This window comes from Elgaria multicarinata, chromosome 13 (assembly GCF_023053635.1).
Source record: "Elgaria multicarinata webbii isolate HBS135686 ecotype San Diego chromosome 13, rElgMul1.1.pri, whole genome shotgun sequence".
Lineage (NCBI taxonomy): Eukaryota > Metazoa > Chordata > Lepidosauria > Squamata > Anguidae > Elgaria > Elgaria multicarinata.
The window spans coordinates 14,457,297-14,579,192 of record NC_086183.1 but is presented as its reverse complement, the minus strand read 5'-3'; the positions used below and the strand labels follow the sequence as shown (position 1 = coordinate 14,579,192).

At 44.0% G+C, this 121,896-nt stretch overlaps 2 protein-coding genes across 4 annotated transcripts; both read left to right on the top strand.

Moving 5' to 3' along the window:
* The first annotated feature begins 888 nt into the window (after positions 1 to 888).
* GMEB1 (glucocorticoid modulatory element binding protein 1) lies at positions 889 to 29,680 on the top strand. 2 transcript variants are annotated; one of them, XM_063140420.1, is made up of 10 exons: positions 889 to 926; positions 4,119 to 4,285; positions 6,275 to 6,357; positions 8,303 to 8,427; positions 10,310 to 10,413; positions 14,461 to 14,615; positions 17,227 to 17,355; positions 24,255 to 24,392; positions 25,785 to 25,907; positions 27,634 to 29,680. In XM_063140420.1, exons 2-10 carry the CDS (start codon positions 4,158 to 4,160, stop codon positions 28,338 to 28,340), a joined length of 1,692 nt encoding a protein of 563 aa, XP_062996490.1. In that variant the 5' UTR covers positions 889 to 926; positions 4,119 to 4,157; the 3' UTR covers positions 28,341 to 29,680. The 2 variants fall into 2 exon arrangements, with proteins under 2 accessions (XP_062996490.1, XP_062996489.1); XM_063140419.1 differs by lacking the exon at positions 889 to 926 and adding an exon at positions 1,931 to 2,013.
* Positions 29,681 to 35,213: 5,533 nt separating this feature from the next.
* On the top strand, positions 35,214 to 62,972 carry YTHDF2 (YTH N6-methyladenosine RNA binding protein F2). Of its 2 annotated transcripts, XM_063139919.1 has the most exons (6): positions 35,214 to 35,449; positions 35,850 to 35,874; positions 37,869 to 37,948; positions 39,470 to 39,598; positions 44,509 to 46,095; positions 62,066 to 62,972. In XM_063139919.1, the coding sequence occupies exons 1-6, from the start codon at positions 35,423 to 35,425 to the stop codon at positions 62,087 to 62,089; spliced, it is 1,872 nt and encodes a 623-aa protein (XP_062995989.1). In that variant the 5' UTR covers positions 35,214 to 35,422; the 3' UTR covers positions 62,090 to 62,972. The 2 variants fall into 2 exon arrangements, with proteins under 2 accessions (XP_062995989.1, XP_062995990.1); XM_063139920.1 differs by lacking the exon at positions 39,470 to 39,598 and having other exon boundaries at positions 35,215 to 35,449.
* The last annotated feature ends 58,924 nt before the right edge of the window (positions 62,973 to 121,896 follow it).

Genomic DNA, 121,896 nt, shown 5'->3' with positions numbered 1-121,896 from the left:
ACCAGGCTGGGGGAAGCTGAACCAGAGGACACCTTCAAATAGGTAACAGCCCTTGAAACATGCCCACCCTTTGTAAAATTCATCCCTAATTTCACATTATGATGAAGTGACCTGTAGTTTACAAAAGTTTATGCCATAATCAATTGCTTAGGGTGCAATCCTATGCTTGTTTAGTCCTACAACTTCCAGCATTCCCCAGACAGCATGGGAGTTGTAGGGCTTTTTTTCTGTCTAAAGATGCGTAAGATTGCACCCTTAGTCTTTAAAGTAGGGGTGGGCACCGTGCAACCCTCCATGCTTCGGCCTACAAACCCTATCACATCTCATCATTGGTTATGGTGGCTAGCGCTGATGAAAACTGTACGCCAAAGCACCTTGGAGGGCAACAAGTGCCATAGAACTCTTTGTACAGTGGACTGGGACTCGGAAGACCCGGGTTCAAGTCCCCACTCCGCCATGAAGCTCACTGGGTAACTTCAGGCCAGTCACTGAATCTTTGCCTAACCTACCTCAAAGGGTTGTTGTGAGGATAAGAATGGAGACGAGGAGGCCCATGTAAGCCACCTTGGAGAAAAAACTGCAAGATATAAATGTAACAACAACAACATATACAGTCGTAATAAAGCTGAGAACTCCACTGGAACAGCTCTCCGAAGGCCATTCCCTACCCCCCCCCGCACTGAAACAGCCACATGGCTTGTGACCCCGAAAACTCTTACCCCCCCCCAAATGAAAGCGAATACCAGCCCCATAAACGGCACCCCAGACATCGGGGTGGCGAATGGCTGCGCGCTAATTGCCCGCGGCCCCTTTAAGGCAGAAGGCGGCCGGAAGTGCTGGCGGCTGAGTTGTGATAGCTCCTGCGCATGCTCCTTCCCTCCTCCCATCCCCCCCCCAACAGCCCCGGACTCGGCCGCTCGGAGACGGTAAGGGGGGGAGGGAATAGAGGGCGACGCTGTGGCTGTTGCCGCCGCCGCCGCCGCGCTACGGGAGCCGGGAGGGGCCAGGCCGGGACGCGGAGTGCGTCGAGAGGAGGGAGGGGGCCGCGCTCAGAGAGCGCACGGCCGCTACCGCCGCCGTACGTGCCGCCGCCGGGAGAGCGGACGTCGTCGCGCCGCCGCGGGGGGGTCAGTGGAGGAGGTGGAGGGAGGGAGGGAGGAGGCTGCGCCTGGCGCGCCCGCTGGCCTGCAGCGAGGGGGAGGGGAGGGGCCGCGGGGAGGCCACACCCCTCCTGCGGGGAGCCCCGCCCACGTTCTTTCCCCCATCTTGCGCGCTGAGGGGCCTTCGAGGGCAGGGGAAATGGGCGAGGCGGACGCTGGGCTCTGTGGGATTTTTTTCTCTCAGCAAAACTTGTCGCGGGCGAGGGTCGTAGTCGTGGTGGCAAGAATAATAATAATAGCAGTGTTAATAATAATTCTGAGGCGCTGCAGTCAGAGGCGAAGTAGCCAACGATGGGCGCCGCAATTGGGGCGTTAGCCGCCTCGGTGTATTCCCCCTGCTCCTACGGCCCGGCTTGCCTTCCAAGGGTGTTTACAGGCGTTCAAGGGGCTTCGCCAGCGCTGAGGGGCTCCGTGTGCGCGCAGCAACCTCCGCCCGTTGAACTCGCCCTCCTTTAATTTTTATTTTTTTTGTCAGAACTGTGGTGCTTTTAATAGCTGCTTATGACAGACTGACTAATTCAGGAGGTTTCCCCATCCCTTAAGCGCTCCATGTTTATGTGTGCGGCAAGCATCACATGCTGAACTCGCTTTTTACATTTTATTTTTCCTCTCAGAACGATTGTGTCTTTTAACTGTTAAAAGTTGAACAGGTGCTTATGACAGCCAGGAATTCAAGAGGTTTCCCCATCACTGAAGTGTTCCATAGTATGTGTATCGTGTGGGTGGGGAGAAGCTTCACCTGTTGAACTTTCTGCTTTTCACATCTTAAATTTCATGACGGGGCTAGTAACAGGTGGAACCACAGGCAAAAATGCAAGAAGCTTCCCCATATGATTGAAGCTCCATGTTGTGGGTAGGAGGAGTGTCCCCTTTTGTATTTGTGCCTGTCTAAATGCAGTGTTAAAAGGGAAAAAGAGATGTTCTCCTGCAAGAACTGGTGTAAAACATCAGAGATCAATGGAAATAAGGATTTAAGTAAAGTAAAATATTACAAAAGCTATTTTTTCAAAACAAAACAATATAGAATAAAATTTCTTGAAATGTCTTCCTAGCACTGGCATTATTATTCTTATTCTTGTTACAGCAAAGAGCAGCATAAACCAGCTATCTGTTAAACAACTATCTGTTAAGTACATGATAAAGACTACTTCTTTATACAATGCATACACTGGCTCAGTAGTTAGTATTAGATGTGGGATATAGCAAATAGCATCCTTGGGCAGCCTGAGATGAGTTTTTCCTTCTTGCTTCAATTCCCATCCCTAAAATAATTGTGATAAAAAAACCCAGCTGAAACAAAGGCAAGAGCTGGTATTCGTTTGTAAATGATAAATAATTATGGAAGGGGTTCACTGTCTAAACATGCATAAGATTGTGTTCAAAAGCAATGAACTGAACCCTCCTTTTTAAAAATGTCTATAACATAGCAATGCTAATTGGTGCAAAATGATGGATCTGATGGAGATTGCAGTTCCAGAGACTCTACCACTTATCAAAGAATGTTACAGTTGGAAGAGCTAACATAACAATAAAAATAATAACGGACAAAGTATGGAAAGAAGTTGTTCTGGATTACTTTAACATTTAAGCCATATTCCTTTCCAATAATGATAATAATAATAATAATAATAATAATAATAATAATAAGTCTTTGTTTCATAAGTGTAGAATGGTCTTCAGGACACATGCATGTCTTCAAGGCACATGCACTTAAGCTCTAAAGCACCATGCTATGCAAAGCCTGCCATTCATTTCAAGTATGACAGATGCTGAGGTGTATTTTGAACTGTAATGTAATATTGTCAGACAATTACATTTTTGTGACATGAAGGTGAAAAACCATCTTAGTTTTTAAATTGATGGAGTATGGGCTATTGTAGAGGAAGTTATGGTAGTGGTCAGACAACAGAGAGAGTATAACCTTTAGCAATGTGGTTGCAGCACACAGACAGTGATCCTGGGCCTGAGAATACAGGTCTGAGAATAATGGCGTTGCATGCATATTCTTTTCATTTGTGAAATGTAAGAGGGTTTGGGCCAAGTTTCATAAACCCTAAGCACCACATGTACAAACATTCCTCGGTACAAGAGTCTTGAGCCCCCTTCTCCTCTCTTTCCCAGGCAGCCTATGTCTCCTCCTTTCCCCAGGTTTACTCATGTTCTTGGACCAAAAATGTATTGTAGGACCCATCTCTTTTTTGTTTTAACCATATATGATGATAGTGCCACTGCTGTGACCCACCTTGGGTCAGGCTGTAACCCAGCAGTGAGTCCTGACCCACAAGTTGAAGGCCAGTACGCTACGAGGCTTGATTAAAGAAATCCAAGAGAGTAATCCTATATGTGTCTACTCAGAATTAAGTCCCATTGAATTCAATGGGTCTTGTTCCAACTAAGTGTGTATAGGATTGCAGCCTTAGTTGTCTCAATGATAGATTAAATTTGCCTATGGGTAAAACAATAGTTCTGCAGCCAGAAGCCTAACTCAATATCATCTCAGAAAAGGCAGTCCCCGCTATTTGAAAAAGAAGGGAATGACTGACTAAGATGTTACTTGCCATCTGCAGTTTTGAGAAGTACTTATATTAAATAAATAGATATGGATAGATAAATTACAAACAGAAATATGCATGTAAGCCAATGACAATCTGTGAGGCCACCACACTTTTGCCTGCTCAGGACTTTGGTGATATACCAGATCAGCCAATTAGTTTGAAGGAATGTAGAGAGATCAGAGGATGTGAATTAGAGTTCAGATCTACCAGTTGTGGTCCCAAACGTGCTCAGACATGATTTCTGTGATCTGTCATAGAACTATACCAATGGCCTATTGTTATTGTTGTGCTCATTTTGTGTAACTAGAAACAGCTGTGCTTTATCTTGTGGCCATAAATTTCAACCCATCAGTCTTTGCAAAACAACAACCCAAAGTTGCCTGTTACTTATTGTTCACTACAGCACACTTGTCACCCAGCCTCTTGGACTTCATGTGAGCAAATGGCAAATGCTGAAGTAAGCATCCCTGTAGGGGATGTGGTTGTCGTGCCAACTGAAGGAAATGAAGGGGGAAACCCAGAAGATACCAAAACCCAGGTGATACTACAACTACAGCCTGTACAGCAAGGGTAAGTGTCATGCCATTAGCAGGATTGGTTGTATTGTATTGTTCTGTGCAAGTTCAGAATTCAGAATTACTCAAATGTAAATTCAGAATGCAAATGTATGCAGGTTTCCTCTATCATTTATCAGTTGTGTATAAGAGGGAACTTTAGCAGGGATTTGTAGTCCTTATGGCTCCAAGATATACTTGGAAGTGTGAGGTCAAGACCTGTATGTTGTGTGGATGCAATCTTAGTCTCGGATTTCATAGTTGGACAGAGAACCTAGAATCATAACATTGGAAGGGGCCTCACGGGTCATGCAGTCCAATCCCCTGCAAATGCAGGAAATCTTGCTACACCTTCCCTGATAGGTGGCCAGAAATTCCCTTTCTTCTAATTTGAACCTTGTTAGTTTGAGTCTTACCTTTTGGAGCAACAGAAAGCCAACATGCTCTATCATCTATGTGACAGATCTTCAAATATTTCAAGTTGGCTATAGAATGCATTTGTAGTTTTGTTTTCACGCTTGTAGGATAGTCTGTTAGGGCTGGGAATTGGAAATGAGATTATAGCCATTCTCAAGTGAGGGTAGGCAGGGAAGGCCAGCTGTGTATAGCAGAGTAGGCATGCTCACCATCTCAAAACATATGGATAGCTAAAAGTAAATGTTTATTACAGAAATATGGGCTTCATGATCCAGATGCCCTTCTTGTTGCTAGAACTCATTCTAGCAAACACAAAATCAAAGTGCATCTCCAAGAGCTATTTGCAAAAAATGATATGGAGGCTATCTGTCTATCTAGATTTTCTAATACCTACCCTTTCCTAAAATGGCACCACAGGACAGAGAAATACTTGTCTGAACTAAATCCACTTCTGCAGGGCATTCACTGCCCTGCGCTGCCAGACAATGAAATCAAACAGGTTCAAGAAAATCCCCAGAGATCAGCGCCTTTGCATCTGTAGCAGCCAATAGGTAGAGGACACCACACAGTATATCCTGCACTGTAAACTGTATGAAACACCTAGGGAAAAAATATTTAGAGAAACTCTTAAGGCTGATTCCTACCCTCAGTGATATGGATAAGGTCAAATATCTACTGTCCAGTACAGACAGGTTTGTAATGTTTAACAAAGTCAAATTTGCTGTGAAGGCTGCTCAGCTTAGACAAACTCATGTGGCCTGCCTTGAGATGTAAGGTTTTATTATTTATTTATTTATTTTATCTATTCTTTTTTAAATGACACCATTTTATACTCTGTGTATAACTTTTGTGTACGTAATTGGCTAAAACCTGAATTTGGTTGCCTTCAATAAATTGATTGATTGATTTCACTTTAGGATTTCTATTTGTATGTCAAACATAGTGATGCTGGTGGTGATGATGCTAATTTCAACTCTCCCTGAATTAATGTAATGCCCTTTAAGAAATTGGTAAGGAAATAAATTGCAAGGTGTTTTGTGTTTTTTAACCCTGAGATGTGAATCTTATTTATTTAGATTTAGAAATGCCTATGCTGTCCTTCAGTATGAAATGTTTATTGCGCATCAATAAATAAAAGAAATATAACAAGTTAGTAACAGTATCGATAAACATGAAACAGTGGATAAAACCTGGCTGCAACAAAATAATCTCAGTTTAACTATTAAAAGCTGGGGAAATGAAAATATTTTTGGTACTGAAAAGGTACTAACATTAGTTATTGGATGGATTAGAAATGTAAATACTACTACTACTACTACTAATAATAATAATGTAGCAGTGAAGGTACTAGGCAATCCTTCTTCTGGAGAGGATTCCATAAAGAGGATGCCACCACTGAAAAGCCCTCACTTTTGATGGTGGGGCACATTTAAGAGGGTCTCAGACGATCCTTTCAGCACATACACAGACTGATGTGCAGGCAGATGTTTATTCAAGGTATCCTACTTCTAAGCCATGCAAGGCTCCAAAAATCTAACTTTTTCCTCGCGTAATGTAATTTGTTTACTGATGGATATTTTTGCAATAGGATTTATCAAGAGGGCTCTGAGACCAGTACGGCTGTAGTGGCTGTGGAAACGCACACCATACATAAGCTCGAAGAAGACATAGGTGAGTCCCTCAGTGATGACACGATTCTTCGATATCATGTCAGTTGAGTTGCAGGCGGCATAAGAGGGGTGATCATCTGCTTTGTATAAAGCCTAGATACCAAACTGAAGTGGGCCACTCCGGAGGTATTTTGATCTCCACCAAGGTGAAACACGTCTTCCCCGAAGCAGTCTGTAGTGAAGGAGGTTGGTCTCAAAGCTTCAGAGCTCTCTGGAGCTTTGAAGCAGTCCTGATAAACAGGCCTTCAGAGCTGTCCCTGCTGCAGCAGACAGTGAAGGCACATATTAGAGCAGCTGTTGCTCCAAGGGTCCTTGGTGGAGTGTGGGCTTTCTTCCCACCACCAGCTATCTTTGGGCTACAGGCTTTTTTTGCCCAGTGGTTTGCATAGTGTGGGAAATAAGCCTGAACTTCTGAAAACAGCTGGGATGGGTGAGGCCCAGTCCGACCAATGACTGTATTGCCCCAAGAGCAATGGGCGGTTGGTGGGCTTCTCCCTCCGCCCCAACCCCTGTCATTTCTCCAAAATAGTCAATGGGGATATTTACAAAGCTTCAGATTTCTGAAGTGAAGCTCTGCTTCAGACCAAAGGCGAAGCGGGTTGTGTCTGAAAAGATCTGAGGCCAAGTGACTCCCTATCCAAAGTGCTGAAGCTGGATCCTAATCTAATTTTGTCTTGTGTGCACATTCCAACAGCATAATTTGTGGATTTGAGACTGGCGTCCCAAGGGTAGATAAAACAATGTCATGTTTTCCAAAACCTCGGGTTCAAGCAAGATTTTCTACAAGGAATTATGGTTATCTGAGGTGGGGGTTTAGTTCAGATATAATGACAAACCATTGCTTGTCAAAATGAGTGAGGTAGGGATGAGGTGCTGTCCCTTCATGCAAGCTTCAGTTTTAGTTAAAATCAAAATATAATTTTGACAGGACAGTTCAGGACAGATAAAAGGAAGTACATCTTCACACAGCTCATAGTTAAACTATGGATTTTGGCACCACAAGATGTAGTGCTGGCCACCAATTTGGATGGCTTTAAAAAAGGGGATTAGACAAATTCATGGCGGATAAGACTATCAGTGGCGACTAGTTCTGATGGCTATATGCTACCTCCAGTATTGGAAGCAGAATACCTATGTATTCCAGTTGCTGGGCCACAGGAGTGGGAGGGTGCTATTGCACCCATGTCCTACTTGAAGGTTTCCCTCAAGCAGCTGGTTGGCCATTGTGTAAAGAGGATATTGGACTAGATGGACCTTTGGTCTGGCCCAGCATGGCTCTTCTTAGGTTCTTACAGTTCGACATTTTGTCTAAAAGCAGCACGCTAGGGTTTCTGTGACCATGATTTGCTGCTGCCTTTTAAGGAAGGAACTATAATTCAGCTCATGTGTTGCGTGCAGATGATCTTGGGTTCAATCTAGCATGTCAGGCAGCACTCAGGGGACTTATTTATTTATTTATAGTATTTTTATCCCACACCTCAGTCAAAAAGGCTCCCTGAGCAGCTTACAATCAATAAGTAAAGAAGACAGTCCTTGCCCTCAGGCTTACATTCTAAAAAAAGACATGAAACATGAGGAAAAGGGGATGGGGAGGGAAGAGGAGGAAAAGAAAGAAATTAAGGAGACTGATTCAGCAGGGCTGGTGGGAAGGCCATGCTCCCCCATCCCATCTCCCAAAGGAGGAGCAGACCAACAGCTTCTACTTCTTCTCCACAGGGTCATGATGTCCATTAGCCCTATGGGGGTAGGAGGAGTTCAACTGAAGCAGGCCCTAATGGTGTCTCTGCCTGCTCCTGTCTCCCTCGCTTCAGTCAAAGGCTTGAGATTTTGGTGGGCTATTGCCCGTAACTGGTCAAGATGAACCAGGTCTGACTTGAGATCTTTACATACATGGCTTATGCTTTCCAGAGAAATGGTCTCCATTTCCCCCCTGCTTCTATCTGCAGATCCCAGCACCATTGAAACCAATGAGGAAATTGAGATTGCCTACCCCATCACTTGCGGAGAGAGCAAAGCCATCCTGCTCTGGAAGAAATTTGTTTGCCCAGGAATCAACGTCAAATGTGTCAAGGTAACAGTGTGGTGAAGCTGTCTTTGCCAGCTCCCCTCTCTTCATTCTGGGAGGCTTGGTTTATGACGGGTCTGCTCTTCTTTGTCCCTTTTCATTTATTTTTCTTGTTTCACTGGAATTTCCGCAGGTAGGGTTATTTGGAGCATTTAGACTTACTAGCAATAGACTGAGCTTGATTGGTTCTGGAAACAGAATTGGAAGCTTTGCCTCCAAACCCTGCCAGTGAGCTTCCCCAAAGGCCAATGTGGGAAGGAGGATGCTGGACTGCATGAACTTTTAATTTGATTTTTCTTCGGAGAGCCCCATTTGGAGCATATATAAGCGGCTTAGGAGGCTTGAATTGGCTTGTTAATTAACCTCTGTTTTTATTCCCAAACATACTGGTCAGTCTGGCATACTGGTCAAGTCTACTGACTCTCTGATACACCACCCTGCTCTAAAGACTGATCTCTTTCGGCAGACCTACCCAGTCGAATTTTAAAATGTCTAGCTGTTATTTTAATAAAGTATTAGTTTTATATGTTTTTAATCAGTTTTATATATTTTGTAGTATTTTTTATATTTGATATTATTATTATTATTATTATTATTATTATTATTATTATTATTATTATTATATTTATTTGTATCCCGCCTTTTGCCCAATACTGGGCCTCAAGGCAGCCTTGCAAAGTTTAAAACATACATTGAAAAAAAAAACAACGTTTAAAATACACAACAAAATTATAAGTCATTAACATAGATGGAGGGCCAGATTATTCTCCAAAGGCCTGCTGTTGTTCCCTGCCCCAATCCAGAGGGAGAGGCGGGTAAGAAACAACAACAACAATAACAATAATAATACCACCACCATGGGGCTGACCAATGGAAAGAAGAAGACTTAGTCACCAAATCTGATTGACCTGATTCTGTTTTATGTCAAATGATAGGCGCAGTTTCAGTTCCAAGTTAACAAAAACTTGCTTCCAGTTGCTGAGATATGCCATTTGCAACATGCATTTCCTGTAGGTCAGAGGTGACAAACTTGAATTGGTCCAGGAGCCAGATTCCCTCCCTGGACAGATCTGGTGGGCTGGATAATATCAGGGGGCGTGGCCCCATCACAAAGCCTCTCTCTTTCTGTGACGCCATCCAGCCCCATCCTGCCCACCGCCCGTTTTGCTTTACTACATGCGGAAAGAGGCATTGAGAATGTTGGCATTATCAACATTTAGTTTTTTAAAAGAAAAACAGAGTGGGTGACCAGGTCTGAGGTAAGACAGAAGAGCCCCGCTGAATCAAAGGCCTATCTAGTCCAGCATCGTGTTTTCCAGAGTTGCCAGCCATGTTCCCAGGAGCACCCCACAAGCAGAACATGAGGGCTATAGCTTGTGGCAGTAACTAATATTCAGAGACACTCTGTCTCTGCTCCTGGAGGTAGTGTATAGACACATAATGACTTGGAGCCATTGGCAGACCAATTTAACCTTTTTAATAGTGGTGTAGATGATTGAATTTTGGCAATTGCATCTTGTCATGCAGGATGAGGAAACCTGCACATACCACAATTCCTTCTTCTAGGCCACTGTTAAAATGTGGGGTTCCAGAGAGACAAGCAAGAAGATGGATCTGTATCGTTGCAAATAAAAGAAAGGAGAAGAAGTGGGTTCTATGCCAAAGGGGTTGCTGCGTCTGAAAAGGTTGAAAGTTACTGGATTAGGATCGCAAATGACAGCCCTGCCTGCCCTTTCTTGTGTGTAGGATGAATTCACAAGGTCCTGGCATGATTTATTCATGTGCATCAGTGATTGAAGAGGGGTACCTTGCTGATTGTGAGGCAGGGTAGTTGGAGTATCTCCTGTTTGTCTGAGAAATGAGTTGCCCTCTTCTATCTGTTTGATAGTTCAATGACCAACTTATCAGCCCGAAGCATTTTGTTCATCTAGCCGGCAAATCTACCCTGAAGGACTGGAAGCGAGCTATTCGCCTGGGAGGAATCATGCTGAGGTAATTGCCTTCCATTATTGTAGCAGTCTTCATCAAAACCCACTGCAGGATTCCACCCCCACTTCCCCTACCCCACAAATGGTCTTGCACTTTTCAACTTTTGCTGGATGGTACAACTGATGAGTGGTAAATAATTTGTATTTGTTTTCACTCTGTGGAAGTGCTTGCCCCTATCAGTGGCAAATAGGCCTTTGCACTTATCCTCCTGTTGGCTTGTATTGATATACTGTTTCTCAAGAAAAAGTTCTCAAAGTGTTTTACTTCATAAAAGGTGGCTTACAGTCTTATCATGCCATGGGCTTCCACATGTAGAACTTCCACCCTAGAACAAAGGAACAGACCCCCTCACCCTCAACACTTGATGTCTGCTGATATTCTGGCTATCTTGCCCTCAAAGAGCAATTGCTCCCTGGAAACATCACAACCCTGGAGCAATTGTAATATCTGGTCAAGAGGTTTGCCACACTGGCCTTCCTATGGATAACTGGCTTTATGGCCACATAGGAAGGGACTTGATGGAGTTGCTCCCCTCCCTCATTGATATCAGTGATGTTTCTGGCTGACTTGGCCTTGGTGATGGAGCAAAGATCAACTGTGGCTTAGAAGCCACCCTCCCCAGACCAAATTCAGGGGTGGAGCAGATAGCAAAGTTGTTCCTATGGGATTGTGCCTACAATATCTGAATTCAACCTGTATATGTCATGCAAATTTGCATACCTTTGCTTATTAATTTATTCTGCTTCTCATAGTCAGCGGAAAGGATAAAAAGCTATGAAGGACAATGAAAGTCCTACTTCTCTGTGAGCTTCTGAGATTTTGCCAGACGTTGCCAACATGCTTTCAGCGTATCTTGTATTTCCATATGAACTAGAACCTTGCAAGAAAGAAAGCTGAGTTTCACAGGATGCTGGACAGTGTACCCAATACCAAATCATGCATTGTGTTTTGTTACTGCAAAAGTGCACAATATGCATGGTGTTGAGAGTGTCTAATGCATTGAAGCCTCTGAGCCCAAATGGGAGAATTGGAGTGCTTGGTTTCAAAGGAGAACCTGGACATAGTGGGCATTACAGAAACCTGGTGGAATGGAGAGAACCAGTGGGATACGGTCATCCCTGGATACAAACTTTACAGGAAGGACAGGGAAGGGCGCACTGGGGGCGGCGTTGCTCTCTACATCAAAGAGGGCATTGTGTCAAGTAGACTAGAGCACCTAAATGGGGAAGACTCTTCCACAGAAGTGCTGTGGGTGACAATGCAGGGCCCCAAAACTAATGTAGTGCTAGGAATGTGCTATCGTCCTCCAGATCAAAATGCTCAGAGTGACCTTGAGTTGGAGAATGAAATCAGGGAGGCCTCCAAATGAGGAAGTATTGTAATAATGGGTGACTTCAATTATCCTCACACTGACTGGGTAAATTCATATTCCAGTCATGACAAAGAAGTTAAATTTCTTGATGTCCTAAATGACTGTGCCCTGGAACAGTTGGTCATGGAACCAACTAGAGGAGAGGCAACCCTGGACTTAATCCTAAGTGGTGCTGCCCAGGACCTAATACGAGATGTAAATATTGTTGAACCAATCAGTAACAGTGACCACAGTGCTATCAGATTCAGCATATACCTACCTAAGTGGGAAATTGCCTTGGAAATCCAACACACTCACACTTGAATTCAAAAGAGGAAACTTCTCTAAAATGAGGGAACTAGTGAAAAGAACGTTGAAAGGGGGAACCAAGAGGGTTAAATCCTTGGAAAATGCATGGAGCTTACTCAAAAGCACAATAGTAGAAGCTCAACTAAAATGTATTCCACAGGTTAGGAAAGGCAGAACCAAGTCCAAGAGGTCACCAGTATGGCTAACAAGCAGTGTCGAAGAAGCTATTGTAGAAAAGAGGGTTTCCTTCAAAAAATGGAAGTCTTGCCCAAGTGAGGAAAATAAAAGGGAGCACAAGCTTGCACAAAGGAGATAAAAGCAGACAATAAGAGATGCAAAAAAGCATTTTGAGGAGCATATTGCTAATAATATCAAGTCCAACAATAAAGAATTCTTTAAATATATCAGAAGCAGGAAACCAGCTAGGGAAGCAGTTGGACCGTTGGATGACAGTGGAGTTAAGGGACTACTAAGAGAGGACAGGGAAATTGCAGAGAAGCTGAATGAATTCTTTGCATCGGTGTTCACTGCAGAGGATACGGGACAGCTGCCTGTGCCTGAACTGATGCTTTCAGGAAGGGAGTCTGAGGAACTGAGGCAAATAGTGGTGACAAAAGATGAATTTCTCAATCTTATTGACAAATTGAAAGCAAATAAATCACCAGGCCCAGATGATATCCATCCTAGAGTTCTCAAAGAACTCAAATATGAAATTACAGACCTCCTCACAAAAATATGCAACATGTCCATGAGCTCAGCCTCTGTACCAGAGGACTGGAAAATGGCCAATGTAACACCAATTTTCAAAAAGGGATCCAAGGGGGATCCAGGAAATTACAGGCCGGTTAGCTTGACATCTGTTCCAGGTAAATTGGTTGAAAGCATTATTAAAGACAAAATTAGTAAGCATATAGAAGGGCAGGTCCTGCTGAAGAAGAATCAACATGGCTTCTGCAAAAGCAAATCCCGTCTCACTAATCTACTAGAGTTCTTTGAGACTGTCAACAAACATGTGATCCGGTGGACATTGTTTACTTGGACTTCCAAAAGGCTTTTGATAAAATCCCCCACCAAAGTCTCCTGAATAACCTTAGTAGTCATGGAATAAGAGGAGAGGTCCTCTTATGGATCAGTAACTGGTTAAAGAACAGAAAGCAGAGAGTAGGAATAAATGGTCAATTCTCCCAATGGAGGGAAGTAAATAGTGGGGTCCCACAATTCTTTTCAACTTGTTCAGAAATGATCTGGAATCAGGAGTGAGCAGTGAAGTGGCCAAGTTTGCCGACAACATCAAATTATTTAAGGTTGTTAAAACACAAAGGAATTGTGAAGGAGCTCCAAAGGGATCTCTCCAAGCTGGGCGAGTGAACATCTAAATGGCAGATGCGGTTCAATGTAAGCAAGTGTAAGGTGATGCACGTTGGGGCAAAAAAACCCAACTTCAAGTATAACCTAATGGGATCTGAGCTGACAGTGACCGAACAAGAAAGAAATCTTGGGATTGTGGTGGACAGATCGATGAAAATGTCTACCCAGTGTGCGGCCGCTGTAAAGAAGGCAAACTCCACATTAGGCATTATAAGAAAAGGAATTGAGAATAAAACGGCCAGTATCATACTGCCCTTATACAAATCTATGGTGTGGCCACACTTAGAATACTGTGTATAGTTCTGGTCACCATACCTAAAAAAGGATGTTATAGAGCTGGAAAAAGTGCAGAAAAGGGCAACTAAAATGATGAAGGGGCTGGAGCATCTCCCCTATGAGGGAAGGTTACATCAACAGGGATTGTTTAGCTTGGGGGAAAAGGAGGCTAAGGGGAGACATGATAGAGGTGTCCAAAATTATGCATGGTGTGGAAAATGTGGATAGGGAGACATTTTTCTCCCTCTCTCAAAATACTAGAACCTGGGGTCATCCCATGAAGATGATTGGTGGGAGATCCAGGACAAATAAAAGGAAGTACTTCTTCACACAGTGCAGAGTTAAATTATGGAACTCACTACCACAGGATGTAGTGTTGACCACCAATTTGGATGGCTTTAAAAGGGGATTGGATAAATTCCTGGAGGTGAAGGCTATCAATGGCTACTAGCCCTGATGGTTGTGTGCTATCTCCAGTATTTGAGGCAGTAAGCTTGTGTGCTCCAGTTGCTGGGGAACATGGGTGGGATGGTGCTGGTGCACCATGTGCTGCTTGTTCATCCCTGGCCGATGGCTGGTTGGCCACTGTGTGAACAAAGTGCTGGACTAGATGGACCCTTGGTCTGATCCAGCATCAGGGCACTTCTTATGTTCTTATGTCAAAAATATTTTAAGATTTTTCTTCAGGCAAACATTCAGATCGATTTTCATTCCACATGAACTTTTGTTTTTCAATCCCTGTGCAGAAAGATGATGGACTCAGGTCAAATTGATTTCTACCAGCATGACAAGGTTTGCACAAACACCTGTCGCAGCACCAAGTTTGACCTTCTGATCAGCAGTGCCAGGGCACCGGTACCAGGGCAACAAAGCCTGGTACAGACTCCCACCTCCGCTGACGGTAGGGAACAGGTGAACAGGAGTAGAATTCATTCCTGCCATGTGGGTTTGCTGTCTGTCATTTCCTCTCAGCCCATCTTCTCTTGTTGTCATCCTAAAATGTTTCCCACCTCCCCTTCTTCTAATTCCTCCTTCCTATCATTTACTTTGCTTGGGAGAATCCACTTGTTTCTCCACTAAAGTGGGGACTTTTATTGCAAACCTTTCGGGTGCCATGCTGATTTGCCGGCTAAGGAACATGAGCACGCGCACACACACCACATTTGTTGCTGGATCACGGCATGTTGTGAGTGTACTCCTGTTCTATATCGGGTCTTGGCCAAACCACATTAGCTATCATATTGTGCAAGCTGGGTGGTGCCCTCCAGATGTTTTTGACTACAACTCCCACTACGGCAGATGATTGATTATGCTTGTTGGTGGCTGATGGGAGTTGTAATCAAGAACATCTGGAGAGCACCAGATTGGACAGTTCTGATCTAGAACATACCTGACACTTCCCTTTAGCTGCTCATGGCAGGGGGAGATGGGTAACAGTAGAAAAGTTACCTTTCAGGAAGCTTTTCTGCTGTTACCAATTCTCTGTTCTCTTCAAAATCTTTAATAAGGACTCCAGGGTTTAGAAAACAATTTCAAAATCATCATTTTGAAGTGCATGGTCAGCAGAGAACCCTCTTTGAGGTATCCTGTTTTTCCCCTCCTCAATTTGTATCCTTTTAAAAGGTTTTGTGCTGCATTTCCCTCTGCCCCAAGTTAGTCCACTTAGAAATGGCCAAACTTGGGGCTGGTGATTTACAGCTCAGCCTGTCAGACAGGCTCCTATTTTCATTCTGCAATCTGTTAGTTTATTCCTGACTGGAACTCTACCATTTTATCTTGTTTTCTGCATGCTGAAGGTGGCAACAATCCTAATATTTTTTTTTTAAAAAAAGTTATTTAGGAGACATGCAGAACACACGACACTAATTCCTTTACAATACAGATCACTTTTTCATCGAAGGCATTTGTAGTTTGCATCCTCTTCTGATATGGACAAGAGTATGAGATGTCTCCATTTTGATGGTTTCCTTCAAAACTTTTAGTCATCATGATGATAAGGACATTTCCATTTCCTTACATGAATACTTTTTGTTTTGCCGCACCCCCCAGCTTTCCCAGTAGTAGAATATTAGCTACAGTGCTTTTATCCGTTAGTGGAACTGATGTTCTAAAAAGAATTGGAGCAATCTGATTATGATCCAATCTATAACTAGTACATTTTATACCACAAATAAGTCTACAATTTTTTTTTATGAGCCTGGCAGAAAAGGGATGAAGAGTTATATCCTTCTTTTCTATGGTGGAAAGAGTGGGTTTATCTCCTCTGGCAGCCTGCTTGGTTTCTATGCAGAGTACTCCTTCCCTCTTTTGCTCACTTGCATGTAGTTCTGTGCACGTTCCTGCCTGTAGTTCCTTCTCATATATGGCTACTTGGCTAAATACAAGGCTGTTTTGCACACTACCTGGGTTAAAATCAATTTTGTGCGCTAGCATAGTCCCAATTTTGTGCCAAGAGATATTGCATTCTGTAACTCTGTATAAATTGTGCACTTTGCCTGGACAATGCAACTGAAGTGTGGCAAATAAAAAAAATTTCATCCACAATACTCCAAAATTGGTCTCTCCAACAATTGCACAATCACCACAGACCTCTCTCCCTCCCCCCTAAAATCCTAACTTTGATCTAAACCTAATCTCAACAAATCCCTGTCCCTTTCTACCCCACAGGCACAGAACCCAGTTTATATAGCCCACACACCACCTCCTCACTCTCTCAGCCAATCAGCTCACACCCACAAATCCACCATTCTCACCCCAGAGTTACTTACCAAACCACACATCTATAACAAGAATACCCCATTATAAACATAAACTCAGTATGTACAGATATGTTGCATGACAGTGTTTTGTTTCCTTTCTTCCCTCCACCCCCCATTATATCTTCTGGAATCCATTTAAATGTGGAGTGGTATATATAAATGCTGTAAATAAATAAATAAAACAGTAGAACGGGACAACAAACACAGATAAGGAAGTTTACAATATTTAATCAAAAGCCTTGGTGAACAAATAGGTCTGCAGTTGGCACCAGAAGGCTGTAAGACTCGGCGGTGACCCTGTACAAGGAGGGGTGGTGGTTCCACAGTTTAAGCTGATCTGGGGTTAAAACCCAGGCAAATGCGACACTGTAAAGTAACATCTCTACTAGTTCTTAATATCCAGGCAGGTATGTAAGAAAAAAAGTGCTCCATCAGGTATCTAGCTTAGGAACCTAGCTCAGTAGATTAGGACCATTGGTTAATCTAGCTCAGTATTGTTGGCCTCGACTGGCAGCGGTACTCCAGGGGTTCAGGCAGGAATTTGCGCAGCCGTACCTGGAGACGCTGAGAATTGAACCAGGGACCTTCTGGATGCAAAAGCAGGTACTTGACTCACTGAGCTACGGCCCCCAGGTTACAAAAGGCTGGTTCTCCCAGGCAGGGGAAGGCCTGGGTCACCTAGAGTAGATGGGAAAGCTACTGTGACAGACTGTGCTACTGTGGCATCCTCACTTGCGTCCTCCCATCTTGCAGGAAGCATCACGCAAATTGCAGTGTCTGAGGAGAGCGTGGAGGAAGGGATTGAATGGAACCCTGCTGTGACAGCTGCAGTCACCATGGCAACTGATGAGGGAATCAAGAAGGACCCAGAGGAGATTTCAGGTATGCCTCTGCCATTTGCCTGTACGACTTAAGCATGCGTCTGCCTGGCTCCCCTCCCCCCCCCCCGTGTCCCCCCCCCATCTCCAATTAGTATGATACTGCAAAGAGTTGACATTGGAGGTGAAATAATTGGATTTGCATGTAGAAATCCACACTTTATTAGAGGAGTATTTCCTCCCCCCACACAACCTCCATTCAAAAGTTGTATTTCAGAATTTCAGATTTGAATTTAGATTATTATTATTATTATTATTATTATTATTATTATTATTATTATTATTATTATTATTTACATTTATATGCCGCCCCATAGCTGAAGCTCTCTGGGCAGTTTACAAAAGTTTTCAGGGTGGGGTCTTTTGGACGGGACAGCAAACCTTTTGAGAAATGTTTATGGCAAAGATGGAGAGTTTTAGCTGGTGGGAGAGAAGATGTGGGTTAGAAGAGGTCTGACCATCATTCTTATGGATATGTGGAGTGTGTTTGGGGCTGGGGGGAAACGTCCATCTCTGCAGCTTGCCTCTTCTGCCGCCCCCCTCCCCACCTGATGGGCATTATCATCAGCATCAGCTGACCAGCTGCTCCCTCCTTCACAGGTATTAAGGGCCAGGCTGCCAGGGGCAGCGCCTCTGCGTCGCGCCAAGTGCGACTTGGCGTCGCACTTAGCGTCGCGAAGAGGAGCAGAGAAGATACCAGTCCTGTTGCCTATGATCAACAACCAGATTAATAGAGGAACCAGCAGCAAGTTGCGGCAGTTTAATAAATAAATTTATACTATTTCATTTCATTTTATAAATGGTATTTTTAAACATGTGCCTGGGGAGCTCAGGGGGGCAAGGGGGTGCCCACATAGCTGTGGTCAAGGGTAAGGGGAGGTACGGCGATGAGGAGAATTGGGGCTAGATTTCTTACAGCTATCCCCTCTTCTGGTTCTTCCCTCAACCAGATGGTTCCTGGTGGCCTAACCAGCTTGCCCTCAGGTTTGGTGGTGCTTCTGCTGAATGCCAGGTTGGTCCAAAATAAAATCTCCCTCATCCATGATTTGATTGTGGATGAGGGGGCTGACCTGGTATGTATCAATGAGACCTGAGTGGGTGAACTGGGAGAGGTTACTCTCACCCAGCTTTGCCCTTCTGGGTACTCGGTGCAGCATCAGTACCGACTTGAGGGCCAGGGAGGGGGGGGGTTGCCGTGGTCTATAGAATTACTATCTCCCTCTCTAGACTTCCTGTTCATTTGAGTGCTGGTCTTGAGTGTCTCTATTTTGTGCTGGGTACTCGAGACAGATTAGGGATTCTGCTGGTGTACCGCCCACCCCGCTGCCCAACAGTCTCCCTGCCTGAGCTGATGGAGGCTGTCTCAGATCTGGTGTTGAGGACCCCCAGGATGATGGTTCTGAGGGATCTCAACTTCCATGCTGTATCTGGGGCGGCTCAGGACTTCGTAGCTGCCATCACAACCATGGGGCTGTCTCAAGATGTCATCGGCCCAATGCATACAAAAGGATACACGCTTGATCTGGTTTTCTTGGCTGGGCAGGAGGATGGTGATCTGAAAGTGGGGGAATTAACATCTACCCCCTTGTCATGGTCAGATCACTTTCTTTTGAGGTTTAGACTTTCGGCAGCCTTTCCCTTCTGCAAGGGTGGGGGGCCTATTAAAATGGTCCGACCCTGGAGACTAATGGACTCCAATGGATTCCAGAGGGCTCTGGGGGATTTTCCCGCTGGTATGGCTGGTGCTCCTGTCAAAGCCCAGGTTGCTCTGTGGAATGCAGAGAAGACTCGGATGGTTGACATGATCGCACCCAAGCGCCCTCTCCCTCTGAGCAGAGCCCGGCCAGCTCCTTATTATACACCTGAGCTGAGGGCAGTGAAGCAAGAGGGGAGACGGCTAGAATGCAGGTGGAGGAAAACTTGTGCTGAGTCTGATCGAACACGGGTTAGAGCTCACTATCGAGCCTACTCTGTGGCAGTGAGGGTGGCAAAGAGACAGTTCTTTTCCACCAGCATTGCATCTTCTCAGTGTCGTCCAGCGGAGCTTTTCCAGGTGTTTCGTGGCCTGTTACACTCTGGGCCAGGGTGAGAGATGTTGGAACCCTCAGTAGCACACTGTGACAAATTTGCACAGCACTTTGAAGATAAAGTCGCTCAGATTCGTCATGAATTGGACACCACAGTTAATGCAGCTCCACTAGTAGAGGCGTTCAGAGCACCGTCTGGTCCAGTTTTATTGCATGAGTTTCAGTTATTGAAGCCCGAGGATGTGGACAAGGTGCTTGGCCAAGTTCAGTCAACCACCTGTGTGCTTGACCCTTGCCTTTCATGGCTCATTACGTCAAATAAGGAGGGGATCATTGGTTCGGTCCAGGAGGTTGTAAATGCCTCCCTGAGAGAGGGAGTGGTGCCAGCCTCTTTAAAAGAGGCGGTAATCAGACCACTCCTGAAGAAGCCTAACGACCTGGAGGATGTTAACAATTACAGGCCAGTGGCTAACATCCCCTTCCTGGGCAAGGTACTTGAGCAGGTGGTTGCAGGACAACTCCAGGCACTCTTGAATGATACGGATTATCTAGATCCATTTCAATCGGCTTATCCCCTATGCTGTTTAACATTTACATGAAACTGCTGGGAGAGGTTATCCGTAGATGTGGGTTGAGATATCATCAATATGTGGATGACACCCAGTTCTACCTTTCCTTTTCATCAAACCCAGGTGAGGCAGTGGCTGTTCTAAACCAGTGCCTGAGCATGGTAATGGACTGAATAAGGGCCAATAAACTGAGACTAAATACAGACAAGACGGAGGTACTGTTAGCGGGTGGTTCGCCTGTTTGGCTAGGTGATGTTCACCCTGTTCTGCACAGAGTTACACTTCTAAAGGATCGGGTTCGTAGTTTGGGGCTGCTCTTAGATCCAGAACTGTCACTTGAGGCACAGGTGAACTCAGTGGCAAAGAGCACCTTTTATCAGCTTAGGCTGAAATACCAACTGTGCCCTTATCTGAATGGAGATAGCCTAGCTACAGTTATCCATGCTCTGAAAACCTCTCGTTTGCATTACTGCAATGCATTATATGTGGGGCTGCCTTTAAAAACGGCCCTGAAACTTCAGCTGGTATAAAACAGGGCAGCACGTTTACTAACAGGGACTGGCCAACAAGATCACATCACTCCAGTCCTCTTCAAGCTTCATTGGCTGCCAGTCCAGGTCTGGGCCCAATTCAAAGTGCTGGTATTAACATTTAAAGCCCTAAATGGCTTGGGGCCAGGATATCTGAAGGAACGCCTCCTCCTATATGTACCTGCCCAGACCCTAAGGTCATCCTCAGGGGCCCTTCTCTGCGAGCCCCTGCCAAAGGAAGTGAGGCAGGTGGGTACCAGTAGGAGGGCCTTCTCTGCTGTGGCACCCCAATGAGCTCCCTAAGGAGGTTCGCTTGGCACCTACATTATATTCTTTCAGACGGCAGATGAAGACCTTTTTATTCTCTCGGTATTTTAACAGTCTATAAATTTAATTTTAACTTTGCTGTTTTAAATTTGTATTTTAAAATTGTATTTCTGCACTGCTGCTGATTTTATCCTGGTTGTGTTATTGGGCGGAATAAAAATGAAATAAATAAATAAAATATAGAATGATGTTGAATCCCTGTCAAATGCGTGTTAGCCAGAGGAAATCGTTCAGTAGCTATTACAATTATCCTGGGCTGGTTTACATAAGTGTGGACGTCACTCAGGCCTTCATTGCTTGATGACTCACACCTATGCCTCGAGTATTTTACTTGAGGTGATATGTAATTAAGTCATAGGTTAGATAAATCATGGGTTGTCATTATGTCCAAATCTGGGACTATGGGTTAACTGTGGGTTGTTAACCACAAGCAACCCTCAAAGAGAATCCAAGGCTTGTTGGGTTGTCAGCTGTAGGTTGTTCAAGCCACGGGCTGTTACGTCTGAAACCAGAATCGAGGGTTGTCTGTGGGTTTTTCGTTTGGCCAAAGAAGCAGCAGGCCAGAAATCGACTAAGTGCTGCTGAGTGGTATTGGTAGCCTTTCCCCCTTACATGCAGCGATACTGAAGCCTGCCTAACAATAGCAGCAAGAGTGTTCTTGCCACCTTCTCCCTCCTGAACTTGTCAGCTTCCCATGGAAGTGGCCAATTCCCCCCCCCCCCCCAGTTTGCTTTGTGTTTGAATGAGAAACTTGCTCTTATCTCTGTTGGACACCACTGAAGAACTTTGGTTATGCTGTCCCAGCTTAGTTGTCTGCAATGTAGAGTCCTGATTTTCAACCAAGTTTCTCCCTCCATAATGCAAAAGTCCCATGTGATCCTGCCTAGGAAATAAAACATGTGCAGTAGTGTAAGGATGCTCCAAATTCCCTTGTTCTGAACATGGGCAAAGGTGGGAGAAAAGATTTCTTTGCACTGTCTACTCCGCCATCTATGGATCTTGCCACTACCACAGGCTGTGTGGACCCATCACAGCTGGCAGATCTCCACTCTCCCTAGAGTCCCGAACAGAGGAAGAGGGGGCAGGACAATTCGGCCTCACTTTTCTCCACTGGTGGTTCTGTCTCACAAGTGTTACAAGCCTTTCCATTACCATAAGCACAATCTCAGGCACATGAGATTCAGGAAAGACAGAGAATATACACTTGGTTCTCGAGTGATGCTGAATTGGTCGTATTCATTGATGTTCGGACCAGTCCAGAGGCACAGCAGCCCCTACAGAACGCCTGTAGGCATGATTTGGTGTTCACTTGATTTTCTGAACAGATGTCAGCACGAGGCTTTGCTTGTACCCCTGCACGGTCCAAGAAAAAGTTGCTTGGATGGAAGAAGTTCAAAGAGATTACAACCCACAACAAGTGATCAAGTGGTGAACTGCACACCATGCCATTCTGTGACAAGCCAGTGACAATTCTGCTGGACAGGAGGAACATCCCCCCCTGGGTACATCATTGGTAGTGGCATCTCAGTGTCGCAGCACCTGAGAGTTAGGCATTGCCCACCAGCGGCCAGACTTTCTCCAACCAGGGATTCATCATTGCCTACTCCAACCCCGTCAAGGAGATTGGTGGCTGCACAGAGAGTGTATGCGCCCCAGTCTCCATCCCTACTTGCCTCTATACAGTACAGGTGTGACAATGCGTGTGGAGCCCTCTCTGCCTCGTCCACCCACTGCAAGTACCCCTCTACTGTGTCCTGAACCATCAACAACTGTCACCCAATTAACTGGTACTGTAATTCCATACAAACGCCTTCATAAATTCTATTTATTCCCCCATGCTCTTAATCAAGTTAGAAACCTCTGTTCTATCCATTTCTCTTTTCCCCTGCCGTCCCCATACTACTAACTCTCCATGCCCTTGATCATTTTACTGCAGCATCTCCCCTAGGAGAGAAGGTTGCAACAGCTGGGATTGTTTAGCTTGGGAAAAAAAAGAGTAAGGCGAGACAGAAGTGTAGAAGTGTACAACATTATGCATGGTGTGCACAATGTGGATAGGGAGATATTTTTTCTCCATCTCTCAAAATATTAGAACCTGGTATCATCCCATGAAGCTGATTGGTGGGAGATTCAGGACAAATAAAAGGAAGAACTTCTTCACACAACGCATACTTTAACTATGGAATTTGCTATCGCAGGATGTAGTGATGGCCACCAATTTGGATGACTTTAAAGGGGATGGTGGTGGTGGATAAATTCCTGGACAAGAAGGCTTTCAATGGCTGCTAGTCCTGATGGCTATGTGCTACCTCCAGTATCCGAGGCAGTAAGCCTATGTGCACCAGTTGCTGGAGAACATGGTTTCTATGTCTAGCCAGACTGGGGTGGGTGGGAAGGTGTGTAGGGTCTGCTACTGTCTGTTGGAGGGTGACTGCCAGGCTCCTTTGGCTGGATCCCTTTCCTGCTGTCCTGCCCCCATCAGTGATGTGGGAGTTGGAATGCATTCCTACGAATCAAGAGCAACCAGGATAACTCATGTCCTGCCCTCCATGGTCTCCCCTCTCCCCCTGCCCCACCGGAATGCCCTCTTCCTAAGGCTCCAAGGGTGCTTTTCTGATCTCAGAAAGGCAGCTGGTGCTGTTCTCTCTATGCTGGCTGCGAGGGTGAGGTGTCCGGGGTCAGATCTCCCCCTTCTGATCTTGGCAGGGGTTTATGAGCCATCTGTGATCCTGGAGATGCCCTCTTAGGGATCATAGAATTGCTTTTTCTGTTACTTAAAACAAACAATTTCAGAACCTAATAAATGGATTACATTTTAAGAAAAGACGGGTTTGAGGCATTTTTATGCATCATTTCCATCAGTTTTTCCATGTGAGCCAATTCCAACGTTTTCAGCAACCATTCCTGGCACGTGGCATAGTTGCTGATTATCCTGTATTTTGCCAACACAATCTTTGCAGCCACCCAAGATTAGCCACCCTAGATTAGCAATCAATTATACCTGATTCTCATTTGAGACATCAGTTATGTAATTTTAAAAAATCTTAATAAAGCAGCATCAAATTAAACTAAAGATTTGCCTCCAATATAATCCAAATGGGGCTCTTTACAGTTTTGTAGTGACAATGTGGGAGAAACATAATAGACTTCCAGAGGTTGTGAAATGCATCTTTTATAGCAGTAGGTAATTTCCTCCTGCTGCCCTACATCTTTAGGATCAAGTTGGATTTTTGCAAGTTAGGATTCCCTTGATGGCTGATTTACAGTCAAGTACGTCCCCTTGTGTTCAACGGTAGTTACTCCAAGGTTAGCATCTATAGGACTGTCAGTTTCCAAAGATGTTTGCTGCTGCGCAATGGTTTGCTGGTTTTGACGTGACTACTGGTATAGCTTTGCAGTGTAATTTCCAGACTGCTTCTTCTTCCTGAGTCTCTCTTTTTCTTGTGCCAGAGGACACACTGATGTTCTGGAAAGGAATTGCTGATGTGGGATTGATGGAGGAAGTTGTCTGCAACATTCAGAAGGAGATAGAAGAGGTGCTGAGAGGTGTCCAGCAGAGGCTTGGCCAGTCAGCCTTCCAGATTACCGGTGGGTAGGAGGTCAGCAGTTTCTGTGTCAATATAAAATGATTGCTAGTGGGATAGACTGCCCCCTTTAACCTTTGGGAAATGTATATATGTGTTACATTTATTGAGTCAATTTATAAATCACCTTTCTCTAACAGGACTCTTAAGGTGGCGTACAATTTAAAGAACAAATGCAATTAAACCCTAAAAAACAAGTTGTGTGAACCCAGTCAATTTCAACAAATCATGCCATGGCTTAGAGTTATGTGTGAACCTGGCCATAGTGTGTGGACCCACGTGCATGAACCTGGCAATTTACTTTGAGATATCTAGCTTTTGCATTCTAAAGCTACAGCCATAAACAGACTTACTACTGTGTTTCATGGGACTTACTTTGGAGTAAACCTGCATTAGATTGCACTGTAAGTGGGCCACGTTTTTATGGGATTAGTTGGGTGGAGAGTTGAAATAGCACTCCCCTGACGCATTTGCTAGAACGTGCCTCCAAATACCAGTTGCTGGAGAACAACAGCAAGAGATATCTGTTGCCTTCATGCCCTGATTTGGGGCTCCCCTTAGGCATCTGGTTGGCTACTGTTTAAAATAGGATGCAGCACTAGACAAGCCTTTGGTCTGATCTAGAAGGGCTCTTCTTAACATTCTTAACAGTTTAAAGAGATTTTCAGCATAGTCCTCAATGGGCTAGTTCTTCATACTACTTTTAAGCAGACATCTGAGCATCACTGCCAGTGTTAAATGCAAGTAGAGATGCCTGAAGGAAGTCACCCCACAATGATAACCCCCACCACTTGCAAAGTAGCGTACATCTCTTTGAGGAAGAGAGAGAGAACCCATCAAGAGGGGTTTGTGTGTACAGAGCTGTTGCTACTTTTTGCAAAGAACCCGCATAACTGTAATGCTGGGAATATTGCATAGTTCTTAGCACTGCTGCCAAACTATAATCCCCAGAGTTCCTTGTGGGCAGGCATGGCAATTCCATCTGTTTTAAAACTTTGTAATGTAGGTGCCTCTTGATAGTGGCCCTGTTCAGAAGACACCTTAAACCATGGCTTTAACCACGGTGGTTATGCCAGAAAGCTGGGCTGTGTTCAGAAGACACCTTAAACCATGACTTTAACCATGGTGAATAAAGCAAAAAGCCTTATTCACTGTTGTTAAAGCCATGGTTTAAGGTGTCTTTTGAACACGGCCTGGCTTTCTGGCCTAACCACCATGGTTAAAGCCATGGTTTAAGGTGTCTTCTGAACGGGGCCACAGTCAATAACACGTGTAACAACTGCAGTAGCATTAGATAAGCCTGTACAGGCAAATAGAAGAAGTTCAGACTACTTCTGTGTGGATGTTGGATCCCTTTTAGAATATTGGACAATAATCCATGGAAGTTTTCCTATAGATGCTGCTGTCCTAAATAATGTTGCTCATACTTTTGGCCTGATGGACACAGTCAAGAGAGTGCTGGACAACAGGAAGAGCCAAACAGATCAGGGAGAAGAACAATTCCTCTATACTCTTGCAGGTACGTTCAAGATTGGGAACACATTCCTTGGGATATTCTAAACCAGTGTTTCCCAACCTGGTGCCCTCTGGATGTTTTGGACTACAGCTTCTAGCCTTCTTGATGATTGGGAATGCTGGCTGGGTTGATGGGAGTTGAAATCTGAAACGTTTAGAGAGCATCAGGTTGGGGAAGGCTGTTCTAAACCTATTGGTTTATTCTGCATCTGTTGAGGAGACATTGCTCAGATCCGCTTCCCAGCTGCTATTTACATTTTTAAAAAACATGCACATCAATTGCATTCATGCAATAAATGCCTAGCTTGGCCCAAAGTTGAACACGTATGCACTCATGTATCTCTTTTGTCTCCATCTATTAGCAGCTCTTATGTTCTGGCACTGTTTGTGTGTGTGTGTGCATACATGCATGCATCTGTGTGCAAACTTCTGTGATGCCGTTAAGTACAGTGACTTTAAATATATGGTTACTTGAGTTAAATTAGTATTTATTAATATTGTTGTATTTATGGATTTTCATCTTTTGCCAGTAGGCATGACCTGTGTTCCAATACTCTGGATTTCTCTACACAGTGACGATAACATTTAACACTTGGGAATATTTTTGATGGTTTCAGAGAGTAATCCTATAGCTCCCTATACAGTATCTGGGAGCCATAGGCTATTTCGGCTTCCTTGATCCAAAGTTGAAATCATTGTTCCAACTTTGGACCCAGGAGTCCGAGCTCCCCCCCCCCCCCCCCCGCAACTGGCTTGGAGAGAACTGACTACCTCTTTGAGGTCACAAACGCGACCATGGAGGGAAGGGAAAGGGGGTGTGCCAGTCGGTGGGAAAGGGGGGAGGCTGCCTTACGGCAAATCCAAAGGCCACCCCAACCTCCTTCCCTTCCATGATGCCTCAGCTAGATGCCTGTCCAGCTGAAATGCAGAGCAGGCGGAGTATGGAGGTGAAGAACTGAGTTCGGAGGCTGATGGGAATCACGATAGGATTGTGCCCCAAGTATGGGTTGCAGATTTGGACACTTATATGTGGTGTATCTTCTATTTTAATAGTATCTGATGCCTGTAGCCTCAGGGGTGGGGGGCATTCTCTGGGGAGAGGGATACTTGCTTGTTCCCTTCCGTCCCTCTTTTGTTCTCGGAAAGAATTGAAACGGTTCCACCCACCTTTCCATCGTTTTGATGGCAGCAGCAGTGGCTAAAAATATTTCATTTCCACGAAGCTCCTTTGCTACCCTTGTGGAAATATCTATCGTGTCCCCACCTTTCTTTTGTGCTATACCCATGTCTGTTTCTGAAGTTTTCTCTTGTTCTTTTTTTTTTAATACAATTTTTTATTTTTTGCAATACTTAAACATACACCATTACAATTAAAAGAAAACAACATACTACATAAATGTTGAATAACATTAATATCATATCTATATAACATAATCATACTTAACATATAAGTGCACCCCCCACCTCGGGATCTTATTCCTGATTCCAAAATCTCATACTTTCTTCTGCTGGTGGTTTCCCACTTCCCTTAGAAAACACAAATATTAGGAACTGTTTCCAGATTCCTTCAAAGTCATTCGTTTTTGCTATACCTCTTCTCACTTTAATATTACATGTCAATTTGTCATTAATAGCTATATCCCATACTTCTTTGTACCATTCTTCAATACAATAATCCCCTTGAATCTGTTTTCTCTTGTTCTTGACTGTGTATCACATTCTTCTTGCAGACCTGGACCGCCAGCTGGAGGAGCAAAAGAAGCTTGCCAGGGATCAGAAGATAAAATCTCAGACTGTTCAGAACGTTGTTCTGATGCCTGTCAGCGCTCCAAAGCCTCCTAAGAGACCCCGACTACAGCGTCCAGCCTCTGCTACAGTCCTGAGCCCTTCAACTCCCATCCAGCAGCCTCAATTCACAGTCATTTCGCCCATCACCATTGCGCCCATGGGGCAGCAGTTCTCTGTAAGCAACATTCCAATGGCAACCATCAGCCAGGGCTCTAGCCCGGTGACTGTCCACACTTTGCCGTCGGGCTCACAGTTTTTCCGGTATGCCACCGTGGTTTCTTCCTCCAAGACCAGCTCTTCCGACACAGTAACTCTTCACCCGTCTTCTAGCTTAGCCCTGCTGAGCTCGGCAGCCATGCAGGACAGCGGTGCCCTCGCTAACGTGGCCACCGTCGTGAACCCTGTGGAACTGGTGGCTATGGAGTCTGGGCTAACTTCAACCATCCAGGCTGTCGAGGGCACTTCGGAGGACGGACAAACCATTATAGAAATAGACCCGGCCCCTGACCCAGAAGCCGAGGTGGAAGAATCTGCGGCCAAAGCTGTGATTCTGGGGACGGAGCTGAGGACTGAGGAGAAGGTGGTGGCTGAGGTTGATGAACACCAGCACCAGGTCCATAATGTAGAGATTGTGGTCTTGGAGGACTAGTTCGATAGTAATGTTGCTTAATTATTCATCTCTGTCTTATTTGTTTGATTTTTTTAAAAAAACAGCTTTGAAGGTAAGTTCCCATGTTTGTTTTTTTAAACACACATACATGCACACATTCATTTACACATGGGAGAGAGGAGGCTCCATCTGTGCAAAACGAACCGTCGCTGAAGGGAGAGAAGAAAGTTCTCCCGTCTAACCCTATCCAGCCCAGCCAAAGGGAAACAAGCCCCCGCTGTTATCTAGGTCACACATTGTATGACTACAGTCCATAGACTCAGGTTTGTCTACACCATGTTTACACTTGGACTGTTTTGTCTTAGAAACGAATAGCCGAATACGGGACATTTATCCAACTGCTGAATGAGACAGGCTCCTTAATTATTCTTTGGTACTCCACCACCATAGGAAGGGAAATTCTGTCTTAACTTATCAACTATGCTAGTATTTTGATTTTTGGAGAGAGGAAAAAAGCAAGCCAACTAGATTCAGGAGATGACATCTCCATTACCCACTCACGGTGGTTTTTGTTGTGTGTGGTTTTTTTTATAAAATTGTCATTTGTTTTCACCTTCCAGCAACTCAAGTCCTCCAGTTGTTATTGCCCATTTGTGGCTTCTAGAAGTGGGTCCTCAGCTCTTCTTTTTCAAACCTTCCCCAGTGGTTTTCTTTTCCATAGGGGCTGTTAAAAGACTTCTAAGCATGGCTTAAGCCGTGCAGGTGCGTGCGCACACACAGGCAAAGAAACAAAAAGAATCGGACACAGCATCCAAGAGCTACCTTCCCTTTCAGTGTAGCATAGACATCCTGGATGTATCAAGCACGGGTTGTGCTGTTGCATGCTGGGAGAACTGGACACGGCAGGCTGGGCATACCCGCTGTTTACTCTGCACGCTGGGAACTGTACCAAGCTTACTAGCTCAATATATATATATATTTATATATGTTTGGTGTTTATAACTTTTTGAAAAATTGGTCTCCAGGATTCCAGCCAGCACATCACTTCAGCAATGTGAGTGCCTGGTCTCACTTCCAGTTGGGCTGGAGGTTTTTGATTTTTCTTCAAAGGAAGAGGAAGGAGTGAAGAAGGGATTCCCCCTACCATTCATTTCTTTAAATTTGGAGTGAGAAGGCTTGGAGGGAAATATGCTTGGCTAAAATATTTGAAAGATTTTGGGACAAGGGTAGAGTGCCATTTTGTTTTTGCATTAAAAGCTTAAACAGAAACAAAGAAATAAATGCATTGTTCATTATATTTACATTGTGTTCCTCCTCCTCTCCCTTTTATCCTGTCACCAACCCTGTGAGATAGGTTAGCCTGAGAGAGTGCAACTGGCCCAAGGTCACCCAGTGTGTTTCATGGGGGGGGGGTACATATGTCTCCCCTGTTCTAAACGGGGACTCTAAGCACTACACTACACTGGATTCCAGTTAATCAGTTTAGAATATTGTTTATGAAGCTCTTCTGCCAGAATCTCCTTCCTTTCACCTATTCACATATTAGAAATCAGGGAGTGTCTTGACTAAGGCCACCTCATGGCAGAGAAGAGCCATGGCACAGATGAAATCCAAACTGGGAACCTCCTGAGGTATAGCTCAACCTCTTAGCCACTACAGCAGGGGTCTCCATCTTTTTTGGACCTGTGGACACATTGCGCAATTTGAGAAACTTGTCTTGGGTGCCGCCACCACCACAAAATGGCTGCCATGGTAGGTGTGGATAGCCACAAAGGACAAATAACCTGCCCAGTTTACATACTAATGCAAACTGCAACATAATGACTGGGTTCACACAACACGATAACCCATCTTTAAGGCTGAGTATGGCTTGATCATGGGTTGTCATTTAAACATGGGTTGCTGTGTTGTCTGAACCCAGCTGCGATAAAACATGGTTTGTTAAACCATGAAAAATCCACAGTTCACACCCCAACAACAAACCATGGGATCCTCTTCATGGGTTGATTGAGTGTGGAGGTGAAGATGTGAGTTCGGATGCTGATTGGAATGAGGATGGGATTACTAATACCGTGGAAGACAGAAACAAAGTTCAAAGTGACCTTGATAGGCTGGAGTGCTGGGCTGAAAACAACAGAATGAAATTTAGTAGGGATAAATGCCAAATTCTACACCTAGGGAAAAAAAAACCAAATGCAGAGTTACAAGATGGGGGTACTGGGCTCAGCAATACAAACAAGAAGTATCTTGGAAGTGTAGATCACAAGCTGAATATGAGCCAACTGTGATGTGGCTGCAAAAAAAGGCAAATGCTATTTTGGGATGCATTAATAGTATAGCTTCTAAAATGTGTGAAGTACTGGTTCCCCCGTATTCAGCACTGGTTAGGCCTCATCTTGAGTACTGTGTACAGTTCTGGGCACCACATCTCAAGAAGAATACAGACAAGCTGGAGTGTGTTCAGAGGAGGGCAACCAGGATGATCAGGGGTCTGGAAACAAAGCCCTATGAAGAGAGACTGAAAACTGGGCATGTTGAGCCTGGAGAACAGAAGACTAAGGGGAGACATGATGGCACTCTTCAAGTACTTGAAAGGTTGTCACACAGAGGAGGGCCAGGACATCTTCTCCATCCTCCCAGAGTGCAGGACACAGATTAATGGGCTCAAGTTACAGGAAGCCAGATTCCGGCTGGACATCAAGAAAAACTTCCTGACTGTTAGAGCAGTACGACAATGGAACCAATGCCTTAGGGAGGTTGTGGGCTCTCCCACACTAGAGGCATTCAAGTTGCAGCTGGACAGCCTTCTGTCAGGTAGGCTTTAATGTGGATTCCTGCATTGAGCAGGGGGATTAGATTCGATGGCCTTATAGGCCCCTTCCAGCTCAACTATTCTCTGATTCTATGATCAATTAGTTATAAACTAGGATATGCCCAAACCACTTGTTTCTGGAAAAAAGGCCTAAGTAGTATATCTGGGGAATGGATGACCATATAAAATAGAGCAACTTAGATTTGAATGTTATCTCTAGAGATTAACTCTAAATCCATGGATGAATTGAACACTTTAAAGCCTCCAAGGTAAAAGATTGGACAGCTGGTGGATTCCTTATGTTTTGGAGGTGCAAAGTTGCAGAACCAAAGGAAAGCATGCTCTGGTCTCTGCTACCGGCTAGGAGGCTAAATGCTACTGGGAAGTTGCCTCCCAGAGGGAGCATTGCTGTAAGAGGAAGATCGGTCTGGCTCCATTCATCGTACAGAGAATGAGCAGCTGGAAGGAGCTTGTTTCACCCCTCCCTAGCAGGGAGAGCATTCAACTCCAACTGCCAGATCCCTGGAATTATAGGGCAGAAGGGAAGTTCACCCTGGCCCCATCGGCTAGAGGATAAGGGCCACTAAGTGGTGTGTGTATATGTGTGATGTGTAGATGATGATGATGATGATGATGATGATGCAACCTAAACTGCCTTGAGGATCATCCAATTGAAAAGTGGGCTATAAATCTCCAAAATTAAAACACACACACATAATAAAGGGGACTGTCGAGTTCTGCCTGTTCTTGAATTACTCAAAGCTAAATTGCCTTTCCACAGGAGTTCAAGAGAACAAGTGGGACCTGCAACAAAATTTTACAACATACTCTGGCCTTCTAATAGCACTACTTCGGTTCAGGGTTCCAGCCAACTAGCCAGAGCTTCCACCAGGAAGCTCTTTGGGGACTCAAGCAAGGCCTGTTTTCCTTTTGTCTGTTGCAATGAACTCTCAACATTCAGTAGCTACTAATCATGTTCAGTAGCTACTAAGCATGCATGCTCCTCACTGGGCAGTTTATTGGAGGAGGGTTGTTTCTTTTGAGTTGGTTTTTTGTAGCATTGTATTTCTGAAAATCTTAGGGCAGGGGAGCCCTCAGGGGAAAGCGTACTGATAACACCCTTTTGTTTATCAGTGTTGCAGTTGTGGGGAATCTAGTTCTGTATTTTTTTAAATTACTGGATAAAATACACTCCATGAGGGATGGCAGATTACCCAAACTGCACTTCCAGTTCTCAAAATAAAAATGGAAGGGTAAGCTGGGTTGACACTGAATCCAAGCATATGGATTTTCCCAATAACGCTTTATTTATTTGATTTACGGCTCCGTGATATAATTATTGCATGTGTATGAATGCTATTTATTGCATCTCTCCAAATATCCAGTTAGCATTAATGCAACTTTGAATTTAACGTATGCCTACTGCAGTATTGGGTGGGTGCTACTTTAGAATTCTCCATTTATTTTGGGACATTGTCTGTGTGTTGGAGGAAGTTTCAATGGAGGAAGCTGTTTGTTTCACCTTTGCATACAGCAAAAATGGTTTTGGCTATGCATATGGTTGGTGGCGTTTATGATAATTAATTGTGGTTTCACTCACTTCTGCATCTTCTGTTTTATTTTTCTGTATATTGTCTCCTTGACAAATAATATTTCTTCTGGTTCTGGCACATTATATCTAATGGGACAGGCAAAAGAAACAGCTAAAATGGTTAGCTAGAGTTGTTCTGGTAGGTTCAGCAGAAGAGGCTTGGGGCTGCATTTTCACTTCCGTTACCTTCTGATGTAATTGCTCGTGTCTTGCAGTACATACTATTAATACTTAATTGAGCTTTCACAGGTCCGTAGCAGGAGGGTGTTGTTGTTGTTTTCAGTTCATTTCTGAGCTGAGTCAGATGACGGGAGAATAATTATTTAATGAAAGTTAGTAATCACTTACACTAAACAATTTTCAAAGTGATGTACTAAAAAAAGTATTCACACACACAGCACAATTACATTCCTGGGAAATGGTATGTTTTCAATAGAACATCAAAAACCCAGGTTTGGCGCCTCCCTAATTTGTAGAGGCGGGGCAGCTTTCCCCAACTTGGTGACCTCCAGGTATTTTACAACTCATAGAATTCCTGCTCAATAGCTATGTTGGGTAGGGCTGATGGGAGTTCAAGTCCAAAACATTGGGAGGACACCAGGTTGGAGAAGGCTGTGGTGGGGAGTTCCAGAGAGTGGATATTACAATACTAAAGGCCTTATTCTGAGGCATGATCTAGGTAATCAGGAGAAGAGCTTTTAGTGTGGTGGCCCCTTTTCTTTGGAATTCCCTGCCCTGCAGGTCAGGAAGGCAGCAACACTGTGTTGTGTCCAGTGCCTTCCAGGAAGCATTCCTTAACTGACCAGCCATGGGTTTTATTGGTATTCTGTTTTAAAATGAAGAATTTTAATATGCTGTTCTGTTCTAATCCTTTTACTGTTTTATTTCTTATGTTCACTGCTCCAGAAGCTATTTTAGATATGGAGCGGTATACATATTGTAAATAATTGTTTCTAGAGAACTATTTTATCAAGGATTTTTCTTTTCAGGTGATGTTTAAAGCGAAGTAAGAGTGTGATGAAATCCGTGATGGCATTGTTAAGAGGCATTGTAGCTGAGAAGATGCAGGAACTTTTGCAAGATGAACTGGGTGGACTCATGAATGGGAGTGAAGAGGAAACAATGAAATTCATTGGGTCACAATATAAAGTAGCGGAGCTCTGAGTAAAACACTTTTGCTGCCTACTGGCGAAACTGGAAATAACAAGAGCGATCTGGAGTTTTTCATGGGCATGTATGGGCCAAATTCAACCCCTTTTTAGGTGGAAGGAAATGGACACAATTGCTTAAATATATACATACATATGTGTATTGCTCTTATTAAATTGAGCAGGGCTACCTTAGCCGAATTTCAAAAGCCCTCTGCAGACAATTAGTTCAGATCTTTGACCTGATCCCTAGCCTGAATGAAGTACTTCACAGCTCCAGCTAGACATGCCTGCTCAGAAGTCAGTCCCACTGAGCTCAGATAGGTTTAAATTCTGGTTGGTTTTGATGGGAGAGATTTGAAGCGTGCGCTTAATCCTGCCTCTGGCATCAATTGCTGCAACTGGCAAGCAGATGATTTAGGCCTGAAATAACATTCTAGATGTGGGAAGGAAAAGCTGTGTGAGAGCAAGAACAACCTCCCTACTCTCCTGCCGTCAACATTGTTATCTGCTCTGCTCCATCCCAATCTGAGTGGTGGTGGTGGGGATATGGGGTTCCAGGCAGTGGCGGCTCTTTTCCTGAGGCCAAGACAACCAGGACCACCACCCACATCGGTGTGTGGGGAGGACATCTCCCTGCAGCCCTCTCCTCTGTGGATTCCAGCTGCCATCAAGTCAGCTGTCTGAGGTTAGAAATGTGTAAGAATAGGGGCAAGAGACACGATCTCATCTGTTCCTCAATTTGGTGTTAGAAATAGGTGCTGATTCTCAGCCTAGCTTAACCTACCTCGCAGGGTTGTTGTGAGGATAAAATGGAGAGGAGGATGAGGATCATGAACCCCATGGATTCGTTGGAAGACAAAACAGAGTGGGATATGAATATAATATCGTGCGTATGATCTATCTAACATGAGCCTTATGCACCATATGCATATATACATAAGATATATATGGGCGACTGCGCCTTTAACGTCTCCTTTTCCCCGTTTGGATTTCCTTGGCCGGATCTTTATCTCCCCGCGTCTTTCCCGAAGGGGGCGCTGTCTCACTCTTCCTCTCGCGCCCCTATCCCCAAAACGAACCATATGTGCCTACCGCTCGCCCATTCCTCGCCTGAGGTCCGCCGCGCCTGCTCAGTAGAGGCGCGCGCGCTCCTTCCCTCGCCGCGTGACACCCAACCCTCCGCCCCGCTCTCTCCCTCCCCCCCCCGCCGTGCGCGGCCCAGCCAGCCAGCCTGCCTTGCGTCTCTTGCGTGCGCGCGGCCGGCGAGGACTATAGAGAGCGGGCCTGTGGGAGAGGTTTGTGGCTAGAGCGTCGACGCTGGCGGCAGCAGCAGCAGGAGGAGCCGCGGGCGGGGCGAGCCAGTCAGAGTCCTCCAGGAAGCCGAGAGCGAGCCGCGCGGTGGGTCTCCTGTTCCTCCTCCTCCCTCCTCCTCCTCCTCTTCTTCTTCCTCCTCGTTCCCCGGACAAAGCCGCCGCGGTCGCCGCCGCCGCCCCGCCCCTTCGTTTCCCCCCTACCCCTCACCTCACCGCGCAGCCCGCCTCAGAACCCCGTCGCCGAACGGAGAGCCATGTCGGCCAGCAGCCTCTTGGAGCAGGTAGGGGGAGGGGTGGACGGGTCGGAGGTGGGAGGAAAAGGCGCCCCGGACTCGGGGGCGCCACGCTGGGAAAGGCCCCGGCTTCGGGCCTAGTGTGCGAGGAGGGGGGGGGGTCGCAAAACGGACGGGGAAGCGCGCGCGCGCTCTCTCTCTCGTCTTCCTTGCTTCCCGTCGCTGCCTTCTCAAACGAACCCCCGTCAGGCAGGCCCGGCCTTCCTCCCGCCGAAGCCTCCCCGAGGCAAGCAGGCAGGCTGAGAGGCCTAGGCTGGGTCCGGCTTCTTGCCCCCTCGCCTCCCCTGCTCAGTCGGTCGCCCCCTCGCCGCCTCATGACTGATCTCTTTCTCTTCCCTCCTCTTCTTCTCTTTCTCTCTTCAACGCCGCCGTGTCGCCTGCGCTCCAGAGACCTAAGGGCCAAGGCACCAAAGGTGAGTGAGTGAGTGAGTGACGAACGAACCGCCGTGGCGGGAGCGAGAGATCGCAGGCGGGAGGCGGGGGGCGGGAGGCGGCGGCGGCCCTCTGTAGTTGGGTCCCCACTTCCCTCACCACGGAGGGAGGGAAGGAAGGAAGGAAGGAAGGAGCCCGAATTTTAGGCCTCTCTCCTCTAAAAGGCGTGTGTGCGCGCGCGCCTGTTTTGTCACCTTTCGAGGAACTGTAGCTGGTCTTGCCGCATGGGCATCTATCTGATCGTTCGCCTCTTCTGTATTTTCTTTTTTACAAAACCCCCGAACAGACGTGGGAGGGAAGTTTCTCTCTCTCTCCCCCCCCCCCCCCGTTTTAAACACCGCGTCTCCTTGGTAGGATGTGGGAGGCAGCTGTTCCCATCGGCTTTTGAAGCGTGGTGTTCATGTGCATCTGGTTTGGGCAGGCAAATCTGAAATGGCCAAATTAGTGGATATCATGGCAATGACGAGTTCCCCAAGTAAGAGGGAAAGTGTCGTAATGGGCCCTTTAATCTGGCAGGAGAAAGAATTTGAGGCATGGGAAATAAACGTTTAGAGCTAATTGCAGAAGTGAGTCATAATTAAAACAGGGGTGAAATATACTGTAAAAGGTGACAGTGGCTTATTCTGTTAGAATGGACTGGAGGAATACTGCATGTTCCTGTGTTTTCTAGGCTATATCCCTTCTCTATCCCCCCCCCCCTTTGTAGTAGAACTGCTACAGAATAAGGATTGGCTTGGAGTGAAGGCTGATAAGGGAACACAAGGAGGTTGTTTAACCGTTCACTTTTTGAAGTGAAAATGGACATTTTCCCCCCACAAAGAAAAATCAGTGGTTGTTAATAACTGGAGTGAAGTAGTTGGCCTGTGATATTCAAGTTAAAAAAGAAGGAATAGGCTCAATGAATCCTAACAGTTATTTGTAAATAAATGGACATTGAGGTGGAGGAGCAAGGTTATTAATTAATTTTAAATTTTGTTTTATAGACCAGGCAAATCTTTTCAGATAAGTTTTTAAAGGCAGTAGTAATAACAATAGTCTGTGAAGTGAATAGTCTCAAGGGTCACATTACGGGCCCTTGCTGTAGCTGTTGAAACCTATGTATGCTGCCTCCCTCTTTTCCACCTTGAAATGCCTGCATATATGAGTTCGGGTACGAGAAGGAGGAAGTGCCTGTTGATTGAACTAATTCATTACGCTTAGAATTATAGTTGGAGGAGATCCTATAAGTCAACTAGTCTACCTCTCTGTTCAGTGCGGGATCTGCAATTCAAGATGCTACTACAGCATACCTGAGAGATGGACATCCTCTACTTAAATAATTCTAGCAAAGTAGAGCCCATCACCTCTTAATGCAGACTATTCCACTGTCGAACATCTCTTACTGTTAGAAAGCTTCTCCTTGTTTGTTAGCAATGATCGGCTTCTCTAAAATTTTGAGTTGGTTCTAGTCCTGCTTCCCTGAGGCAACAGAGAACAAATCTGCTCCATCTTCTGCATGACAGTCCTTCTCATATTTAAAGATAACTATCTTGTCTTCCCTTAATCTTCTCCAGGCTAAACTTTTACTGGGATCCAAAGAAGCTTCCCATAGAGCAACAGATCTCCACTTTATGGTGATCTCCTTCCACTGAGTTTGAGGGTTAAGTGCAGTGGCTGTAAAGAGAATTCTAGTATATTTTACTATAATTAACAATATATTTGCAGGATGTAACTTGCACTTCAGCCCCCCAAACCTGTTTTCAGTCCCAGGGGTCGTAACTGAAAGAGATAAACACAAAGGAAAGCGAACATATTCTCATCTCTGAGCAGCAGTAGCCAGCCCCACACTTGTAGAATAAGGGGGCAGTTCTTTAAGGCAAGATGGAGTGGGGAACGCCTCTTGTTAGACATTAACAGCATCTCTTTTTAGAAATAAAACTACTGAGAGCATTCATGTTAGTACTGAGTAATCCTTTGTACACATTTTTGTCTTTAGTACAAAATGGATCGGTGCATCAGAAAGATGGATTAAACGATGATGATATTGAACCTTACTTGAGTCCTCAGGCCAGACCGGTGAGTGTTAGAAAATGTAACTGTTTGTTTACTAATATTGCACCCTGCACTATTAGTCCCTTTTCTGCTGTTGTTTAGTTTTCAGAAAACATTTTTGGTTTGATGTTCTACATTCAGCTAACTCAGTGATTGGATTGTCATACTTGCTAACTCCTTATAACTGTTCACTCGTAGGTTATCTGTAAATGTGCGGTGCATTGTGCTGGAAGCACATGTTAACAATTGACTGAATTTAGTAAATGTATTTGATGGTTATTTACTTGGGACATGTTACACCTTCCAGCATTTACTAATGAAGTCCCCTACCCAAGAATTTTTCTCAACACAGATCCACACAGTAAACTGCTTTGACTTTTCTAAAGGAAGAATGGAATATGTATAATTTTTTATATCAGTTAGTAGCAGTGCTGTCAAAATAAAAGTTAGAGTATTGATCTATAAACCATTTAATTATCTTCAGTGAGATCAATACTCAACACAATTACTAGGGAGTAAATCCCTTTAAACGTCAACTTCTTTCAGAGGAAGCATACTTCGAATTGCACGGCAGGTTAACTAAATAGCTCTATCTTAACTATGTTTGCTCAGAAATAAGCACCACTGATTTCTGTGGGACTGACTTTCAAGTAAATGTGTGTTAGATTAGTAGCTTAAATCAAAGTGCAATGCCCTAATTAGGTTGTGGATCTTAACCTAGTTCTGATGAGATTCATATCTAGTAGGGATTTTTTACACTCTGATCCATCATAAAACAGGCTGACTTAGTACTGGTAGACTGCATTTTGAACATATGCTCTTACCGGTGGTGGTGCTGAACAGCATTTTTTGGTTTTTCATCTGCATTAATTTATGGGTAAAAGGAGGAATGGCTGAACATTTCGTTTTGAGATCTAACTCCTATCTCTAAACTTGAATTTCAGTTTAATTTTGGCTGTTAAAAGCAGGTTCAAACTCTGGCTGGGATCTGCTGGGAAAGAATTCCATCATTGTGGAGTAATATCCAAGAATATGTTGCTGCTTGTCATGGTGGATTCTAGTGCACAGTGGCATGGTCAAATAGACTTTCCTTATCAGTCTTTGAGATTGTGACAAGATTTAGGGTGAAGGTAGCCTGAAGCAGCTGAGCATTTCCTGGATCTGTGAGCATCTTGAATTGCTCCCAGAAGACCACAGGGAGTATATGCGGATCCTAAAGCATGCTGTAATGTGCTCCCAGTCATTGACTTGTCAGAAGACTAGTTGCAGTTTCTCAGCAGTCATAAAGGACAGGTAAACTGCACTGCAGTAGTCAAACTTCAAAGTTAGAAAGGGATAAGAGATGACTGTCGGGTTGGAATCAAGAAGAAGGGGTAGCTTTCATGAAATGTGTTTATGCCACTGAAGCTGCAGCTGTATCAATAGATCTAGGAACATTCCATTTATGTAAACCTGAGGAACCCAGAGCAGACCATACCCCATACATGCTGGATGTTCCTGTTTACCTGCAGTCACTCATTATTACCTCATTTTTGTTGGCTTCAGCTCCAGTTGGCTTGTCTGCATCCCGTTCCCCACTTGCCCTGGATATCAAGTAAACTGACTGCAGGACCTGGGTCGGATGAAAAGGAAAGAGCTGGGTGTTGGCAGCATACTTATGGCACCTCACGCCAGGTCTTCAATTGATCTTGCTTAGTGGCCTTGTGTATATATACTTGTTAATCAGGAAAGGGTGGGATCTCATGATGTTTCGCATGGCAGGTTGTAGGGAGGTGGGGGGGTTCATAGCTCTTCTTCAGGAGTTCCCTGCCAGGAATCAGTAGAACCACTTGAGTAGCTTTGTAACTATCTGATAGTCATTGAAGTTGTGATAGCAAAGCCATGTGATCAGTTCTTTCAGTACTATTGAAAGATCCAATAGATTGCAATTGCTTATCTGTTTAAAGGGAAAAATAACTGATAGCGGCCCAAAGAGCAGTTTTGTGCTATATCGGACTGAAACATAGACTGGCAGAGATCCAGGAAACCGATCGACATCTGGGTACATCTAGAGTTATAGAGCAGTCAGCCGCTTGGCAGCCTGTTGGAGACAGGGTGACAATTGGCTGGAGTTACCAAGGTGCTCTCGAAGGCAGGGTGCTGGACAGTTTTAAATTATTTGTGCTTAACAGTGTTGACTTTGTGCCCTGTTGTCTAGTCTCCCTTTTGGGGGAAATTAGCAAAATGAATAACTGCCCAGTTTCTTCACTGCTTGTCAGTAATAAAAAATAAACACCTGGTTCCTACCTGCAGCTTGATTCCATTGGTGGGGAATAGCAACAAAAAACATCCAAAAAGACAAACCAAGCCTCTAAATGTCAACTTCATAGTCTGCATTCAAGCCTAAAATAAAATATGCTTTATCTGTAAAGTACATGTCAAACTTTGGTTGGCTTGTGTTTGGTTATAGATAGCCCAGGTTGACTAGGTCATTAACTTAGGAGAAAGGAAAGTGATTTCATTGTTATAATATCATAGTCCTTGGAAATTTGCCACTTGGTAAGTTGGCATTGCCAGGAATGGAGCACCATCTTTGCACTGACCACTCCCATGTTCTTAAGCAGTTACGTCTTTTGTAAGCCACGGCAGTTTGCGCTAGTTAAGCAAAGTGTGTGTATACCATGTAGTGATATTTGGTCAAAATCAGCCTAGTATTTTTCCGTTTTGGCCAGGTGTCTGACACAGCTGTCAGGATATGTGGTGTATCTTACTCCACCCCTGCCCTCTGAGAGTTCTGGAATAAATTTGACTCTGAGTAAGCCATCCTCACTGGTCCATTGTTATAATGAGTTGGAGAAAGAGGGTTGCTTCTTGCAATGAGCTTGGTGCCATCACTTTGCTTAATTTGTGTGGGTGATGGCGGAATCCATTTATAATTAACTTCAATTAAGACTTAAAATTTCATGGTCTTTGTGTGCAGTAGTCTGCTCAGTTGTGCAGTTAAGGCCTCTGTTTTGTTTACATTATAAGAAAGAGTTCTGGCAGGCCTGAGGGATTTGTTTACACTGTTAAAGCAGTTGGCCCTTTGGGGGACTGTTTTGGTTTTTGAAGTGCATTTCCTAAAAGAAAGAAAAAAGCTTAAAGTAACATTTTGCAACCAGTGTTTAATGTGATGCCAGCCAGGCAATTGATGTATGGGTTTAATGAACCAGACTTTCAGGTCACAGCGGGGCTGCACAAGTTTGGCCTTTGAAGGCCAGTGCATGATTGAGTTAGCTTCTTTTAGTCTAAGCGAGTTTATTTTAACTTATTCGTTTCTCCCATCATTACTGCATTGTGATCAATTCAGTCTCTCAAAAAGGCTCTATCGTTGGTTTACCTGGTTCAATCAAAGTACAAATTCTTCGGTGAATCTGCTAGGTTGTATTTAACTTGGAGCCCTGGCAAGGCCTAACCTACACATGTGGAAGGAATGTCTGAGTTAGGAGTTGTGTGTGAGTTAAAAGCAAGGTTCATGCTTTTCTCTTCTTGGTAATGTTCATTAAAAATGTTAAAGAAGAATGACATGACATTATACTTGATTGCTGTCAATGGGTACCCTTGGTGGATACCAGCAGAACTTTTGTATCATGCATCATCAACTAAATGTTAGGGAGATGTAGATTCTAAAAAGTTGTTCTATCATGTTGTTCAGGCCTAAGTGAACAGTTAAATAAGTGAGAATCAACCAGTATAGTTGGAGGAGCCAGAGGGTGAAATTTCATTCATTGAGCAGCAGCAGCTACTATGGTACAGTGTATGGCATTTAACAATTAATGAGCGTACCTCATAGGGTAATTGTGTGGATAAATGAGATCTCTTTCCTAGGGCCCAATCCTATGCCTGCCTATAGTTGATTGTTATCAGCAGAACACAGTGCTGCAAACAGCTGCAGATGCAGCTGTGCAAGACAAAGCTGCTGCTAAGGTTTTGGACTTGTATACTGAACTTGTTTTATATTCAACAAACCATCTGGTGGGTGAGTGTGCAGATAGGTATATGCACAACTGCATGTGTGTAGTGCAAGAGAAGCAATGGGATGTTAAAAACTGTTAGGTGTGGCCTCCTTGCTTACTGAGTAGTTCCTTCCACCACTTGCAGAGTTCCTGTTCTGAATCTCAGAACACATGCTCAGGAGTGAGTAACATCCCTCTGCAGTCATTATTTCTCTCCCATCTGGACGCAATAAATCATGGAGTCCCAACACTCATGACACACCCTCTGCAAGGTGTCTGACCTCTCCCATCGATTAGGAACGCACCCTTCTTTCTATAGCTTCTGGCCACTGTTTGCTTATTCATCATGCATAGTCCTGTTTTCAGTGACATAATGCTTGTATTTATATTAAATCTGTACCCTACTGATTCTTCAGAAAGCTATGTGATCCCTCCCTGTTCCCTCAAAGCCCTTTGGGCAGCTGACCTGTGTTATAATGGCCTGCTGCTTCTTCGGTGTAGGTGGTGGGATTGGGTGCCAGGCGCAGAGTCATGAGATAGCAGTTTCCTTTGAGCGAGGTGGCCTACGTGCTGGGGCCCTTGGTTTAAATCACTTTAGAATCTGAGACTTGTTGAATGCAGATTCATTCATTCTGGTTGGAGAGAGCCACATAACTTACTGCTTTTCCCAATTCATAGAGTGAGGGAAACTAATAGACATTTAAATTGGTGGTTGGTCTACTGAACAGGTAAATCAGGCTGAGAGATATTTGAGTGACGATGTTTCTTCAAAGAAGGAATACTTCTGAGGAAATGGGGCAACATCTTGTCAGTGATCCTGTGATATGGGGCAACACCAGTTGAGTGATCAAATAACTTTTACCCGTGGTCTTTCATTCTAGAGCAAGTCAAGAGTTGTCAACTGGAACTTAGTGAGTGTCCTTAGGCAGATCACTTTATCTCTCACCCTAGCCTACTTCACAGGGTCGTTTTGCCTAAAAATAACAGTTTTAGGCTTCTCAACGGAAGGGCAGGATACACATCAATTGTGAACTTCTGTAATTGGCAAGGGATCATGTGAAAATGAAGGGCACAGCCCTCACAAGATATGTGAAAATTCATGGGAGCTGTCCAACAGAGCAACTTTCATCCATTTCTGTGTGACTTGCGCAGGAGAAGCTCTGAATTGTCCCCTACTAAATGTAGTGTGACTTTACTCAACTCCCTCCCACCCTTAGAAAGAATAAAAGCATAAGAACATTTTCTTATTTGTGGGGTGGGGGGAGGTGCAGGGGAAGAATGTTGGGTTATTTTAGAAAGTTCTTTGTTGAAAGATATGTAATGTTAGTGTATTGTATTTAAACTACAGGTACCATTTAAAATGTGTTATACATATAACTGCAAAGTAGATACATTTTATTTGGTATCATAGTGAGTTATCAACTTGGACTTGAATGGGAAAACGCTCGCTAAGGTAGTTAGGGCAGGTTGTATTTTAGCGTTGGTGAAACATCCTGAAATCAGTAATACCCAAGTGCTTCTGGAAATGTCAACCAGCTATTGAGATTTTTAAATGTTTTAGCAAAGCATATCAGTTTAAGTTGTACAGAATTAGAGAGAAAAATAAAATTGCAAGAACTGAGTCGCATCTTAGCTTTCTTCATTTTGTTTGAAGTATTAACTTTGGGACTTCAGTCTTTTCCACTGCTGGCAGTGCAGCCCTCAGGCCCAAAATGGGTTATCACCGCTATGCTAATCCAATAATAGCCGTCATTGGAACCCTATTAGATGCTATTCATATTTCGTTGGTATCAATATGCCAACAAATTTTGATTCATTGTATCGTTGGCACATACAGTAGCCCTTAAGGACCTATGCAGCTTTGAATGTGAGTATCTTAGCATAGTGGTTTGAAAAGAGCAACGATTAAATGCTTCAAGAACTGCTGGTATGTGAAAATGTTCAATGAGTAAACTGAATAAGCACCTAGGATATATCAGTGCTTTCAACATGCATTGAACTTGGATTGTTTGAATTGGATTGCTATGCATTCATGCCATTATTAGGAGATAATATCAACTTGAGTTCCTTAAGTGTTGTAAAACAGTATGCTCCAGCAAACAGAAAGGCTTGAGTATAAAGTTTCTTGGGGGCATAGGTGGCAATCCTTTTTTCTTTTCTTTTTTGCATGACCTAGTTCAGAAGTTGTCATGCCTTTGAAACATGCAATGTTTAAACAACTTGTTGGTCCAGCAACAAATATGAAACTGTTTTAAAAGTCATCTTTTTGGGGGAGGTAGCTTAACATGGATATTACTGTATCTTCTACCACCCACGTATATTCAGCAAAATGCTACATAGGCTAAAAAGTGCAACCCCATATAATTATTAGACAAGTGGTTATTTCTATGCTGAGGGCACCTCTTGAAATTTTTTTTTGAGGGTTAAAGTGTGGGATGACCAAATTTTTACTGCTCTAAAATCGATAGATCATTCTTTGTGTTAGCTACAGATTGCAGTGAATAGTTTTGCCATGGAAGGATGATGTTGGGAAGAGGCCTTTAAAGACTTTTAATCTAGTTAGCATGCTGCAATGTGGTGTTCTAACGATTCAGTTCTTTTCTGTTCCAGAACAACGCATACACTGCGATGTCGGATTCCTACCTGCCGAATTATTACAGCCCATCCATTGGATTCTCTTACTCGTTGGGTGAAGCTGCTTGGTCTACTGGGGGTGATCCACCCATGCCCTACTTAACATCTTATGGACAGCTAAGCAATGGGGAGCCTCACTTTCTCCCAGATGCCATGTTTGGACAGCCAGGGGCCCTTGGCAGTACACCATTTCTTGGACAACATGGCTTTAACTTTTTTCCAAGTGGGATTGACTTCTCAGCTTGGGGCAATAACAGTTCTCAGGGGCAGTCAACTCAAAGTTCTGGATATAGTAGCAACTATGCTTATGCACCAAGCTCGTTGGGTGGAGCCATGATTGATGGACAGTCTGCTTTTGCCAGTGAGACCCTAAATAAGGCACCTGGCATGAATACCATAGACCAGGGGATGGCAGCCTTGAAGCTAGGCAGCACTGATGTAGCAAGCAACATCCCAAAAGTTGTTGGTTCTGCTGTTGGTAGTGGGTCCATTGCCAGTAATATCGTAGCTTCTAACAGTTTGCCTCCAGCTACCATTGCTCCTCCAAAACCAGCATCGTGGGCTGATATTGCCAGCAAACCTGCAAAACAGCAGCCCAAGCTGAAGACAAAGAATGGCATTGCAGGATCAAGTCTTCCACCGCCCCCCATAAAACACAACATGGATATTGGAACTTGGGATAACAAAGGGCCAGTGGCAAAGAACCCTTCCCAGGCTTTAGTTCAGAATATTGGTCAGCCCCCAACCCAAATATCTCCCCAACCAATGGGTCAGCCGATGAGTAACAGCCCACCAGCAGTGCAGCCTTCAGCAGGACAACAGCCACAACCTCTGCCGCCTCCACCACCCCAACCGGCTCAGCTGCCGGTGCAGCAACAGGCAGCTCAACCTGCCCGCTGGGTTGCACCTCGTAATCGTGGCAACGGGTTTGGTCAAAATGGAGTGGATGGTAATGCAGTTGGACAATCTCAACCCTCTTCTGGTTCTGCCCCTTTGGAGCCACATCCAGTCTTGGAGAAGTTGAGATCCATCAACAATTATAACCCTAAGGATTTTGACTGGAACCCAAAACATGGTCGGGTTTTCATCATCAAGAGTTATTCTGAGGATGATATTCATCGTTCCATTAAATATAACATCTGGTGCAGTACAGAGCATGGTAATAAGAGACTGGATGCTGCATACCGCTCCATGAACGGAAAAGGTCCTGTTTACTTACTGTTCAGTGTCAATGGCAGTGGTCATTTCTGCGGAGTTGCAGAAATGAAATCTGCTGTGGACTATAACACATGCGCAGGCGTGTGGTCCCAGGACAAATGGAAGGGACGCTTTGATGTCAGGTGGATTTTTGTGAAGGACGTTCCCAACAGCCAACTGCGGCACATTCGCCTAGAGAACAATGAGAATAAACCAGTGACCAACTCCAGGGACACTCAGGAGGTGCCTCTGGAAAAGGCTAAGCAGGTGCTGAAAATTATTGCTACCTACAAGCACACCACTTCCATCTTTGATGACTTCTCACACTATGAGAAACGCCAGGAGGAGGAGGAAAATGTGAAAAAGGTAACTTGCCTAACTGCTAGGATTTGGTAGGAAAGAGCAACAAATGGGAGTTGAGTGTGGTTGTATGGGACAGAGTTGACCATGAACACCAGTCCACATGTAAGTTTGAAGGGCGGGGGAATGTCATTGCTCTGTAGCTATATCTAGCATACATTTATTGAGAAGCTTGTGTAGCACACAAGTGTATTATATTGGAACACAGATTTTTCTCTCTCAAATTGATCTCACAAGAGGCCTGGAAGAGGGTGCTTGTAGCCATATGTAACCTGAATGATTATTAAATGTTGAACTATGGTGGAAGTAGCTGTATTTTTGTTTCTCAATCCATATGTTTGATATGACTCTTCCATTCTATACTTTAAAAAAATGTATGTATCCCAATTGTTATGGCCTTTTGGTGCAAGCAATAAAATTAACTTGATCTCTAAAGGATGTGCTGAGGACAGTCTTGCTTTTTGAGTGGCCAATGATGAGAAGACACTAATTAATGGAAAGTTGAGGCAAGGCCGGGATTCAAAGAGCTGCTTTGGGCATGAATAATAATAATAATAATAATAATAATAATAATAATAATAATAATAAAAATTTCTTACCCGCCTCTCCCTTTGGATCGAGAGATATGATATTGTTGGACTGTTTGACTTCTGAACAGCAGGCCCCCAAGTTATATATTGCTCATGAAACTGACGTCAGTTTCAGAAGAGGTATGCCATGTGACAGGGGCTACTGTTTGAGAAACAATCCCAAACCTCCCTTGGGCATTGTGGAGCCAGTTACATAGTCCTTTGTATCCAGGCCACTGAGAATACTTGGCATACTGTAATGTATCGGTATCTAGTTGACCAGGGATTTCGATATTTCCTCCGTTTCAATGAGTTGGATCCAGATTCAGCCAGGCTTTACTTACATTTACTTAGGTTACTCATGACTAAATTGGCACAGTGATTTCAATAGGACCTAAGCATGACTTAGTCTGGATTCAACACACTGTAAGCAAATGCAATTTTCTAGCATTGATAACTGAGGAAGATTACTTTCATTCTATGTTCCAACACAGTAGTCATTTAGGATTTTCTTGTTAACTATTGCATGGAATAGTTTAATATTGCACGACCACCTATAGGTACTAGCCTGGTTCTGGAACCCTTGTGAGTGATTTTTCTTAGGACTGAAAATTAAGACCCCTACATGGTTTTTATAGAAGTGAATTGTAGGGGCCCCAAATTGTCAAAAACACTGAGTAAAGAAGCCAGACTTAGTTGGACAAAATAGGCTTTAGACTTGGTTATGGTGGGGCTACCTATATAACTAATGCATATGATTCAGAAAGGAAGAAGAGCAGACTTAAGCATATTAATTTGTTTAAAAGAAAGTGGGTACTGTACTTGGTGGTTCCAGGCACTATTGTGTTAAAATTGCAGTATTTTATTAAAATTCAGCTTATATATTAACAGCAATACAAAATATGTTAAAAGCTGATATGGTTGCTGAAAAGCATGCTTTTAACTTGAATGGTCCGGGAATTGCTTTTTCTTTTTGGAGTTGGATTGGTGGGTCCTCAAATGGACAAGTAAAAGCAGAAGAAGATTTCCCTGTCCCTAGAGTATTATCTAAGCAAAGTGAATTTTAAAAAAGTCAGTACAGTCTTTTTACGCTCAAGATTGCAAAGCAGGGCTTCAGTCTAGCATAGTACATTAAAGGAAGTGGCTTGGTTTGTGTTCAGTCTTCAGTACATTAGTTTTGGATACAGCATACACATTATGAGAACTTGGAATAGATGGCTGAAATTTGTATGATTGCTGCCTCCTAGAATCCCTTCAGTGAGCAGGAGCTGGCTTTCAGTTTGGCTGGATGCTAGCACTCATTAATATTTGTATCCTTTGGCAGTGTCTAGCAAGAACCAATGTTATGTACATACACTTTAACCTCTTCACTTGATTACTAGAGAAGTACTCCCATATGCATGATGAAGTTCTGATCATTTTAAATGTCCATGCATCTGTAAATTGCATAAAGTTGATTGGCCTGCTGTCTTTTGTGTTAGAGGTCCTATTTTTAAGAGGTTTTTATTTCCACAGTTGCAAGACGATATTAATATGTAACTTTTTCATTGGTTTTGGTTTCACCTGTTATTACTTTAACTTCTGTGTAAAAGTAGCCCTATCGTATTGGGGAAAACTTGTACTTTCAAGAGTCTTTACATATATAACAATATTTTATGAAACTGTAGCATCATGCCAGCAGTTGAAATTAGGCCTGTAATCTTAAATCAGGGATGGCCAATAACATTTGCTCATAGCCCAGTTGATTTCCCCCCAAATCTTTTGTGGTCTAGTAGTATATTTTGCTGCACAAACTAATTCTTCCATGGGTGTTGAGGCTTTAGACTCCACCTAGTTGTAAGAACCTCAGTTTTATGGAGCACATGCATCATATCTGAGCATCACATGCAAAATCAAAAACAATCAAACTTTAGCCGGGTCTTGATTAAAATTTGATACAATTGTTAACAGGGCAGATAAACAATTTAGATCACAGGAATGTAGGAAGCTGTTATCCCTCATATGAGGTCAGACTATTTATCCATCTAGTCCACTATTGTCTATTCTGACTAGCAGCAGTTATCCACAGTCTTCTGTTAGAAATCTTCCCCATCATCTATTACCTGTTCTTTAATTGCTGATGCCGTGGATTGAACGTAATATGTTCTGCATGTAAAGTGTGTGCTCTACCACTGAGCAGGGGCCAATAAGCATTACAAGGACACAGGGTGCCAGTTGGCATCTCTTCCTAAAACAACCTACTTGGAAGTAGCTCCCACAAAATTGATGGGATTTGGTATTGGCATGGTGTGGGGCAAGATTGCATTACTTTGTTTTTAGTAGATAAAATATTCTGACACAGCTACAGTCTTGGTTCTGCTTTGCTAGTGTGACTATATATCCTCTCCTGCTCTTTAAAAAGTCTATTTAACAAAGCTTCTGATTAAGCTGCTTCTAATCAGCATGTTGGTCTTGTTCCAGTGAGCTGGTGCAAATTGCTTCCACAGACTTGTCACTAGCTATTGAATAAAGGAACTTCTGTATTTGCTTTATTACAAATGTTAGTGTAACATGTTTAAATTGTTGCGTAATGGCAAATGCACATTTGGCATGAAATGGATCATGCTGGCGTTGGAATGGCCACAGGTTATAGCCAACTCACAAATTGCAGAAATAATACCTTGAGCCATTTATAAAATCATATTGGGTCTATTTTCTTAGCACTCTGGACTTTGTGTAAGCAAAGCGTGTACTACTTAGACTTTAAGGATTTGCATTCTGCAGTGTTTTGCTGTCCAAAAAGGCATTTGAATAATGTAAATCAGACCAGCAGTGTCAACAGTAAGTATCAAGCTGAGCTGGGTGTTGAGAGATTAGTATTTCAAAATGTGAGTGTGGGATATTTGGTTAAACCCATTCTTATAAAACAAACGCCACACCTTTTTAATTACCTAATTATTGTAAAACATCAGTACTGATCAAGTTTCTGACATTAATAATATATTTCTTACCCGTCTCTCCGATTGGATCGAGACGGGGATCAACGACAAGCATAAAATACATAAAATATTGATTAAAAACATGGTATACGCTGTTTAAAAACATCCTAATATTAATTATTCCCCATGCCCCAGCATTGGATTTGTTACTCACAACATCCTTCACAGTTTTAAGTAGCTAAACTTTGGAGCAAATTTTGGATATTTTGCTGCTCCTGGTTCAGAACAGATCTATAGAGAGAAAACAGGTCTCAAGATCCTGGAAAATATAACTTCCAATATTTTTTTAAAAAAGTTATTTTTTAGCAACTTGAGACGTATTCTTTATTTATTAAAAATAAAGCTATATTTCCCAGCAAATTGAGATGGGTTCTCTCTGTAGATTTGTGGATATTTTCTACGTTGTGTACACTTCCTGATTCAAAACAGATATAGGCCATTGTAATATTAGCTTGATCATAATTTGGGCAAAAGGGTATACAATTATACACTAATTGTATGTGCGATATTGGCATCTTGCCTAGTACTCTTTAAGTATTTCATAGAATGTGAGAGAGATTGAACTGTCAAAAAGCATGATTCATTCATTAAGTTTGGGTTTGCTAATTTGAGAGATTGGCTTAAGCCTTGTAACCGGCATTCATTTTTCTCTCTGCTAATGTTGGAGGGTGACCAGCTTAGAGGAAAAACTTAGAGGAAAAGATTTTATAGCCTCAACAGTTATTTAGGTGCCTAAAAAAAGCAGGTGTAGAGCTAAGGGAGCTGTTTATTTGCTAAATTTTCTTTTGCAACCTTTTGCATAAATATTCTCCAGACGCCTAACAAGACTTTTCAACCAATCAGTAGAAATCAGTAAAATAGCACAAGATGGCAAACACAATAGATAGGGATGAGGAAAACCTGGTGCTGGCTATCAAACTATGCAGACTTCTAGTCTCCTAGCAGGACACCCCACCCACCCCGGTAATAGTTTGTTCTTGGTCCTTAAACTAGTTACTACGGTACTGATTGGTGCTAGATTTAAAGAGCTGGATCTTCATTTTTGAATAATATACTTATCCAAGTCAGTCTTGCTATCTGTTCTTGCAAACAATAAGCAGGCAAATTTCAGAATCCTAATAAAGTTTTATTAGGGTTCAGAATGCTCCTTGTTTCCATATCTGTTCTTGTGAATGCTTCATTGTTAGGTTAGGGTGATGTCTGTACTGCGTGCCTCAATCCTCTTAAGGCAGGGCTTGACAATGCAGCAGCCACCAAGAACCCCCCCGTCCCCCAGTGTACTTGCAAGGCAAACCTTTCCCCACCTCTGTTAAAGTTAAAGGAGTGGAAAGGGGTGACCTACCCCAAAATGGCTTTTTGTGGATGGAGGGAGGTCCATCCCCCACCAAAGGACCCTTAAGGGAATGGGGGTTTGGCACTGGGATTTTTTTGGCAGGGCATCCTTTTCCTTACCCTGTTTAAGTCAGTAGAATGTATTGCTCCATGTATTGTAACTTTAATGGGCAGGTGGGAGGGGGACCAAAGTTCATTGCCCCAAAAATGGCCGAGGAAGGGCAAGGAAAGAGACTCCAGAGGAGGGGGGCACACCTAATATTTTAGTCCCACTGCAACTTGTGGTGATGCTTGGGACACTCTGAAAATGTCAGAAGTACCTGAAGGCCAGAAATACTGCTTAGCCCTATCTTAATGAGTTGCTTTTACGCTCTTGTCCATTTTTTTTTTGGTCCTGGTAAAACTTCAAAAGTAAACTCATGCAAGTTGCTAATAGAAGGCTGGTCCCAGGCTAAATTAGACAAAATGCAGGGGATGCATTCGTCCAGTGTTTTTAAAACTGAAAAACAACCTTGGAGACAGTTGATTGGGAGGATCAGAGCAGTGGGATTGAGGGGCGGCTAACCTGCCTTTTGGTTTGTTCAGGGGTTAGATTAGAAGTTACAGAAGAGACATGTGAACAGTCTTCTGATATTTCTAAATTGAAAAGCATCTGTGAGAGGTCTGTTGTTTTACCCTGCAGTAAGAAAAGCAGTTTAGGAAGGGTGATTGGAGTAGAGAAATGCAGGAAAGGGTAAGCAACACCCCTTCCCCGCCATTAGTTTTCCTCATATCAGATAACCAACCTTCTGTGACTGCTTTCCATTTTTGAAAAAAGTCTGATTTTTATGAATCTCCTGTGTGAGGTTCTAGTTGGGTCCATGGACAAGGCAGGTCGTCTCTTGAGTCAAGGGAATGAAAAAAAGTCATGAAGAAAAGCATAAATGGAACAGTGAAAGCACAACACAGAATTTCAGAAATGAAAATAACTTAAGAGAGCTAGTGTAATGTAGTGGCTAGAGTGGACTCTGTCTGGGGAGATATATTTGTATCATTCCTTGCCCATGAAGTTCATTTGGCAAGTCAGTCAACCTCTACCTCAGAGGGTTGTTGTAAAGATAAAGTGGGAATAACTCACATCCATGTCCACCACTTCAATATTTTTAGTTTAGAAACTTTTATGCTGTCTTTAAAAGAAAAAAAACAAGCCGAACACAGCCCACAATAAAACAAAGAAAACAAAAAATACAAAAAAATGCCGATAACTAAATATTAACACTATTTAAATGAACGATCAGCATAAACACAGCAAAACCAGCACAGAATCACCATACCCCAAACTATTCTAAAATAAGTATAAAACAAGGCTCGACTGGAAAAGAATATGCTGGGAGACAGACCTACTTCTTGAGGAAAGGAGTTCCAGTGATAAAGGGTTCCCACTGAAAAGGCTTTATCTCATAATTGTAGCTATTGGTGGGTCTGAGCAGGGTCTTTATGACAGGTGTTAAGGTCCAGGCAGACTTCTCTGGGTGTTGATGATTCTTCAGATAAGGAAAGGAAAGGAACCTCTTGTGCAAGCCCTTGAGACATTGCTTTCGCTGACATTTTCTTGGCAGACTTTGTAGCGGGGTGGTTTGCCATTGCTTTCCCCAGTCGCAGTTACCTTTCCCCCAGCTGGCTGGGTACTCATTTTACCAACCTCGGAAGGATGGAAGGCTGAGTCAATCTGAGCCGGCTGCATGAGAACCAGCTTCCTCTGGGATCGAACTCGGGCTGTGGGGAGAGTTTTGGCTGCAGTAACTGCCGCTTACCACTCTGCACCACACGAGATAACTTTGTCCCAAATCATTCAGGCCGTCAAAGGTCAATGTCTGCATTGTCTGCATAAGCGAATAGGGAGCTAGCACAGCTGATATAAAATTGGTCTGATATGCTTCACTGGGTTAGAACCAAATGCAGGTAATTTTATTTACCTTTTTTGCTTACTGCATTTTGAATCTGAATCTTCTACAGCTTCTCGTCTTCCTCTTTATTGACTCAGTGTTTTGACCATGAACAATATTGTTTCTCCAATGTAGAACTAAAATACCTTGCATGGAAAAGTGTATTAATACTTCCAATGCTTTAAAGTTTTATTAACAGCATCTCCTTGGGGGTAACCTTTCACTTATGGAAAAAATAACCTGCACAAAGTTTTGTTGCCCTCTTCAGTTTGTGAAAGATACATTTGTAAGTGCATTGATGGTTTTTTTTTAATTTAAGAGCCATTGTTCTAAGCTAGATGTTTAGTTTATCTACATGATGGTAATTTGCCATACAATGGCTTATATCCAAAGGTGTTTATATGGGTGGGAAGCACTTGCCTTTGCACAAGATGGTGCTCCTGAGATTTTCCCATACACTGCAGCCCAACTCCCTCGAGCTTCTTCTAAGGATTGGCTGGCTCAGACTTTATAGGATATGATGTGGGGTCTGCAGTGGGTAGGGCTTGTTGACAAAAAAAATAAGGGCTTTCCGCTTCAGCAACTGCACTTTTGGATGAAAGCCATAGGCTTAATTCACCAGTAATACACAACCCATGGTTTGACTCTCAGGGTCACCTTGGGGTCACACGTTTCCCTTGCATGCTCAGGGAAGGAAATCAGTGGTTTCTGCAACCATAATAGGTTTCCAATTCTGGTTTGGAGGCAAAATATCACCTGCCCAGTTTTGGATATCATGGAAAAACGATGGTTTGCCTCAACCAGGAAGTGGGGGAGTAAATTGGAGAATGTAACCTCAAACTAGGATCCCAATGACTAAAATGAAGTTTACATGTTGACCAAGTTGCTGTGTTAGTTGAACAGTGCAATTATCACAACAAGATGACTAACAAGATAAATCTATAGGGCCTATAAGTTTACCTTGTCCTCAAAATATAGGAAGATGCATTGTAGTTTGGCCTCCATTATGTAGACTTTTTTTTTCATTGATAGTGTACATGCCTTCTCTCTTATGGAATAGGGAGAACTCTTGTGTACATCAGGAGCAGGTTTGAGAAAATGGCAAGTGATTTGTACAATGATGTTTGTTTTCAACGCTTTTCTCAGAGCAATAAAAGCTAATATGAACTGCTTTCTAGGTGCTACACGACAGTGACTTGAGGTTCATTCAAATTTTGGTAAATTTATCAAACTCATATGGTGACTTTTATCACGAGTAAATGCTTTACACAGTGCTTAAAAGACTGTTACACCTTATACATAATAGAACTTTCAAGCTGACTCGGATATTCATGAGAACTACAAAAAAAATTGAATCCACTTTTGGAGTGGTGTACTGTGTCAACTTCAGAATTTAAACTAGACAGGCAGAGCTTGGTCAGTTATCCATGTCTGAGTAAACTCTTGAACAAATTATTGCTAGGTGTTGTACATGAGACTGCCTTTGAAGACCTTTCTGAAATGTCAGCTGGTACAAAATACACTTGTCAGGATCCTAGCTAGGTATGGCTATAGGGGAACATACCTTGCCCTTACAGAGGCTGCTGGTTTATTTCAGGCAAAATTCAAAGTCCTAGTTGTTGCTTATAAACGCTAAATATTTGGGACATGGCTACTTGAGGGGCTATCTTCTTCCAAACTTGCCCAAACCTTTTATTTATCGTAGCTGTCAGTAAAAGGTTTGGGCACCATCCGCATCCCCCACCATCTGAAATAAGGATGGATGATGACCAGGGAGAGGGTCTCTTTGGTCATGGAACCTTGTATGGAATATTCGCCCCAGAAAAGCTTGCTTGGCTCCAACATTGATATCATTTTCAGCACCAGATGAAGATTTCTAAAAATATTGACCAATAATTCAAACATGTTAATAGCTGTTTTAAATTTATTAAGGACATTTACGTGTCTCCCCATAACATAAAAGTTTTTATTTGTTGTACGCTGCCCTTTGTTGTTTATTCATTCAGTCGTTTCCGACTCTTCGTGACTTCATGGACCAGCCCACGCCAGAGCTTTCTGTTGGCTGTTGCCACCCCCAGCTCCCCCAAGGTCAAGTCTGTCACCTCCAGAATATCATCCATCCATCTTGCCCTTGGTCGGCCCCTCTTCCTTTTGCATCAGCCTCTTCTCCAGGGTATCCTGTCTTCTCATTATGTGGCCAAAGTACTTCAGTTTTGCCTTTAATACCCTTCCCTCAAGTGAGCAGTCTGGCTTTATTTCCTGGAGTATGGACTGGTTTGATCTTCTTGCAGTCCAAAGCACTGTCAGAATTTTCCTCCAACACCACAGTTCAAAAGCATCTATCTTCCTTCGCTCAGCTTTCCTTATGGTCCAGCTCTCGCAGCCATAGGTTACTACGGGGAATACCATTGCTTTAACTATGCGGACCTTTGTTGTCAGTGTGGTGTCTCTGCTCTTAACTATTTTATCAAGATTTGTCATTGCTCTCCTCCCAAGAAGTAAACGTCTTCTGATTTCCTGGCTGCAGTCAGCGTCTGCAGTAATCTTTGCGCCCAGAAATACAAAGTCTGTCACTGCCTCCACGTTTTCTCCCTCTATTTGCCAGTTATCAATCAAGCTGGTTGCCATAATCTTGGTTTTTTTGAGGTTTAACTGCAACCCAGCTTTTGCACTTTTTTCTTTCACCTTTGTCATAAAGTTCCTCAGCTCCTCCTTGCTTTCAGCCATCAAAGTGGTGTCATCTGCATATCTGAGATTGTTAATGTTTCTTCCTGTGATTTTAACTCCAGCCTTGGATTCGTCAAGCCCAGCACGTCGCATGATGTGTTCTGCATACAAGTTGAATAGGTAAGGTGAGAGTATACAACCCTGCCGTACTCCTTTCCCAATCTTAAACCAGTCCATTGTTCCGTGGTCTTTTCTTATCGTTGCTACTTGTTCGTTATACAGATTCCTCAGGAGGCAGACAAGATGACTTGGTATCCCCATACTCCCAAGAACTTGCCACAGTTTGTTATGATCCACACAGTCAAAGGCTTTAGAATAGTCAATAAAACAGAAATAGATGTTTTTCTGGAACTCCCTGGCTTTCTCCATTATCCAGCGGATATTGGCAATTTGGTCTCTAGTTCCTCTGCCTTTTCTAAACCCAGCTAGTACATCTGGCAATTCTTGCTCCATGAATTGCTGGAGTCTACCTTGCAGGATCTTGAGCATTACCTTGCTGGCATGTGAAGTAAGTGCCACTGTCCGATAGTTGGAACATTCTTTAGTGTTTCCCTTTTTTGGTATGGGGATATAAGTTGATTTTTTCCAGTCTGATGGCCATTCTTGTGTTTTCCAAATTTGCTGGCATATGGCATGCATCACCTTGCAATATTTTAAACAGTTCAGCTGGGATACCGTCGTCTCCTGCTGCCTTTTTATTAGCAATGCTTCTTAAGGCCCATTCAACCTCACTCTTCAGGATGTCTGGCTCTAACTCACTGACCACACCATCTGAGCTATCCCCAATATTATTATCCTTCCTATACAGATCTTCCGTATATTCTTGCCACCTTTTCTTGATCTCTTCTGTTTCTGTTAGGTCCTTGCCATCTTTGTTTTTGATCATACCCATTTTTGCCTGGAATTTACCTCTGATGTTTCTAATTTTCTGGAAGAGGTCTCTTGTCCTTCCTATTCTATTGTCTTCCTCCACTTCCGCACATTGCTTGTTTAAAAATAATTCCTTATCACTTCTGGCTAACCTCTGGAATTTTGCATTTAATTGGGCATATCTCCCCCTATCACTGTTGCCTTTTGCTTTCCTTCTTTCTTGGGCTACTTCCAGTGTCTCAGCAGACAGCCATCTTGCCTTCTTGGTTTTCTATTTCTTTTTGACGTTTTTGTTGCCACCTCTTGGACAGTGTTGTGAACTTCTGTCCATAGTTCTTCTGGGACCCTATCTACTAAATCTAGTCCCTTAAATCTATTCTTCACTTCCACTGCATATTCATTAGGAATATTAGTGAGCTCATATCTAACTGATCTGTGGGTCTTCCCTATTCTCTTTAGTTTGATTCTAAATTGTGCAATAAGAAGTTTGTGATCTGAACGCTGCCCTTAGAGTCTTTCATTTGAGTTGTGACCAGTAAGCAAATACTGCTCAGAACCAGCTTCATATTTTCAGGAGAACCTAATTCTGGAATATCTCCAGCCTTGTTAAACTCCAAATGTACAGAATATAATACTAACTTTAACTGAAATAAAACCCTGTAGGGTTGGCATTTGTAAGTTGATTATAGAAATGACTAGCTGATATACCCAGCGTTTCTCAGGCCCCCTAATATGTATGTCTGCGAGGTAATCAGTAGGCCGGTGCTACGGCTGTGAGTTAACTTTTAAATGAATTAAATTTGCATCTTTTTTTACCTCTCTCACCCTCACAACAACCCTGCATGGTAGGTTGGTGCTAAACCTGTGATGTAACTTTAAAACAAATTAAATTTGCTTCTTTTTTCTTTAATCCCTGTCACATATGGGTGTTGGGAGTGCCACCATAATTTTATTTGTCCCCACAGAAATTATATTTCATGCTTTTTGCCATGTTGTCAACTTGCCCAATGGGAGTCCTGCCACTGGGAATCATGGGAAGTAAAGTCCAGCTGAGCCAGTCCGTGCTGCATTATGCAATCGGTGTCCATAGGTGGGCCATGAGGGAGCTGACTGAATGACAGTTAACCCTCCTCCCCTGCTGCTCCTGATGGGTGATATGCTGCAGAGAAAGACACTTAAGCCTTATTTGTTAGTAGTCATTGTGCAGTTCCATTGATGCTAAAGGACAAATAGGATGGCACTCAACACATTTTTGCTACATTGAACACATTCTCAGAATGTGTTATCTGAACTAAAATATCTGCTTTAATTGTTTTCCATATTGGTTAGTGGGTTGTCAAACCAAATGTCCTAGATGTGACCAGTGGCTGATTATAACCATAAGCTATAAACTGTGACTGCTAGGCTGGCTGTGATTGGTTGGATGAATGGATTGTATGGGCTTTTGAGTGGTTGAGGGCATGCTTGAGTTGTGAGCGGGTGTTGAGAATGTGTGGGTAGATCTGGTGTGGTAAGGATGTGGTTGGGAAACTTTCACACAGAGACCCATGGAGGTGGTACCTCTATTCCAGTGACTTGGAGCAGAAGGAGATGTGGCAGGAGGAGGGGTTTGGGACATCAGAGTAGAATCATAGAATAGTAGAGTTGAAAGGAACCTATAAGGCCATCGAGTCCAACTCCCTGCTCAATGCAGGAATCCACCTTAAAGCATCCCTGACAGATGGCTGTCCAGCTGCGTCTTGAATGCCTCTAGCGTGGGAGAGCCCACAACCTCCCTAGGTGATTGGTTCCATTGTCATACTGCTCTAACAGTTGGGAAATTTTTCCTGATGTCCAGCCAGAATCTAGCTTCCTGTAACTTGAGCCCATTAGTCTGTGTCCTGCACTCTGGGATGATCGAGAAGAGATCCTGTCCCTCCTCTGTGTGACAACCTTTCAAGTATTCTGTGCTATCATGTCTCCCCTCAATCTTCTCTTCTCAAGGCTCTTTGAGTCTCTCCTCATAGGGCTTTGTTCCTCTTCTATCCTCCTCCCTCAGCTCTCATGTACGGCTGCAGAGCCAGGAAAGGGGACAGGAGGGGTCTTACCTGGTCTGTTGCGGCCTGTTGCTGGCTTCACTAGAGCCCGCGGCTCAACCCGGAAGTGTACAGTCCCGGGTTGAGCCACAGGTTCTAGTGAAGCCGGCAACGGGCCGCGACGGACCAGGTAAGACCCCACTGCCCCCTTACCTGGCTCTGCAGCCATTGCTGCACGGGCGGCGGCAGCAGCACCAGGTAAGGCTCCCTTACCTTTTTTTTGGAGCTCCGGATCGAGGCGAAGGATCCGCCTTCATCTTGATCCGCTCTGCGACGCTCTGCTGCCCCCCCATCCTCTTAGCCTCCGGCTTAAGGGGAGGCGAAGCACCCTGATCCGCTTCTGCTTCTCCGATCCAAAGAGAAGCCAACCACAGCGGTCAACCAGGGGTCTACAAGCAGGACACAGAGCAACAACGCCCTCCCAGCCATGTTCCCCAAGCAACTGTTGAATTGCCTCTGATACTAGAAATAGCACATAGCCATCAGGACTAGTAGCCATTGATAGCCTCCTTCTCCAGGAATTTATCCAACCCTTTTTTAAAGTATCCCAATTAGTGGCCTTCACTACGTGTTGTGGTAGCGAATTCCATAGTTTAACTATGCACTATGTGAAGAAGTACTTAAGAACATAAGAAGAGCCATGCTGGATCAGGCCGAGTTTCCAGATTGGGGATGCTGCTGGTGTACCACCCTCCCTGCTGCCCAGTGACCTCCGTGACTGAGCTGGCAGAGATAGTCTCAAGTGTGGTGAGGTCAACACTGCATCTATTTCGGGAAGCCTTTCTTGACTGACCAGCCATGTTTTTTTTAATAGCATTGTGGGTTTTTAAAATAATTCTTAATATGGAGTTTTATTCTTTGGTCTTACCTGTTAACTTTTATTGTTCACTGCTCTGGAAACTGCCTAGATGTGGAGCTGTATTTACATGTTGTAAATAAATAATTATTTTTTAAATAGTTTGTTAACAGGTGTGATACATTCTGGTTGATAAAAATCAATGATTTAAAAATCAGATTTTTAAATTTATATTGGAAAGATATCAAAGATATCATCAGGAATTCTAATTATACACCTTCTAATTCTACTCTATGACTATGTTAACAGCAGTTTATGGAGATGGCAGACAACCTGATCAGTCCTGCACATGGTGTACAGAAGTGCATTCTCCCTCTCTCTCCCCCAAGGCCTTCCTTCTATGTAAGTGCAAAGATAGCGAAGGTCAATGAATAGAGAATTTGGGGAGATGGAGTAGATCTGAACAAGGAGAAGGAGTCTGGATATAAATGCAAGAGATGAACCGCCCAGAGAGCTCCGGCCATTGGGCGGTATAGAAATGTAATAAATAAACAAATAAATAAGAGATAGGAGAATGGAATCGAAAGTGAAACCAAAAGTGAATAGAACATATTCATGCAGTGCTGACTCCTGAAGAAATTTCTGCTACCTGAATCTTCCACTGTAGAAGAGAAATACCTAGCATGGAAGCAGCAGGCCATAAAAGCAACTCCATTTGGGAATATTTTGTTTCTGCACCTGCTAATTGTGCCCAATTTTAATTGCCTACATTTTATTTTTAGAAAAACTTTACATGTACTTAATAACTGAAATAGTTAACCAAAACACACTGTGTGTGTTTTGATAACGTTTGTTGAAGATAACTAATCAGAAGAATAAACAATTTTATTAGTACTGTTTGGTGGTGGTGAGTCTGGCACATCAGGACAAAAATATCATGATTAATTGAACAGTTGGAGCTGATTCATCTCCTGAATAACTTCACAAGTTTATTCTGCTCTAGTACTAAAATGACCAAATTATCACTCCATTTTGATTAAAATTAATCTGAAAAGAATTCAGAATAATTTCTTAGTGTGTCCCTACCTTATAATGAAGCCTACATCTCTGAATATGTATTAAGATGATATTAAACAATGTAGTTCTATTAAAAATGATGATTAAATAGGGTCGTCCTCAGTAGTGATTTAAACTGTGATTTAAATTACTAAATTTGAGTCCTTCAAGGAAGTGATTTAATCATAATTTAAATCAATTTGATTTAAATCAAATCAAATCAGCTCTGCTGTTTTTAGTGGCAGCATTCTATATTAGTTGAAAGTACTTTTTACTACCTTCAGCGGTAGCCTTGTATTGAGCCTCCAGGGATCATGACAAAATGGAACAGATTGAATTATTTATTATACCATCCTTCCTCCAAGGAGCCCAAGGTAGGTTAGGCTGAGAGTGACTGGCCAAAGTCACCTGGTAAGCTTCATAGCCAAGCAGGAACTTGAACCTGGGTCTTCTGAGTCCAGTCCAACACTCTAACCGCTATACCACACTGGCTCTCAATTTGCTATGCAGGTATAAGCCTTCAAGGTTTGTCCAGGTAATCTTCTGTGATAGTATTTATTTATTTATTTATTTAGAATACTTATATACCGCTACCCATTGAAAAAATTACTTAAAGCAGGGGTAGGCAACGTAGGAGGGGGTATCCAGGGTCCAATTCTGACCTCCTGGAGGCTCTCGTACGCTTCACTTGTCCTGTTGCCAATTCACAAGTGGCAAACCCTCGCTGCTTTTCACTAAATGTCAGTGGCAAGCCGCTGTGGTAGCCCAAAACATACAAAGTTAGCTTGTTTTCAAGACAGATGTGTCCCTTTTAGCCTCCCGTAGTGGTTTGCCACAGAGATTCAGGAGCATATGCAGGAGGCGTGCATCTTGTGGGCCGCGTGTTGTTCACCCTGACTTAAAGCATCACTACATAGCCTCACCAATTGGGTTTTGTCAAAAGCAATTTTCATTAAACTTTGGATTGGTCTGTAAAGTAACACTTATCTCTACATGGCTTCAGCTTTATGTGGGAGCAGAGTCTCCTCCGTCGTCGTGTCTGCCTTGATAGAAACATCTGATCATCAGCTGACATGGTTTTCTTGAGTAGCTTGAAGGGATCAGTCATGCCTGAGTAGTTAAGGGATTTTCTTCCACTCCTCATCAAATGCCACAAGTTAGCTGCCTAGCCTTGATCCTTTAGGTGGGAGGGGTGTTGCCTTTTGTCATACCACAGTCAGTAGAAAGTAATCTTGCCGCCTCCCTCACCTCCACCGCAATGCCAGCCTGAGTGGGCCGCAAGAGTGACTTTCCGGGGGTGAGGAACAATGACCTGTTTGGATTAAACCACACTAACCTCCTTCTTTCAGAGGTAAAATTATGAAATGAGCAGGTAAATATGAAATGTCAGCTGTTACGGTTGCCATTTTTAATTATGGAAAAGAGGATTCTGGGGTGGAGGTAGCAGGGGGCTGCCCACCCTTGACTAAGCATAGTGTAGCTACATTTGAAATATTAAAAGGTGGCTTAACTCAGCTGAAGGTCCGTAATTAGGAATGGGTCTCATCATAAGCCCTTGATCTATTTAACAATTGAAAATGATGCATTTTAAAGCTTTACAAAACTGGCATCCATTAACCAGTTTCTTTTTCCTCTCTCCTTCCTATAGGAACGTCAAGGCCGTGTCAAGTAAAGCACGGGCCCCTTCCACAAAGACTGCAGCAGGGATGTTGCATCTTGGATATCTTTCAGAAAGGAAGAAAAACGACGCCAGAGAGAATTGGGACTTAATTCATTGACTTCATACAAACTCTTATAAACTTACAGTTTAAAAAAAACGTATTGGAATTTCACAAGAGACATAGGACTTAAAAAACAAAAAAATCCCCTTCTAGGTAGAGTAGAGGTGAAACTGTCCCCCTTTCTTTTGGCTTTGGTTGTGATTTCAGAGCATACGCTTTGTTTTTTTGTCTTTTTACTATGTTATCGGATTTTAAAGTCCGCAAGTGGCATATGCCTTTTTTCCTCTTAATTTTTAAACCTGCCGCTTCCCTGATTTCCTGGCCTTCTGGACTCCTCCTTCCCCGTGTTCTTTTTGTTTTGTTTTTTGACATTTGCACTTGGAACACCGAGTTGTGACTTTCTTTTGGACATCCACCATGGAAAGTGGAATGAATAACTTTTTTTTTCCATGGACTGAAAGATGAATTTTATGAAGAATTTGATTTTTTTTTTTTATGCCTAGAAGATTTGAATGGAATTTGTCTACAAGGTCGTGTCTGAGGGGTGGTTCATTTTCTCAAAAGTCAAATACGAAGAGTCCTAAGAAATGTTCTGTTCTTGTGCATTATATGGATTACAGATTAAGTCTGGCTTGATTTGATTTGAAGGCTGAGAACAGTGGTAAAAACTTGTTTGTTTACAGGAAAATTAATTTTGGAAGAAAAAAAATATATTGTAAACTGTGTAGTGAATGTTTCTTCAGTTTTCTTGTTAAGCCAATGAGGAATGGCCGCTGCCTTTCTTTCACCATTAATCACTTCTCAATAATAAACGTGAGATCCTGTTGAGCATCATTTCTTGACACCTTCTTGACCCCTTAGTTCTTAATGTGTAGGCTACTGCTTTAATGCTTGTACATAGTGGTGACGAGGCTGCATATGAGGAATAAATGCAGGCATACTGAGCTATAACAACGCTTTCCAGCTTTTGGTTCATTGATTAGTTCTGGTCTTTCTCAATTGAATTACTGACATATCTGGGAGCTGTTGCCCTACCATTATCAGAACACCAAAACGCATCAAGCAAGTAGCATTCATTTCGTATGTGTTTTTGTATCGACAGGCCAGGTATTTTATAATCTCGGAGCCAGTAGTGGTCTCTTTGATATTAAGGACTGGTTTTGTTGGTGGTATGGGGCATTTTTGCTTATGGAACAACGAATTCTGTGGTTTGGCTGATGGGGGGGAGAAACTATCTCAAGCATGTGGCACTGTGGGTGATGTGGCGGAGATTCATTGTCACTGTATCACATCTGGGCAAACTTGACACATGGAAAGATGCTAGTGTCTTGGGCTTCCTGCGTTATTTAGGTTAAAGGTCTATCTGTTTAGGTTGCGAGTTGAAATAGGGTATCAAGGCCCAAGGGGAGATACCATTGTGATACCATAACAGAAATATGACCAATATTAGACTTGATTAGAGCTGTGGTTCAGTAAATAGGATATACAGATTTCCTGCTTGTGCCTTTGTGCTTAGTACTAATATGGCCTCTCCAGGTTCCTGTTTAGACAGAAACATTTGGTTTTTCCCCAGTTACCCAATTTCTGTGTGACATGCAGTAGAGTGGCATGCACTCGGGTGAGTAGATTAAAAGGCTCTTCAAATAAAATATGCAGGGATGTTCTTATAAAAACCCAGAAATTTAATGAAGTCAACAGCAACACAACTCCCAAGTCTAGGAACAGAACTACATCTATAGGTGGTCATAGATTTCTGCTCAACATGCTATGTAAACTTTAAAACAAGTCTTGCTTGTTTGACTGTTGCGCCTTCTCTGTCCTCGCAACAAAACCTGAACACAACAGAATACATACAGGATAAATGCACATGGGACCCTGCAATGGATATCCTTGCGGGAGGGAGGGAGAGAATGAACCCTTTGTGGTTGATGCTGAACTAATAAGTAGTAGATGTTCTGGTGTTTTTTTTTTTAAAAAAAGCAGAAATGTGCTTTGTTCAATTCTCTTTGATCCTGCACTTTCCCTGTTTAAGGGTGCTTCCCAAAAGATTGTTGAGGTGTAACTGACATTTGTCACCCTCTCTCACACTTTCCTTTGCCTCATTGTACTTGTCACTCTCAAGGTTCATCTTGATTGTCAAATCTCCTTTTTAGCTAACTGCACATGACCAAAGTGGTCTCCATTTTGGCTCTTAAGCCTGAGAGAAATGTGCTATGGTCTACGTGGCACTTTTTGTTCCTCTTGGGAATCCCATCTTTCCTTAAGGAATGAGCCTGGAAAGCAACCATAAAGCAATGAATTGTTCTATAATGTTCTGGGGCTGTCTTAATTTTATTTATTTATTTGGCTCTTCAACATAAGAATTGCAGAACATTGTAGCGTTTTATAGATTTAAATTTGTTAAATTCTAAAATTAAAAATGTATAGCTTTAATGTTTTGTTTAAACATATACACAGATTTTAAAATGTGGAACATTTTTGGTATAAAACACCAGCTTCAGTCACAAATATGAATATGGTACAATATTACTTAAACGCTTGTAAGTGGTAATGTAGCATGCTCTTTATTTGTGACTGCAGCTGGTGTTTTATACCGAAATGTTTCACATTTTAAAATATTTTTCTCTGTATTTTTTTTAAGATAAAACATTTTAATTAAATTAAATTTTAGAATTTTAATTGTTAAAAAATATATAAAAAATTATAATCTGGATGTGCTTTTTGTGGTGGTTTGCTTAGTTTTTGGAGTGCTGTATCATGAGTATCGCATTGCCTGTATATTGGTTGAATATTGTGGAATTATTTGTTTTATTTATTGCTGTTATATCCTGCCTGCCTTCTAGGATAGAACTCATGTTGGTCTCTCTTAGCTTCAGCAAAGTTGATGCATCATGGACATTCACAGAGCATACCCTGTATGACATATGTCATCTTTTATGTCCTATATTCATAACCACAACATTGGATCCAAAAGAGATATTCATATTAGCTTTAGCTCTATTTCTTAAACGGTTTCACTTCTAGAACTACAGCATGCTAAACGTCTTGGCTACGTGCCTTAAAGCCACTGAGGCCTCCGCTAGATGGGGTGAAAGGGCAATGATCTCGTGATTTTATGATCGCGAGATCGTCGCCCTCATTTACACGTGGAGCGCGACATCGCGGCCATTGTTTTGTTTTAGTTTTTAAAGGAGAAGGAGCGCACGAGAGCTTGTCTGCGAAACAGTAAGTTTTTTTTAAAAATAGTAATAATTTCCCTGCTCCCCCCACCCCACCCCTTGTGCCCAGCTCCCAGCTCCTCGAGGTTACTTGCGAGGAGCTGGGAAAAACCGTGACACCCGGGACCACAGAAAAACCAGGCTAGAAGGGTAGGGCAAAATCCCGGGGAAATGGAGGGATCATCCTTCCCTGCCCCTGGGATCCCCTGTGCGCCATCTGGAGGCACAGGGATGATCCCGGGGCGATCCCCCAGGATAAGCCCTCGTCTAGCCAGGACCTGTGTTTCTTGCTCCCTTGTTAATGAGTTGTTTCTTCTCTTGCCTCTGTGGGGCACTGAAGCTCCTGGCTCAGATGTCCCTGTGAGTATCTACTTTTCATAAGAACATAACAGTGAAGAATCACTATTGCAGTTGCGAAGCTACCTGAAGCAAAGTGTATGGGTTATTTGAATGGTTACTGCAAAGGGCGTTGATTGCCATGGAATCCTTGACATGCTAGAGAGGAAAACTTTGGAACTTTGCATTCCATGCAATTGGTAGCAATTTGGCTAACACTGAAGGCGCAATCAAGCACAGACAAGTTCTAACCAGGGCATGACAGGATGACCGACTGAACCTTTTGAACTCTATATGGCAACAAAGGTTATCTTTGTGTTTTGTGTTAGCCTTTCTTGGGCAATCTTTGCAAATATGTGGCCTTTTGATTAGAATGCATATGCAAGGCTGGCCCTCTAGTCAGTCACAACAATATAGTTTTTAAAAAATAAGTCGCTTGAGAGAATCGTGCATGCTGTTCGGTGGATGTCGTATGTTGCTTGTTCCATTGTGAGAAAGAATTGAATTCTAAACTCTTAAGAAAGCTTCCAAGATGCATATGATCATATTATTGTTGTTGTTGTTATTATTATTATTGCACCAACAGTGTACTTGGTGTATATATTGTGCAGAGTGATGTATATATTGTGCAGCTCCACTGCACAAGTGCAGAAGCTTAGCAGTGAGCAAATAAGAAAAAGGAATGTGAGTTTCTAGGTCTAGGATTGCAAACGTAGTCTTGAAGTATGTTGGGGCAGCATGGAGTCCGTGGGAAGGAAGGACAAGGGTGCAATTACTAGTTGTCAGGAGGAATGACTAGGTGAGTGCCCTTTATCCTTCCTCATAAGCGTACATATTTATATATTCTGTAGATTTATACCCCTATCTTTCAGTTGAATAATTCTCAAGGTAGCTTATAACAGGTTATAACACCAACCGTCAAAAACACTCCCCCCCCTCCCACACCAGCCTTTAGTTTTCTGATTGATGGATGGGGCCAATGCCATTTGGTTTTGAGTCTGCAGTCTCAGAGGAAGTGGCAGTTGAAGCAGAGTATTCTTCCCTGCCGGAAATCAAGCTCCCTACATCCATTGGACGGAATCAGGCTGGTCTTTCCCCATGCCACATTCTTCCTTGAAGGTAGAGGGTGCAGCCTTCTAGTGGCCCTTGGCTCCCTGGCCAATGGATGGGGTCGAGTGTTATAAACTAGTAGGGGCTGTCGCCTGAATAAAGAAACTGCACTGGATTGATTGTGTTGAGTTCTGTTTGATTAACTGTGTTTACGAGTAAAGATGAGAGCTCTGAAGTGAAAAGCATACTTAGTTTTTAGAAGATGCATGTGGGTGTTGTAGCAGGCATCCTCTTAGGAGAATAATTCATTTCCTCCTGCTGCCTGTACGAAGAGGGGGATGCCTGTTCTAAAATGGTGCTTGCCTTTTCCAGTTTTTTTAAGAAGTAATAAGCATCTGCTGCCCTATTAATTAAGGGCATTGTCTTAGTTACTCAGAAGTTTTTAAGCTAATATCCAAGTTGGAACATCGGAAACTGCCTTATACTGAGTCAGACTATCGGTCCATCTAACTCAGTATTGCCGACACTGACTGGCAGCAGCTTTCAAGGTTTTCAGGCAAGATTCTTTCCTCGCCCTACCTGGAGAAGCCAGGGATCGAACCTGGGACTTTCTTCATGCCACGCATGTCTTCTATCGCAATGAGCTATGGCCCGTGCCGTGGTTCGTACATAATAAATAGTTGCCAGGGCTGTAATGGTTTTCCTCTGTAAATGTGTTCCTGATAAGACTGTTCATACTGGTAAGACTGGGTATGCAGGGTTCTTTTTGTGGCCGTTGAACGTGTTCAAATATCTGGGCGTCATGGCCAGTTAATATGCCCTGAACCGAGCCTGCATTGACCATCTGCCCATCCGCAAAGCAGGTGCAGAGAGCAGCAATGTATGTTTGGGTCTCTGCTATGTGCACAGCCCAACCTGTGATGCCTTTTTGGTGCACGTGTGTCTGTGTGTTCTTTTGCGCCATCGTCTTTCCTGTTTTGTGCCGAAGCGAAATGAAGTGAGACTGGGCGATACGTAGGCAGCCTTGGTTTCCAGTACATGCTTCTCAGAACTAAGGCAAAAAACCACTCAAAACTGCTCCTCCTTGTAACCTCGTCTAGACTTGCTTTGTATTGCTGCTGATAGCACATGTTCCAGCATACTTGTGGCTTTGCTGAATTCAACTGGAAGATCAAAGTGCTTCAAAACACTTAGTAGCAAAGTGGGTTATGTGTTTGAGGCAAAACAGACTGACCTTCCCACCCACCCCACACCCCGCCCAGCTGTGTTTTCTACTGTGTTTTGCCAGCCACAGCTTAATGGGAATAATTCGAAGACTGAGCTCATAAGATGCAGTCAGTGTTTCTTTTAAGTACTGTGCTCCCTTTAGTGAAAGAATGCATTTTCCGGCAGGCTGTTCATCAAAATGGAGAACTTTCTCCAAATGGCTTTCTCTAGGTGACTTTTGTATGTTACAGGCGAAGACAAAAGCTTTCCGTTTAGTTCAGAGGGATTTTGGCTGGAGATGCTGGGAGTTGTAGTCCCAACACATTTGGAGGGCCCCAGATTGGGGAAGGCTGCCTTATAGTGCTGCTGCCTATCAGTGTAGCCAATTCTGAGCTGGATGGATTGAATAGCCTTCTTGGAAAGCTGCCATATACAGTCCTATAAAGGATATCCACTCTAAACCCTGATGTAATACTGAAGTGAGAACTTGCATACGTGACAATGGCCATCATGGATCAACTGCCTCCTCAAGGAAAAGGTTCCCCTGCCCATGTACATGTGAGCATATACATTCCACTGTGTTTTCAGGTGCTGTGCATTCTTCTTCTTCTTCTTCTTCTTCTTCTTCTTCTTCTTATTATTATTATTATTATTATTATTATTATTATTATTATTATTTTATATAGCACCATCAATGTACATGGTGCTGTACAGAGTAAAACAGTAAATAGCAAGACCCTGCCGCATAGGCTTACATTCTAATAAAATCATAATGAAACAACAAGGAGGGGAAGAGAATGCAAACAGGGTAGGGTAAAACTAACAGTATAAAGTCAGAACAAAATCAAGTTTTAAAAGCTTTAGGAAAAATAAATTTTTTAGCTGAGCTTTAAAAGCTGTGGTTGAACTTGTAGTTCTCAAATGTTCTGGAAGAGCGTTCCAGGCATAAGGGGCAGCAGAAGAAAATGGACGAAGCCGAGCAAGGGAAGGAGAGACCCTTGGGCAGGCGAGAAACATGGCAGCGAAGAGCACAAGTTGGGCAATAGTGTGAGATGAGAGATAGGAAGGAGCTAGACAGTGAAAAGCTTTGAAGGTCAACAGGAGAAGTTTATATTGGATTCTGAAGTGAATTGGAAGCCAATGAAGAGATTTCAGAAGTGGAGTTACATGGTCAGAGCGGCGAGCCAAGAAGATGATCTTAGCAGCAGAGTGGTGAACGAATACTGCTAGGCAAGAGAACTTGCGTTTTTGACATATAGCTTCAGAGCCTACTTCATATTCCAGCTCATCCCCTAAGTATTGCATTCATCAAATAATAGTTCCTTGTTTAGGGAAGCCATGGTTTGGACTGGCGAGTATTGAAGTTTCACGCTTTTTTCTTTTTCTTTTGGTGGTCTCTGCAGTCCCAGTGATTGCTGTGATTGGATTCTGCATCTGCATAGGCAATTTTGGAACTTTAATCTAGACCTGTAGTCAAGGAGCAGGCACTCAAAACTCCTGCCTTTGAGTAGAGAAAACAGACTTCTCTGAGCATGTTTTGAGGATCTGGGCAAATTCCATCCTGCTTAGTTCTCTTCTGACTGCTGCCATGGTTACATCGAGGACTTTCTCTTCCTCTACAGATCAAGCTTTTGTGTGTGTGTGAAAACCAGGGTTGGCACTGGCACAACTATTGAACAGAAAATGGTGGAGGAGAAGGCCACCCATGGCTACTGGTCCTGATGGCTATGTGCCACCTTCAGTATCAGAGACAGTATCCCTACATATACCATTTGCTGGGGACCATGGGTGGGAGGGTGCTGTTGCACTCTTGTCCTGCTTGTGGCTTGGCCTCTGAGTGAACAGAATGCTGGACTAGATGGACCCTTGGACTGATCCAGCATGGCTCTTATGTTCTTATGGTGTGGCTATAAGGAAGGAGGCATGGAAGATGACTACTTCATGGTCTTTTGCCATTGTACTGATGGGATCTCCACTGGCACAGAACTAGCTTTGGGAGCTTCTGTCAAGGGGAGGGTTGGGGAACATCCAGAAGTTGTTGGACTTCCGCTCCCATCACCCTGACCACTGGCCGTGTTGGCTGGGGCTGGCAGAAGCTGGAGTCCCAACAACATCTGGAGGGCCATAGTTTCCCCATCCAAGAACTAGAGAAGCCTCCCCCAACCTGGAGCCCCCCAGACCTGTTGGGACTGCAGCTCCCATAATTCCTAGCCAACATTGGCCATGGGAATTATGGGAGTTGTGACGGAGGCTGTTCTTGAGCTTTAGTGAGGGAACTGAAGCTCACCCCCTTTTTTTCTCTAGAGGGGAAGAGGTGCCTAAATTTGCATGCCCTAAGAGGCCAGGTGAGTGATTGAGGTCTTTCCCATCATCTGCGCCCTAAGGTTCCTTTTTACCTATAGATAATGCCAGGGATTAAACCTGTGGAGGCTGGTGGCTCCAATTTCAATGAGGTTGTGAATCCGTTCTGGGTTTCATTCAGAACCAATTGGTACTTTAAAGGAACTATCCAAAGTACTGAACCCTATGGCTGAGCTTCAAGAGTGGATTCACAGCCCCACCAAAATTGGAGCCACCAGCCTCCACTGGATTGGTGCAGGAACCTTCTGTGTACAAAGGAATTGCTTTACCACTGAAGACTGACTTCCTCTGTAAGAAGCCATGGTTGCACTTGTCACAATCCTTTGGGTTATATAAGGATCAAAAGTGAGCCATCTGCAGCCCCACTTATGGAGGCGGGATATATATAAAATTAAAATTAAATAGCATCAGGCCTCTGCTTGTCTAGGTTGTCTTTCTCCATTTATTTATTTTTATTTCTTAAATTCACTTCTTCAAAATCACTGAATACATAAACATTCAGGGCAGATAATCTCAATGCACTTTACATCAGACCCAAAAGAGAGAGAGAAATAATTGTATCCATTTAAAATATTCAAATACTACCTTTTATCTTGTACCAGTGCAGCTTTCAGAATACACTGATATATTTAAAAAATCCTAATAAAACCACAACAAACTATCCACAAAAAAGGCAGAAGATACATAAAATTGGCAGCTACGCTACCTGGTTCCATCAATCAGTTTGAAATGCCTGGGCAGTAGCAACAGTAGCAAATCCAGCAGGCAACAGAAGACAAGCCAGATATGGCTATCAACTGATGAAAAGGCCTAGCAGTGGAAAAAAGCTTTTTACTTGGTGCTGGAAGGATAATTGTCTTAGATCTAGGTGAGTCTCTGCAGGGAGAGCATTTTTGAAGTTCAGGAGCATTCCCTATTCTGGGTCACCCCCTACCCCACCTGAGATCATAGATGGGCAACCCTGCTTCCTTTGCTGGTAAAAAAAAAAAAGGCCTACTCCTGCAACCTTATATTGCAGCTGGCGGTAGACCTCAATAAGTGGGCAGGTTGTGGAGTAGGCAGCTTTGCGTTGAGTTTAGATTCATGGCTATCTTTGCTTCCATAATGATGATGATGATGATGATGATGATGATGATGATAATTTCTTTCTTACCCGCCTCTCCACTTGGATCGAGGCGGGGAACAACAATGAATATAAAACACATTAAAAACTTGATTAAAAACATAGCATACATGATTAAAACATCCTAAAAACATTCTAAAATTTCACTCGGTAGGCCTGCCGGAAGAGATCAGTCTTTATTGCTTTTTTAAATTCTAAAAGACTGTCAAGTTGCCGAATCTCCTCCGGCAGGCCATTCCACAGTCTGGGAGCAGCAGAAGGTCCTCAGGGGTAACAGTTGTCAATCTAGTTTTGGTTGACTGAAGTAGATTCTTCCCGGAGGACCTGAGTGTGCGGGGCAGATTGTACGGGAGAAGGCCATCCCGCGGGTAGCCTGGACCCAAACCATGTAGGGCTTTAAAGGTAATAAATGGCCATGCTTTCCTGGCTTCCTAAAGTATCCAGTGTATGGATGTACAGACTATTAAGATGTGTCCTATCTAGGCCTGTGCAGATCAATTTCAATTTTAGGGTGCTTTTTGCACCTGTATTTTTACCCCTCTATCCTTCCCTTGTCTAGACACCTTTCCAAATAAACCCTCAAATGCTGGGTGCACTGTGAAATGTTTTAACATAAGCACATTCTTTGCAAAAGTAATGGTCAAATGCATGCTAAGTTGCATTGGTCTGAAACCAGATTTGGGAAAGGGGCAAGTTAGCTTCTGAGTGGGGTGGGTACCAGGGATGTTGAGATATCCACAATCAAAATGAGCTTGAATTTCTATGAGTGACCCGCAGATATTGCAGCCATCCAGCTTTTCCCAAGTATGGTGGATTCTGCAAACTTGCAGATGCCCCCCCTTTTTTACTTTCCAGAATTTTGTGCAAATTTAATCATAGAAAAATACATTAAAAAAACTCAACAGAAATTGTGTATTTCTGCCATAGGTTAAAGCATGAAAACACACATTTTGTGGGGTATTTGTGCATTTTCGCAAGTGCAAATTCAGGAATGGGGGGACGGGGACCGATTCCACCAATAAACAGACCATGAAAGGCACCTGACAACCTGCGAAACCAGGTGGAACAGTTTTTCTGAAATCCCTACTTCCCTAACATTGGACATTCTGGGCTGAAGAAGAGCAGTGTGCCCCCCCTTCCCCCATTGTAGACAAAGAGCTCAATACTGTGCTGAGCTGTGGAGGGCAAGAAGATAAGTGGAAGCAGCTACACAGCGGAGATTGAAGTAAGGTTGGTGGTATCATTCCATCTAATAGCAAACATGGGTGGTCACGTGCCAATCAGTTTTGAAAAGAAATGGGGCATCCTTAAAAGTAAGGGGATGGCTTCGACATTCTTGTGGGACTTCCTCAGTATGCAGAAGTTGTCAAGGTTCTTTTCATGTTCTGGACACTGTGAGCAACTCTTCAAGGATCTGTTGCCTCCTTAAGAGTCCCACCTTCCTTCTTTTTACCTTCCCCTTCCCAATAATGTGGGTTTAGGTTGTAGGCATGCGGTGAGTGACACTCCAGACCCTTGTGGCTCAATACACGTTTACTAGTAAATTAAGACAAGTAAATTACACTTAAGTGTACAGTGCCTTGTGTAAGTGTTCACACACCCACTTTGACTTGTCTACATTTTCTTGTGTTACAACCTGGAATTAAAATGGAGTTAACTGGCATATTTACCATTTTTGGCAAGACTTGAAAATTGCTGTTCACCCACAGTCCCCATCCAACCTGACAGAGCTTGAGCAATTTTGCCAAGCAGCATGGGCAAATATTGTAGGATCCAGATGCGCAAAGCTGGAAGAGACTAACCCCAAAAGGCTCACAGCTGTGATTGCTGCCAAAGGTGATTCTGCCAAGTATTGTCCCATGGGGGTGAATTCTTAAGCAACCATGGGGGTGAATTCTTAAGCAACCAGTTTGTTTTTGTTTAATTAACTTTTGTGCCTCCCCCCCAATATTTTTCACCAGTGTGTGTGTGAATATTTATGCAAGGCAATATACTTGTGAGCAAAGCTACAATGTCCCATCCTTTATTTATTTATTTATTTATTTATTACATTTTTATACTGCCCAATAGCCGAAGCTCTCTAGGCGGTTCACAAAAATTACCATGGTACCATTTTACCATGAAAAGCACAACAAAACAGTAAAAAGTCTAAAAACACAAATACAAAATACAGTATAAAAATCACAACCAAGATAAAAACCTCGCAGCAGAAATTGATATAGATTAAAACGCGGAATTAAAACAGCAAAGTTTAAATTTAAGTTAAATTAGGTGTTAAAACGCTGAGAAAATAAAAAAGGTCTTCAGCTGGCGATGGAAGGAATATAGTGTAAGTACCAGGTGAACCTCTCTGGGGAGCTCATTCCACAGCCAGGGTGCCAGAGCAGAGAAAGCCCTCTTCCTAGTAGCCAGCCACCTGCCTCACTTTCTTTGGCAGGGGCTCGTGAATAAGGACCCCTGTGGATGATCTTAAGGTCGGGCAGGTACATATTATTCCTTCAAATAACCTGGCCCCGAGCCGTTCAGGGCTTTGAATGTTAATACCAGCACTTTGAATCGGGCCCGGACCTGGACTGGCAGCCAATGAAGCTGGAAAAGGACTGGCATGATGTGGTCTCATTTACAGACTGTTAAAATGCTGGGAGAATAAAAAGGTCTTCACCTGGTGTCTAAAAGCATATAATGTAGGTGCCAAGCGAACCTCCTTAGGGAGCTCATTCCACAGCCAGGGTGCCACAGCAGAGAAGGCCCCTCCTCCTGGTAGCCACCTGCCTCACTTCCTTTGGCAGGGGCTCACAGAGAAGGACCCCTGAGGATGACCTTAGGGTCCGGGCAGGTACATATGGGAGGAAGCGTTCCTTCAGATAGCCTGGCCCCAAGCCACTTAGGGCTTTAAATGTTAATACCAGCACTTTGAATCGGGCCCGGACCTGGACTGGCAGCCAATGAAGCTGGAAAAGGACTGGCATGATGTGGTCTCATTTACAGACTGTTAAAATGTTGGGAGAATAAAAAGGTCTTCACCTGGTGTCTAAAAGCATATAATGTAGGTGCCAAGCGAACCTCCTTAGGGAGTTCATTCCACAGCCAGGGTGCCACAGCAGAGAAGGCCCTCCTCCTGGTAGCTACCTGCCTCACTTCCTTTGGCAGGGGCTTGCGGAGATGGACCCCCTGAGGATGACCTTAGGGTCCGGGCAGGTACATATGGGAGGAGGCGTTCCTTCAGATAACCTGGCCCCAGGCCGTTTAGGGCTTTAAATGTTAACACCAGCACTTTGAATTGGGCCCGGACCTGGACTGGCAGCCAATGAAGCTGGAAAAGGACTGGCGTAATGTGGTCTCGTCGGCCAGTCCCTCTTAGTAAACGTGCTGCCCTGTTTTGTACCAGTTGAGGTTTCCGGACCATTTTCAAAGGCAGCCCCACGTATAACGCATTGCAGTAATCCAAACGAGAGGTTATCAGAGCATGGATAACTGTAGCTAGGCTATCTCTGTCCAGATAAGGGCGCAGCTGGTATATCAGCCTGAGCTGATAAAAGGTGCTCTTTGCCACTGAATTCATCTGTGCCTCAAGTGACAGTTCTGGATCCAAGAGCACCCCCAAACTACGGACCCGATCCTTTAGGGAGAGTGCAACCCCGTCCAGGACAGGGCAAACATCACCTCGATGGAGCCTGCTCCTTTTTGTTTTTTGCTTTGGTGTGACAATGCCATCCCCAAATGTGAGTAAAATCCAAACCAGAATAGCCAAGGTCCATAGCCTGCTTGGGCCACAAGAATGTCCTCCTGTTTGGTCTAGCTCTGGTCGCTGGTACAGCATCAACAGCAGCTCTTTGCAAGCATGCTGTCAGTTCCAAGTTGCCCGAGGTAGACTTGTAGCATTGCCATGGTCTCAGGTGGTTCTGCTGTCTTAGCCACCTGCTCTGCAAGTTAGTTTTTTAGATTTTCTAAAGGCTGCCTTCCTGTAGGGAAGATTCATGGTGGCAAACAAGTATGCTCGAATCAGAACAACAAACGCAAATGGTAAAAAAAATTAAACGACACAAAAACAGCATCAAAAAACGGTCCTGCCAGGACATAAACAAAACTAGTAGTTAAGCCAACTACAGTATAATCAAACACCAGGAGTCTGTTGGAACAGGAAAGATTTTGCCTGGCACTTGAAGGATAATGGAGGTGCCAGATGAAACTGCCAGGGAAAGGTGTTCAGCTGTAGAAAGTGATATCTTTGTGTCTAAATGCAATCCCATATTTATTTCCATCACATCCATTCTCCAAGGAGCTCAAACAGCCAGCATCCATTATTTTCCCTACCTATTTCATCCTCACACCAACCGTGTGTGTGTGTGTGTGTGTGTGTGTGTGTGTGTGTGTGTGAGAGAGAGAGAGAGAGAGAGAGAGAGAGAGAGAGAGGATTTGAATCCTGCTCTTGCCTGCTCTAGCCTGGCACTCTATCCACTATAATACACCATCTCTCTAGCTTTGTGGCAAATGGTTCAAGTCCAACAGTGCTATAACACCCGTCTCCCATTTACAGGTCTTCTCACACTCTCATCTCTGCTGACTGTTTTTTTTTAACTCATAAAAGGATCCCTCTTCAAAACTAATTCTGTCTTGCTATCAGTAAGTGTTGAGCCTAGGTGTTCGTTTGCATGCAACTGGGACAAATCATGGGTTAATTAACCCTCAATTTGCTGAGTTGTGTGCTGCGTGCAAGGCACATCCAATGTCACACTAGGCAGTCTCCAATCAGAGGTTGTTTTGTGAGGAGCTCTTGTCAGAGGGACCCTGCTGGGATTTGGGCCCTTAGCTACCATGCCTACCCTTGACACCAGCCCTGAGCAGGATAAAGATCTCATGTAGCTGGGAAAAGCCCAATTCACACATTATCTTTTGCTTGTCTGATCCTCTGTTGAAGGGAAGCCAAGATTCATTCAGGAACGGAGCAAAACCTCTTGTGGAAATTCTCTCATTGTAGAAACAGGATTTGTGATTCTAAAGTGAACCAGCAGAGGGACCTCTTAGATTGCTTAAAAAAGAAAAATCACTGATAACTACAGCAAAAGGTTCCCTTTTGACTAAGATATGCTGACACTTGTGCTGTTTTAAAGATATTTTTTCCCAATCCCTTTTCTTAACCATGTGCCTCATTAAAAGTGAATGGTCTTAACATAAGAACATAAGAAGAGCAATGCTGGATCACCAAGGGGCCATCTAATCCAATGGCCAACCAGCTGGGACAACCAAGCAGGACATGGTGCAACAGCACCCTCCCACCCATGTTCCCCAGCAACTATAGGCTAACTGCCTCTGATACTGGAGGTGGCACATCGCCATCAGGACTAGTAGCCATTGCTAGGCTTCTCAGCAACTTATCCAACCCCGTTTTAAAGTCATCCAAATTGGTGGCCATCACTACATCTTGTGGCAGTGAGTTCCATACTTTAGCTATGCGCTGTGTGAAGAAGTCTTTCTATTTATACTTGAAGTTGTGATTTTTTGCCCCAACGTGCATCACCTTACACTTGCTTACAATGAACTGCACCTGCCATTTGGATGCCCACTCTCCCAGCTTGGAGAGATCCTTTTGGAGCTCCTCACAATCCCTCTGTGTTTTAAGAACCTTAAATAATTTGGTGCCATGGTCTTGCTTTTTAGGGCCACAAGATGCCAGCAAAACTGTGCTGCTTTTGTCATGATGTTTCTGTCCCCTAATAAAGGAGATGTTTCAGCTTGACCTTAAAAAGAATATATATATATATATATATATATATATATATATATATATATATATATATATAATCAGCTTGACAAGAGATAAGGCTCTTTTCTTGCTTTTGGTTCCTGGGTCTCACATTTTGGCCTCTTCCATTTCTGTATTTAAAAAAGGGGTCTTTTCAATCAATTTCTTGATTTTAAAGAATGATTACCCAGTAATTATTCCCTATCAGTGGTATGGAGTTTCAATTCTTCCCCAAACTGGAAGCTCCTCTTCACTGATGTTCTATTTTATGCATTCTTGTTATGAACTGTCTGTAGGTGAAAAAGGAAATCCCCCCCCCCCCGAATTCTGAATTCCTGCTTCCCTCAAAATAGGTTACTCCTTTTCCTGTGGTGCAGGGTTTCTGTTGGCACATCTTGAAACATTTGGATATTATTATTCTAGTATTTCAGTGTGGTTGCCTTGATGCTAGCAGGGAGTCTTACATTTGTTGCAGTGGTTATCAGTGTGTTTCTGGCTTAGTTCAGAGTGCTGGTCTTTACCCTTAATCCTTCCTGGCTTGGGAATCAGGTAGCTGAAGGGATGAGGTGCCTTCACCCATACTATCTTGCTCATGTGATTAAAACAGGGCTAGGTAATATTTTGGGGTGCCTGGGTGCATTTTGGTAATTTGAGAAAACATCCTGGGCACCACCACAAAATGGCTGTCCTGGGAGGCGTGGCTAGTCGCAAAGAACAAGCAACCTGCTCAAATGGCTGACTGCAAGGCAGAGGTGAGGGTCTGAGTGCCCACACCGGAAACAACCCCTTCGAACACATTATTTTGAGCCCCCACAGAAATCTATTTCACAGAAGGCAAACTGTTCCTCTCCTCCCCTTACCCCACCAGCCAATGTATTTCCTTTAACTCTTTTTCTCTCACTCACTCTTGATCACCAACTGTACACACACACACACCCCCTTCATCCATTCACACACATGCAAGTACCACACACACAAGTCCCACTCTTCTAGTCTTCACTACATGCAAACAATCCCCCACTCTTTTTCAGGACCCCCTAATCCTCCTAACCCCCCTCTCTCACCCCCCACCCAATCCATTCAGACATCTAACCACACAACCCTCCACAGCATCCCCAGGGTGCTGCTGGCCCAAGAGATGGAGGCTTTCTACTCGTGGCCCCTAATCTCTGGAACTCCCTTCCAAAAGTCTGCCCCTTCTACATTGGCATTTAGGTGGGCCTTGAACACTTCTTCTTCATGGCTGCCTTTGAATGATATCAGAGGTTACATCTTTAGAGCAGCTTCAGAAAGCAATCTGTACTTTTCTTGTGCTCTGATTGCTTTTCAATTGCCCCTTGTCTCTCTCTCTTTTTTTTGGGGGGGGGGGGCTCACATACTTTTTTGTGTGAGGACATAGCGTAGCCATAAAAAGCAGCATTGAAATACATAGATTTTAAAATGTGTTGTGAACGATCTCAGGACTCCTGGTTAGTAGATGGGGTATAAACGCTTCAAAAATAAACAAACAGAATTCTATACCGTTGTGTGACAGGTTTAATAAAGTGTCTTTACTTTTGGTAACCACAAACTGAGTTGTTCTGCAGTCTCCCGTCCTGCTCTCTGAATGAACACAGTCTGTGGGCTCTCTCACTTAATAAAACTCGGGGAGGAAGACCTGGGAGCCTTGTGATTAGCCAATTTTGCAGAAATTCCCTACTGACTGTATCAGATCCACCCATTGGTTTTGGGAATGCTCAAAAACCATACATTTGCCCCACAGACGTGGTTTTCCACATCATCAGTCCTGACATGCAGTTCCTTCTCTTGTGCAGATATTATCTTACACACGTATCTATATGTATGCAAACTGTTAGCTGCTTCTAGAGCGTGATTGACCATTTTCTTTACTCCTCCTATATGCTGTATTATTTCTTCAGTGTCTTCTCCATGGGAGTTAAGCGGACTGTGAAATCCCTCTTAACAGCGTCTCTTAAAGTGCCCATAGCTGGTTCAGGAGTTCTACATAGCCTGGGGCGTAGAAGACAGGGCACTCTCTCCTGCGATGGAAGCTGTCATGTGCCCCGAGGCTACATAGCTCTGGGCCTCCTACAGGACCTTTTGGATCATTCATGAGCCTTCTAAGCCTATTTTTGAGTACCTTGGTCTTACTGGCACCTGATCTGGCCATCTAACAGCTGTTGGAGGCTGTTTGGATTCAACAATGTGAATCACGGAAGTTGTGCCCTCTGTTTCCCTCTTGGGTGGGGATATCACCCTCCCTATTTCTATATTGCAGACCAAGAGGCATTCTGTATTCCCCTCCTTAAATCTTTCTCCCATAGTGCTTTTTTAAAAAAGTCCTCCAGTTCCTAATATGCTTCTGCTAATAGCATACTATAAATATCTGACAGCAGATATTCATGGGATGGTTTTGAAATTAAAATGGCTAAGCTTGTAATGCCAGCTGGTAGCAGTTATTTCATCAGACTGCCAGTGCAGTCTAGTGGTTAGAGTGTCAGACTGGGACTCAGGAGACCCAGGTTCAAGTCCCCATTCAACCATGAAGCTCATTAGGTGACTTTTGGCCAGTCACTGACTCTCAACCTGAGCTACCTCTTAGGGTTGTTGTGAATATAAAAATGGAGAGGAAGAGGATTATATAAGCTGTCTTGAGTTCTTTGCAGAAAAACAGGGGGTTTAAAATATACATAAATAAACCAGACAGAGAGAGACACTGGGATGTGGGACCATTCTATCAACTTTGTTGCGATACCAGCACTATAAGACTCCTCTCCCTAAAGCGTTTCTATTATAGCTGGTTGCTGTAGGGGTACCTTAAAGAACTGTACCTGGGTTTGCTTGTTTTCCTCTTCCCTCTCCATGACTCTTTCCTTTTGTGTCATGCATTTCAGATTGTAAGCCTGTGGGTGCGGACTGCCTTGTATTTATTGATATTACGTAAGCTCTTCTGGGAGTCTCTTTTTGGCTGAAAAGCAAGGTCGAACACTTTAAATAAATAAAATAATGGATCTGCCCGTTCAACAATTGCAGTAGGTTTAGAGGCAAAACGTGGCAGGTTGTATCTTTGGCCAACTTCCATGAAACCTCTTGTAGCTTTTCTCTAAGTTGTGCTCCTGAAATTGACTTTCCTTTCACGGAGAGGACCCTCAATCCGGATAGCTGTTTCCTCGCTCACGCCTTTTATTGAAGGTGTTTATTAGCATCATCAAATAGAAAGTGATCCAGGAAAGCTATCAAGGGAGAGGTTGCTGGGGCTAGTTTATGAGACCAGGAGTGCCAGGTTTGAAAAGTGGCTCGTAAGCAAGGATTTACAATCTCATTGTTGTTACACACTTCAGCAGGAATAAATGGTACAGATCTTACATTTTAAAATGAAATTGGCCCCTTCTCCATTTTCACCTATACTTTGCCCCTCTGACCTTTTACAATGCCCATAAGCACTTTTAATAGGAAGGTTTCATAATCTATCTTAAGGCTTGGTGGAATTCATGCCCCAGCCCCTATTAATCCTAGCCCTTACCCTTAGTAAACAAAGATATTAATAATCTGCTGTTTTTTAATCAGTTCGAGAGGGCTGGAAAGAAAGAAAAATACTAATTTTGGGTATTGCAAATAGTTAAGAGCAGAGAAAACCACACTGACAACAAAGGTCCGCATAGTTAAAACAATGGTATTCCCCATAGTAACCTATGGCTGCGAGAGCTGGACCATAAGGAAGGCTGAGCGAAGGAAGATAGATGCTTTTGAACTGTGGTGTTGGAGGAAAATTCTGAGAGTGCCATGGACTGCAAGAAGATCAAACCAGTCCATACTCCAGGAAATAAAGCCAGACTGCTCACTTGAGGGAATGGTATTAAAGGCAAAACTGAAGTACTTTGGCCACATAATGAGAAGACAGGACACCCTGGAGAAGAGGCTGATGCTAGGGAAAGTGGAAGGCCAAAGGAAGAGGGGCCGACCAAGGGCAAGATGGATGGATGATATTCTGGAGGTGACAGACTTGACCTTGGGGGAGCTGGGGATGGCGACAGCCGAAAGAAAGCTCTGGCGTGGGCTGGTCCATGAAGTCACGAAGAGTCGGAAGCGACTGAACAAATAAACAACAACAACAAAAATGTTCCTGACCAAAGAATGGACAACTTACTACAAACATTCAAGCTGTGTGTGTGTGTGGTTTTTTTTTAAAGATTTCCTGCAGTGGAGCCAACATTTTAATTAATTTATTCAATGTTTGGCAGAATGTGAATACTTAAATATTTAATGGCATCTAACAGGGATCCCTGTTAATTTCTGCATTCCAGTGTGTCCAACTTGGGAGACATTTAAACATGAAAATTCTTTTGGAGCCCCAATACCCTGGCATTGTCTTCTGTTCCTGAGGTTGTGAACTGGTTTTTTGGCGGTTCACAAGCCTAGTTTGCGAATAAGGTTGAGCACCTTGGATAGCTCCTTTAGAGTTCTGGTTGGTTGTGGCTGAAACCCAGAATGGATCCACAGCCCTGCCAAAACTGGAGCCACCAGCCTACACTGAGAAAAGTAGTTCTAGTGAGTCAAAATGGCAAGTTCTCCTCCAAAGTCAATAAGCTTCATCCCACGTACCTGCTTCCCTCAGATTATCCCCGTAGCGCTAAGCTTTCGTGGTTGTTGTTGTTGTTTTTGCTACCGGGCGACAGCGATCCTTTGCGTACCAGGAAGTGAGTTTAAGGGGGGAAAGGTAAAAAATAATAAAAAATCAATGGATGACCCAATTCAATTCAAATTTGGTATGCTTAAAGCTCTCCCTAATACCTATTACTGTGCCAATTTTGGTGTCTTTATCTTTAAAGCTTATGCAGACTTTATTTTATGCAGATAAGGGCACAGTTGGTATATCAGCCTAAGCTGATAAAAGGTGCTCTTTGCCACTGAGTTCACCTGTGCCTCAAGTGACAGTTCTGGATCCAAGAGCACCCCCAAACTATGGACCTGATCCTTTAGGGGGATTGCAACCCCGTCCAGGACAGGGCAAACATCACCTCGCTGGACAGATGAACCACCCGCTAACAGTACCTCCGTCTTGTCTGGATTGAGTCTCAGTTTATTAGCCCTCATCCAGTCCATTACCGTGCCCAGGCACTGGTTCAGAACAGCCACTGCCTCACCTGGGTTTGATGAAAAGGAAAGGTAGAGCTGGGTATCATCCGCATATTGATGACACCGCAGTCCACATCTCCGGATAATGTAGGGGCTAAATACGGCAAATCTTTTTGCTTTATTGCACAATTAAGGCAGGATGCATGGGAGTCCTTCACAATCAAAGCAGATTATAAAGTGGAAAACTTCTGAGTCCTTTGTATGCAATTCCCAGTGATTGCACAGTATAACCCTGGTGTGATAAAGCTATCAGGGGCAATGACTCACCCAGAAAACGCTGCAGAAAATAGAAACTTTTCCTGGTAGTTAAGGGAAAGTTGGAGCTTATGTGTTGGATGATGTGTCCACTGTTTTAGGATTAAGGTCGGTACTATGTTACAACTGATTCTACCCTCGGGCTTTCAGTAGAGCAGTAGAGCATTAGAAATGTTCCTTTTGGATCTTGCAGGCATGGCGTTGCTTAGGCAGTGTCTTTATGCAGCTGCTAAGGCTCCAACACTTGTCACCCTAGCTGGGTCCAATGAAGATGCTGTGCTCACTTTTTTAAAACAACAACAACAACAGTGAAACAGCTTACCAGCTCCAGGTGGCTGCCAACGTTGTTTCTGACAATGGCCAGGAAGTTGAGTTGAATTCTGGCAGGCCACTGTGTGGGAAACTGTGGTTGCTCTATTTCCTCCTACAATATGGCTCAATTTCTTGGGTAGAAAAACCCTCCAGGGCCATCGATGGAAGGTGCCATTGCAAATAAGGGAAGTTCGAAAAGTTCCCCACCACCCTAGTATAGTGGGACAGCCATCTACCATAGGAGGGGATCTACTGGATAGCACCTGGATAAGAGAAGATTGAGGGGAGACATGATAGCACTCTTCAACTACTTAAAAGGTTGTCACACAAAGGAGGGCCAGGATCTCTTCTTGATCATCCCAGAGTGCAGGACACGGAATAACGGGCTCAAGTTACAGGAAGCCAGATACCGGCTGGACATCAGGAAAAACTTCCCGACTGTTAGAGCAGTACGACAATGGAACCCATGACCTAGGGAGGTTGTGGGCTCTCCCACACTAGAGGCCTTCAAGGGGCAGCTAGACAATAATCTGTTAGGGAAGCTTTAAGGTGGATTCCTGCATTGAGCAGGGGGTTGGACTCGATGACCTTATAGGCCCCTTCCAACTCTACTATTCTATGATTCTGCCATTCTATGACCTTGCCAAAGGCAATATTAGGGAAAGCAAATGACTTCAGATAAATCAAATGATTGCATCAAAAAGAATATTTGTAAATTAATTATTCCCCCCTCTTCCATCTCCTTTTTCCTGGTGTATCACGGCTTTTTTTAGACGGTGAATTCAGCAGGCAGTGACTGTCTTGCTTACTGATTGATTCTAAGCTGATCTTGGGGGCCTTTTTGGGCTGAGGAGTGGGATACTAATACCAATATGAATAAATAAGGCACCCTGAGCATCTTTCTACAGGTTAAAAGGCAGGTTATAAATATTGAAATACAAACACAATGCACATGTATGTAAAGCAACATGCTAGGCCTTGTTCCTTGTGTGTTCAGGGGCCCCTTGATCACTCATGCTTGCCTGACTGGTGCTAGGGATGGGAATTCCAGGTGGCAAATACAAAAGTAAAGCTAAAGAAAGAGATGTGTGTATTATAACCTTTCTTTCTTTCTTTCTTTCTTTCTTTCTTTCTTTCTTTCTTTCTTTCTTTCTTTCTTTCTTTCGTTCGTGTTTTGTTTTTATGGACTGGGGGATGGCGGAGAGGAAGAACCGAAAGCGTTAATGAAAAACAGCTAATGATATGCATGTAGCTGGCTGGGGGTGGGAAGTGGTACAGTTGGTGCACTCTTGCGGTTTGTTCCCCTGGGACGTCCGTCTCTGTGTTCCTCTCTCTGAGCCTGTGGCTGCTCAGCGTTATGCATTTATGTATGAGATGCATTTATTTATGGACTGCTGGCCTCCCTACAGTGGGAAGCAGCCCTTCCCCTTCCGGATTAACTTCCACACTCTGTCAGATTAATAATCAGTGCCTGAAAGTGAACTAGAATATAAGAGCAAGTTTGATTCTATTCATTTTGGACTCAATGGAGACCAAAGTTTCCTTCCCCCCTACCCATACTCACAGTAAAGTTAGGAAGAGTGTGTTATTGTCTATTACAGCTGTTGTGAATGGTCACCTTACTTGTGCTGTATACATTTCAGCTTCGTATAGAAATGTCACAGGTTGTAATTCTTGAATTTCATGGCATTTTGTCTCATGTGTGTGTGTGAGACAGAGAGAGAGAGAATACATACATGCAGAGGTAGTGGCATCCAGTCTACAAAACCTTATCATAATCTTTTAAAATGCCGTAAGAATATTTCTTGTATTTTGAAAATTATCAAGTTATACCTTATCAGCAATTTTGTTTCCTTCTCCCCTCTCATTTGTGCCATACTGTCCTCATTAAGCCATGGCTGGAAAAATCAAGAACTCAGCACAAGACAAATCAGTGCATATAGTATCTTTTCTTCAAGGAAGAATTTTATATGAGATACTAATTATTTTCAGCACAACAATGTGTTGTGTGACACCTGAAAAGACTAAGAGATTTTTCATGACACAAGCTTATATGCACATATATCCTGAGTGCAGGAGGGGGTGGGGGCAGCGGCATGGAAGTGGAAATGTTAACAGTGGGGCCAAATGGTCACGAATTGCAAAAGTTTCCATTTGAGACATTTCTGTATAAATTTCAAATGTGTTCAAGATCAGCAAAGTGAATGTACTTAGCAGTAGCAATTATTAATCACACCACCTACCTAATTTAGCACTTTCAGTGAGGGAGAAAGCCTTGTTTTCTGTTGTTGTTGTTATTGTTGTTGTTGTTGTTGTTGTTGTTGTTATTATTATTATTATTATTATTATTATTATTATTATTATTATTATTATCCTGCCTTTTGCCCAATGCTGGGCCTCAAGGCGGCATCACAAAATTTAAAACATATACATTAAAAACCTATAAATAGAGATATACAAAAGTTAAAAGTATTTTAAACATATTCCAATATTAAAACATTTAAAATGACAGAATGAAATTTAATAGGGATAAATGCCAAGTTCTAAATCTAGGAAATAGAAACCAAATGCACAGTTACAAGATGGGGGATACTTGGCTCAGCGATACTACAAACGAGAAGGATCTTCGAATTGTTGTAGATCACAAGCTGAATATGAGCCAACGGTGCAATATGGCTGCAAGAAAGGCAAATGCTATTTTGGGCTGCATTAATAGAAGTATAGCTTCCAAATCGCATGAGGTACTGGTTCCTCTCTATTCGGCCCTGGTTAGGCCTCATCTAGAGTATTGCGTCCAGTTCTGGGCTCCACAATTCAAGAAGGACGCAGAAAAGCTGGAACGTGTTCAGAGGAGGGCAACCAGGATGATCACGGGTCTGGAAACAAAGCCCTATGAAGAGAGACTGAAAGAACTGGGCATGTTTAGCCTGGAGAAGAGAAGATTGAGGGGAGACATGAGAGCACTCTTCAAATACTTAAAAGGTTGTCATACAGAGGAGGGCCAGGATCTCTTCTCGATCCTCACAGAGTGCAGGACACAGTATAACGGGCTGAAGTTACAGGAAGCCAGATTCCAGCTGGACATCAGGAAAAACTTCCTGACTGTTAGAGCAGTACGACAATGGAACCAGTGACCTAGAGAGGTTGTGGTCTCTCCCACACTAGAGGCCTTCAAGAGGCAGCTGGACAACCTGTCAGGGATGCTTTAGAGTGGATTCCTGCACGGAGCAGGGGGTTGGACTCGATGGCCTTGTAGGCCCCTTCCAACTCTACTATTCTATGACAATTTTAAACAGACGGAGGTCCAGTTCATTCACCAAGGGCCTTCCAGAACAGAAAAGTCTCTGCTTGCCTCCTAAAGCACATCAGGGAGGGAGCCAGTCTACCTTCCCTGGGAAGAGAATTCCAGAGTACTGGGGCAGGCACCCATTGAGTTCTGCGTTGATAGAATTAAACTTATCCTCAAACAGGGCCTGACCTTTTTGTATGTGTGACATGTTTGATAACACCTGGAATTTACAGAGACAGTGAGAGGGGGGAGGTTGGCTAATGCTGTCACTGTACATAAGTAGCCATTTGTCTCGGCCTCCTTGCCCTACCAAGGGCATATCAGGTTCCTAGTCCTGAACATGACTCTGCATTTGGGATCCCAAAAGGCCCTGATAATTCCACTGGCACATAGAGGAAGGATGGAAAGTGAGCCATCCAGTAGAGGGAGCCGAGAGCTAGTGTGTGCTGTAAGAGCTGAGACCAGTCTTGCTCCACCTGGTGCCCTCCAGACAGTTTGGACTATTTATTTAAATTTATTATTTATTATTTATTTATTTAAAACATTTATATCCCGCCCTATATCATTAAGATTTCAGAGTGGCGTACAGACTACAACTCCCTGGATTTCTGACTATTGGCCATGCTAGCTGTGGCTGATGGGAGTTGAAGTCCCAAACAGTGGGAAGGTACTGGGTTTGGAGAAGTTTGGCTTAGACAGACTTTGACATGAACCTCACACTGGGTGATGGTGGGCCGATCAGTGGAGGGTCACGTGTGCTACCCTGATAGCTTTGGTGAAAAGGTGGGATAAAAGTGTGATAACATGGGAATCTGCAAGGAGGGCAGCCCCCACCCCAACCCGAGCCCCAGCTTTCATTAAAAGAAGCTCTTGTAGGGCCTGCAATAGTAGACTCAATGTGTAGGCATTATCCTGCCCATTCATTTTGGGATAAACAAGCCTGCTCTCACCTTCCAGTGATGGTAGCTAATCACTGAAGACATTGCAATGGATTTTAAAGGATACTGTGCACCCATCTTACACGCTGTGTGTGTATTCAGGGATGGCTGTGTGTTTGTAGAGGGGGAGAGAGAGGGGGGTATCTAGGGTTGCACAGATTTTGTTACATTCATTCCATCTGTGTTTTGTGGAATGTCAGGTGTCTTTCATTCCATCATCCGCTCATTGAGATTTTTTTTGTAGGAGAATTTCATTCTGCTTACATTAATGTGCACCCATGTGCAACTGCACCTCTGGTGCCCTTCAGATGCTTTAGACTTTAACTCCCAGCATGCTTGAGCATTGTCCATGCTGGATGAGCCTTTTGAGAACTATAGTACAAAACATTTGGAGGGCACCAGTTTGGGGAAAAGGCTGTCCTATAGCATTGAAAAAGACTAGCCTTTTCCGGCAGGCCTACCCAGATCAATGTAAAATCAAGAATTTTTAAGATGTGTTGATTCCTTTACTAATGTTGTTCCCCGCCTTGATCCAAAGGGAGAGGCGGGTAAGAAATTATTATTATTATTATTATTATTATTATTATTATTATTATTATTATTATTATCCTGTGAACAGATGGGGTGTGTGAATGGACAGTCACAGCACTTGTACTCCTAGGGAAGGGAGTTAATGTGGTAAAATCATCCCGTCGACTGACGCCATGAACCATATTGCAGATCAGTGTGTGGAGGGGGTAGGGCAGCTACTTATGAATTACCAAAAAGGAAGAAATGTCTCACTGAAAAGAGAGGGTGCTGATTTGCATGTGCTAATTTATATGCATATATGCAAATGTAACATTTATTATAATTTAGACTGAAATGCAACACATCTCACCATAGTGCAGCAGAGTGTGGCCAGGTGAACTTTGCGTCTGTCTGTCCCGTTTGCTCTTTTAAGCGCTAACGGGTAATGGACCATCGTTCTCAATGCTTATTTATCTTTAGACCAGGATAGCCCTTCAAACAGAGGACACCTTCAAGCAGAGGATGGTCCTCTGCCAGCCCTTCAAATAGAGGACTGTCCTCTGTAAAAGAGAACCCTTAGCCACCCTGGCAGGGGTGCCGTTAACCAGGGCCCCGTACATAGAACGATCCAGGGTGTGTGGGTGGTCCTGATACATGCAGCCTGACTGCATCAGTTTATAAACCTGTTCCATGGCCACCGCCAACACGAGCCTTTCTCTGCAGTATGTCAGTTGCACAGAATGTTCTTTGTGCCTGAGCAGATGCCTCCTATATGCAATCTGGCCCTGTTTGCAAAGTGCGCCGGGGTAAGGTTGTGCCGAGGGGGGGGGGGAAGAGGAGGCACAATTACGTAAGTGCAGCATTTGGCCAGAAAGAGATTGTGATGCGTAACAGCTTGGAGGATCTTTTTAAAAGACAAATGCTGCAACTGAACTGCAGCCAAAGGTTGGGATGGTTCTTTCAAACCTATGCACCAATTTCCAGAGGTGGAGTCCTGCAGCTGGTCCGTGGCAGCCAAAACAACCGAGAGGCTTGTGGCACCTTAAAATCTTAACAGATTTATTTTGGCATACTGTAAGCTTTTGTGGGCTTCAGCCAGCCCCCTTCCTCAGATGCGTAGAGCGTTTTCTGAGTTAGCGGTTATCCATATACACACACACTGTTGGGAGATGGGGAGTTGTAACCAAGAGAGGTCAGAGGGAATTGAAACACAGAAGACAAATCAAGGCAGTGATACTAATTTGACATCAGAAATGGCATTAAAAAAAAAAAAGATAGAGGTGGGGAAGCAGCAGGGAAGAACACGGGGACCTTTCAGGATGCTCTGTCCTTAAGCTGGCCATTCTTGAACAAAGGGATTTCAAAAGACAGATTCCAATGTGAAATAGTTCGCCACGTTCAATTCCTTCTCTTGCAGCTTTAACAGGGACAAAGTCTGCATGGTGTTAATCAGCTCACCCTTGCAAGGATGTCTTGTGTTGTCACCCAATGACTGTTTTGTGAACGGCCATTGTTAAGGTAGTTATCACTGTCTATACTTTCTGCATTTCAGTTCCCTCTGACACTCCCCCTCCCCGGAAACAGATCATGAACTATAATCTGCAAGAGCCTGTGCCACATTACATTTAAGGTGCCACCAGACCCTTTGTTGTCCAAATCTCTTCCTTGACTCTGCAGCTCCTGTCCATGTGCAGATGTCCTCCCTACCTGTTAAATCTCCCAATTTTCTTTGCATTTTGAGACTCCTGGCTTTGTCCTTCTTATTATTCTGGGCCACTCACTGTTTTAGAATCATAGAATAGCAGAGTTGGAAGGGGCCTACAAGGCCATCGAGTCCAACCCCCTGCTCAATGCAGGAATCCACCCTAAAGCTTACCTAACTGATGGTTGTCCAGCTGCCTCTTGAATGCCTCTAGTGTGGGAGAGCCCACAACCTCTCTAGGTCACTGGTTCCATTGTCGTACTGCTCTAACAGTCAGGAAGTTTTTCCTGATGTCCAGCCTGAATCTGACTTCCTGTAACTTCAGCCCGTTATTCTGTGTCCTGCATTCTGGGAGGATCGAGAAGAGATCCTGGCCCTCCTCTGTGTGACAACCTTTTAAGTATTTGAAGAGTGCTATCAGGTCTCCCCTCAATCGTCTCTTCTTCACAGGCTAAACATGTCCAGTTCTTTCAGTCTCTCTTCATAGGGCTTTGTTTCCAGACCCCTGATCATCCTGGTTGCTCTCCCCTGAACACACTTCAGCTTGTCTACATCCTTCTTGAATTGTGGAGCCCAGAACTGAAAGTTCTCCTTTCTTTAACCCCAGTCCACCCCACTTCCCCTAGTTTTCACTTTTCTGTTCTCCTGAGAACAGAAGCCCTGGGCTTCCCCAAGCCCTGTCTTCATCTACTGCCTTTTCATGAACACATCTATAGCAGTGGGGCATCCTAGCTCAGTCGTATAGCCTCTGTAGGGCGACCACTTATGCAGCACCAAGAAAGAAGAAATGAATCACCAAGGGGGGAGGGAGTGGATATAGATTAGCAAAGCATTCACACATAGTAACTCGTGTTTGTGAGAAGGTAAGGAGACAATTTCCCCCCTCTCTCATAGTACTAGAACCCAGGATCAACCCATGAAGCTGATTGGTGGGAAATTCAGGACAGATAAAAGGTAGGACTTCTTCACACAGCGCATAGCTAAACTATGGCATTCCGTACCACAAAACATAGTGATGGCCACCAATTTTGAATGGCTTGAAAAGGGGGTTAGACAAATTCCTGGAGAAGAAGGCTATCAGTGGCCACTACTCTTGATGGCTATGTGCTACCTCCAGTAGTAGAGGCAGTAAGCCTGTGTACACCAGTTGCTGAGGAACATGGGTGGGAGGCTGCTGTTGCATACATATGGGTTGCCCGTGGCCAGCTGGTTGGCCTCTGTGTGAACAGAGTGCTGGTCTTGATGGACCCTTAGCCTGATCCAGCAGGTCTCTTCTTATATTCATATGTGTGAATCTGAATAGAAATGCAACACATCTCTTTAGAGTGGGGAAGACTATAATGAGGTGAGCTGCCTGCCTGCCTGCCTGCTCAGTCTGCTGCCCAGGTGCTAGCTGTGGATGGGCAAGTTCAAGGCTCCTGCTCTGCTCTCCCTTCTTACGGTTCTTTATCTTTAAACCGAACTTGGACTAGACAGGTCTTCAAATAGAGGGCCATTCTCTGTAAAGTGGGACACACAGCCACCCTTAGCATCTGCTTTGCATCCAGAAGGTTCCAGGTTCAATTCCTGCATCTCCAGTTGAAAGGATCAGGCATCAGGTGATGGATGGGGGTGAAGGAAGAACAAGACCCTCTGCCTGAAATCCTGGTGAGCTGCTGCCCATTAGAATGCGCAACATTTGGCTAGGTGGATAAGTAGTTTTGGCATGCTGTAAGAAAGCTTACAGGCACCAACAGCAAAGAGCAGCAGCAGGAGGATCCAGGGATTGGCTGAGAGCCCCTCTTCCTGAGGTGTGGGCCTTTGTAGATTCCCAACAATGCTGACCTCTGGCGTCAGACGTGGCAGCTTTAGCTATTTGTACTAACAAAAATTTAAACACCTCATCCCCCAAAGGCAAAAAATAAAATAAAGTTAGATCAGAAACAGGGGCTGTGGTTTATGAGGGGCCACACGTAACTCAAAAGATGGACTGATCCCAGGGCTGGCGCTACCATAAGGCCAACTAGGCAGCCGCCCAGGGCGCAGACCTCAGAGGGGCTCAGTACTGACCTTTGAGGGTCACAGTTTTATACAAATTAGCTGTTTTAAGAAAAAACATAATAAAAGGAAAATATAATAGTTCATTGTTAGTTCATAACCAGTTTATTGTTTTCAACACTGACAATACTGTTAACCTTAACAGTAACCTTAAATAGTGTATATATACTTAAAGGTGTGTGAAATAAAAGGTTTTCATGTTGTGTTGCCAATGGTGGAGGAATGCATTATACCGAGTGCCCTTTAGGTCAAAATGATTTGTGTGCCAAAATATTTTCTTTTATATTTGCAAAAGATAATAAAAAATGATTATTAATTATTCTTGCAATTTAAAATAAATTTAGCAGTTTCAAGGTTTTTTTTGAAATTTAAATACATTTTATTTAATTTGCAAATATGACAAATAAGGAAAACAAGTAAAAAATGGAAGCCTCTAATAGAGAAGCAGGAAGAAAGGGGGGAGTAGGGACATGCCATAAAGCATTTCCATACATAATAGACATTTTTACAACTCTTAGTAAAGAAATAATAATAATAATAATAATAATAATAATAATAATAATAATGGTACAGATAATTATTGAAAAAAGTTTTGTGCTGTTTATTTTTTCTACAAAACATCTGTTCTTATAAATCGAAGTTGGCAAAAAAATAATAATGGGGGGGCAAGTAGATCACCTTGCCTAGGGCGCAAAATAGTCTGGCACCGTCCCTGATGATCAATAGGGACAGTTGGATAAGATTCTAATGCCGCATCCCTCTAAATCCTGCATTCTTGAGTGCAGCCACTGTTTTAGAAGCAGGAGGGCCGCGTCTTGTTCCTATTTTTAACGCAAGCTGATATTGTCAGGAATCTAAATTCTGCACCAGGCAAGCTACCAGATCCTGAACGCATGTTGAATCCCAGAAGAGGAACAACGTTAGCGAGATACAAGGCTTGTTGACACCATCAGGGGAGGCTGGGATTATTATCTCAAATCTTTATTCATTTGAAAATGTACATCCTGCCCTCTTTCGGAGAAGCCGACTCTTTAGACTTGCTTTCAGTCTGTTGACACACACCTTGGGGTTGCCAAGAAGGAACCGCAAGGAAATTCTTTCTGGCTGCTGCAGATATTCTTATCAGGGAGGTCCTTGAGAATTTGGATAGGTGATGCCCTCATGTATTACATTAAGGCCCTGTGAATTATCTGCGCAGTGACCCCTTAAGTACAGCTCCAGTCCTTAGAGTTACCTCTTCCTTTCTTCATCTGGAGCAGTTCAAAGCCTGCTGCAGGCCTGTATTAAGAGCCCTGCCAAGGATATAAATCTCCCTATTAATCAAAACTGTTATATTATGCCTGTATAATTTATACACATTTGCATGATTCCCCCCCTTTTATTGCCTAATTTGTTCTACTTGTTGTGGGGAGGGGCAGAGAGAAGCAGAGGGCCCTTCAACACCAGCAGCACTGAAGTCCAACTTTGACCATTGGGGTTCTTTTCACCATCTTTTCTGGCTTCTATGAGTTCGCCAACCATTACCTATCCGACACACTTTTTTCAAGCTTTGCCGTTCGAAAGTGTAAGGACTAGAAACTTGTTGCAAAGCTAACAGGGAGGACCCAAAGCATAATGAGGAATGAGCAGGGGTACAGAGACGCTAGCACACATCGGTGCTTTTGTTAGCACACAGCAAGGCTTTTAGAGGGCCTTAGTCAGGTTAAATAGGATAGAGGAACCCACAAAATCTGGTAATTTGGCCAGACTTGACCAAAACAAAAGGAGAGCCCTGCTGGTCTAGACTAATGGCATATGTAACCCAGTGTCCTGCTTCCCACAGTGGTCAGCCAAATGCCTGTCATGTTTCTCAGAAAGCCCCTGCTTTTGATGGGAGACAAATGACAAGGCCTGCTAGGTAATCCACAAAGCTTTTATTAAGCAGCAAACATCTCTTCTACTTGAAGAGAGTCTAATCTCTTGGAAACTTCCCCCTAGGCAAAACTATGCAAACTAAGTGAGACAATTTTCCGACCAAGGAGAACAGGAAGCTCCTTCCTAAATGCCCATAACTTCAGAGAGTCTGGTGCGGAGGCAGGTTCTGGCGCAATCTTAGTTGGACTGACTTTCTCACACCTTCCTTCCACTCCGTGCGTTTGAGCTTCCGGCAGACCCTAGCATCAGCTAGTTTGTCGGGGTGCTCTCCTCCGGAAGAAAGCTCACTTCCCGCTGAGTGTGTAGGATTTGGCCTTGAGGAGATAAGCTCTGGAGAGGGCTGACTTCCAGCTGGGGAATCGCCCATGAGAGCTTCCTCCCTCACTGGTACAGGCTAGCGGGTGTCTGGCGCCGCCTCCTCTAGATCCAAATCTGATTCTGATTTTATTTTTTTATTTATTTATTACATTTATATACTGCCTCCATAGCTAGAGCTCTCTGGGCGGTTTACAGAAATTCTAAAATTGAGATAGAAATGAGTATACAAAATTTAAAATTCTAAAACCCAGAACATGCATACATAAAGCATTAAAAACCGTTAAAAATAAACATGTGGGTGATTAAGATGTGCTGCCATATGCTTGGGCAAAGAGGAAAGTCTTAACCTGGAGCCGGAAAGATAGCAGCGTTGGCGCTAGGCGAACCTCGTCAGGGAGATCATTCCATAGTCTGGGGGCCACTACTGAAAAGGCCCTGTCCTTCATTGCCACACTCTGAGCCTCTCTCAGAGTAGGCACCCGGAGGAGGACCTTAGATGTTGAACATAGTGACTGGGTATATTCACATCGGGAGAGGCGTTCCGTCAGGTATTGTGGTCCCAAGCCGTGTAAAGCTTTATAGGTCAAAACCAGCACCTTGAACTGGGCTCGGAAACATACAGGCAGCCAGTGCAAGCGGACCAGAGCAGGTGTTAAACGGTCGAACCTTCTGGATCCTGAAATCAATCTGGCCGCTGCATTTTGCATGAGCTGCAGCTTCTGAACTGTCTTCAAAGGCAGCCCTATGTAGAGTGCATTGCAGCAATCTAACTTGGAGGTTACCAGAGCATGGACAACTGAAGCCAGGTTATCCCTGTCCAGATAGGGGCGTAGCTGGACCACCAACCGGAGTTTGTAAAAGGCACTCCGTGCCACTGAGGTCACCTGAAACACCTTCTCCCAAAACAGGGGCAGTAGGGTTAAACATGACACTGCCTATGAGAAGCTCACAAATGGGACATGAAGACAATAGCTCTTGCCAACTGATACCACCCCCCCTCCTAGCAACTGGTATTCAAAGGTAAGTTTCTTCTGGACTTGGAGATTTCAACCTAAGGGTCCTGTCCACCATGAAGAGCTTCTGAGGCTTCCTCCAGGGGGTGGAGCTTAGGCTGTAAGCCCCCAACCTCTGGAGGAATCTCCTTGGATACCAATGGGGCTCGGAGGACACAGCGAGTCTCAGAGATTGGAAGTAACGGGGATGGGGGGTGGGAAAGGAGAGTGGCTGCTCTCCTTGGTACTGGCTAAGTCCTGCCACCCCACATCCCCCCTGTTATCTCCAAGCTGATTGGAGATAACAGCCTGACTCGGCTTTGCTCACCAGGCCTTTTTCCCACAATGGGGGAAGGAGGTGGGCCCCCTGAAGTGGCATCAATCAATGACGGAAGTACATTACATTTAAAATATGTGAGGTATTGCATACCTGAAGACATGGAGAGTAAACCAAGCCACCCCGCTTTTGATCACAACTGAAGCGCTATCCAAAATAAATGTCATAAGCCTTCAAAAGTTTATTCAGCTGAAGATATCCTTCAGATTTTGCCAATATCTGGAGACCCTTAATTTGAAGATCCTTAGTCCTAACCCATCCTCCTCAAACTGGTGCCTTCCAGAAATATTTGACCACAAGTCCCATCATCTCTGAGTTGGGGTTGCTGGGAGTTGTAGTCTAAAACAGCTGGGGGCACCAGCTTGTGGGGAAGGCTGTCCTAATAGGATTCTTAAACTCATTTAACGTTATGAGAGAACATCGTGACCTCCTGTCTGTTATTCCTCATGGAAGTCTTCATAAGTTTGAAAAACCCTAAGCCTTTGACTCCCATGCCATCAGCTGCTCCTACTCCTTTTCTTTTCCTCTCCTTCCTGTCACTGATAGATCAACAGTCTGTTTATTTCCAGGATGCAAGCTGGGGAGTGTTCGCGCAAGGGCTGAGCCTGGAAGATCAGCTCTTGCCATGTAGACATATGGCAGTGCAGCTGCCACGTAGAGAAGAACAAGGACTCGAATGGGCTTGATCCAGGCATGCAAAATGTGTTCGGGCAATTCAGCCAGGGTTTCCCCTGAATAGAAAGCAGCACGTCAATCTGCAAGGAACAGTTAGCTTCCTTGTCATCCAAGCCATGTTTTACAGCAGCTTTCCCCAATCCAGTGCCCCCACGGATGTCTTGGACTACAATTTCCCCCATGCCCTAACAGCATGGCAACTTTGCTAGCTGGAGATGATGAGAACTGTAGTCTAACTGTGCCATTTCTCCCAGCCCTGCCATGTGAATCAAATCCTGCCTTACAAGGACTTGTCCTGTGGGCCAAGAAGTAAGTAACTTCAGGGTAGCAGGGGAGCTGCCCAGCATAAAGCACTAAAAGAGAGAGATGTTGTTTCAGCAAAGGCTGGGCTCCAACGGAGGTCTTCATAGGTGATGCTGCTGACCCACTCCTTCCTGGTTCATCACTAGGGGCTAGATCAAGGCCATGCTTCCTCCTCATGACTAGTCTAGCATAAAGCACAAAAAAGAGAGATGTTGTTTCAGCAACAGCTACCCTCCAGTGGAGCAGACTTATCAGACTTGTAGACACAGTGTTCTTGTGGCTCCAGTCCTTCTTGGGGACATGCATGGAAGGTGGTGCCAGGGACCTCTGTTCTACCCCCTTGGCCATTGATATTTGTGGTAGTCCTAGGGTTCCATCTTATCCCATTTTTTTCAACATCTACATAAAAAAGCACCAGACAACATAATCTAGAAATTTGGGCTGAAGCACCATCAATACGTGGATGGCATGTGGCTCTTTCTTTATTTTCCACTGTCTAATCCCAGGGAGGTAGTTGATACCCTGGACAGGTGTCTAGGGAAAGTGTTGGTGTGGCAAGTGGAACCAGATAAGATGGAAGTACTGTGTTGTGAGGAATACAGATCTGGATGGAGATTTACATCAGATTTGGAATTTGGTCACACCTTCGCTGAAGGATCAGGTACTCAATATGGGAGGTCTCCTAGACCAGGGGTGCATGACATGTGCCAACAGGCTCTTGCCCCTGCCCATTGCCTCCCTGGCTCCCACCCCATTTTTGTAGCAGCTACAGAGCACTCAAAGGGCCAACTGTAGCAAAGGTAGATCCTTTTGGTACTCTGTAACTCCTATGGAGTGCCAAGAGGTTAAAATCACCCTGGAAACAAGCTAAATTTACCCATCATAGCATTCTGTAGTGCTATGAAGTGGCTTGCCACTAAAGTTTGGCAGCAATTTCATCCCTTGGGGGATGGGGGCGCCCCATTGACTTCAAGGCACCCTGCAAACTATGGACTGCTGCAGGTGTTCAGGGAGTGAAAATGCCCCCAGGGTCTCTGGAAGCTGCCATGTCCTGGACTCAGTGCTATTTATGGAAATATGGATGCATTGGCTGCCAGGAGTGCTTTTTATCAGCTTAGGCTTAGTTCAATATCTGGGGCATGTCAAAGTGCTGGTATTCACTTTTGAAGCCCTATTCGGCTTGGGGCCGGGTTACCTGCAGGATGTTCCTCTCCCATATACAGTTTCCCAGATCCTAAGATCACCTTCAGAGGCTGTCTCCTGTGTACCCCCACCAAATGGGATGAAGTGGATGCAGGACATTGCTAGGTGCTTAAAAGTCTGGGGCACAACCCCATAACACAAATTTGCATGTGATATATATATATATATATATGTAAGACAAAGGGGGATATGGAGTCAGTGCACACCTCTAAAACATGTATGTGTGTACGTGGATAGGTAGGTAACTACATTAGGCATGTGCACTGACATACACACCCCTTCACCTAATTCAACCCTCAGGTTGTAAAACCTCTCACTTCTGCTTGGGCCAATTTGGAGTCAGTCCACTTCAGCTCAGTACCAAACTCGAATCAAGGTTTGGAAAGCTGGGTCTTTAAGCTTCCGGATGGCAATTAAAAATAACAGCACTGTAACTTTTTTCTCTTGGTCAGAACTTAGTTGCAGGCATAGTAGCCCCTTAGGAGGGGCTCACACCTGCCCAATGTCAGAAAAATAGGTGTATTTTTGTGTGCTATGTGCCTTTATATTTTGATTTTCTTTTAAAGTGAACTGCCAGTAGCTTTTTTTATTCCTTGGAAGAATTGGATGAAAATTTCAGGATTCATTGCCCTTTCAGAGAAGATCATGTCTGCTAAATTGCAGAATGATAGCCTTGACAATGGGGCTTGAAGGTCACAGTGGGGCTTGGAAGTAACAGCTGGGGGGGTGGGAAGGGAAGCTGAGTTGCCTGAACCATGGAGAATGTGCCCTGAAGGAAGGTTAAGCATATGATGATGATGATATCGATATCATTGGACTTTTAGACTGGATTCTCGTGTCATGAGAAGCCATGTTTTTTTTTTTTTAATAAACCATGATGGTTTATCATGTCATCTGCAAGCAATTTCCCCCACCCATCTTATTTTCCATAACCAAAATAAGCCACTCCGATAAGCCATGGTCTGCAGTGAGGTTTATTTAAGCCATCATGGCTTATTGTATCATCTGGCACTCCACAGTGGCTTAAAGATTGCCTATAGAGTCTCTGTTTCTGAGCTCTGCCTAGCAACAAATTGCCCTTTCCGCCCATCTCCGCTTTCACCTCTCCCTTGGTGGTGCACTCTGCAAACTTCCAAAGTGTCAAACCCCCATGTTTCCCCTGGAGAGGCATAGCTGGGCAGCCTCAGGTGCCTCCCCACGATGGGAACCTGTGTATGAAGTTTTGTCCTGTTCCTAAAAACTTCCAAGGGTCTAGAGGTGTTGCCTCTTTCTTGGTGCAAAGGCCTTTTTTCTCACACATCTAATGCAAGACAGGCCAACTAAAGAGATGCACGTAATGTAATGGCAGTGCAGGGAACTGCTGGGATTTGGTGTCCAGTGCAGAGGAAGCTGGAATATCATCCCGGCCAAGTGGGAGGACTGTAGAAGGAGGAGGCACAAAAGTAGGAAAACACAGTCACTTATTTGTCCAATCGTGTCTGCGTGGGGATAACAGTATCTCATTTTCAAAATAAGCTACTATGAGTAGCAAATATACCATCGTGGCTTAAAGTGACATTTGAACCCAGATGCCCAAATTACCTCCATCCATCCTTTCAGTTCACATTAAGATCAAACCTTCTCGTTGACCCTTTGATTTCTGTACTGGAGATATGTTCACGTCAAGGAAAGATTTTAAAGAAAAATACAAATATTAAGCTCTACTCTCTTTATAGAAGAATAATTTCCCTTCATTGTTCAGTGCCTCAGCTAATGCACTATTCGCTCCCTTCCCCCCAAATGCCCTCCATTTATATTCATTGTTTCCACTCCATTAACTCTTTGTGGCCATATATATGGGACCAGATGCACACTTTTCATGCAGAGAAACACAACGGGGGTTAGGGTGGAAGAGGAATTGTTATTAGAAAATCATTTCAGCAAACAGTCATCTCTGGGATTTTTTTTATCATTTGCATCATCAAATAAGTAAACAACCACAACTACAATGTTAGATTAGATAACTAGTGAAAGGAGCCGACTAGCCATGTCAGTTCCTCCATTGACAGAAAGGTGGTTTGGATAAAGTGTTTGCCTGTTAGCTATAATTTTGGGGAAAGAAATGCCATGCCCAACCTGCTTCACTGTAAGTGGGGGTAATTGTACAATGGACATTTAAAAAACTCCCATTTCATAGAAAGCTAGGGTGTCAAGGAAGAAGGGTTTAGCATAGCTTTCTCCCTAGCATGCTTTTCCTTTTTGTTTTTTTAAATGTGGAGGGGATTTTTGATATGAGGGAGAATTCAGACATATTATTATTATTTATTTATTTATATAGCACCATCAGTGTACATATAGTCGCCCACTCACAGTCCAAAGTAGTACAAAACCAAGAGGGCTGTACTGCATGTTTTTTTCTGAATTGCAGATAATTTCTCATGAGTTTGTGGTATGTGGATTGCCATTTACACAGGGCTTTTGAAATTGAAGCTGCTATACCCAGTTACTTGGATTACTGGGTATAGCAGTATAGCAGAGTCTTACTTTTGAGTAGACATGTATACTATATACCTTTTCCCCATCAAGGTCTGGGTGGGGGGAGAGCCAAACGTGGGTGGATCGGAGCCAAAGTGAGCAGGGTTTGAAATTACGCTGAGGTCTGCATGAAACTAGGTTTAGAGCTGCAGATTCTTCATCCCGATGCAGCGGTGTAGTGATAAATTTTGGAGTGCAGGCACTCATCATGACAGGCTTCATAGCCATGCCCCCAATGAGAGTCCAAAGGATGCAAGCAGCTGGGTTGAGCCATATCTATATACACATGTCTGTATTATATGTGTATAGAAATGCAAACAGACATGCCCCAAAGAACAGCAATGCATAGCACAGAACCCAATTTATTAGGAACAGTTGACAGTCATAAAATGGAGAGCTGGCAAAGGGGAATGTGAGGGTTAGCAATAGCATGTTGGACCTGAGATTGCATAAGAAAGGGAAAGAGAGGTGTACAATCAGGGCCGACATCAAAGGTAGGCATGGTCAGGCAGGTGTCAAGAGCCCACACTCCAGCAGGGGGCCACTGACATGAGCCTCCTGGGCTTGTTCCTCCTCTTCACTTGTCTAGCCTGCCTCTCGCTCTGGTAGCGATGAGAAGAAGCAGCAGGAGATGCCAGTGGCTCTTTACTCACTGCTTGTCAAGCAAGTAAGCAAGCAGTCACAATGATGACAAAGGAGAGGAGGGCCAAGAGCAAGTGGTGACAATGGCAGTCAGAAGGTAAACTCACCTACGAAGGGGGTCCATTGAAGGCATCAGCCCCAAGGGCCCTCAAAAACCTGAAGCTGGCATTAGATACAATATATCCCCAAGCAGTTGAGGACAACCAGCTCAAGATTTTCCGGGTCCTTTGTACAGCTAATGGGTCTTAATTGCCCATTCAAGACCAAATACTTTTAATGACAACAGGGATGGTGCACAACCCTATATAGTTGGTGGGGAAATCCATTCCTCCCCACTCTACCGTCCCCAACTGTGGTGGTGTTTGAAGCTAAGCTCAGAGGGAACAGGGATGTCTGACGGTGGTGGTAGGGATATATGAGTTTTGTGAAATCTATTCCATCTGTGTTTGGCAAATTGTCAAGTGATTTTCATTCCCTCGTCTGCTCATTGGTGGGATCGGACTTTTTCCCAGTTTCCCAAATTTGCGCAAATTTGACCTTGTGAAAATGCACAAATCCCCAGAAAAATACAAATTCCCCCCAAATGTTTTCAATGTATTTTTCTACAATTAAATTTGTATAACATTGCAGAAATAAAATTAAAAATGGTCTGGAAGTCCACGGAACCTGTGTGACTTGCAAAAAGTTGTTCTGATGTGGAATTCATGGGTCAGATTCATAGAAAACTGAACTACTCTTGCCAGATTTTTTTATTTGTTTACAATTTTTATATATTTCTCCCCATTCAAGAATTTTGGAGCAGTGAACAAATAGAATAAAAGAATAAAAACCTCATTAAAATACAGTTTTAAAAGAAACAAAGTGAAAATAAAACCGCAAACAAATCCTGGCGTGCCACTCTTGAACGGCATATCCTGACTTGGGCGTCATCTACACCAAGCAGAATATTGTACTATGAAAGTGGTATATCAGAGGCAGGAGACGTACTACTGCTTTATGGCGGTGTTGAAGTGCACGGACAACTGTTGGGGCCCATTGACACATACTGCTTTCATACTGCTTTCATAGTGCTATATCCTGTTTGGTGTAGATTAGCCCCAGATTTTCCATCCTTTTGCTACCTCTGTAAATGCTGCTGCTTGGATTGCTGTATGTGGGGCTACCTTTGAAGATAGTTCAGAAACTTCAGTAAGTTCAAAATACAGCTGCTAGGTTATTAACTGGAACTGGTCAATTTGATCATGTGATGCCAGCACTTTGTCTGCTGCACTGGCTTCCAGCTCATTTGCGAGCCCAATTCAAAGTGCTGGTGTTGACCTATAAATACCTAAGTGCATGGAACCAGAGTATCTAAAGGCATGTCTCCTCCTGCACGTACCTGTCCAGTCCTCTAGGTGATCTTCAGGGGCCATCTTCTGGGTGCCCCCGCCAAAGAAAGCTGAGAGCGTGGCAACAAGAAAGAGGGCCTTCTCAGTGGTGGTACCCCAGTTATGGAATAGACTCCTCAAAGAGGTCCATCTGGTACCTACATTGTTATCTTTTCAGAACTATACAAAGACCTTCCTTTACTTTCAGGCATCTTAGAGACATAGATTTAGGTTATTATGGCTGTTTTATCCATTTCTGTGTTATTATATGCATTATATGCTTTTAGACGCCAGGTGAAGACCTTTTTATTCTCTCAACATTTTAACAATCTATAAATTTTAAATAACATGGTTTTAAATTTGTAATTTTGCATTGCTGCTGTTTTTATCTGGTTGAGCTTTTATATTGTATTTTATATTATGGTTTTATACTGTTGTTTTATACTTCGAATGGTTTTAATTTTTGTGAACCACCCAGAGAGCTCCGGCTATTGGGCGGTATAGAAATGTAATAAATAAATAAATAAATAAATAAATAAATAAATAAATATTATTTTGCATCACATTGTATTTTATTCTTTTAAATATTTATATTGTATTTTAAATTTTTAACTGTTATATGACATTTTAGTTGTTTAACTGTTTGTAGTCTGCCCAGAGAACATTACTTATCAGGCAGAAATGTAATAAATAAATTGTAAATACAGGATTAACTACAGCATCAGAGGTGAATAAAAGTGATAATAAAGGGTTTGCTGCAATGCACTGCAATGTCATGCACTGAGATTTCTTTAAAGATCATTAGCCAAAATGCTTGCACATGAACGCGGGGATAATTTTGTTAAATTCCATTGTGATGACAAAATTCAGTTGTACTTGTGGTCTTCCTGGATCACAGAAGGTCTGTTTTGAAGGTGTTGTTTTTGTCAGCTTTTGCAGGTGTTCTCTGTGAAGCAGCAAAATACCAGCAGGTTTGGACCAAGCAGAAGTTACCATAATGCATACCTTTAAAGTCCTCTATGGATGGGGCCAGAGATACTTCCACAAATTCTTTCTTCTTGACACATCTTCACACGCCTTAAGATTGAGCACTGTGAGTCATCTGGCAGTCTCAATGTTTATGAGCCTGATTATAGAATTTTAGAGCTGAAAGGTATCTTGAAGGTCATCTAGACCACCCTCTGCTCAGTGCAGGAATCTACAGCATCCCTGACAGCTGACCATCCAGCCTGCTTAAATCACCTCCAGTGAAGGAGAGCTCACCAACTGTTCCACTGTGAAACAGAGCCGCTTACTATTAGGAGGTGTCTCCTAATGTTAAGCCAAAGACTGGGATTGGACAACATGCCGACCCACAACCAGTGGTTGAGTGTGGGTTGTTGTTAAACCATGGGTTGGCATGTTGTCTGAACCTAGGGCATTTTCTGCAGGATGGCTTGTTAAACATGCAGTGTGGCTTATCTTTCTCAAATAAACCACCTTGAGAACCCATTGGGTTGTTCAGGATGGTTAACAAGCCACACTGCATGGTTAACAAGCCACCTGGTGAAAAATGTCCTGGGTTCAGACATCACAGTAACCCATGGTTCAACAAACAACCACAGTGCAACGACAAACTGAGTGTGGGTTAGCATGTTGTGTGAACAGCCCCTGCTTCCTTGAAGACCTTACATCCATTAGTATGGGTCCTATCCACAGGGGCAACTGCTGAACAAACATTTTTTTTTGGTAGTGGCTTCCTAAACTCTGGAACCTGCAGTGCAATAGATCCAGGCACCTGCCCCTTTTCATCAGGCCATTGAGACCATTTCATTTGGGCAAACATTTTATGGTTAGTTGTTCCTTTGATGATTAGTGTCTGCTGTCATGGCTTTGATCAGTCCCTCTGTTTTACTGTTGTGTTTTACTGATCTTATGTTCGTGTATTTTTTAAAAAAACCTTGCACCTCGCCTTGAGACTTCTGATTGAAATGTGTGTTATAAATCTTCCAAATGAATAAATACTGCAGTGAGGGGTTTAGTGGGAATGGCATAAATTGTGGCACCTCAAAATCTTGGCTCCACACATTCTGTCAAAGTAAATGGAATTAGTGTTGACTGAGTAGTTTGGGGATTAATGTGTGAGGGCCCAAGCAGTAAGAAACTTTGCCCATTACTAACATGGATGGGTTTACTCAGTCATGAGTGGAGGCTGGTGCCTCCGATGGCAGTGAGGCACTGAATCCATTCTGGGTTTCAGTCGGAACTCTAAAGGAGCTGTCCAAAGTGCTGAATCCAATCTCCAAAACGGGTCCAGAACCTTGGATAGCTCCTTTAGAATTCTGACTGAAACCCAGAACGGATTCACTAGCCCACTGACATCAGAGCCACCAGCCTCTACTTAGTCTTCTAATACGTGCTGCAGACAATTCCCTCCTCTTGCTTATTTCATGGTTTGCTCCATCCTTTTCAGTCATACTGTCAAGGTAAGACTCTGGGGCAGAAGCTAGGGCTCCATTCAACAGAATGAGCTGGAGGGCTGGCTTATTACATTAAAGCAGGGGTGTTGAACGTCTTTCAGTCCAAGGGCAAAATTCACTTCTGGTGAAGCTCTTGGGGCCTGTATACCAGTGGTGTATGGGGTCAAAGGCCAAAGGGGGTGGGCCCCAAATACCACCCCCAACGTATTTTAGCTGAAAGCTCTTACTGCCAGTAGCTAAGTTTTAGGAGATGCATTTCAACCTTTTAGAATGGGGGACAAGAATGCAAAAGGCAGAAAACCACCAAATGATCAGTGGTGGTGGGAAGGGGTTGGGGTCAGGGGAAAGTGCATGGCCCTCTGGGGCACCCATGGGCCTGAGGTTCAACACCCATGATTGAAGGTAAGTGAAGTAATATATACCACCATCTGAAATGCTCCTCACCTTGTAAGACCATTGGTTCACTCGGGATTGGAGGGTATTCCCTAGATACATGGAATTCTGCCTTGAAAGGTTGGTCTACAGCAACTTTCTGCACCCCGTGTATTCCATGTGGTTTCCATTGGCGCTCCAGTGCAGCCTTCCCAAACTTGGTGCTCTCCACATGTTTTGGACTACTACAACCATTCCCTGCCAGCATGACCAATCTTCCCCAATTTAGCCATTCTGGCTAGGAATAATGGCATTAGGTTGGGGAAAGTTGCTGTAGACCAACCTTTCAAGGCCATGGGGCTTAGGGATCAAAGACAAGGGCCACTTGAGGTCTACCCAAGGATAATAGGACTCCCTCATAACACCATAGTAGGTATGACTAGGAGGCTTCAGACATACCTACCACAGAAGGTGGTGATGATGGCTACTGACATAGATTACTTTAAAGGGGGTGTGTGTGGCCAAATTCATAGAGGATGAAGATATCAATCAATCATGGTGGCTATATCCTATTTCTGGGATCAAAGCAACCATTTCTCTGAATATAAGTTGCTGGGGAACATGAACAAGAAAAAAGCTAATGTCATCATGTTTTGCTTTTGGGCTTCCCAGAGGCGTCTGGTTGGCCACTGCAGGAAACAGGAATCTGGACTAGATGGACCTTTGGTCTCATCCAGCAGGCATATTCTTACTGATCAGTGGAACTGAACCAGCAGGGACTTGTGCTGTGGGTGGTGGTAACATGATGAACACTGTCACAGACCAAATACTCATGTTGATAGGTGAGATTTAGTATTAATTAGAGGCAATTAATCTGCTGCAGATCATGTGTATAAATTAATAATATTGTGGCCTCTATTTACTCCTAACAAAAGTGTCTTGGTTCTTTATGACCTGCTCTCTGGAAGCTATCATGACAAGAACCTTTTAAACAAGTTATCTGTGTTGGTAGGACAGAAGGAAGAGAAGAATGTTGACTTTTTACACCCAGTAGACTTGGATTCAAATGTAAGTTTACTATAGATGACCTAGTGGAAACTGTTGTCTCAGCAACCCTCTCCATACAGCTATGGTGAAGATGACTGCAGTAACAGCCAGAAAGCACCACTGATCCTGAGACTGCTGTATACATGATCAATAATGGCATTCCCCCGTTTATTACTCCAATATCTTTGTGCAGATGCATGTGGGGAAACCAGTTGATTGATCCCTTTGATGTGTCTGATCCTGCTGTCACCTGAACTGGAACAGTGCCAGTTTTTGTCTACAGTCAACATCAGCCATAGCTTGGGCTAAGCCCCCCATTTCAAAAGCCCTCATAAAGATCAAATAACATCCGTGGAAAGGGAAGAAAGATCCAGCTGCATTTCACTTCCTCCATCCAATAAGTGTACACTTCTAGAGGAGTACATGAAGGATATATATATATATATATATATATATATATATATATATATATATATATCAGATTATTACCAGAAGAAGTGGGCCAAACTATTATAATGCTGGAGATCTGTGACCAGATATTCTCATATTTTTGTTGTTTTAATTTCCTATAAGCATGCCATAAGAATCTGGTTGGCCACTGTGTGAAGAAAATGCTGGACTTCAATGTGATCAACCAAGGCTCTTATATTGTTATTTTTAAAAGCATCCATGAGAGTTTCTGTTTTGCTCAGAGAAGTGGAAGTGGGTGCTTGAACCCTTCTTCCATGTCACCCCCCACCCCAATCTGAGTCATCCCCAGAAGCTGCCCTTAGCTGCTAATAGCAATTTGGGGGGGGGGAGTATATTGTAAAATTGTCATAGGGTGAAAGGCTTAAATGCTGCTTTCTAGTTCTGCTGCTGTACTCAAAATCACAGCCCTACAAAATCACAGCCCTTTTATATTATGCTTTTATACTGTTTGTTTTATATTTTGAATGGTGTTTTTTTTAATGGTTTTAGTGTTTGTAAACCACCCAGAGAACTTGGCAATTGGATGCTATAAAAATGCAATAAATAAATAAATAAATAAATAAAACAACTGCTTAATTTTTATTTGATTTTTTTTTAAAAAAGGGAGGTCTCCTCATAGATCTTCCATGTCATGTCAGATTTAGTCCTAAGTCACCAGGGATAAATAGAGGCACAAGTTGCAGGCACCCCCTTATATAATTAATGTCAGGCATGCTGCAATAATAGCTTTGGTTTTGGTTTGGTCCTGAGATCCGGGGATTGCAAAGAGGAGAAAGGTTGAGTTTTATATTACCAGTTCTAGTCAGTATAACCGCTGTCTCTTGCTGGTCAAATAAGGTCAGTTTCATAGTCTCAAAACATCCTGCCTTTGAATGATTGATCTGAGGAAAGAAGAAAGAACAAAACAAAAATGCCATGCTTGGCTTATGGGGCAGGAGATGAAAGTGTAGCAGGAGAGCAGTATTAACCACAAATGCAAAGTATGCTTTTAAAGGCAATGTCTCCAGCCACATGAAGCCACTCTCTTCTCATATCCATGACTTACACCACTGATGCCTCAGGGAGAGACAGGAAGTGCTGGAAGACCAATGGTGCTGATATTTTTATTCCTTTCAGGTTCAGTGATGGACAGCCGAATGATATGTTCAACACTAACAGATGGTACAGCCCATCACGGACTGTATTGGTTCAAGTTCATAGAATCATAGAATAGCAGAGTTGGAAGGGGCCTACAGGCCATCAAGTCCAACCCCTGCTCAATGCAGGAATCCACCCTAAAGCATCCCTGACAGATGGTTGTCCAGCTGCCTCTTGAATGCCTCTAGTGTGGGAGAGCCACACTAGAAGTAGTTGGTTTCTGTATCGTATTGTCAAATATATACAAACACCTCCTTGCACAAAAAAAGCAAATAGCTCAGGGAGAAGGCCAGGCTAGATCCCTCCTCCTTGATATGCTAGCTTTCCAAGGGCAGGGAGTTAATCATGTGGCAGATAACTGAACCATACCATCCTCTCAGGGAGGCAATACTGTATGATGTTTCTGAATGTACAGTTCTGCTGCTAATCATCTGGGTAGATCAAGTGTGGGCAAGTTGTAGACCTCCAGATGTTTTAGCCTACAACTCCCATGATCCCACCTTATTTATTTATTTATTTATTACATTTATATACCGCCCCATAGCCGAAGCTCCCTGGGTGGTTTACAAAAGTTAAAAACAGTAAACATTAAAAAAGTATACAAAATTTAAAAAACATCAGAAACGTAAAAACAACAGTATAAAAACAACAGTATCCATTTAAAAATAACAGTTCTGGGGTCCATTAGAAAACAAACTTAGTGTTGTTAAATGCCTGAGAGAAGAGAAAAGTCTTGACCTGGTGCCTGAAAGATAATAGTGTTGGTGCCAGGTGAGCCTCATCAGGAAGATCATTCCACAGTCGGGGGGCCATCACCGAAAAGGCCCTCTCCCTTGTTGCCTTGTTGGCTATGCAGGATAGGATTGATGGGAGTTATAAGTCAAAACATCTGGTGGTCCATAAGTTCCCTGCTCCTGGCTTTCATTTATGAAAATCACATGTCACTGAGCTAGAGCCCTATTTTCATTTGGGATGAAAATTATACAACAGCATCTTCCCAGGGCCCTTTCTACACCTAAGGATTATCCTAGGAAAATGGAAGGATCATCCCTGCCTGCTCCCGGGATCCCCTGTGTGTCATTTGCATGCACAAGGATGATCCCTGGATGATCCTGGGGAAAAAGGCAGGTGTAGAAACGGCCCTAGTGTCATTTTAAAAAAGAAAAGAAAAAAAGCCTGGCCTGGGGGAGCATTGGTGCAATTAGGTAGCTGTAGACTCTGCACTTCGTGGTCTCATGCTCCTCTTTAGATGGTAACATGTACCACTTCAAAATGTGGCAAACCAGCCCTGCTATGTTCCCCATCTACTCATTCTGCTGATTAGGCCCCTGGACATCTGCTCCAAAGTCCTGTACTGATGGCATCATCTTAAGAGAGCAAGGCTGCATCTTGGTGATTGCATTTTAGAGGGAAAACATAGGTTGTATAATCACTCAATTCTGAGGTTTACCCTGTATGGTCCATGAAAAACCCACCAACACAACATTGTATCCCTATAGCTGTATATTAGGGTGGAGGGGCTGGAATGCCATTTAGGAAGGTCATAATGAACTGTCACTCCATCTCCAAGGATGCAGATGGCTTGACACATGCTTGAGTGGTTTATTAGACTGACTTGCTCAGCAGCAGGATAAAATATATTCCTGTGGGGTCCTGCAGCGATTTTACAAAGACGATGCAAGAGATGTACGGAGTTGTTTGGTTTTGCCTCTTGGATCTTGTCTTCTCCATGCCTTTTCCATTCCAAGTGAGCTTGTTTGGAGATAGCAGTCCATCTGTGAAAGGAATGGGAAGGAAAATGTCCAGGAGTGGGGTGTTTCTAAGATGAATATTTTCCTCAAATATGGACTATCCTATTTCCCCCCTCAAACTATCTAAGTAGGAGGTTCTAACATAGGGAGCATCTATTGTATTTGATGGGGCTGTGGTGGTGTTACCTGACGAAAGATAATAATGCTTTTAAGGGATCTCTGACAACCCATCTGATCTGCATATTGCTAAGAAAGATAGTGAAAAGATGTGATTTGTCGAATGTGTTGTATGCGTATAGCGGAGAGGAGCAGTTTAGAAAGTAGAAAACACAGTTGATTTCATTTGGAGGAAGTGTACCTCCATATATATTATAGAATATAGTATACAATCTATCTACATACTGCATCATCAACACCACCACCACTTCTGGGTTAATGACATCAAAGGGAGAACTACCTCTTCATTTGTCCAAGGTTTAGATTAACACCTTATGATAATCAACACATTAATTAGAATCCCCCAACAAAAGACCTCCTAACAGTCCAGTTCTATGCATGTTTATTCAAAAAATAACTCCCGCTGGGTAAAGCAGGCCTCACTTTCAAGTAAATGTGCAATTATTTTTCTTTCTTCGAGTAAAAAATAAAAAAATAAAAATGGAACAATAAATATTGTGCATCATCCATAAAGGGGGAAGTAAATTGCTCTGGTTTATTGCAATAAAAGACCTTATCTCAGGAATGAGCACAATACAATGGATTTTAAATGCATCCTTCTTTGATAGATTGTTCTTCTATCAAATCCACTTCTTTTAATAGCACCACCGTCACCACTCATAACAAAAACAAGAATAACTTTTTAGCTTGCTGTATGATTATTTATGGCTGTACATCATTAGCTACATTATTTACTTTAAGAGGAAGGTAGGGTGAAAATGCCTGAAAATCATCATCATCATCATCATCATCATCATCATCATCATCATCATCATCATCCTTTCCCATCTTTCCATCTCCTGCCAGAAATGCCCAAGTTCTTTTTGTTTGTTTTTTAAGTAGTCAAAGCTTAAAATATATTTTCCACACTGTCCACAATGAGACTAGGACTAAGCAATAACGGATGAAATAAAGAGCTATTAAAGAAGAGGAAAAGATGGCGATATGCTGAGTCTCCACTTATGAGTATGTGTTGGAGAAGTGTGCGTGCGTGTATGGAGGCGAGGGGGGGGCGCGCGCTGCATAGTCTGTTATGATGAACGTGCTGTGTAGGCTGATTTCATATCAGACCCGAGTGTGCCGTTGGACCCGATCAGCAACCGCAACCCAGTTCAATTATATGAAGGTCTGATTGGACCTCCCCACCTATCCACCCCCCCCCCCCACAAGCGAGCTCTGCGCTCTCGCCAAGCCAGTGGAAAGAGCCAGGACTTCATCCGATTCCGTTTCCATTAAGGCTGCAATTCTACAGACGCTTACCCGGGGAGTAAGCTCAACTGAACTCCATGGGGCTCTCTCCTGCGTTGGCGTGCGTGCGAGTTGCGCTGTCGATAAATGGGCTTGTGAAATCCCGGCACTGAGGTCGTGGATCGGGGCCCCTCTCATTCTGGACGAGAGGCAGTAGATCCAACCAGCTAACCCCCACCCCATCCCCGACACACACACACACACACACACACACACACACACACACACACACACACACACACAAAGCAAAGACCTTCTTTGCATAATCGGGGGCGGAATCCCCCGAACAGCTGGCCGGAGGGAGGAAAGGAGGGAGAGGGCAGAGCGAACGAGCGGGCGCGCAATGTTCTGTTGCCCGGTTTAGATCGGAGGCCGCTGAAATCCTGCAGGGCCATTGCTGTCCAAATCTGCGTTTGTTTGTTTGTTTTTGTTTCAGGCGACAACCCAACAGGCGCAGCTCGCTTGCCCCTGTCGCCTCCCCGCCTTCTGTCCTTGAAAAGGCGAAAGGTCATCAAGGCAGATGGTGCGGACCGCGGGGGGTGGGGGAGCTGCCCCTCCCTCCGCCTCCCTCCCCTTCCTGCAGAAAGGAGCATAAGAGATACGCGCGGGGGGTGGGGGTGAGGGACGAGGGCACGACGTTATAAGCAAACGCCCCCCCACACCCACTCCCCACTGGCAGCAGTATCAAGCAGTTCTAACCACGAACATATCTACTTATAAACCGTCCAAACGGTCGAGCTTTCCCTGACCACGCTCTGAAGATGCCACAAAAAACCTATTTGGGAGCTAGGTTTCAGCACCTTGGATAGCTCACTTTAGAGAAGTGGAGAGCCCAGAATGGATTCACAGCCCTACCGAAATCGGAGCCACCAGCCTTCACTGGGAGGACTCGGGCAATGTCCTTCATCGCTCCCACCCACACTTTTTTGGGGTGGTGGTGGTGGTGGTAAACTTGTATTGAAGCCTGACGAAGAATGCTACAGAAGCCGAAATACCGTATAGTTTTGTCCCCCCAGCCCCCCCCCCGGATCTGGTCTGAATCACTTAACTACCCGATCGCGTGCTGCTTCTTCCTTCCTTTCTCCGTCCCATCCCAGCAAAGAGCTGTCCGCGGTCCTGAAACACAGATCACCCACCGCGCGTCTCTTGCCGAGACAAAGCAGGGCTCATCTTTGTGACAGCTTTGCCTACCCTGACACCCTCCAGATGTGTTGGACTACAACCCCCATCGTTCCCAGCCAGTACCACGCTGGACAAGGCTGATCTATAAGGCTGGGGTTAGGGCAGCAATCTAGCTGAAAGAAATACACTGAATGTGTATGTGTGTGCGTGTGTGTTTGTAAGGAAGTATACTGGCAAGAGGTTAGATTTAAAACATCTTTCTTTTCAATCCAAGCAATCGGATGCACGGATTTTTCCACTGCTTCTCTCACAGCTCTCCACGTCACGTGACAGATTGGGGAGTGGGGGGAGGGAAGGGATTTTCAGCCTCTCTGCTTTCCCCCCCTGCTTTTTTTTGGGTGGGGGGAGGAATCTTTGTACTTCCAATGTGGGACGTGCAGATTAGCTTCAGAGGCTGGAAAAATGGGTCTTTGCAATCCAATCAAAAAGTTCATTTTACCAAATGGGGGTGGGTGGGAGAGGGAGAGAGCTCCCCCCCACAACTCCTCCCCTCTCCTGTCCTCAGATTCTCATCCTGCTGCTTTAAAATGCCAGCCATAAGCCACGATCACGTCGGAATAAACAGACGGATGCCCGGGATCACCTTCGCACTGCAGCATTTGCTATGCCTCCCTCACCCTTCCGCCAATCTCGCTCTGCCACCCCTACCCCGATGGCACTCGCCGCCCTGTTTCAAGCTGCTCACTTTCCAATGGATCCACAAAGCCGTCTCTCCGATTACTCACCCCGCCACCCCCTCCCCGTTTTGTATGCGCAGGACAATACGCAGCCCTCAGGCGGGCGCCCACGTACCTACCCCTTTATTTACAAGGCTGCCTGAAATTAACATCTCCTCGCCACCGTATTTACATATACGCACCCACTCCGCACCTGCCACCCGCACCAAAGGGAAGCCAGATAAAAGTCCAAGGACAACCGATGCCCCCACCCCAAATCCCTTTAACTATATTTAGTCATCTGTGTAAGGGCCGGGGGGGGGGGGAGAGGAGGGGAGCCCCGGAGTCTCTTTGCGCAACGATGTAGCCATCTCATGATATACTCTAGCTCCATCACCACAATATCAAAAGAACACCTCCCGCCCCGAGTCTGTGCGCAAAAACCAAACCAGCACTTTTTCCATAGCGGTAAGAGGGACAGCCTTTATTGCGCACGCTCTCTCGCATGCATACACACGCACACACACCTCTAGCCAACGATGCGGGCGAACCACAAAGCTTTCATTCTCTCATTTCCTTACCAGCCACGGAATATTATTTTTTTAAAAAACCTCTTTTGAAAAACCAACCCTTTACAGTCCGATTTCCGGAATGGAAAGAGGAGGAGGAGGAGGAGGAGGAGGAGGAGGAGGAGGAGGAGGAGGAGGAGGAGGAAGAAACGGGGCAGCTTATCCAGGTCCGATCCCCCTTCCATCCTCAAGAGCGGAGCGCGCATCCAGATCCCGATCCAGCGGAGAAGGCAGGCACGCTGGACGTGGCTTCTCTCTTGGCATTCACCGCGTGCCTTAATTGTATTGAAATTAAATCAAGGTCCGCTGTGAACACGAAGGGCTTAAGCCGAGCAGAGGGAAGGGGGGAGGCTGGAGAAAAACACGGAGAAAAAGAAGGGGGGACAAAAAGGAAGCCGAAGGTTCACGATCCTGCAGGCGAGCTGGCATCTCCGCGCCGCTTGCTCCTCTCTGTGATGTGCGGTTGGTGGGCGGATTAGCACAGATTCTTTCTTTCTTTCTCTCCCCCCCCCACCTTTCTCACCCCCCTCTTCTCTTTGCTAAACTGCACCATCGCTTCGGGAACAGACACCGGCAGAAAACAACGTGCTGAGAGCGAAGGGGGCACGGAGGGGGGGGGGGTCGTTTGCTGCATGCAGAGGGCTTCTCTCCCTCTCTCTCCCCCCTCTCTCCCCCTCCCGCCCCAAAGTCGCTGCGTATTTTCTTCTTCTTCAGTGGCCCACCGCTCTTGGCGCTATCTGCGATTCCGTCGCTCCTCCGTTCTTTCGAAGTAGCCGAGAATGGCTTTATTAGCACCGCCACCGCCGCCACCATCATTTTAATCTCTCCGCTCCCATTTCAAAACTGCTGCTCGACGTCGAGTGTGTGTGGGAGGGAGGGAGGGAGGGAGGGAGGAGGGGGTGCGCTTCTCCATCCCCCCCCTTCTTCAGCTCCGGATCACCAGTCGATTATCCTTGGGAATGGCTTTTGATAGCAGAGGTCAATTTAAAAATAAATAAAGGAAGGAAGGAGGAAGAAGGGGAGTTTGTTTGCAATGACATCATTTTATAGACCAGTCGGCGAGAAAAGTAGGGCAGGGTTTTCCAGATATCTTCTCTTTCTTTCTTTCTTCTTTTTGGAGTGGAAGAGAAGATGAAAATCTTGCTGGCTTCCGTAGAAGGCAATAAACACGCGCACAGAGCCAAAACCAGGCCAATAAATAAATTATATAGATCTGTCTCACACAGAACAGCGTTTCTCCTACCCCTAAAATCCTACCCCTGGCCAAATCGATGGGCTTCCCGGATCGGATGCAGCACCTGGACTGTGGCACCTGGACCCTGAATCGCAGGCGGAGTGATGGATTGAAAAATCCTCCTCTTATTTGCTGGGGGAGGCGTGGAGAGGAGGGAGATCTCTTGACATCAACAAAACAAGCCGCGTCCCCGGGTCTCTCTCTCTCTCTCTCTCTCCCTCTCTCTCTCTCTCTCTCTCTCTCTCCCCGCGCACCCAGCGACCAGCATCCGCGGACTGTGCGCAACATGCCTTGTGATGTACAATTTACACTCGGCCTCCCTCCCTCCCTCCCTCCCTCCCCCTTCCTTCTCACTCTCCTCCCCCTCCCCCCCTCCCCAGCAGCCCAAATGATGCTGAAAGCAAGATTAGTGAAAGAGCCTCAGCTGCCTGAGATTACTAAAGCTCTGGGGACACACAGGCCGACCAGAAAACGAGGCAGCGGCGGGGGGGGGGGGGGAGGAGGAGGAGGAGATGGGAGGGGGTCGCTTCTTTTGGGGGTGGGGGAAAAGGATGCAATATTTTTTTAAAAAAAGAGGGAGGGGGAGGGGAGGTGTAAGGAGAGGCATGGAGGGGAATTGGATATCTGGGGACACTGCGCTATTTTCTTCGGGGGAGGGGAAAAGAGAGAGGGAGAGAGAGTCAAGAAGGCGTTTTATTTCTGTATTTAATACTCCGGAAGGTATCGAGGAGGTAAGTAAAGGAAGATCGTGTGTACAAAACAGGCGTGGAGGATTCAGTGGAGCTATACCGTGTTGGTTTTTTTTTTTTTAAAGACACTGCATAAAACGCACCCCCACAGCCCCCATGCGCCAGTAAACGTCGGTCCGATTGAGTCTCTCTATAGAAACCTACATGTCAACCAACCAGCACACACACACACACACACACAGAGACAGAGACAGAGAGATAGAGAGAGTGCATGTGTATCTATATTATCACACACACACACACACACACACACACACACCTCTTACGCGCGCGCACACACACCGGAGATGGTGGATGAGCGGGCAGAAATCGATGGCCATGTAGTTCTTAGAAAAGGTGCCCCCGCTTCCTGAAGCTTGTTGGGCATAGAAGAGATTGATACCCTGGCCCCATTGAAATCAAGAAAGGCGGTGGGGGAAGGGAAGCTTACAGCTTTCTAAATGGGTCAGGATTATGGAGGAAGGAGAGAGACAAGAGAGGTTGCGGGGGCAGGGGCGGGGGCGGGCGGGGAGGCTTGGAATAAAAAGAAGAAGAGGCAATCGTGGCGAACACATCAAAATACCCCCGAGCTGCGGGCGATGCCATCCTGATTCTGTTTCCCTTTAACTCAAAGGGAAGATAGCAAGTGAATTGTTCGTTTGCATTATTCACGCATCCAATAATATCGTTCCACCACCCCACCCCCCAAAGGGGGCAAAGTCTTTTCCCTCCCCCCATACTCCTTGCACGTCTTTCCTCCTCCCCTCGGGTTGGGCCTGCACTGCCAGCGAGCTGCATTGGGGGGGGGGGATATTGAAAACACGGTGGTGGGTGGGCAGCATCCTTTATATCTAACCCCCCCCCTCTGGAATGTGGAGCTGTTGGAGAACACGTGAAATTAACACACACACACACACACACACACACACACACACACACACACCGCCCTGGCAGTCCCTAATTGTGCAAACGTTCTATGTCTAGGTTCTATGTCTGGCTTGGAAGAGCACACCTAGGGATTTTTTTCCCTCCTGGGGGGCGGTCGCGGGGGGGGAGGAGGGAGGCGAAAGCATGCAATCCATGCAACCTTGTGTTTGGGACTGTGTATGAGGAAAGGATCATGTCGTTGGACGGGACTGCCTTGACTTTAGACACGCGTCAAGATCCAGGGAGACCCTCGTTGGAGGGGAGGTGTGTGTGGGGGGGAGTGAAGAGGGCTGCGGGGAGATGAAACGAAGAACCTTCTTTAGTAAAGCCTCCCCCCATCATTCATATCTATCTATCTATCTATCTATCTATCTATCTATCTATCTATCTATCTATCTATCTATCTATCTATCCCTAAGACCCATTTAACTCAACGGGGCTTACTTCTGAGTAGTCATGATTGCACTGTTGAAAGAGCGTTGGAAACCCGAGGAAGGACGTTGTGGCCTTCGTAAGCCCTACAGAGATGATGATGATGATGATGATGGCACCATCAAAGGCCAAACAGTGGTCAATCCTAGGCAAGTTGACTTGGGTGTAAATCCCTCTGAGTTCAATGGGATTGACTCCCTAGAGCAAGTGTGCACCGGACTGCATCACAACGGACTGGGCCATCTCTTAAACCCTAAACACACTTGCTGGAGGAGAAAGGGCCATTTTCAACGTGCTGAGACTTACTTCTGCATAGGAATTTTGTTCTGTTCATGTAAAGTTAGCTTTCGTGGGCCAGGATTTATTTTGCTGGATCCACGAAGTGTCAACCTCCGCTGGAGTTGACACATGTGCATAGAAAACAACAACAACGTAAACAGTAGACTCCAAAAAGCAATGAAATGCGAAGGTGTGTTTCCAAGCACAGTTGCATTTTTGGTGTGCGTGTCTGTCTCGCTTATCTATTGGCACATCCTAATTTTAGAATGAATTTCGCTTAACCATATTTCCCTCCAACATTATTATTATTTTTTTGACTGAATCCCTTCTTAATACTCAAACGGGCTCGATGCCTCATTTATGTTGATTTCCTTGGTTTCGGGAAAACACGAAGAATTAAAGAGAAAAAATAATAATGTGGATGGTGGGATGGTGGGTGGGTAGAGCTGGCCACAAGGAGGCTGTGGGGAGAGAGAGAGGCAGGTGGGGTATGGGGGAAAAGTAAGATAGCACCTAGGGGTGGACAAAGGTTGACCCATCGCAAACATCAAAGCAAATCAAGGCTAACAAAAGCAAAACCCGCTTCTTTCAGATGCTTCCTTTTTTGAACATAGAACCGACCCGACCCATATATAACACAGATATCCAAGTCGTTACACCGCGTGCGTTCAGGTTTTAAAAACACAACTCATAAATAGAATACTACTCCCCCTACATTTTTATTAGACACATGCACGGCCGCATCTCATAGTATATATAAATTAAACATATATGGAATAGAGGCCTGGAATAGCAATGAAATTGACAAGACCTTCAAGAATGTGACTGAGTTTTAAGAGAAGATTTGTTTATTTCACTAAGCCTGAAAGTTCTATTAATTCTCTCTCTCTCTCTCTCTCTCTCTCCTCTCTCTCTCTCTCTCTCTCTCTCTCGGGTGTGTGTGTGTGTCTCCAAATGGAGTCTCTACTCCATCTATATTTATTTGCTCGGCTATATGCCTTCCTCGATGATGCAGGACAGAAACTGGCTACTAAGGTTATCTCGGATTTTATGCTACCAAAGAAGGAAAGGAAAAACAACCACGAGCGAATCTTCGTTGAATGAAAAGAAACCCAAACGGGCAGATTGCTAAAGAATAAATTCTCTGGCTTTATCGCACGTGAACCTAGCTATAAAGCAGAACTTAGCTTCTGGTAGTATTTCAAATTGTTCCTTTGAAAACACGGTTTTTCTTTCGTTCTTTTCTTCTTCTTAAAATAAACCAACCAACACAGCCCGGGCAAGGCGCGGGACCTCAGGTGCAAAGAAAGAAGGAGGGGATCTATAGGGCCCCCTCTTCTCTCCTCCTTCCATCCGTCCCTAGTTGTGATATATATCAAGCCTCCCCTCCCCCCCCCCCCCGCCACCGCGTATGTGAAGCTGCTTCAGTAGCTCCGCATAAATATTAATACGAGATGCCAGTTCTCCCTATATAGAAAGGTTTAACCCTTTCGGACAAGGGATCCCTTCGCTTTACAGAGATGCATCTTCGTCTGCGATTCTCTCTCTCTCTCTCTCTCTCTCTCTCTCTCTCTCTCTCTCTCTCTCTCTCTCTCTCTCTCTCTCTTTCTCTCTCTCCAGTCCATTACCAACACACACACACACACACACACACACACACACCATTAAAAGAGAGCCTTTGCTAGATTCTAAAGTATTACGAATAAACGCGTTCAATGAACAGCGACACACCGGTCGATGTTATCACGAGGACGGGACCGGGAGAGGCGTCCACGGGCGAGGAGACCCTACCGGAGGGACGTGGGCAGAGATATCACATCCACACGAGGCCCATTTGTAAGGGAGTTCTGGATGAGACACGGGACTGCCTAGGGATTTGATCCTTAGGATTGCGGTCGTGTGTGGCTGGTTGGTTGCTGGTGTGCGTGTGTGTGGGTAAAAGGAGGCGGAGAAAATTCGGTGCGCAATTGTATACGGTCTCACCGACGACTCAGTGAAGCCTAAATCGAGAGGCCTGCGGCCATGCGGTCCCGCCGAAGTCGACGGGACCGGGTCGACGGGAAGGCCCAACCTTCCGCGCTGCGCTGCGCTGGGCCCGATTTCGTTTGCTGGTTGTTTCCCCCTCTGCCCGCCTGTGCGTATTGCCACCAGCAATATCCATCGCGGGGTCTTCGGGTTACATTCGGTAGCACGGGAGGCAAAGTCAAATCCTTCTTCCAGCAGAGCCACTGAAAGGATCCACGGGACTTCGGTGAGGCACGGACGACTGACTTCAGTCCCGTGGATTTCAACGGGCCTACTCGAAGTGTGACGAGGTCTCCCCATCAAACCCACCCTAAAGACACGAATACATGTAATCAAACGGGTTTTTGAAATATGAAAGGTACGAAGCCCAGGCGTGGCTTTCGATTCCCTTCCCTTCATTTATCCACCAGTTTTGTTGTTGTTGTGTTGTTGTTAAGCTGCAAATTTGCTGCTTCGATGGTTTATCGCCAGTGAAATAGATTGCAAAATATTTATTAAATTGTGCATGTTTATATATAGTTAGAAGATTCCCCCCCTGCCCTTCTGCTCCATGCAAAAATTCACTAGATAAGAAATATGAAAACCAGGCTCGAGTAAATTAAAAAAAATGCTTTCGACAAACAAACAAACAAACAAGGGAGTTCAGTGTCTGTTTGTAAACCTCCCCCCCCCCCCACAAGGCCCGACGACCAATTCCCTGTTTGCACCCACTTTCTTTGAAAATCTGCATTTCAGTGGGTTTTTCTTCTATCCCCGCAGTAAAGTATAATATGGCTGCAATCTCAGTTATCTCAGAGAAAGCCGCTTGGAAATCAATCCGGCTTGCTCGTCAGTAGACATATAGAGGCTTGACCTATGTTTTCCCTTCTCTTCTGGCGGATTTCGTTTTCATCCCGAATGGCGCAATCAGCTACAGGTCTACTCAGAAATAAATACTGCTTCTAGATGCGTGCGCATATAAGATTGTTGTTTAAGACAAACTCACTGGGATTTAAAGAAACGCTGGCTTTTGGTTGGTGGGTTTGTTTCCCCCAAGAGAGAAAGAAAGAGAATATGAGGGAACGAAACGTCGCTTTGGGGTTTTGTGAAATATACAAAATGGTCTCTTCTTCCCGGGGAAGCGCCGTCCTAACGGGACGGCTGTGGAAATGACTCTCGTCTTGCACGTCACACAGTCTTGGCATTCGGTAATCATCAGCGATCAGGTTTCTCGTCCTTGGAAGAATTTCGTCGGAATTGTATCCGTTTCTGCGGCCGGTCACATTCTCGGCTGGGCTGAAGGGTGGGGTGGCCAGGATTGCATTTTATGTTTTCACGACTCTAAAGCTCGATCAAGTTATTCCTCCCTCCCAGAATCATTTACACCATCCCTGCCCCTATTATAAAATAGAATAATTTCTTGCCAGCCGCCCCCACTCGACTAAAAGCAGAAAAGGGTTCCAAAAGGATACACACACACACACACACACACACACACGCACACACCTCCTTTGCAAAAATAAATAAGTAAAATAGAAAGACAGAAAGAAAAAAAGGACGAAGTGTGTGTGTGTGTGTGTGTGAGAGAGAGAGAGAGAGAGAGAGTAATTCTCCTTTCATCACAAACATGTTCTATTTATTATTATTATTATTATTATTATTATTATTATTATTATTATTATTATTATTATATCCCCCCTTCATGTTTTTAATTATACCTGACCACTCTTGGTTGTTGTTGTTTTACATAAAATTCCCCACTGAAGCCCAAGTGTGGTGGGCTCCGGTTTTTTTCAATACTGCTATAACAACAACAACAACAACAACAATGATAATAATCTCCTTTTTACTTAGGTGAAATCTACCAGGCCCAGAGAAAATCCTGGCAAGTCTATCCCATTAATTTCGGTGGAATTCGCTTTCAAATAAGAATGCTTAGGACTGCAGCTTATTTTAATTTCCAGTTTAGGGTTCAGTTAAAATAATTTGTATGTGAAAAGGGCCTCTCCTTCAAGTTACTACAGGGATCTAGCATTGGGAGGGCAGATGGGAGTGGGATGGGATGAGGTGGGGCCTTCTGGATCTTGAGGCTCAGATCCACCAACAAATTAAGCTCTATGCAAAACCTGGACTAAGAAGAAAGACCCATGCAAACCAATGGGACAGCAGCAGGAGGCAGAAATGGTTTATGATATATGGCCACCCGAAGACCTATGCATAAATTCTAGGGCTACAACATTTACAGTGTAACTCTAGACAGGTCTATTCAAAAGTAAACCCCACTGTGCCCAATGGGGCTTACTTCCTAGAAAGGGTATTATTTATTTACTTTATTTATTTACTTTATTACATTTGTATACTGCTCAATAACCAGAGTTCTGGATTATGGCCTGCATTGATTGATTAATATTTTTTACCACCTGATTTATTGGAGGCATGTGTTTAGTTTTTAAAACCAATAAATCAACTGAAAAGGTGCCTCCAATGAATCAGATCCCTCCACCTTTTTTCTGAATCTGCTAAAATGACCACACATGGGTGCATCACCTAACCTAAACAAAGAAAATAGGCATTTTGCTTTAAGAATGATTGTTTTACTCCTGTGCAAATTTATACAAATTACATTTAATCATTGGATGAATCCACTAAACCTCAGATGAGCCATCAATGATGTCTTCACAATCCAATCATATATATGTTGCTTTGAAGTAAGCCCATTGAGTTTAATGAGACTCCCAGGTCAGTGTGTATAGGATCATAGCCTTAACTGGGCTGTAGCGCACGCACACACACACACACTTCCTCTGTGGCCAAATGGCATTTCATAAACCAGTTTAATCCAGAGTAACAATGATACAGCTCCCAAGTCAGTGGTTTGAGAGTGCTATCCAGCTGTCCATGGCAAGAGTCAGTGTGGTATAGTATTTATTTATTTATTTATTTATTTATTTATTTATTTCATTTCTATACCACCCAATAGCTGAAGTCAGAGCAGCTTCCCCTGACCTGGTGCCCTCCAGATGTGTTAGGCATTAACTCCCACCATTCCCAGCTGGCTGGGAATGATAGGCATTGCAGACAACCCATCTGGAGGGCAGAAGATTGGGGAAATCTGGGTAAAAGTGTCAAACTAGGCCCAGGTAGACCCAGGTTTAAATTTGTAATGCAGCCATTAAGCTTGTTAAGTGATGTTCACAAGCTTTTAGTCCAACCTACCTCACAGGGCTGTTGTGAGGATAAAATGAGGCTGGGGGATGAACCTTGTATGACAAGCTCTTTGGGGGAAAAGGTAGGATATTATAAATATATACATGGTTGGATCCAGATTTAGTCATACTTAGGGTAGACCCATTGAAATCAATGGGACAAGGAAGTCACAACTATCTTAAGTCTCATTGATTTCAATGGGTTTACTGTAAGCATGATTAAGTCTGGAGCCAACTCACTCTGGTCAGTGGAGCCTTGTCAATTTCACCTCCACCCTTCTTTCCTCATAGGAGCATCCTAAACGGAAGGGGGGGGAAAGGGGGGGAAACTCCAATCAATAATCCACCCTCCCTTCCCC

What these genes read in the sequence shown, in the direction of transcription:
- GMEB1 (XM_063140419.1), top strand. An exon ending in CTACAGCCTGTACAGCAAGG is followed by an intron (nt 4,286 to 6,274) that starts GTAAGTGTCATG and finishes TTTTTGCAATAG; the next exon opens with GATTTATCAAGAGGGCTCTG. An exon ending in CTGGGAGGAATCATGCTGAG is followed by an intron (nt 10,414 to 14,460) that starts GTAATTGCCTTC and finishes ATCCCTGTGCAG; the next exon opens with AAAGATGATGGACTCAGGTC.
- YTHDF2 (XM_063139919.1), top strand. Translation starts at nt 35,423, where the DNA reads ATGTCGGCCAGCAGCCTCTTGGAGCAG. An exon ending in TGAGTCCTCAGGCCAGACCG is followed by an intron (nt 37,949 to 39,469) that starts GTGAGTGTTAGA and finishes TGTTGGCTTCAG; the next exon opens with CTCCAGTTGGCTTGTCTGCA. An exon ending in AGGAGGAAAATGTGAAAAAG is followed by an intron (nt 46,096 to 62,065) that starts GTAACTTGCCTA and finishes TCCTTCCTATAG; the next exon opens with GAACGTCAAGGCCGTGTCAA.